This window comes from Ranitomeya variabilis, chromosome 6, assembly GCF_051348905.1.
Source record: "Ranitomeya variabilis isolate aRanVar5 chromosome 6, aRanVar5.hap1, whole genome shotgun sequence".
Lineage (NCBI taxonomy): Eukaryota > Metazoa > Chordata > Amphibia > Anura > Dendrobatidae > Ranitomeya > Ranitomeya variabilis.
Genome location: NC_135237.1, coordinates 559,612,683 through 559,715,866, shown reverse-complemented (window position 1 = coordinate 559,715,866; position 103,184 = coordinate 559,612,683). Strand labels below are relative to the sequence as shown.

General features: G+C 43.9%; 1 protein-coding gene across 1 annotated transcript; it reads left to right on the top strand.

Moving 5' to 3' along the window:
- The first annotated feature begins 16,437 nt into the window (after positions 1 to 16,437).
- LOC143783081 (uncharacterized) lies at positions 16,438 to 92,578 on the top strand. Its single transcript, XM_077271317.1, has 28 exons — positions 16,438 to 16,650; positions 19,126 to 19,227; positions 23,984 to 24,082; positions 24,681 to 24,794; positions 24,963 to 25,067; positions 25,240 to 25,338; positions 29,823 to 29,924; positions 33,399 to 33,500; positions 33,877 to 33,975; positions 34,558 to 34,758; positions 35,792 to 35,893; positions 36,811 to 36,909; positions 37,216 to 37,344; positions 37,464 to 37,589; positions 40,605 to 40,721; positions 53,050 to 53,148; positions 62,712 to 62,912; positions 63,344 to 63,442; positions 64,744 to 64,950; positions 72,765 to 72,866; positions 73,522 to 73,620; positions 78,899 to 79,045; positions 82,321 to 82,428; positions 83,815 to 84,012; positions 84,283 to 84,489; positions 84,866 to 86,234; positions 87,833 to 87,982; positions 89,263 to 92,578. The coding sequence occupies exons 1-28, from the start codon at positions 16,459 to 16,461 to the stop codon at positions 89,484 to 89,486; spliced, it is 4,998 nt and encodes a 1,665-aa protein (XP_077127432.1). The 5' UTR covers positions 16,438 to 16,458; the 3' UTR covers positions 89,487 to 92,578.
- The last annotated feature ends 10,606 nt before the right edge of the window (positions 92,579 to 103,184 follow it).

Genomic DNA, 103,184 nt, shown 5'->3' with positions numbered 1-103,184 from the left:
ACCTCTATCCTCCTGTACAATGACTGATAACACCTCTATATACAGTAGATAACACAGGATCCATCATTCACAATAGGTGATGTCACAGCTCACCTCCCCCTCCTGTATAATGACTGATAACACCTCTATATACAGTAGATAACACAGGATCCATCATTCACAATAGGTGATGTCACAGCTCACCTCCTCCTCCTGTATAATGACTGATAACACCTCTATATACAGTAGATAACACAGGATCCATCATTCACAATAGGTGATGTCACAGCTCACCTCCCCCTCCTGTATAATGACTGATAACACCTCTATATACAGTAGATAACACAGGATCCACCATTCACAATAGGCGATGTCACAGCTCACCTCCCCCTCCTGTATAATGACTGATAACACCTCTAAATACAGTAGATAACACAGGATCCACCATTCACAATAGGTGATGTCACAGCTCACCTCCTCCTCCTGTACAATGACTGATAACACCTCTATATACAGTAAATAACACAGGTTTCACCATTGGTGATATCACAGCTCACCTCCTCCTCCTGTACAATGACTGATAACACCTCTATATATAGTAGATAACACAGGATCCACTATTCACAATAGAGGATGTCACAGCTCACCTCCTCCTGTACAATGACTGATAACACCTCTATGTACAGTAGATAACACAGGATCCATCATTCACAATAGGTGATGTCACAGCTCACCTCCTCCTGTACAATGACTGATAACACCTCTATATACAGTAGATAAGAGGATCCATCATTCACAATAGATGATATCAAAGCTCACCTCCTCCTCCTGTACAATGACTGATAACACCTCTATATACAGTAGATAACACTGGATCCACCATTCACAATAGATGATATCAAAGCTCACCTCCTCCTCCTGTACAATGACTGATAACACCTCTATATACAGTAGATAACACAGGATCCACCATTCACAATAGCTGATGTCACAGCTCACCTCCTCCTGTACAATGACTAACACCTCTATATACAGTAGATAACACAGGATCCATCATTCACGATAGCTGATGTCACAGCTCACCTCCTCCTGTACAATGACTGATAACTCGATATACAGTAGATAACACAGGATCTATCATTCACAATAGGTGATGTCACAGCTCACCTCCTCCTCCTGTACAATGACTGATAACACCTCTATATACAGTAGATAACACAGGATCCATCATTCACAATGGGTGATGTCACAGCTCACCTCCTCCTCCTGTACAATGACTGATAACACCTCTATATATACAGTAGATAACACAGGATCCATCATTCACGATAGCTGATGTCACAGCTCACCTCCTCCTGTACAATGACTGATAACCACTCGATATACAGTAGATAACACAGGATCCATCATTCACAATAGGTGATGTCACAGCTCACCTCCTCCTCCTGTATAATGACTGATAACACCTCTATATACAGTAGATAACACAGGATCCATCATTCACAATAGGTGATGTCACAGCTCACCTCCTCCTGTACAATGACTGATAACACCTCTATATACAGTAGATAACACAGGATCCACCATTCACAATAGGTGATATCACAGCTCACTTCCTCCTCCTGTTCAATGACTGATTACACCTCTATATACAGTAGATAACACAGGATCCATAATTCACAATAGGTGATGTCACAGCTCACCTCCTCCTCCTGTACAATGACTGATAACACCTCTATATACAGTAGATAACACAGGATCCATCATTCACAATAGGTGATGTCACAGCTCACCTCCTCCTCCTGTACAATGACTGATAACACCTCTATATACAGTAGATAACAGAGGATCCATCATTCACAATAGGTGATGTCACAGCTCACCTCCTCCTGTACAGTGACTGATAACCCCTCTATATACAGTAGATAACACAGGATCCACCATTCACAATAGCTGATGTCACAGCTCACCTCCTCCTCCTCCTGTACAATGACTGATAACACCTCTATATACAGTAGATAACACCGGATTCACCATTCACAATAGGTGATGTCACAGCTCACCTCCTCCTCCTGTACAATGACTGATAACACCTCTATATACAGTAGATAACACAGGATCCATCATTCACAATAGGTTATGTCACAGCTCACCTACTCCTCCTGTACAATGACTGATAACACCTCTATATACAGTAGATAACAGAGGATCCATCATTCACAATAGGTGATGTCACAGCTCACCTCCTCCTGTACAGTGACTGATAACCCCTCTATATACAGTAGATAACACAGGATCCACCATTCACAATAGCTGATGTCACAGCTCACCTCCTCCTCCTCCTGTACAATGATTAACACCTCTATATACAGTAGATAACACAGGATCCATCATTCACGATAGCTGATGTCACAGCTCACCTCCTCCTGTACAATGACTGATAACAACTCGATATACAGTAGATAACACAGGATCCATCATTCACAATAGGTGATGTCACAGCTCACCTCCTCCTCCTCCTGTACAATGACTAACACCTCTATATACAGTAGATAACACAGGATCCATCATTCACGATAGCTGATGTCACAGCTCACCTCCTCCTGTACAATAACTGATAACAACTCGATATACAGTAGATAACACAGGATCCATCATTCACAATAAGTGATGTCACAGCTCACCTCCTCCTCCTGTATAATGACTGATAACACCTCTATATACAGTAGATAACAGAGGATCCATCATTCACAATAGGTGATGTCACAGCTCACCTCCTCCTCCTGTACAATGACTGATAACACCTCTATATACAGTAGATAACAGAGGATCCACCATTCACAAGAGCTGATGTCACAGCTCACCTCCTCCTGTACAATGACTAACACCTCTATATACAGTAGATAACACAGGATCCATCATTCACAATAGGTGATGTCACAGCTCACCTCCTCCTCCTCTACAATGACTGATAACACCTCTATATACAGTAGATAACACAGGATCCATCATTCACAATAGGTGATGTCACAGCTCACCTCCTCCTCCTGTACAATGACTGATAACACCTCTATATACAGTACATAACAGAGGATCCATCATTCACAATAGGTGATGTCACAGCTCACCTCCTCCTCCTGTACAATGACTGATAACACCTCTATATACAGTAGATAACACAGGATCCACCATTCACAATAGATGATGTCACAGCTCACCTCCTACTCCTGTACAATGACTGATAACACCTCTATGTACAGTAGATAACACAGGATCCACCATTCACAATAGGTGATATCACAGCTCACCTCCTCCTCCCTTCACAATCACCTTTGGACAAGCTCATTAGATACTTCAATATAGAAGACAGGCTCAACCTTATGATAGAAATACTGCAGTGAATTGATCTCCTGCTGCACAGAAATAGGCTACTGGCTCTTTAATAAATGTTTCACAGCCGCGTGGATGCATCTCTGTACCCCTATCTCGGCCTGACCAAAAGTCTGATGATAGGAACAAATAAAATTGTAGGGTCTTGATAATCTCAATTTTGGGTCATTAGACCCCCAGTGAGGCCAGGATGTTCACCCATGATAGAGATGTAGAAATGAACTGGCCTAAGCCCTGGTAATATTATAGCTGGGCTCTACAGCCATGATACACCCCTGACCATGGCATGGAAGGAGATCTTGCAGCATCGGCATCCATGAGTGGCATCTAGGACAATCTGGAATAAAAGTTCAGTTGGTATCACCTAAGGCCTGCTCTACATAACACCAAGCTGCGGCTACACAGACTATCCCTCCCATAAGCAGTGAGAAGAGCAACTGAAAGCTAATGCAAAAACTGTAACATCGACTGACACCTACCATGTACTATTTTGCCCTAATATGGATGACGCAGGTCTACTGCAGCAGGGCAAACAAGAAGGATCAACGGCAGCACAAGACACAGACCTAGAACAATGACAACTGGTATAGCAGAGCTGAAACAGTGGAAACTGATGTAGGAGAGAGCTGCAACAGCAATGTCGGAGGTACGGTGGCTGGAACAGCAGAAACTGATGTAGCAGAGAGCTGCAACAGCAATATCGGAGGTATGGTGGCTGGAACAGCAGAAACTGATGTAACAGAGAGCTGCAACACCAATGTCAGAGGTATGGTAGCTGGAACAGCAGAAATTGATGTAGCAGAGAGCTGCAACAGCAATGTCAGAGGTATGGTGGACTGGTGTAGCAGAGAGCTGCAACAGCAATGTCGGAGGTATGGTGGCTGGAACAGCAGAAACTGGTGCAGCAGAGAGCTGCAAAAGCAATGTTGGAGGTATGGTAGCTGTAACTGCGGAAACTGATGTAGCAGAGAGCTGCAACAGCAATGTCAGAGGTATGGTGGCTGGAACAGCAGAAACTGATGTAGCAGAGAGCTGCAACAGCAATGTCAGAGGTATGGTGGCTGGAACAGCAGAACGTGATGTAGCAGAGAGCTGCAACAGCAATAACAGAGGTATGGTGGCTGGAACAGCAGAAACTGATGTAACAGAGAGCTGCAACACCAATGTCAGAGGTATGGTAGCTGGAACAGCAGAAATTGATGTAGCAGAGAGCTGCAACAGCAATGTCAAAGGTATGGTGGACTGGTGTAGCAGAGAGCTGCAACACCAATGTCAGAGGTATGGTAGCTGGAACAGCAGAAATTGATGTAGCAGAGCTGCAACAGCAATGTCAAAGGTATGGTGGACTGGTGTAGCAGAGAGCTGCAACAGCAATATCGGAGGTATGGTGGCTGGAACAGCAGAAACTGATGTAACAGAGAGTGCAACACCAATGTCGGAGGTATGGTAGCTAGAACAGCAGAAACTGGTGCAGCAGAGAGCTGCAAAAGCAATGTTGGAGGTATGGTAGCTGTAACAGCGGAAACTGATGTAGCAGAGAGCTGCAACAGCAATGTCGGAGGTATGGTAGCTGTAACAGCAGAAACTGATGTAGCAGAGAGCTGCAACAGCAATAACAGAGGTATGGTGGCTGGAACAGCAGAAAGTGATGTAGTAGAGATCTGCAACAGCAATGTCGGAGGTATGGTTGCTGGAACAGCAGAAACTAATATATCAGACAGCTGCAACAGCAATGTCAGAGGTATGGTGGCTGGAACAGCAGAACGTGATGTAGCAGAGAGCTGCAACAGCAATAACAGAGATATGGTGGCTGGAACAGCAGAAACTGATGTAACAGAGAGCTGCAACACCAATGTCAGAGGTATGGTAGCTGGAACAGCAGAAATTGATGTAGCAGAGAGCTGCAACAGCAATGTCAAAGGTATGGTGGACTGGTGTAGCAGAGAGCTGCAACAGCAATATCGGAGGTATGGTGGCTGGAACAGCAGAAACTGATGTAACAGAGAGTGCAACACCAATGTCGGAGGTATGGTAGCTAGAACAGCAGAAACTGGTGCAGCAGAGAGCTGCAAAAGCAATGTCGGAGGTATGGTAGCTGTAACAGCAGAAACTGATGTAGCAGAGAGCTGCAACAGCAATAACAGAGGTATGGTGGCTGGAACAGCAGAAAGTGATGTAGTAGAGATCTGCAACAGCAATGTCGGAGGTATGGTTGCTGGAACAGCAGAAACTAATATATCAGACAGCTGCAACAGCAATGTCAGAAGGTATGGTATCTGGAACAGCAGAAACTGATGTAGCAGAGAGCTGCAACAGCAATGTCAGAAAGTATGGTAGCTGGAACAGCAGAAACTGATATAGCAGAGAGCAGCAAAACAAATGTCGGAGGTATGGTAGCTGTAACAGCAGAAACTGGTGCAGCAGAGAGCTGCAACAGCAATGTCAGAGGTATGGTAGGTGGAACAGCAGAAACTGGTGTAGCAGAGAGCTGCAACAGCAATGTTGGAGGTATGGTAGTTGGAACAGCGGAAACTAATGTAGCAGAGAGCTGCAACAGCAATGTTGAAGGTATGGTAGCTGTAACAGCAGAAACTGATGTAGCAGAGAGCTGCAACAGCAATGTCGGAGGTATGGTAGCTGGAACAGCGGAAACTGATGTAGCAGAGAGCTGCAACAGCAATGTCGGAGGCATGGTAGCTGGAACAGCGGAAACTAATGTAGCAGAGAGCTGGACCAACTGAAATTGAACAGCAAAGATGGATGTAGCCTAGCTGGAACACAGGAAACTGATGTACAGTGCCTTCAAAAATTATTCATACTCTGTGAACTTTTCCCACGTTTTTTTTTCCATTACACCCACAAACTTAAATGTCTATGATTGGGATTTGATGTGATACCAACACAAAGTAGCAAATATTTATGATGTATAAAGGAAATGACACATGGGGTTTTCAAAATATTTTAGAAATATAAATCTGAAAATTGTGTGGTGCATTTGTATTCAGCCCCCTGAGTCAATACTTTGCAGCACCACTTTTTGCTGAAATTATTGCTTCAGTCTTTTGGTGTCTGTCTCTCCAGCTTTACATATCTAGAGAAGGCATTTTGCCCCTTCTTCTTTGCAAACCATTTCTCTCTCAGTGAGGTTGGATGGATACATCTGTGATCAGCAATTTTCGCATCTTGTCACAGATTCTCAGTGGTATTTCGGTCTGGATGGTGACTGGGCCGTTCATATACATAAATATGCTCTGATCTAAACCATCCATTGTAGCTCTGGCAGGATGTTTAGGGCTGTTGTTCTGCTGCAAGGTGAACATACAATCCAGTCTCAAGTCTTTTACAGCCTCTAACAGGTTTTCCTCCAGGACTGCCCTGAATGAAGCTCCATCTTTTTTCTCAGCAACTCTGACCAGCTTCTCTGTCTCTGCTGAACAAAAACCTCCCCACAGCATGATGCTGCCACCACCATGTGTGATGGTGGGGATGGTGTTTCCACAGTGATGTGCAGTGTTAGTTTTCCAACACACAAAACGTTTTACATTTAGCCCAAAAAGTTCTCCTTTGGCCCCATCTGACCAGAGCACCTTCTTCCACATGCTCACTGTGTCCCCTACAAGCTACAAAGGGGTTTTATTTTGGCTTGTTTTCAAAAATGGCTTCTTCTTGCCACTCTTTCATAAAGGCCAGATTTGTGGAGTATATGACTAATAGTGTCTTGTGGACAGATTCTCCCACCTGAGCTGTAGATCTCTTCTGCTCCTCCAGAGTGACCAGGGGCCTCTCGGCTTATTCTCTAATTAGGGCTCGCCTTGCTGGAATGTCAGTTGACGTGGACGGTCATGTCTTGGTAGGTTTGCAGTTCTGACATACACCTTCCATTTTTGGATGATGGATTGAACACTGCTCAATGAGATGTTCAGAGTTGGGACTAATTTTTATACTCTAACCCTGCTTTACTCTTCTCCACAACTTTATCCCTGACCTGTCTGGTGGGCTCCTTGGTTTCCATGATACTGATTGATCCCTAATGTTCTTACACAAACCTCTGAGGCCTTCACATAACAGCTGTAGTTACACTGAGAATAAATTACACAGGTGGACTCAATTTACTAATTCTATGACTTTTGGAGGCAATTGGTCACTGAGATTTCTATTTTAGGGGTATCGGACTACATAGGGCTGAATACTTGTGCACCTCCCAATTAGCAAATTTATATATTTAAAATAATTAGAAAACTTTGTGTAATTTTCTTTACATGTCATAAATACTCTCAATAAAATTAATTTAAATTTGTGTGTGTAACATGAAAAAATGTGAAAAAGTTCACAGGGTATGAATACTTTTTCAAAGCACTGTAGCTGACCTGGAACAGCAATGATAGATGTAGCATAGCTAAAAGAGTGGAAACTGATGTAGTTGAGCTCGAACAGCAATGACGGATATAGCAGAGTTGGAACAGCGGAATCTGATTTAGCTGCGAGCTGGAACAGTGATGACAAAAGTAGCAGAGCTGGTTTAGCAGATACTGATGTAACTGAGATGGAACAGCAATTAGAGATGTAGCATAGCTGGAACAGCAGATACTGATGTAGCTGAGCTGGAACAGCAATGATGGATGTTGCATAGCTGGAACAGCAGATACTGATGTAGCTGATCAAAAAAAGCAATGACAAGTGTAACATAACTATACCAACGAAAACTGATGTAGTTGAGGTGGAACAGCAATGATTGATGTAGCATAGCTTGAAGACAGGAAACTGATGCAGCAGAGTTAGAACAGAGCAGGAACTAGGACAGGTGGATAAAACATTAACAATATTTATGTTTCCTTATGTGAAAGAGGGGGTGTGCTCAGACATCAGGGCCCGGGTACTGCTGCTTACAATGGAACCAGGGCCGGACTGGCCATCGGGCAGTTCTGGCAAATGCCAGAAGGGCCGGTGGCAGTAGTGGGCCGCTCGAGTGTGCCGCTGTCGGCACACTCTCCCCGCTGTCGGCGCACTCCCGGCCCCGCATTCAAATATACCGGCGTCATAGACGCCGGTACAGTTAAATGCAATGATGGAGGAGAGAGCGTCTGCTGACGCTTCCTCTCCCATCATTCCCCGCTCTGCCTGCCGCTGACACTGCGGGTGCGCGATGACGTCATATCATCGCGCACCTGCTGTGTGACCGGGAGGGCAGACTGCGACTGCTGAGACCAGAGCCAGAGCAGCGCGGGGCAGGAGGAAAGGTGAGTAGAGTGTTTTTGTTTGTTTTTTTTATCAATGAGTGATGACTGGATTGTGGAGCTATTGGGGGGGGGCTGTGCTGCATTCCATTCTATGGGCCTCTGCTGCATTATATTCTATGGGGCTGTGCTGCATTCCATTCTATGGGCCTGTGCTGCATTATATTCTATGGGGCTGGCTGCATTCCATTCTATGGGCCTGTGCTGCATTATATTCTATGGGGCTGGCTGCATTCCATTCTATGGGCCTCTGCTGCATTATATTCTATGGGGCTGTGCTGCATTCCATTCTATGGGCCTGTGCTGCATTATATTCTATAGGGCTGGCTGCATTCCATTCTATGGGCCTCTGCTGCATTATATTCTATGGGGCTGTGCTGCATTCCATTCTATGGGCCTGTGCTGCATTATATTCTATGGGGCTGGCTGCATTCCATTCTATGGGCCTGTGCTGCATTATATTCTATGGGGCTGGCTGCATTCCATTCTATGGGCCTCTGCTGCATTCTATGGGGCTGGCTGCATTCCATTCTATGGGCCTCTGCTGCATTCTATGGGGCTGTGCTGCATTATATTCTATGGGGCTGTGCTGCATTCTATGGGGCTGTGCTGCATTATATTCTATGGGGCTGTGCTGCATTATATTCTATGGGGCTGGCTGCATTCCATTCTATGGGCCTCTGCTGCATTATATTCTATGGGGGCTGGCTGCATTCCATTCTATGGGCCTGTGCTGCATTATATTCTATGGGGCTGGCTGCATTCCATTCTATGGGCCTGTGCTGCATTATATTCTATGGGGCTGGCTGCATTCCATTCTATGGGCCTCTGCTGCATTCTATGGGGCTGGCTGCATTCCATTCTATGGGCCTCTGCTGCATTATATTCTATGGGGCTGGCTGCATTCCATTCTATGGGCCTCTGCTGCATTCTATGGGGCTGTGCTGCATTATATTCTATGGGGCTGTGCTGCATTATATTCTATGGGGCTGGCTGCATTATATTCTATGGGGCTGGCTGCATTCCATTCTATGGGCCTCTGCTGCATTATATTCTATGGGGGCTGGCTGCATTCCATTCTATGGGGCTGTGCTGTATTATAGTCTATGGGGGCTGGCTGTATTACATTCTATGGGGGCTGTGCTGTATTACATTCTATGGGGGCTGAGCTGTAATGCTGGATACAGCTGTAATTATGTTATATAGTTGTGTTACACTCCCCTCACTTCTTGTAGCCTACAAGTGTACAAAGATATTATACAGTCACCATGTGACAAGTGGGCCTGTGTGACTTCAAATGCCAGGGCTGAATTTTAGTCCCAGTCCGGCCCTGAATGGAACCCATATATCTAGATGGGGATGGGGAAATGGGGAAGTGTTTCTGCGTTCTTGGGTGATTTGGTGAAAGTGTCAAATCCTCCTGTAAAGAAATAGTTAAGAAATTAACTTCTGTCTGTCAGGAGTAATCACTAAGAGCTTCCAGCAAAGTGTGATATTATTGAGTACAATGTATCAGTTGTGTTATGTCTGATCTAATGAGCTGGGCCATCAAAGCCCTTGGTCCAGCTGAGCAGTTGTTTTGCACCATGGATTGGTGACATTGGTACAGCAGGGAGATCCAGATGGAACAACAGAAAGGGCAAAATGGCATCAGAAGGAGCAAATGAGAACCAAGCGTTCCAATGAAGCAGAGATTACATTAAAACAACAAGTGTAACAAAGTCCTTATCCAGAAGGAAACAGTGGAGACCCGGTGATGAGGACCAGGGGAAGGAGAGACAAATGTAGCAGAATTAACTTAGCATTAAAAAAAAAAAAGACATAGTTTCCCAGCGAAGTAACAGAAGTAGCACAGCTGGATTTGTCACAGAGTCCAATGCAGAACTAATACAGTGGTGAATAACGGAGAGCTGAGTTTGGTACAGAGTCCAATGTAGAGCTGTATATAGATATGGCATAGATATCCAGCAAAGTATCAGAAGTAACAGCTAGCTTTGTCACAAAGTCCAATGCAGGACTAATACAGTGGTGAATAACACAGAGCTGAGTTTGTAACAGAGTCCAATCTAGAATTGTATAAATCTGGGTTTGTCACAAAGTCTCAGGCAGAGCTGCTCACCAATGAAACAGAACTGGGTTCTGTCAAAAAAGTTCAAGGAAAAGCTGGCATGTTGTGTAGCAGAGATACCCAGCAATGTAGCAGAGCTAGGTTTGTCAGAGAGTTTTAAGCAAAGCAGGAAGTCATTCTACAGTAGCACTGTGGACACCAACTACCTGAATACTCAGAGAGTGTCCCTTCACCTGAGCCAGCCAAAAAGGCCTGGGAGTGGAACATCAGAGGAGCATGTCAGGCTGTTACAACAATTCAATCTGCCGAGGAACAGAGAGAGATGGTGCAGACACCAGGAGAGGTGTATAACAAAAACAGTATTCAGTAAACTCCTGAGCTCCCTCTAGTGGTGACCACATGACAGGTGCATTTAATTACACAGAATTTGGAGATATATATATATATATATATATATATATATATATATATAAAGAATGATGAGGCTGATAGAAATGATTATACCCAGATTTAGATCAGCTCAAAACTTTTGAACTTTTTTAGAAAAAAAGCCAAAAACAAAATGGTGATCACGGATGAACATACCCCTTAGGAAAGAATGCAATGGATGTTATTGGAGCCATGACCATATTATTGTGTCTGCTAATTACACAATGAGCCGTTGGGCCCACGCCATACTATGGGGGATACATTACAAGGCTCAGACATGGTGAGTGCTGCCAGATCAGATAGTGCCGCGTCCATGATGAGTGATTTGGGGCAGCGAGTGCCGTGATGGATTACACAATTACCATATCAATGTCCTGATACGTGAGGGTCTGAAGCATCATCTGTCGCAGGGGACGTCCTGTGGGGATCCTGAGTGTCCCTGCAAGGCCTTAGGTAACCTCAGACTATTGTGCAGATATACATGTAGTCATAGGCTGCCCCCTAGTGGGGAATCAGGCTGAGCAGAGACGTGAGTGTGGGTCACCAAAAACTGCTTTCATCCAAACAGCGAATATGGGGGTCCTCCGGCACAATGTACTAAAGCCTCAATTCAGTTTCTGCTGTAAAAGAGTTCGAAATGTTCCCAAAATTCTGTACAAATGTTTCTCCATTTTGATGCAAAAGGTGGTGTCATGTAAGCATGGCAAATATTAACAATAAGGCAATCCAGTGCTATTGAAGCAGAATACAAAATTAATCTATGCGTCTAGCCCTGAATGATTCATAAAGGGTTAAGAATAGAGCAGCACAATAAAATTAGAGATTGCTGTGTAAGCAGGAGGCATTGCAAAAATCTAACAGACAGCTACTCCAAATGTCCACAATAATGAAAGTTGTCCTCATGAGAGGTGGAGAGTAAGTTAGAAATAATGCCAAAACGACTAAAGTGTCAATAGTGCCAAAGAGATCCCTGCTATGCAGAAAAATTAAGGTGACAAAGTGCAAAGTTAAGCCAATACTTACATAATGAGATGAAAAATGAACCCTGACCTGCCACCCCTACGCGCGTTTCGCCGTCTTTGTTGCCATGCGGGAGCTAGTATATGTCTAGGCTATGGGCCAATCAGGAGTTCCCAATAAGCGATGATGTTTAGCGGCGCATGCGCAAGCGCGACCACACCACGTGGGGGCACTTCATCCTGTGCAAGTAAAATGCAAGCGATCCACCATTGCTAGGCAACCGGGATCTAATGCGAACACACCGCAGCGCATCGGGAAGGCCCGTGTGAAGTCAAGTTCGACATCTATCGGACAAAGGATGATCTACTGAACACCGGAGGTCTGCAGAGCTCAGTCCTTATGGAGTGGAAGGTGCGCACACTTGACCTCCACAGCAGTCCCATCCGCAGGTCGAATATGTGCACATCCGCTCCATTCAGGGTAGGACTGTGCAGAACCCTGTCCAAGGGGTTGATAAAGGTGCAGCGATCAGACCCCAGGGGTCACCCAGTTATACCCCATCCTATATATTGAGGATCACTCTCTGAGCTAGCTCCGATCACAGCAGATACTCTTGGGTGCTGGCACACTTCACCAATGGAAATCTGGGCGCTAGTTGGCCCCCAAGTTTAAGGGGAGTGATTGCCCAGGTTCTTTGTCTCCCGATGCCAGTCCTAGTCCCATCACAAGAAAGGAGATTTTGTGTCCCCTTATCTGGTTCTTCTGCAGCAAGAAGACCGCAGCCAGGAGTTGCTGAACGAAGCATCTGGTCATGCATGCACCCTGACGCGCGTTCCTAGATCCAAAGCATCTAAGATAAGAAAAAGTTTCCCCATGCCAAAGACCTGGGTTGGAACAGTTACACACATGACCCGATGCTTCATTCCTCTGGGCTCTGGTCTTATGCCCCAGAAAGAGCCAAGTCTGGCAATTGCTGGCGGTCTACCATCTCTAGGTGATGATTTTTGCAGACAGGATTACACCTTCAAGTCAAAATTATGAGGGACGAGACAATTTCCAATGAAAATTCCCAGCAGATGCACAAAAACATGGAAGAGCAAATCCGTGTAATTTTTATCTTGCTAATATGTTGCAGATGCACAGAATTCCTAAATAGGAAATGACGGGACCAGTATTTCACAGTTTCCAGTATCTTATACATCTTCTTCATGTTTCAGTCATTGGCAAATGCCGCAAAAGCACATTTACATAAATTAGCACTTTCCGTGTGCGTGAAGGCGGCTTAACAAAGTCACTCATTGCTGAGAAAAAGCAAAAATATTATTACTAAAAGGCAATAAATCCAAACACCTGAAGATCTGTGATACTTTGTAACAAACTTCTGTAACAGATAATAATAATAATAATAATAATAATAATAATAATAATAAAAAGTATTATTATTATTATAAAGGTTATAACCCAAGGCAAGGTAACTATCCCGTTTGCATTGAATTGATATAAAAAAACAAAAAAAGAAAAAATTGTGCTGGGAAACTGTTCAATATAAATAATATAAATTCTTATTAATTACAGAAAAAACAAGGGGGAAAAAACAGTAGGAAAGATACAGTCATGGCCAAAAGTTTTGGCACCCTTGAAATTGTTCCAGAAATTAAAGTATTTCTCCCAGAAAATTATTACAATTACAAGTTTTGTTATACACGTGTTTATTACCTTTGTGTGTATTGAAACAACACAAAAAAGTGAGAAAAAAATAGCAAATTGGACATAATTTCACACAAAACCCCAAAAATTGTTGGCACCTTTCCAAAATTGTGGGTAAACAACTTGTTTCTAGTGTGTGATGCTCATTCAAACTCACCTGTGGCAAGTGACATGTGTGGCCAATATGAAAATCACACCTGAAACCAAATAAAAAGGGGAGAAGTTGATTCAATACTTGCATTGTGTGTCTGTGTGTGCCACACTAAGCATGGGGAACAGAAAGAGGAGAACTGTCTGAGGACTTGAGAACCAAAATTATTGAAAAATATCAACAATCTCAAGGTTACAAGTCCATCTCCAGAGATTTTAATGTTCCTTTGTCCACGATGTGCAACATAATCAAGAAGTTTACAACCCATGGTGCTGTAGTTAATCTCCCTGGACGGCAGAGAAACATTTTTGAAAGGTTGCAACGCAAGATAGTCCGGATGGTGGATAAGCAGTAACAATCAAGGTCCAAAGAAATTCAAGCTGTCCTGCAGGCTCAGGGGGCAGGCTCAGGGGGCATCAGCGTCAGCGCGAACTATCCATCCACACGTGAATTAAATGAAACATTCTGGCAGGAGAAGCAGGAGGACCCAATGCTGACACAGACACAAAAAAAGATAGACTGCAGTTTGCCAAAATGTAAGAGAGTAAGTGAAAATCCTTCTTGGAACGCATCTTGTGGACAGATGAGACCAAGATAGAGATTTTTGGTAAAGCACATCATTCTACTGTTTACCGAAAATGGAATGACTCCTACAAAGAAAGAAACACAGTACCTACAGTCAAATATGGTGGAGGTTCAAAGATGTTTTGGAGTTGTTTTCTGCCTCTGACACTGAGTGCCTTGACTGTGTGCAAGTCATCAAGTAATCTGAAAATCGCCAAAGGATTTTGGATCTCAGTGTAGTGCCCAGTGTCAGAAAACTGGGTTTGTATCCTACAGCATGGGTCTTCCAGCAGGAAAATGACCCCAAACATACTTCAAGAAGCCCCCAGAAATGTATGGAAACAAAGTGCTGGAGAGTTCTGAAGTGGCAGCAATGAGTCCGGATCTAAATTCCATTGAACAAAGAGATCTTAAAATTACTGTTCGGAGAAGACACCTTCACATATGAGACACCGGGGGCAGATAGCAGAAGAAGAGTCGTCCAATATTCCAGATTGATTGCAGTTATTAATTGCAAAGGGTGCGCAACCAAATATTAAGTTGAGGGTGCCAACAATTTTGCCTTTTTTTCTCAGTTTTTTTTGTGGTGTTGCAATAAACACAAAAGATATAAACATGTGTAATTGCAATAATTTACTGGAAGAAATACTTAACTTTCTGGAACAAGTTTAAGGGTGCGAACATTATCGGCCATGATTGTAAAAATCCAACATAGCAAACACAGATATGCGGAAGGTGGGAGAGCACCCAAAAATTGGTTGACCTGAAAATATTAAGAAATACTTATGCAGTAAATGTACAGACCAAATTTCAGTGCTGTCGACGGTCACTTGTAGAAATTACAGGAATTTTTTTCTGGGAAAAGTAGAAAGTGAATCAGTCTGTATAAAAAGAAATAATACTTTGTAAGAAATTTCCAAAAGTGATGGATACATTTTTATTATTATTATTGTTATTATTATAGTATAAAAATAAATAATACTTTGTTAAAAACTTCCAAATTGACGGATACATTATTATTATTATTATTGTTATTATTATTATTATATCAAAATTAATAATACTTTGTAAGAAACTTCCAAAAGTGACGGATACATTATTATTATTATTATTATTATTATTATTATTATTATATCAAAATAAATAATACTTTGTAAGAAACTTCCAAAAGTGACGGATACATTATTATTATTATTATTATTATTATTATTATTATTATTATTATATCAAGATAAATGACACTTTGAAAGAAACTTCCAAAAGTGATGGATACATTGTTATCATTATTGTTATTATTATAGTATAAAAATAAATAATACTTTGTTAAAAACTTCCAATAGTGACGGATACATTATTATTATTATTATTATTATTATTATTATTGTATCAAAATAAATAATACTTTGTAAGAAACTTCCAAAAGTGACGGATTCATTATTATTATTATTATTATTATTATTATTATTATTATATCAAGATAAATGATACTTTGTAAGAAACTTCCAAAAGTGATGGATACATTATTATTATTATTGTTATTATTATAGTATAAAAATAAATAATGCTTTGTTAAAAACTTCCAAAAGTGACGGATACATTATTATTATTTATTATTGTTGTTATTATTATAATAGTATAAAAATAAATGATACTTTGTAAGAAACTTCCGAAAGTAACTGACACTTTATAATTTATTATTAAAGTATAAAAATAAACGATACTTTTTAACAAACTTCTGAAAGTGACGGATACTTTAATATTTATTATAATGTAAAAGATAAATGACAATTTGTAACGAACTTCTGAAAGTAAGAGATACTTTGTTTCTTTTTGTTTCTTTCTGCGAGAAAATGCCAAATTCCTCCGCCCCCCATTGAATGAGTCCAGTGCCAAGGTAACCAAGCTACACAGGAGGCGTTTAATAGAGCCGGGCTGGGCCCGCGCCTGTGATTGGGAGTCAGAGTCAATAGAGGAGGATGTGGAGGGGTCATTACCCCCTGCTAAGGCTGCCTGGCACTGGGCACACACTGCACATACATGTCAGACACAACATGGCCCAGGCTGAGAGCAGGATCCTGCCACTGGCCACCAGAGGGGAGTGGATCACCCTGGAGCAGACACTGAAAGGGATCGACAAAGGGGATCTGGGAGCCTCTGAGACCGACCCAGTGGGTGACGACACTAACTTTTCATTATATCGAATACTTCTAGCTGTACAATCTCCTAAACTTCACTCTTCTTTATGTAATTGCCATTTATGCCATTTTCTAATTTAATGTGTGATTGATGCCATTTATATAGGAATTGGGGGGGGGGGTTAATATTTATTAAATTACTATTTCCTGGGGCATAAAAATAGCATCTAATAATGTAGTTACTGTATATGCCATAGTGTAATATAATAATTAAAGGGGATGTCTCTTTAAGAAACAGCGCCACCTTCGACTTTTGGTTGTGTCTGGAAATGCAGCTCAGCTCCTTGGGACTAATGCAATAGCGCACACATGGGGCCGTTTCTGTAAGAAAGCTGCTATCTATCTCTTTGGCCCTTCGAACAGGAAAACGATAATATTTTATTACAGAGTTAAAATATATCCGAGTCTAGTGGAATAAATTGTATTATTTGTCCAGGAGGAATGTATCAGGTGGGTGCTGCCGTTGTGCCAGTGTGACCGGCTGACTCTAGATAGGCATAGGGGGGCTCCGGCTGACACTGTGGGGGTCCTTGAAAACAACTCTCTTCAAAGTTTAATCCTTTAAATGCCTTGGTCAATGGAGGCTGCAGCACTCGGGGGGGGGGGGGGGGGGGGGGGGGGTTAGAGAAAGGGAAAGAAGACGGATCCTCCGATTTAACTCCTTACATGGTGCAGTCAATAGCGGCCACAGCACTTAGGTGGTCTGAGAAAAGGAGAGACCACCGGTCCTGGTCGAGAACAACAATTAACCTTTTAGATGCTGCAGTCAGTTGCCACCATAGCATTTAGAGGGAGGGAGTCCAGTAGTACCACCATACAGTGCACTAGTAGTACCACTGCAAATAATATCGCCAAACAGTGTCTAAATACCGCTATGCAAAGGCTGAATACTACCATGATGTGGTCAAAAAATGCAGCTATATAGCACCAAGTAATACTGCTAAATACATCCGCATAGTGTGCAAATCATATTGCCATACAGTGCCACATGCCTCCATGCAATGCCGCACTAATGATGCCATAACGTATTGCAATAATGCTGCCAAACTGTGCCAGGTAATACCAGTATAGAATGCACAAAAAATACTGCTGTATAGTGTTTAAATAATAGTAATAAAGTGCTCAAATAATGCAGCCATAAAGCCCCCAATAATATCAGCACCAATAACACTGAGAAGTATTTTCCGAATAATGCTGCCATCCACCTTTCAAAATGTGCTCATATTATACATCCATACGGAGCTCAGTAATTCTGCCACACGGTTTACAGATAACTTGTCCATACAGAGTCCGATTCCCCCACCGTAGAATTCCTGCAGAACACCACCATAAAGGGCACAGAATATACAGCCATACGGTTTTAATACTGCTGCTATACAGTCTGTTAATGTTACATAACTGAAACAACATTGCCATAGGATTCTATGATAGCGCCACCATTATGTGCTCAAATTGTAAATACCATTTTGCTAATTTTTTATGTATAATATAAATTGCAAATAGCTGACGATCGGTGGGGGGCCAGATCATGAGACCCTACCGATCGCACAAAATACCGCTCTATTGTGCACATCTCTTACATGCAAATCACATACAGAGCGGTGTACGGGATAATTAGTAAGTTTGTGTGTCTGTGCACGACGTCTCACAGATCGGCGTACTGACCCAGACGCACTATTCACCTCTCTGCGTGTGGTCTGCATGCCAGAGCTGTGCACATCAGTGCGGTATTTTGTGCAATCAGTGAGGCTATTAATATGTATATTACGTAATGTCGGTTACACTTTGCATTGCCCGAAAAATACTGCTCTGAAAATGTCCACATGATGCTGCCATAACATGACAGTGACATAACACCGCCATACAGTGCCTGATTAATACCGCCATATAAAGTTTATGAAAGTTGTACAGGAGCTCATCCTAGTCTCAGCGCCTTCCCCGCACCGCTCATGCCTCCAGGCGGCTCACGGTGAGGTCCTGTACCCCCAGAAAGCATTCCTGGAAGCCGACTATTATTCTCTGGAGAGGAGATGACTGAGATAAACACAATGAAATAAAAACCGACTGAGTCATTGTAACCGGAGCTGACACCCAAAGTATTTGTGATGGCGCCCAGCCAGCGGCACTGCAATGCGGGGAGTTTCCGCATCTCCCAGTGACTCCTGTCCAGAGGTGACATCACAATCTGTGACACGTTTCCCACCCAGACGGCCCCACGGGCTCCACGTCACTGAAGGACCTTCCTTTTCTTAGTGGACATCCATGTAGACCACCATGGTACCGTTTGATGACCAACCACGGCACAGTGTACGGTGCTGAGCATTGTACCGCTAAATGTTGGGGGCACCGGGTGTCAGACCCTCACCAATCCATCAATGTCAAGGTACTGGTCAATCCATTTAATCAGGGGCATTGTAATACTTTGCTGATTCTTTATCATATCAACAGGAATCTGGTCTAACTCCATTCATGATCGCTGTGAGAGACAACCGGCTGTCCATAGTGGAACGATTCATTGACCTGGGAGTGAATCTCCAAGAGAAAACTGAGGCAAGTAGTAAAATCTATCTGCCCTTGATTAAGTGTTCATCAGCAAGTGTGACCACTTCTACATTATAAGAGCAGAAGTTTGGGCAGTTTGCTGGTCTGGAGCATTCAGGCAGCTGCTAAACATCAGCAATGATCTTGAAGCGATGAAGCAAATTGTGTCTGCCCATCAATCATGCAGAGATTATGAAGCCGTTTCCCCAAAAAAATATTTATTCCTTCATTCTAAAGTGAGAAATATTATTCACAAGTAGGAAACATTCAAGACAGCTGACAATTGTTTCAGGAGCAGACGTTCCAACTAATTCATTGACACTAAGAAATTCTTAAAGAAAATGCAAAAAAAAACAAACCTCAAGAGCTACAGCTCAGACTCTAAAGGTGCGTTCCTATGATAAGTGTTTGTTCAGGCTTTCACACAGCTGAAGTTGCACATGAATCCCATGTCTCAGCTTACTTGCATTTTTCCTTACGTTTTTAAATGTATTTTACCACATGCTTTTTTATGTCTCTCTTTGGTATGTTAGCCTAGATATGCAAATAGATAGATAGAAATAAATCTGTGAGATATATAATTAGTGTCTTGCATGTGGTTTACTGTACATGTATTACGCTAATAAATAAATGACGTTGGGTCGTGATAACCAGCCAAGGTAAAGCAGACAGCTGGGGCTGATATTATCAGGCTGGGAAGATCCCTGGTTATTGGGCCCTTCCCAGCCTACAAATACCAGCCCACAGCATACCCGAGCACCCCCACGATACCCGGTGCATACCCGAGCACCCCCGCGATACCCGGTGCATACCCGAGCACCCCTGCAATACGCGGTGCATACCCGAGCACCCTCGCGATACCCGGTGCATACCCGAGCACCCCCGCGATACGCAGTGCATACCCGAACACCCCCGTGATACCCGGTGCATACCCGAGCACCCCCGCGATGCCTGGTGCCATACCCGAGCACCTCCACTATACCCGGTGCATACCTGAGCACCCCCGCGATACGCGGTGCATACCATACCTCCCAACTTTTGAAGATGGGAAAGAGGGACAAAGTTTGCGGCGCGCTTCGCGCGCCGCGGCAAATTTTAGGCCACGCCTCTGACCACACCCATTCATAATTAGTCACACCCATATCCACGTCCCAAGCACACCCATTTAGCACTGCTGATCACACTGTTTCATATACAATAGTTATAAACAAAAAAATATGGCCACACAGTGCTCCATACTGTATAATGACCACACATGATGCTCCATACTGTATAATGACCGCACATGATGCTCCATACTGTATACTGGCCGCACATGATGCTCCATACTGTATAATGACCGCACATGATGCTCCATACTGTATAATGACCGCACATGATGCTCCATACTGTATACTGGCTGCACATGATGCTCCATACTGTATAATGACTCCACATGATGCTCCATATTGTATAATGACCGCACATGATGCTCCATACTGTATACTGGCTGCACATGATGCTCCATACTGTATAATGAACACACATGATGCTCCATACTGTATAATGGCCACACATGATGCTCCATATTGTATAATGACCGCACATGATGCTCCATACTGTATACTGGCTGCACATGATGCTCCATACTGTATAATGACCGCACATGATGCTCCATACTGTATAATGACTGCACATGATGCTCCATACTGTATAATGGCCGCACATGATGCTCCATACTGTATAATGACCGCACATGATGCTCCATACTGTATAATGACCACACATGATGCTCCATATTGTATAATGACCGCACATGATGCTCCATACTGTATACTGGCTGCACATGATGCTCCTTACTGTATAATGACTGCACATGATGCTCCATATTGTATAATGACCACACATGATGCTCCATACTGTATACTGGCTGCACATGATGCTCCATATTGTATAATGACCGCACATGATGCTCCATACTGTATAATGACTGCACATGATGCTCCATACTGTATAATGACCCCACATGATGCTCCATACTGTATTATGGCCACAGTTCTCCATACTGTATAATGACATACAGGCACGCAGCTCACACACACACAGTATCACACATACACACGCAGCATCACAAACGCAGCTCACAAACACATGCAGCTTTGACACAAATGCATCACACATGCAGCCATCACACACACACACAGCCATCACACACACACGCAGTCATCACACACACATGCAGCCATCACACACACACACGCAGCCATCACACACACACGCAGTCATCACACACACACGCAGTCATCACACACACGCAGCCATCACACACACGCGCAGCCATCACACACACACGCAGCCATCACACACACACACACACGCAGCCATCACACACACACGCAGCCATCACACACATGCAGCCATCACACACACCCAGCCATCACACACACCCAGCCATCACACACACACACACACCCAGCCATCACACACACACACACACCCAGCCATCACACACACACTCAGCCATCACACACACACACCCAGCCATCACACACACACACACAGCCATCACACACACACACCCAGCCATCACACACACCAGATACCTCATACACACATGACACACACACAAATGCAGCATCACACATCTCACACACACACACACATCACACACACACACAATCTCCTCTGTGGTGCAGGGGCGGCTGATCTGTCCATGTGCAGCTCTTCAGTTTCTCCGGCTGCTCACAGCTCTGCACTGTCCCGGCACCTCCCCCGTCTCTCCTTCTCTGCCGGGATAGCAGCTAAGAGCAGGAGACGCCAGAGCTCTGTGCACACACCTCAGGTAGTGAGTCGCTGACCTCTCATCTTGATCGCTGCTGGCTCTCTTCCTCAGCGTGGCAGCGCCGCACACACAGGGGGCGGGGCGGGGGCGGGGGAGGGATCGGTCGGGAGGAGACCCAGCATGTATAAGAAAAAAAAAACAGCCACAAACCTAATCGGGCTCTCTCTACGTCCCGGAAGTGGGCGGGGCTTCACCGGCGGCCGCAAATTCGGGATTTTAAATGCCCGAAGCGGGACAGCGGGACCCCGGTGCCAAAGCGGGACTGTCACGCTGAAATCGGGACGGTTGGGAGGTATGGTGCATACCTGAGCACCCCCGCGATACCCGGTGCATACCCGAGCACCCCCGCGATACCCGGTGCATACCCGAGCACCCCCGCGATGCCAGGTGCCATACCCGAGCACCCCCACGATGCCCGGTGCCATACCCGAGCACCCCCACGATACCCGGTGCATACCCGAGCACCCCCACGATACCCGGTGCATACCCGAGCACCCCCGCGATACCCGGTGCATACCCGAGCACCCCCGCGATACCCGGTGCATACCCGAGCACCCCCGCGATACCCGGTGCCATACCCGAGCACCCCCGCGATACCCGGTGCATAACCGAGCACCCCTGCGATACCCGGTGCATACCCGAGCACCCTGCGATACCCGGTGCATACCCGAGCACCCCCGCGATACCCGGTGCATACCCGAGCACCCCCGCGATACCCGGTGCATACCCGAGCACCCCTGCAATACGCGGTGCATACCCGAGCACCCTCGCGATACCCGGTGCATACCCGAGCACCCCCGCGATACGCAGTGCATACCCGAACACCCCCGTGATACCCGGTGCATACCCGAGCACCCCCGCGATGCCTGGTGCCATACCCGAGCACCTCCACTATACCCGGTGCATACCTGAGCACCCCCGCGATACGCGGTGCATACCTGAGCACCCCCGCGATACCCGGTGCATACCCGAGCACCCCCGCGATACCCGGTGCATACCCGAGCACCCCCGCGATGCCAGGTGCCATACCCGAGCACCCCCACGATACCCGGTGCCATACCCGAGCACCCCCACGATACCCGGTGCATACCCGAGCACCCCCACGATACCCGGTGCATACCCGAGCACCCCCACGATACCCGGTGCATACCCGAGCACCCTCGCGATACCCGGTGCATACCCGAGCACCCCCGCGATACCCGGTGCATACCCGAGCACCCCCGCGATACCCGGTGCCATACCCGAGCACCCCCGCGATACCCGGTGCATAACCGAGCACCCCTGCGATACCCGGTGCATACCCGAGCACCCTGCGATACCCGGTGCATACCCGAGCACCCCCGCGATACCCGGTGCATACCCGAGCACCCCCGCGATACCCGCTGCATAACCGAGCACCCCTGCGATACCCGGTGCATACCCGAGCACCCTGCGATACCCGGTGCATACCCGAGCACCCCCGCGATACCCGGTGCCATACCCGAGCACCCCCGCGATACCCGGTGCATAACCGAGCACCCCTGCGATACCCGGTGCATACCCGAGCACCCTGCGATACCCGGTGCATACCCGAGCACCCCCGTGATACCCGGTGCCATACCCGAGCACCCCCACGATACCCGGTGCATAACCGAGCACCCCTGCGATACCCGGTGCATACCCGAGCACCCTGCGATACCCGGTGCATACCCGAGCACCCCCGCGATACCCGGTGCATACCTGAGCACCCCCGCGATACCCGGTGCATACCCGAGCACCCCCGCGATACCCGGTGCCATACCCGAGCACCCCCGCGATACCCGGTGCCATACCCGAGCACCCCCGCGATACCCGGTGCATACCCGAGCACCCCCGCGATACCCGGTGCATACCCGAGCACCCGATGAACACTTGAGCACTTGCGCTCATCACTAGTAACCAGTCTTCCATGTCTTGATTTTGCAGGACGGTCGCACAGCGTTACACGTCGCCGCAGCCTGTTCTAAGGATGAGATTGTCCGACTTCTTCTGGTGAAAAAAGCAGAACCAAACCTTCCCGGAGGGGTAAGCAATCACCGTGATTTCTTATTATACAGGAGTAATTTACATACCTGGCCATAAAGTATGTGAACCCCCATATGATTAAACCTGAAAGTTGAACCACGTCTCCCTTTCTCACTTCAGAGGATGTGTGTCCCAATGGTGGTGGCTTTACACACCTCCTGCAGACACCTAGCATTGTGCAGACTTGTGTCGTCCTCATAAATCCCAGCCTACAAAGCACTGGATGAGCAGTTCTTGTGCTGCTGTTTCATCCAAGGACAGATGAGTGTCATGCACTAGGCCCTGCAGGGAGCCATCTTTTAAGGCCACCTATTTTGGCTGAAGTGGCTGGCAATGACATAACGACCCATCGCAGTGCTGCTGTGGGTCCTTGAAAACGGCAGGTGGATTTTGCAGCGAATTTCACCCATCAATGTGGATAGATATACAGAACTGTGCAAAGCTATTAACTCTTTAATATTTGGAAACTTCTTACTTTGCACACCTGCCTAAAACATTTGCACAGTACATACAGAACATATCAGCCATATACCAGTATATGATTCCTGGCTGGCACATAGGCACAGTACTTACATTATTGTCCATTGCTGTTTCACAGCTAAAAGAGCAGCTACCGCTGCACTACACGGCCCAGCGACCCACCGGCGCGATCAGCGTCATCCAGACATTGCTGAGAGCCTCCCACAAGGACGCCCGACTCCTCCAAGACAAGGTACGAGGAATTGTATCCAACCATCCAAGATCCATGCAATAACACAGACATCGGGATCTGTCTGCACCCCTCGCAATGATGCCCCAGGCAGCAGCCTGCGTGCCTTACCCCGGGTCCTGGCTCAGGATATTAGATTATCTGCACAGTAATTGTAATGTTTCCCCCCAGGATGGCTGCATCCCTCTGTTCCTGGCCATCGAGTCCGGCAACCTGGGGATCTGTAAAGAACTGCTCTCGTCTCACGCAGACGCCCAGATCAGAGCGACAAGCAAAGTAAGAAGCGCAAAGTGACCGCAGCCTGCAGAACATTGCACCCAAGTAGCGGCTGCAAGATGCCGCAGACTCCGCCATGGTCTGATCACTATGAGCTGCCATGTTTGCTGCCCTGATACATTGTTTCTGTTACATTGTGAGTGACATTTGCACATTTATATCCTGACTGCAGAGATCTGGGGACTGCGCCCTCCATGCAGGGTGTCGGAAGAGGGACGTGGAGGTGGTCAGACTGCTGGTGGAACATGGAGCTTCTGTGGATTCCCAAAATGTGAGGATCCATTTATCTATCTATCTATCTATCTATCTATCTATCTATTATCAATCTATTATCTATCATCTATCTATTATCTATATATTATCTATCTATCTATCTATCTATCATCTATCTATTATCTATTTATTATCTACTAGCTTAAGAGCCCGGCGTTGCCTGGGCATAGTAAATATCTGTGGTTAGTTATAGCACCTCACTCCTCTTATTTTCCCCCTCACTTCTCTCTCTCTCTAACACTTGTCATTTCGACCTCACATCTGTCATTTTCTGATCACTCCACTATTTTCCCTCACTCCTCTCATTTTCACCTCACACCCCTCAGTTTCACCTCACACCTCTCATTTTCACCTCAGTGTATACATGTGTGTCATCTCCCTTATATATAGTATACACCTGTATGTCATCTCCTGTATATAGTATATGCCTGTATGTCATCTCCTCCTGTATATTGTATATACCTATGTGTCATCTCCTCCTGTATATAGTATATACCTGTATGTCATCTCTTCTGTATATACTATATACCTATATGTCATCTCCTCCTATATATAGTATATACCTGTATGTCATCTCCTGTCTATAGTATATACCTGAATGTCATCTCCCCTGTATATAGTATATACCTGCTGTATGTCATCTCCTCTATATACCTATGTGTCATCTCCTCTTTTATATAGTATATACCTGTATGTCATCTCCTCCTGTATATAGGATATAATACGTGTGTCATCTCCTCCTGTATATCGTATATACCTGTATGTCATCAGCTCCTGTACATAGTATATACCTGTGTCATCTCCTCCTGTATATATTATGTACCTGTATGTCATCTCCTCCTGTATATAGTATATACCTGTGTCATATGCTCCTGTATATAGTATATATCTGTGTGTCATCTGCTCCTGTATATAGTATATACGTATGTCATCTCCTCCTGTATATAGTATGTACGTGTGTCATCTCCCCTGTATATAGTATATACCTGTGTGTCATCTCCCCTGTATATAGTATGTACCTGTGTGTCATCTCCCCTGTATATAGTATATACCTGTGTGTCATCTCCCCTGTATGTAATATATATACCTGTATGTCATCTCCCCTGTATATAGTATATACCAGTGTGTCATCTCCTCCTGTATATAGTATATACCTGTGTGTCATCTCCTCCTGTATATAGTATATATCTGTGTGTCATCTCCTCCTGTATATAGTATATACCTGTATGTCATCTCCTCCTGTATATAGTATATACCTGTGTGTCATCTCCTCCTGTATATAGTATATATCTGTGTGTCATCTCCTCCTGTATATAGTATATACCTGTGTGTCATCTCCTCCTGTATATAGTATATATCTGTGTGTCATCTCCTCCTGTATATAGTATATACCTGTATGTCATCTCCTCCTGTATATAGTATATACCTGTGTGTCATCTCCTCCTGTATATAGTATATATCTGTGTGTCATCTCCTCCTGTATATAGTATATACCTGTGTGTCATCTCCTCCTGTATATAGTATATATCTGTGTGTCATCTCCTCCTGTATATAGTATATATCTGTGTGTCATCTCCTCCTGTATATAGTATATACCTGTGTGTCATCTCCCCTGTATATAGTATATACCTGTGTGTCATCTCCTCCTGTATATAGTATATACCTGTATGTCATCTCCCCTGTATATAGTATATATGTGTGTGTCATCTCCTCCTGTATATAGTATATACCTGTGTGTCATCTCCTCCTGTATATAGTATATACCTGTGTGTCATCTCTCCTGTATATAGTATATACCTGTGTGTCATCTCCTCCTGTATATAGTATATACCTGTGTGTCATCTCCTCCTGTATATAGTATATATCTGTATGTCATCTCCTCCTGTATTAGCCCTCGTTCACACGTTATTTGGTCAGTATTTTTACCTCAGTATTTGTAAGCTAAATTGGCAGCCTGATAAATCCCCAGCCAACAGTAAGCCCTCCCCCCTGGCAGTATATATTAGCTCACACATACACATAATAGACTGGCCATGAGACTGACAGCTGCTGTATTTCCTATATGATACATTTGTTGCTCTTGTAGTTTGTCTGCTTATTAATCAGATTTTTATTTTTGAAGGATAATACCAGACTTGTGTGTGTTTTAGGGCGAGTTTCATGTGTCAAGTTGTGTGTGTTGAGTTACGTGTGGCAACATGTATGTAGCGACTTTTGTGAGATGAGTTTTGTGTGGCGACATGCGTGTAGCAACTTTTTGTGTCGAGTTGCATGTGACAGGTTAGTGTAGCAAGTTGTGTGCAGCAAGTTTTGCGCATGGCGAGTTTTGCGCGTGGCGAGTTTTATGGGTGGTGCATTTTGAGTATGTGCAAGTTTTGTGTGAGGCAACTTTTGTGCATGTGGCAATTTTTCCGCGTGTGCAAGTTTTGCCTGTGGCGAGTTTTCCATGAGCCTAGTTTTGCATGTGGCGAGTTTTCCATGAGCCTAGTTTTGCATGTGGCGAGTTTTGCGCGTGGCGAGTTTTGAGCGGCGACTTTTGTGTTTCGACTTTTATGTGGCGAGGTTGGTGTATGTGTGGTGAAATGTGCGCTGAGGGTGGTATATGTGTTCATGCACGTGGTAGTGTGTGGCGCATTTTGTGTGTGTGTTCATATCCCCGTGGTGGTGTGGTGATTATCCCATGTTGGGGCCCCACCTTAGCAACTGTACAGTATATACTCTTTGGCGCCATCGCTGTCATTCTTTAAGTCCCCCTTGTTCACATCTGGCAGCTGTTAATTTGCCTCCAACACTTTTCCTTTCACTTTTTCCCCATTATGTAGATAGGGGCAAAATTGTTTGGTGAATTGGAATGCGTGGGGTTAAAATTTCGCCTCACAACATAGCCTATGACGCTCTCAGGGTCCAGACGTGTGACTGTGCAGAATTTTGTGGCTGTAGCTGCGACGGTGCAGATGCCAATCCCGGACATACACACACACACATACACACATACATACACACATACACACATTCAGCTTTATATATTAGATTATCTATCTATCTATTACACTGGTCAACAGCATTTTTGGTGCCAAAGATATTTCATCGAATTTAGGGTATTTTTGGGGTGCTGATTCCGAATATGTCATCAGTTTTGCCAGATTGGCTCAAGTTTTTGACATTTTTGGTATCTTATTTATAGCACTTGTTGGTAAATGCGACGCATCATCTCATTAATTTCTTTGGATTAGTACTTGAACTGAGCAGTTCTCAATATAGTTTTGTGTTAATTAGTGTTCTAAAAGTTTGTTCATAGCTTGATTTTTGCACTAACTTTATGTTGTTGTCTGTTTTCCAGTGAAAAGCATGAACTCATCAAGAAGAAGTTGTCTTAACGATCCAGACTCATTCTGTTACATTTGTGGGGAATACACACTGCCAAAACATAGAAGAAACATAACAGACTTCGTAAAAAAAAGTGTATTTTGCCTATTTTGGGGTTATGCTTGGGGACCAAGACAAGTTTTGGGCACCACACATAGTGTGCAAAGCATGTATCGAATTATTACGAAAATGGAGCAAAGGACAAAGAAAAAGCTTCAAATTTGGTGTTCCAATGGTGTGGAGAGAGCCAAAAAATCATCATGATGACTGTTATTTCTGGTAAACACAGGTACAGGCACATCTTCACAATGAGGGACAGGCCTTCTTGCAGATTCCATGTTACTCCCATTTTCGTTTCTTATGCTTATTGAATCCTTGCACTTGCACTGCACAGAAATAACAGTCATCATAATGATTTTTTGGCTCTCTCCACACCATTGGAACACTAAATTTGAAGCTTTTTCTTTGTCCTTTGCTCCATTTTCGTAATAATTCGATACATGCTTTGCACACTATGTGTGGTGCCCAAAACTTGTCTTGGTCCCCAAGCATAACCCCAAAATAGGCAAAATACACTTTTTTTACGAAGTCTGTTATGTTTCTTCTATGTTTTGGCAGTGTGTATTCACCACAAATGTAACAGAATGAGTCTGGATCGTTAAGACAACTTCTTCTTGATGAGTTCATGCTTTTCACTGGAAAACAGACAACAACATAAAGTTAGTGCAAAAATCAAGCTATGAACAAACTTTTAGAACACTAATTAACACAAAACTATATTGAGAACTGCTCAGTTCAAGTACTAATCCAAAGAAATTAATGAGATGATGCGTCGCATTTACCAACAAGTGCTATAAATAAGATACCAAAAATCTCAAAAACTTGAGCCAATCTGGCAAAACTGATGACATATTCAGAATCAGCACCCCAAAAATACCCTAAATTCATTAAAATATTTTGGACACCAGAAAAAAAAAAAATTTTTTTGTTGACCTGTGTTATCTATTATCTATCTATCTATTATCTTTTATCTATTATCTATCATCTATCTATTATCTATTATCTATCATCTACCTATTATCTATCGATTTACTAATAGTAGATCTTCTGGCCCAGGGTGACGGTCAGACCCCGCTCCACGTTGCAGCCTGGGAAGGTGATGAGATGACTGTGAAGTTCCTTCATCAAAGTAAAGCCGACCCGAACCTCACTGACATGGTAACTCGTGGCCGCTCCTGCTATGTGGGATTGTATTTTACTCTTTATTTTGTCCTTTCTCGTCTTGTATTGGGGTTTATAGATCTGTTTATAGATCAGTTCTGATTGTGTGATCTGTTAGCACATGCTTCACCTGGAGCAGAAGATTATTGAGCCACTGATGCGGCTGTGAGTCTCCCAGTGAGGGCACCGCACTTGGCAGTTACATATTACAATGTAGTCACAGCTCTTGTTGTTCACATATCAGATTGAAGCACAGAGCTTGGTGGTTTCACATCAGAGCTCAGGAACAGAGCTTGGGGGTGACACATGAAAGTTTAGGAACTGAGTTTGGTGATTAGACATGAAAGTATAGGGACAGAGCTTGATGTTTACTCATAAAATTTAGGTACAGAGCTTGGTGCTTGCACATGAAAGTTTAGGTACAGAGCTTGGTGGTTGCTCATGAAATTTAGGTACAGAGCTTGGTGTTGATGCATGAAAGTTTAGGTACCGAGCTTGGTAGTTTCACATCAGAATTGAGGCACAAAATGTGGAAATAACACATCAGGTTTGAGGAGCTGAGCTTGCCGATTATATTTGGTGGTTACACACTGTAGTGTGACCCAGGGCTTGGTGGTTTCCAGCAGCAGCAGGAACACTCGCAGTAACCGGCAGTATCCAGAGCCGCCTCTATTGATGGAGTTCTCACTCTATCAGCTATAATAACTGCAGTCCATAGGAGGCGCACAACATAGGTACCACCCCGGGCAGCTCCTAACTCAGGATGGGGCTCCTTAGCTGAGAAACTCTCTGCCCAATATTCACTACCTTTAGAAAGTTGAAAAGTAGCGTTTGCTGATACTGAAAAGGACAAAAGTATAGCTTTAGCCCCAATGTTAATTGCTATTCATCATCTTACATACAGAGCTCAGCAGGCAGTATCCCACATGACATGCTCAGACACAGAGCTCAGCAGGCAGTAGCACACGTGACATGCTCAGATACAGAGCTCAGCAGGCAGTATCCCACATTACATGCTCAGATACAGAGCTCAGCAGGCAGTATCCCACATGACATGCTCAGATACAGAGCTCAGCAGGCAGTATCCCACATGACATGCTCAGATACAGAGCTCAGCAGGCAGTAGCACACGTGACATGCTCAGATACAGAGCTCAGCAGGCAGCATCACACATGACATGCTCAGATACAGAGCTCAGCAGGCAGTATCCCACATTACATGCTCAGATACAGAGCTCAGCAGGCAGTATCACACATGACATGCTCAGATACAGAGCTCAGCAGGCAGTAGCACACGTGACATGCTCAGATACAGAGCTCAGCAGGCAGTATCCCACTTTACATGCTCAGATACAGAGCTCAGCAGGCAGTATCCCACTTTACATGCTCAGATATAGAGCTCAGCAGGCAGTATCCCACATTACATGCTCATATACAGAGCTCAGCAGGCAGTATCCCACATTACATGCTCAGATACAGAGCTCAGCAGGCAGTATCACACATGACATGCTCAGATACAGAGCTCAGCAGGCAGTATCACACATGACATGCTCAGATACAGAGCTCAGCAGGCAGTATCCCACATTACATGCTCAGATACAGAGCTCAGCAGGCAGTATCCCACATTACATGCTCAGATACAGAGCTCAGCAGGCAGCATCACACATGACATGCTCAGATACAGAGCTCAGCAGGCAGTATCCCACATGACATGCTCAGATACAGAGCTCAGCAGGCAGTATCCCACATGACATGCTCAGATACAGAGCTCAGCAGGCAGTATCGCACATGACATGCTCAGATACAGAGCTCAGCAGGCAGTATCCCACATGACATGCTCAGATACAGAGCTCAGCAGGCAGTATCCCACATGACATGCTCAGATACAGAGCTCAGCAGGCAGTATCCCACATGACATGCTCAGATACAGAGCTCAGCAGGCAGTATCCCACATTACATGCTCAGATACAGAGCTCAGCAGGCAGTATCCCACATTACATGCTCAGATACAGAGCTCAGCAGGCAGTATCACACATGACATGCTCAGATACAGAGCTCAGCAGGCAGTATCACACATGACATGCTCAGATACAGAGCTCAGCAGGCAGTATCCCACATTACATGCTCAGATACAGAACTCAGCAGGCAGTATCCCACATTACATGCTCAGATACAGAGCTCAGCAGGCAGCATCACACATGACATGCTCAGATACAGAGCTCAGCAGGCAGTATCCCACATTACATGCTCTGATACAGAGCTCAGCAGGCAGTATCACACATGACATGCTCAGATACAATGCTCAGCAGGCAGTATGCCACATGACATGCTCAGATACAGAGCTCAGCAGGAAGTATCACACATGACATGCTCAGATACAGAGCTCAGCAGGCAGTATCACACATTACATGCTCAGATACAGAGCTCAGCAGGCAGTATCCCACATTACATGCTCAGATACAGAACTCAGCAGGCAGTATCCCACATTACATGCTCAGATACAGAGCTCAGCAGGCAGCATCACACATGACATGCTCAGATACAGAGCTCAGCAGGCAGTATCCCACATTACATGCTCAGATACAGAGCTCAGCAGGCAGTATCACACATGACATGCTCAGATACAAAGCTCAGCAGGCAGTATGCCACATGACATGCTCAGATACAGAGCTCAACAGGCAGTATCACACATGACATGCTCAGATACAGAGCTCAGCAGGCAGTATCACACATGATATGCTCAGATACAGAGCTCAGCAGGCAGTATCCCACATGACATGCTCAGATACAGAGCTCAGCAGGCAGTATCCCACATGACATGCTCAGATACAGAGCTCAGCAGGCAGTATCCCACATGACATGCTCAGATACAGAGCTCAGCAGGCAGTATCCCACATGGCATGCTCAGATACAGAGCTCAGCAGGCAGTATCCCACATGACATGCTCAGATACAGAGCTCAGCAGGCAGTATCCCACATTACATGCTCAGATACAAAGCTCAGCAGGCAGTATCGCACATGACATGCTCAGATACAGAGCTCAGAAGGCAGTATCCCACATGACATGCTCAGATACAGAGCTCAGCAGGCAGTATCGCACATGACATGCTCAGATACAGAGCTCAGCAGGCAGTATCCAACATTACATGCTCAGATACAGAGCTCAGCAGGCAGTATCCCACATGACATGCTCAGACACAGAGCTCAGCGGGCAGTATCCCACATGATATGCTCAGATACAGAGCTCAGCAGGCAGTATCCCACATGACATGCTCAGATACAGAGCTCAGCAGGCAGTATCCCACATGACATGCTCAGACACAGAGCTCAGCAGGCAGTATCCCACATGACATGCTCAGACACAGAGCTCAGCAGGCAGTGTCACACATGACATGCTCAGATACAGAGCTCAGCAGGCAGTATCACACATGACATTACATCATGGGGTTAATTCCTTCTGTGTTTTCTGCAGATGGACAGATCTCCCCTGCATGTTGCTGCAGAGAGGGGACACTCCGGGATTGTGGAATTACTCACAGAAAAGTTTCGGGCCAATGTTTTAGCTCGGACTAAGGTGAGAAGAATCTTTAAGCTACTTCTCTTGTGCATTTTTAACCTGTTTTTGTGCCAAACATAAAGGCCGATGCAAAACAGAGAAGTCTCAGCCTTTATACTTTGCCTTTATTGTTTAAGTTATTCATATTTTGTCAAAAACAAACTAGAAGAAAACGTGATTGGGGCTCTGACACCCACCAGCTACATAACAGAAGTCTGCAGCTCCTGCACATTATTTCCAGGAGGAGCTGCAATGTTACCCAGTAACCACAAGGGGGAGCACCAGTGCTGATGTCCTACAGTCCTCCCTGCTCCTGGGCAAAGCCCCTCTAACCCCAAATAATTCCCCAAATCCTTTTTTATATTTCCTCATGTTCTTCTGATTTACTTCCTAGGACGGCGACACTCTAATGCACATCGCCTCCCAGTGTGGACATTCAGAAACTGCGCTCACCTTCCTGAAGAAGGGCGTCCTGCTACATATGCCCAATAAGGTGTGTAGGAAATTAATGTCAGCGTCATGTGCCACCTAATGGACTCGCCAAGGTCAAATACCACTTTAGTAGTAGAGAAGTAAATCAGACAGTCATTGTCCTCTTACAAATTTACACGGTTCTCTGAATGCAGCCTGCAGTGTAAAGAATGGCGGCTTTGATTACAAATTTGGAGGACATGTAAAAGAAAAAAAACAAACCTCTGTGCTGGATAATATGAGGCTGTGTCTTTTTTGCAACCTCACTATTTACTGTACTTGACTAACTTATCACGTGGATCCCCAACAATCCAAATCTTGAGGGCACAACTTTGTTTATATTAGATTTAATTGAAGTGAAAAGGAAAATAGTATTATTTTTATATTCAGTGAAAATAAGCTACTCAGGGGAGGGTCTAATTGATAAGCACCGCCCATGAGGGCCTGAGAAAACAGCTACATTTATTTTAAAGGCTGTCTCTATTAATGGCTAGCACATTTGTACATTATATATTATATTAAATGTTGGAAACAGTCTGTAGACCCCTGTATATTAATATTATTATTATTGATAATGGTGTTGTATGTTTTCCTTGCCCTGCAGTCAGGGGCATTGTGCCTCCATGCAGCAGCCAGGAGGGGGCACACTGCTGTGGTAAAAGCGTTGTTACAGAAGGGGGCTCAAGTCAATGCTAAAACCAAGGAGAATTATACCGCCCTCCATATTGCTGTGGAGAACTCCAAACCGCAGGTGGTCCAGACCCTGCTCGGCTTCGGAGCACAAGTACAACCCAAAGGAGGGAAGGTGAGAGCACAAAGGCCCATGTGAAAGTTAAATACATTGTTTCATTTATTTTTATTTCTTTTTTACCCTGTAAAGTAGTTGTTTAATAGAGGGGGTCCAGAAGAAGCCCCTACAAAGAGCTGAAATTCAATCCCCTTGTTGCTTCTTCCCATGCCTATTACTTGATACGGCCACAGGATGGCGACAGAGTCCCACATGCTGATACAATGTAGCCATGAATGTATCACTGATGGCTTTATAGGACTTGATCCATCAGGACTTTGTGCTGCGTCTTCCATTTGTGACACATTATGAAGTCAAAGACGTGACTCATCTCTGCTGGGAGCCCGGATTTATTCCTGTGCCCAGATCCATAAAATAAAGTCAGTTTCTTTTTATTGCAGAACTTTACAAGGATCTCTCACTTATTCTCAGCTGCATTTTTCATCTACGTCCGTGTTCTCCGACCTCTGGGTGTTACAAAGTAACAACTCCCATCGTACCCTGACAACCTCTGCTGTAGTTTGCAAAACCCGAAAAGTCACAGGTTGTCAATTTGGGCTCAAAATGGGTAGACATACTGCTATGGGCGCAAACTGCTTTACATATCCCCCATTAGTATGTGTGATGTAATTCTGGGGTAATAGGGGCCCCTGAGAACCCCATTATATCAGTCTCCATCCTGACGTTTCTTGAGATTTGGTTACTCTTTGTCGAGAATACGAATGATCACCAGATAAAATTGATGTAGTTCTGCGAAGTCTTGGTTACAGGATCTCCCACCGTTTTGTGTATAAAGCTCCTATGAAGACCTATGTGCTAATGCCAGGAATGATGCACTCGTTACCTAATTCTAATTAGTAGGACAGTCTGTCAAAAATAGAGACCCCCCCGAAGGCGCTCCTGAGGAACCCACCTGTCAAAAACTACTTTAATGAACAGGGTTTCCATTCATTGACAGCAAACAGAGATCTAGAAGTTGGTGATGGTTTGAAAGTACATTAGAAAGTTGCAGGCTGACTCCTATACCGTGACGCGTCCATTTATCACTTAGGACCAGGAGACTCCGTTACACATTGCAGCGCGGATAAAAGATGGTGAGAAAGTGGCCGAGATCCTGCTGAAGAGCGGAGCTGATGTCAACATGGAGCGAGTGGTGAGTAGGACACCACCCGATATCATTCCTAACTCCCAATGAAATTGCTTGTTGTGCGAGGTCCTTACCATGGAAGGCTAGTGAAGATTAATCTCTTGCTTCACCTCATGCCGCCATCGGGTTGGATGTTGCTGTACATTTCTCACTGCTTCCAGCCACCACTAGAGGGAGCTCACTATATACAGATTTATACAATCACCACTAGGGGGAGCTCACTATACACAGATTTATACAATCACCACTAGGGGGAGCTCACTACATACAGAATTATACAGCCACCACTAGGGGGAGCTCTCTACATACAGATTTATACAGCCACCACTAGGGAGAGCTCACTACATACAGATTTATACAGCCACCACTAGGGAGAGCTCACTACGTATAGATGTATACAGCCACCACTAGAGGGAGCTCACTACATACAGATTTATACAGACACCATTAGAGGAAGCTCAAAACGTACAGATTTATACAGCTACCATTAGAGGAAGCTCACTAAATACAGATTTATTTAGGCGCCACTAGGGGGAGCTCACTACATACAGATTTATACAGCCACCACTAGGGGGAGCTCACTATATACAAATTTACACAGCCACCACTAGGGGGAGCTCACTATATACAGATTATACAGAAACAACTAAAGGGAGCGCACTTCATACATATTTATACAGTCACCACTAGGGGGAGCTCACTACATACAGATTTATACAGTCACCACTAGGAGGAGTTCACTATATACAGATTTATACAGTCACCACTAGGAGGAGCTCACTATATACAGATTTATACAGCCACCACTAGGGGGAGCTCACTGCATATGAATTCATACAGCCCCCATTGAACTCAGAAATATGTCTTTTTCTTAGCTCTTGTATCTCCACTCTTATTAGTGTCATTTTTTTTCTTCTTCTCAGAACGGAGAAACTGCAGTGCATACAGCCGCTCAATATGGCAATGTAAAGATGATCCGAACATTGATGGAAGAAGGAGGAGAGGTCACGTGGCAGTCAAAGGTGCTTCATATTCAGTCATTCCTTTGTTCCATTGTTGTGTAAAATACTGAACATGTGAATGTGGCCTAACAGTGCAAATATTGATGAAAAGCTTGTATTCTGTCTGTGCCGCGGGGATATATTTTATGCATTTATTTTAGCACCTATGGATCATTTGTTTGGCATTGGCCTGGGGAACATCACTCGCCTCCCCTATATAGTGTTGTGTCATAGCGTCATGGAGATCACCGTCAGATTGCATAAATCTTAGCACCCGCAGAATGTTTGGGGACCATCACTCATTTGACCGTGACCGTGTCATCCCAGGCTGGAGAGAGCGCCCTGCACACCGCCGTCCGGCACTGTCACCTGCCCATTGTGGAGGTCATACTTAACTACCTGACCAGCGAGCGGAGCCCGGCGGATGCAATGGCCTCTGTCCGGAAACCCAACCAGGTAGGTCACAGATGGTAAATCTCCAATGATCGACGAGCTCCAGAGCAGATCCTGGTGGGCGGTGGGGGTATCTGGTCTGCTGTCAGACTATATGATAATGGTGGATATTTTCCTTCCAGGAAGGGGAAACAGCTCTACATCTAGCAGCGGCCGTGGGTAAAAACCTGATCCACTGTCAGGAAGAGGCTGTGAAGATCATCAGACTCCTGCTGGATCATGATGCTGATATTTCCTCCACATCGCAGGTGAGGAGAACCCTGAATATCCATTGTTAGCAGCAATGATTACATGAGAATGAGAAATGCCCAGGTTCAGATTTCCAACAATCTCCAATGTGTTCCGGAGTGTTCTTTATTTTATACCCTTTTGAATATAGATTTTCTGTGCATAAATTTAGGCAATTCATACAAGGTAGAAAGTAGCAGAATTCTTACCTGCATAATTAGGAAAAGACATCTATAGATCAGCGCACCCGAACATTTTCTACCAAGACAGATGCAAAAACCTTCTGGATATCAATATTAAACTGCATCGCTGTCACAATCGCTAAATGATAATAATTGGACGCTCCCAGGCTGTTATTCCTACATTGAAATATTAATTGTAGCCCAATCTCTGCTTTTGCTAATCCTGGAATTCTGCCCCGGACTTAGTATTGGAGCAGTGTACTCACCTGAATGCCGATCGGTCCCCTAAATCTTTGATTAAGATAATAATAATTAGAGAAAATATGTTTAAGTACAATTAATTAAATACATTTAGAAAAACAAGAAAACTTGACAAAATACCCGATGTTCCTGTTCGAGCATTACTGTCATGCATTATGTTTCCGGCACCTTTCACATCCCACAGCGAAATTTAAATAAATGCTAAGTGCTATAATAATATTTATTTGGAAAGTTTACAGTGCAGAAAAGCTTGTTGACTACTACGAAGATTTATGGCTATACATAGGGATCAGCTGCCACTCTCCGGGCCGGCGGCACGTTCAGGGGCCGGCTCAGTACATAGACCCCAGCTTCATACACATCAATGTTTATGCTGAAACCTCCTCTATATAAACGATATCCGGCACTTGGCTCCGGCACAGTCCTCCACTCCAGACAGTGATCATGGAAGACAACCGCACGGGACCCAGGAGAAAAGTGATTACAATACTGGAGAGCAAAACAATAAACCAAGCAATAAGTGGGCAAAATTAGAATATAAATACTGCTCCTACGTACAGGAATATAACTAGAATAAAACTGCTCCCTATATACAAGAATATAACTACTATAATACTGCTCCTACGTACAGGAATATCATTACTATAATACTGTCTCCTCTGTTCAGGAATATAATACTGCCCTATGTACAAGAATATAACTACAATAATACTGCCCCTATGTACAGGAATATAACTACTATAATACTGCCCTATGTACAAGAATATAACTACAATAATACTGCCCCTATGTACAAGAATATAACTACTATAATACTGCTCCTATGTACAAGAATATAACTACTATAATACTGCCCCTATGTACAAGAATATAACTACTATAATACTGCCCCTATGTACAAGAATATAACGACTATAATACTGCTCCTATGTACAAGAATATAACTACTATAATACTGCTCCTATGTACAGGAATATAACTACTATAATACTGCCCCCTATGTACAAGAATATAACTACTATAATACTGCCCCTATGTACAAGAATATAACGACTATAATACTGCTCCTATGTACAAGAGTATAACTACTATAATACTGCCCCTATATACAAGAATATAACTACTATAATACTGCCCCATGTACAAGAATATAACTACTATAATACTGCCCCTATGTACAAGAATATAACTACTATAATACTGCTCCTATGTACAAGAATATAACTACTGTAATACTGCTCCTATGTACAAGAATATAACTACTGTAATACTGCTCCTATGTACAAGAATATAACTACTATAATACTGCTCCTATGTACAAGAATATAACTAGTATAATACTGCCCCTATGTACAAGAATATAACTACTATAATACTGCTCCTATGTACAAGAATATAACTACTATAATACTGCCCCTATGTACAAGAATATAACTACTATAATACTGCCCATATGTACAAGAATATAACTACTATAATACTGCTCCTATGTACAAGAATATAACTACTATAATACTGCTCCTATGTACAAGAATATAACTACTATAATACTGCCCCTATGTACAAGAATATAACTACTATAATACTGCTCCTATGTACAAGAATATAACTACTATAATACTGCTCCTATGTACAAGAATATACCTACTATAATACTGCCCCTATGTACAAGAATATAACTACTATAATACTGCTCCTATGTACAAGAATATAACTACTATAATACTGCCCCTATGTACAAGAATATAACTACTATAATACTGCTCCTATGTACAAGAATATAACTACTATAATACTGCTCCTATGTACAAGAATATACCTACTATAATACTGCCCCTATGTACAGGAATATATCTACTATAATACTGCTCCTATGTACAAGAATATAACTACTATAATACTGCTCCTATGTACAAGAATATAACTACTGTAATACTGCTCCTATGTACAAGAATATAACTACTATAATACTGCCCCCTATGTACAAGAATATAACTACTATAATACTGCTCCTATGTACAAGTATATAACTACTATAATACTGCTCCTATGTACAAGAATATAACTACTGTAATACTGCTCCTATGTACAAGAATATAACTACTATAATACTGCCCCCTATGTACAAGAATATAACTACTATAATACTGCACCCTATGTACAAGAATATAACTACTATAATACTGCTCCTATGTATAAGAATATTACTACTATAATACTGCCCCTATGTACAAGAATATAACTAGAATAATACTGCTCCTATGTACAAGAATATAACTAGAATAATACTGCCCTTGTAGAAGAATATGAATAATCAATCACTGTTCTTGTAAATGGCCATAGATTATGTTAGTGCTATAATATTAAGAAATTGAAACAATATATCATTGCACCTTGAATATTACATATAAACAGATATTTTGGACCATTTTTCTCAGCTTACTGTATATTTCCTCTATCATTTGCTAGTTTTATCAGATTTACTTTATTACTGTACTGACACTTATACGGTCTTACATTGTCAGTGATATGTAGAATTTTGATGGTAGATTTCATCTATGCTGGTAAAAATTTATTTTTTCCTCTCTGCAGACTGGGGAGACTCCACTGCATTACTGCGCCAGGATGGGGAATGAAGACATTTTACTGGAGATTATTAAACATATAAGCTCCAGCCAGATGCAGCAGACCATGAACAGACAGGAAAAGGTGACCGGTGACTGAGTGATTTATGCAAAGAAACATTTCATATTCTAGAAAGTGCACCAAGTACTAAATTTCTCATTTAGAAAAGTGTACATTTTTAGTGCCTTTGACCCCTCTTTATGCACAGTTTCATTCTAAGGCTACGTTCACACGATCCTTTTTTTGCTGCGGATCCGCAGCGGATTTTGCACTGCGGATCCGCAGCCGTTTTCCATGCAGGGTACAGTACAATGTAACCCTATGGAAAACTCCAACTGCTGTGCCCACTATCCTTTTTTCCGCTGGAAAATCCGCGCTGATTTTCTGCGGAAAAAAAGAAATACCATGTCAATTCTTGCTGCGGATTCCGCTCCTGTTTTCAACATGCACCAATAGGAAAGTGCTGTTGAAAACCCGCAGAGGAATCCGCAGACGAAACAGTCGGGAAATCAGCAGTGCAGTTTTACACTGCGGATTTTCCAAAACAGGACCTGAAAAAAAAAGGACCAAAAAAAGGATCGTGTGAACGTAGCCTAAGTCTGGTAAGTGATCTGAGACAGAATTATCATAGTAATTATATTCTTTTACCTGGTCCACCATTATAGTTTTAATATAGGGGCAGTATTATAGTAGTTATATTCTTGTACATAGGGGCAGTATTATAGTAGTTATATTCTTGTACATAGGGGCAGTATTATAGTAGCTATATTCTTGTACATAGGGGCAGTATTATAGTAGTTATATTCTTGTACATAGGGGCGGTATTATAGTAGTTATATTCCTGTACATAGGGGCAGTATTAAAGTAGTTATATTCTTGTACATAGGAGCAGTATTATAGTAGTTATATTCTTGTACATAGGGGGCAGTATTATAGTAGTTATATTCTTGTACATAGGGGCAGTATTATAGTAGTTATATTCTTGTACATAGGAGCAGTATTATAGTAGTTATATTCTTGTACATAGGAGCAGTATTATAGTAGTTATATTCCTGTACATAGGGGCAGTATTATAGTAGTTATATTCTTGTACATAGGAGCAGTATTATAGTAGTTGTATTCTTGTACATAGGGGCAGTATTATAGTAGTTATTTTCTTGAACATAGGTGCAGTATTATAGTAGTTATATTCTTGTACATAGGGGCAGTATTATAGTAGTTATATTCTTGTACATGGGAGCAGTATTATAGTAGTTGTATTCTTGTACATAGGAGCAGTATTATAGTAGTTCTATTCTTGTACATATGGGCAGTATTATAGCAGTTATATTCTTGTACATAGGAGCAGTATTATAGTAGTTGTATTCTTGTACATAGGAGCAGTATTATAGTAGTTATATTCTTGTACATAGGGGCAGTATTATAGTAGTTGTATTCTTGTACATAGGGGCAGTATTATAGTAGTTATATTCTTGTACATAGGGGCAGTATTATAGTAGTTATATTCTTGTACATAGGGCAGTATTATAGTAGTTGTATTCTTGTATATAGGAGCAGTATTATAGTAGTTATATTCTTGTACATAGGAGCAGTATTACAGTAGTTATATTCTTGTATATAGGAGCAGTATTAGTATTATAGTAGTTATATTCTTGTACATAGAGGGTAGTATTATAGTAGTTATATTCTTGTACATAGGAGCAGTATTATAGTAGTTATATTCTTGTACATAGGAGCAGTATTATAGTAGTTATATTTTTGTACATAGGAGCAGTATTATAGTAGTTATATTCTTGTACATAGGGGGCAGTATTATGGTAGTTATATTCTTGTACATAGGAGCAGTATTATAGTAGTTGTATTCTTGTACATAGGGGCAGTATTATAGTAGTTGTATTCTTGTACATAGGAGCAGTATTATAGTAGTTATATTCTTGTACATAGGGGCAGTATTATAGCAGTTATATTCTTGTACATAGGAGCAGTATTATAGTAGTTGTATTCTTGTACATAGGAGCAGTATTATAGTAGTTATATTCTTGTACATAGGGGCAGTATTATAGTAGCTATATTCTTGTACATAGGGGCAGTATTATAGTAGTTGTATTGTACATAGGAGCAGTATTATAGTAGTTATATTCTTGTACATAGGGGCAGTATTATAGCAGTTATATTCTTGTACATAGGAGCAGTATTATAGTAGTTGTATTCTTGTATATAGGAGCAGTATTATAGTAGTTATATTCTTGTACATAGGGGCAGTATTATAGTAGTTATATTCTTGTACATAGGGGCAGTATTATAGTAGTTATATTCTTGTATATAGGAGCAGTATTATAGTAGTTATATTCTTGAACATAGAGGGTAGTATTATAGTAGTTATATTCTTGTACATAGGAGCAGTATTATAGTAGTTATATTCTTGTACATAGGGGCAGTATTATAGTAGTTATATTTTTGTACATAGGAGAAGTATTATAGTAGTTATATTCTTGTACATAGGGGCGGTATTATAGTAGTTATATTCCTGTACATAGGGGCAGTATTATAGTAGTTATATTCTTGTACATAGGAGCGGTATTATAGTAGTTATATTCTTGTACATAGGAGCAGTATTATAGTAGTTATATTCTTGTACATAGGGGCGGTATTATAGTAGTTATATTCTTGTACATAGGGGCAGTATTATAGTAGTTATATTCTTGTACATAGGAGCGGTATTATAGTAGTTATATTTTTGTACATAGGAGCAGTATTATAGTAGTTATATTCTTGTACATAGGGGCGGTATTATAGTAGTTATATTCTTGTACATAGGGGCAGTATTATAGTAGTTATATTCTTGTACGTAGGAGCAGTATTATAGTAGTTATATTCTTGTACATAGGGGGCAGTATTATGGTAGTTATATTCTTGTACATAGGAGCAGTATTATAGTAGTTGTATTCTTGTACATAGGAGCAGTATTATAGTAGTTATTTTCTTTAACATAGGTGCAGTATTATAGTAGTTATATTCTTGTACATAGGGGCAGTATTATAGTAGTTATATTCTTGTACATAGGGGCAGTATTATAGCAGTTATATTCTTGTACATAGGAGCAGTATTATAGTAGTTGTATTCTTGTACATAGGAGCAGTATTATAGTAGTTATATTCTTGTGCATAGGGGCAGTATTATAGTAGTTGTATTCTTGTACATAGGGGCAGTATTATAGTAGTTGTATTCTTGTACATAGGAGCAGTATTATAATAGTTATATTCTTGTACATAGGGGACAGTATTATAGTAGTTATATTCTTGCACATAGGGGCAGTATTATAGTAGTTATATTCTTGTACATAGGGGACAGTATTATAGTAGTTATATTCTTGTACATAGGGGCAGTATTATGGTAGTTATATTCTTGTACATAGGAGCAGTATTATAGTAGTTATATTCTTGTACATAGGGGCAGTATTATAGTAGTTATATTCTTGTACATAGGGGTAGTATTATAGTAGTTATATTCTTGTACATAGGGGCAGTATTATAGTAGTTATATTCTTGTACATAGGAGCAGTATTATAGTAGTTATATTCTTGTACATAGGGGCAGTATTATAGTAGTTATATTCTTGTACATAGGGGTAGTATTATAGTAGTTATATTCTTGTACATAGTGGCAGTATTATAGTAGTTATATTCTTGTACATAGGAGCAGTAATATAGTAGTTATATTCTTGTACATAGGGGCAGTATTATGGTAGTTATATTCTTGTACATATGAGCAGTATTATAGTAGTTATATTCTTGTACATAGGAGCAGTATTATAGTAGTTATATTCTTGTACATAGGAGCAATATTATAGTAGTTATATTCTTGAATATAGGGGCAGTATTATAGTAGTTATATTCTTGTATATAGGGGCAGTATTATAGTAGTTATATTCTTGTACATAGGGGCAGTATTATAGTAGTTATATTCTTGTACATAGGGGGCAGTATTATAGTAGTTATGTTCTTGTACATAGGAGCAGTATTATAGTAGTTATATTCTTGTACATATGAGCAGTATTATAGTAGTTATATTCTTGTATATAGGGGCAGTATTATAGTAGTTATATTCTTGTACATAGGGCGGCAGTATTATAGTAGTTATATTCTTGTACATAGGGGCAGTATTATAGTAGTTATGTTCTTGTACATAGGAGCAGTATTATAGTAGTTATATTTTTGTACATAGGAGCAGTATTATAGTAGATATATTCTTGTACATAGGGGCAGTATTATAGTAGTTATATTCTTGTACATAGGAGCAGTATTATAGTAGATATATTCTTGTACATAGGGGCAGTATTATAGTAGTTATATTTTTGTACATAGGAGCAGTATTATAGTAGTTATATTCTTGTACATATGAGCAGTATTATAGTAGTTATATTCTTGTACATAGGGACAGTATTATAGTAGTTATATTCTTGTACATAGGGCGGCAGTATTATAGTAGTTATATTCTTGTACATAGGGGCAGTATTATAGTAGTTATATTCTTGTACATAGGAGCAGTATTATAGTAGTTATATTCTTGTACATAGGAGCAGTATTATAGTAGTTATATTCTTGTACATAGGGGCAGTATTATAGTAGTTATGTTCTTGTACATAGGAGCAGTATTATAGTAGTTATATTCTTGTACATATGAGCAGTATTATAGTAGTTATATTCTTGTACATAGGGGCAGTTGTCATGGTTCTCAATGGCAAGAGAACGTAGTAAAGCATACAAAAGGACTAGCTCTTGGAAGATGGGAACTCGAGCTGACTGTGAGCTAAACCTACCGCACAACTAACACTGGCCGGGTAGCGTGCCTACGTTTTATCCCTAGACGCCCAGCGCCAGCCGGAGGACTGACTGACCCTAGCAGAGGAAAATACAGACCTGACTTACCTCTAGAGAAATTTTCCCCGAAAGGCAGACAGTAGCCCCCACATATATTGTCGGTGATTTCAGAGGAAATTGACATACGAAGTATGAAAATAGGTTTAGCAAATTGAGGTCCGCTTACTAGATAGTAGGAAGACAGAAAAGGGAACTACACAGTCAGCTGAAAAACCCTTTCAAAACACCATCCTGAAATTACTTTAAGACTCTAATATCAACTCATGACACCAGAGTGGCAATTTCAGCTCACAAGAGCTTCCAGCCTCAGAAATATTCAATCACAGAGAACTGGAACAAAAATGCAAAACAAACTTAGGACTAAAAGTCCAACTTAGCTGATAGTAGTCTAGGAGCAGGAACATGCAACAGAAAGGCTTCTGGTAACATTGTTGGCCGGCATAGAAATGACTGAGGAGCAAGGTTAAATAGAAAACTCCCACATCCTGATGGAAACAGGTGAACAGAGAAGATGAAGCACACAAGTGCAGTACCGCTAGTGACCACCGGGGGAGCCCAGAAACCAAATTCACAACAGTACCCCCCCTCAAGGAGGGGGCACCGAACCCTCACCAGAACCACCAGGGCGATCAGGATGAGCCCTATGAAAGGCACGGACCAAATCGGAGGCATGAACATCAGAGGCTGTCACCCAAGAATTATCCTCCTGACCGTAGCCCTTCCACTTGACCAGATACTGAAGTCTCCGTCTGGAAACACGGGAGTCCAAGATCTTCTCGACAACGTACTCCAACTCACCCTCAACCAACACCGGAGCAGGAGGCTCAACGGAAGGCACAACCGGTACCTCATACCTGCGCAACAATGACCGATGGAAGACATTATGAATAGAAAAAGATGCAGGGAGGTCCAAACGAAAGGACACAGGGTTAAGAATCTCCAATATCTTGTACGGGCCGATGAACCGAGGCTTAAACTTAGGAGAAGAAACCTTCATAGGGACAAAACGAGAAGACAACCACACCAAGTCCCCAACACAAAGACGAGGACCAACACGACGACGGCGGTTGGCAAACTGCTGAGTCTTCTCCTGGGACAACTTCAAATTGTCCACCACATGCCCCCAAATCTGATGCAACCTCTCCACCACAGCATCCACTCCAGGACAATCCGGAGACTCCACCTGACCGGAAGAGAAACGAGGATGAAACCCCGAATTACAGAAGAAAGGAGAAACCAAGGTGGCAGAACTAGCCCGATTATTGAGGGCAAACTCCGCCAAGGGCAAAAAGGCAACCCAATCATCCTGATCCGCAGACACAAAACACCTCAAATAAGTCTCCCAGGTCTGATTAGTTCGCTCGGTCTGGCCATTAGTCTGAGGATGGAAAGCAGACGAAAAAGACAAATCAATGCCCATCCTAGCACAGAATGCTCGCCAAAATCTAGACACGAATTGAGTTCCCCTGTCAGAAACGATATTCTCCGGAATACCATGCAAGCGAACCACATTTTGAAAAAACAGAGGAACCAGCTCGGATGAGGAAGGCAATTTAGGCAAGGGGACCAAATGGACCATCTTAGAGAAACGGTCACACACCACCCAGATGACAGACATCTTCTGAGAAACAGGGAGATCAGAAATAAAATCCATGGAGATGTGAGTCCAAGGCCTCTTCGGAATAGGCAAAGATAACAACAATCCACTAGCCCGAGAACAACAAGGCTTGGCCCGAGCACAAACATCACAAGACTGCACAAAACCTCGTACATCTCGCGACAGGGAAGGCCACCAGAAGGACCTAGCCACCAAATCCCTGGTACCAAAGATTCCAGGATGACCAGCTAACGCAGAAGAATGGACCTCCGAGATGACTCTACTGGTCCAATCATCCGGAACAAACAGTCTACCAGGCGGGCAACGATCAGGTCTATCCGCCTGAAACTTCTGCAAGACCCGTCGCAAGTCTGGGGAAACAGCAGATAATATCACTCCATCCTTAAGGATACCTGTAGGTTCAGAATTACCAGGGGAATCAGGCTCAAAACTCCTAGAAAGGGCATCCGCCTTCACATTTTTAGAACCCGGTAGGTAAGAAACCACAAAATTAAACCGAGAGAAAAATAACGACCAGCGCGCCTGTCTAGGATTCAGGCGCCTGGCAGACTCAAGATAAATCAAATTCTTGTGGTCGGTCAATACCACCACCTGACGTCTAGCCCCCTCAAGCCAATGACGCCACTCCTCAAAAGCCCACTTCATAGCCAAGAGCTCCCGATTACCAATATCATAATTTCGCTCAGCGGGCGAAAATTTACGAGAAAAGAACGCGCAAGGTCTCATCACGGAGCAGTCGGAACTTTTCTGCGACAAAACCGCCCCAGCTCCGATTTCTGAAGCGTCGACCTCAACCTGAAAAGGAAGAGTAACATCAGGCTGACGCAATACAGGGGCGGAAGAAAAGCGGCGCTTAAGCTCCCGAAAGGCCTCCACAGCAGCAGGGGACCAATCAGCAACATCAGCACCCTTCTTAGTCAAATCAGTCAACGGCTTAGCAACATCAGAAAAACCAGTTATAAATCGACGATAAAAATTAGCAAAGCCCAAAAACTTCTGAAGGCTCTTAAGAGAAGAGGGTTGCGTCCAATCACAAATAGCCTGAACCTTGACAGGGTCCATCTCAATGGAAGAGGGGGAAAAAATGTACCCCAAAAACGAAATCTTTTGAACACCAAAAACACACTTAGAACCCTTTACACACAAGGAATTAGAGCGCAAAACCTGAAAAACCCTCCTGACCTGTTGGACATGAGAGTCCCAGTCATCCGAAAAAATCAAAATATCATCCAGATACACAATCATAAATTTATCCAAATATTCACGGAAAATGTCATGCATAAAAGACTGAAAGACTGAAGGGGCATTTGAAAGACCAAAAGGCATCACCAAATACTCAAAGTGGCCCTCGGGCGTATTAAATGCGGTTTTCCACTCATCCCCCTGCTTAATTCGCACTAAATTATACGCCCCACGAAGATCAATCTTAGAGAACCACTTGGCCCCCTTTATTCGAGCAAACAAATCAGTAAGCAGTGGCAAAGGATACTGATATTTAACCGTGATTTTATTCAAAAGCCGATAATCAATACACGGCCTCAAAGAGCCGTCTTTCTTAGCCACAAAGAAAAAACCGGCTCCTAAAGGAGATGACGAAGGACGAATATGTCCCTTTTCCAAGGACTCCTTAATATATTCCCGCATAGCAGCATGTTCAGGCACAGATAGATTAAATAAACGACCCTTTGGAAACTTACTGCCCGGAATCAGATCTATAGTACAATCGCAATCTCTGTGCGGAGGTAGTGAACCAAGTTTAGGCTCCTCAAAAACGTCACGATAATCAGATAAAAATTCCGGAATCTCAGAGGGAATAGATGACGAAATGGAAACCAAAGGTACGTCCCCATGAGTCCCCTGACATCCCCAGCTTAACACAGACATTGCTTTCCAGTCAAGGACTGGGTTATGAGATTGTAACCATGGTAATCCGAGCACCAACACATCATGTAGATTATACAACACAAGGAAGCGAATAATCTCCTGGTGATCCGGATTAATACGCATAGTCACTTGTGTCCAGTATTGTGGTTTATTACTAGCCAATGGCGTGGAGTCAATACCCTTCAGAGGTATAGGAACTTCCAGAGGCTCTAAATTAAACCCACAGCGTTTGGCAAAGGACCAATCCATAAGACTCAAAGCGGCGCCAGAGTCGACATAGGCGTCCGCGGTAATAGACGATAAAGAGAAAATCAGGGTCACAGATAGAATAAACTTAGACTGTAAAATGCCAATTGAAACAGACTTATCAACCTTCTTAGTACGTTTAGAGCATGCTGATATAACATGAGTTGAATCACCACAATAGAAGCACAACCCATTTTTTCGCCTAAAATTCTGTCGTTCGCTTCTGGACAGAATTCTATCACATTGCATAATCTCTGGCGCCTTCTCAGTAGACACCGCCAAATGGTGCACAGGTTTGCGCTCCCGCAAACGCTGATCAATCTGAATGGCCATTGTCATGGACTCATTCAGACCTGTAGGCACAGCGAACCCCACCATAACATCTTTAATGGCATCAGAGAGACCCTCTCTGAAATTCGCCGCCAGGGCGCACTCATTCCACTGAGCAAGCACAGACCACTTGCGACATTTTTGGCAGTATATTTCAGCCTCATCTTGCCCCTGAGACAGGGCCATCAAGGTTTTTTCAGCCTGAATCTCTAAATGAGGTTCCTCATAAAGCAACCCCAATGCCAGGAAAAACGCATCCACATTGAGCAACGCAGGATCCCCTGGCGCCAAAGCAAATGCCCAATCCTGAGGGTCGCCCCGGAGCAAGGAAATTACAATCCTGACCTGCTGTGCAGGATCTCCAGCGGAGCGAGATCTCAGAGACAAAAATAATTTACAATTATGTTTGAAATTCTGGAAGCGAGATCTATCCCCGGAGAAAAATTCAGGTAAAGGAATTCTAGGTTCAGATATAGGAGCATGAATTACAAAATCCTGCAAACTTTGAACCTTCATAGCGAGATTATTCAAACCTGTAGCTAAACTCTGCTGATCCATTTTTATCAGGTGAAATCAGAACCATTCAAGGATTAGAAGGAGAGAGAGATGAAGGCTGCAGTAAGCAGAGATGCAAGTGAATCAACTAATGAGCAAACTCAGAAAAAAGAAAAAAAAAAATCTCTGCAGGGTTCTTTTCTCTCCTTTCTTCTGCAAATTATTTTAACCCTTGGCCGGCCAAACTGTCATGGTTCTCAATGGCAAGAGAACGTAGTAAAGCATACAAAAGGACTAGCTCTTGGAAGATGGGAACTCGAGCTGACTGTGAGCTAAACCTACCGCACAACTAACAGTGGCCGGGTAGCGTGCCTACGTTTTATCCCTAGACGCCCAGCGCCAGCCGGAGGACTGACTGACCCTAGCAGAGGAAAATACAGACCTGACTTACCTCTAGAGAAATTTTCCCCGAAAGGCAGACAGTAGCCCCCACATATATTGTCGGTGATTTCAGAGGAAATTGACATACGAAGTATGAAAATAGGTTTAGCAAATTGAGGTCCGCTTACTAGATAGTAGGAAGACAGAAAAGGGAACTACACAGTCAGCTGAAAAACCCTTTCAAAACACCATCCTGAAATTACTTTAAGACTCTAATATCAACTCATGACACCAGAGTGGCAATTTCAGCTCACAAGAGCTTCCAGCCTCAGAAATATTCAATCACAGAGAACTGGAACAAAAATGCAAAACAAACTTAGGACTCAAAGTCCAACTTAGCTGATAGTAGTCTAGGAGCAGGAACATGCAACAGAAAGGCTTCTGGTAACATTGTTGGCCGGCATAGAAATGACTGAGGAGCAAGGTTAAATAGAAAACTCCCACATCCTGATGGAAACAGGTGAACAGAGAAGATGAAGCACACAAGTGCAGTACCACCAGTGACCACCGGGGGAGCCCAGAAACCAAATTCACAACATAGGGGGCAGTATTATAGTAGTTATATTCTTATATATAGGAGCAGTATTATAGTAGTTATATTCTTGTACATAGGAGCAGTATTATAGTAGTTATATTCTTGTACATAGGAGCAGTATTATAGTAGTTATATTCTTGTACATAGGAGACAGTACACAGGTGTCTATAATCCTGGAATCAGTGAGTGGCCGGTATATAGGGCTTCAGATACTCACTGTGCTGTTTGGTGACACGGTGTGTATCACACTCAACATGGACCAGAGGAAGCGAAGGAAAGAGTTGTCTCAGGAGACTAGAAAGTAAATTATAGGCAAACATGTTACAGGTAAAAGTTATAAGACCATCTCCAAGCAGCTTGATGTTCCTGTGACTACAGCTGCACATATTATTCAGAAATGTAAGATCCATGGGACTGTAGCCGACCTCCCTGGACTTGGCCGCAGGAGGAACATTGATGGCAAATCAAATGGATAATACGAATGGTAACAAGAGCCCAGAAAAACTTCTAAACAGATTAAAGGTGGACATCAAGCTCAAGGAACATCAGTGTCAGATCGCACCATCTGTCATTGTATGAGCCAAAGTGGACTTCATGGGAGACGACCAAGGAGGACACCATTGTTGAAAAAAAAATCATAAAAAAGCCAGACTGGAGTTTGCCAAACTAGATGTTGACAAGCCACAAACCTTCTGGGAGAATGTCCTATGGACAGATGAGACAAAAATGGAACTTTTTGGCAAGGCACATCAGTTCTATGTTCACAGTTGGAAAAATGAAGCATATCAAGAAAAGAACACTGTCCCTACTGTGCAACATGGAGGAGGCTCTGTTATGTTCTGGGGCTGCTTTGTTGCATCTGGCACATGGTGTCTAGAATCTGTGCAGGGTACAATGAAATCTCAAGACTATCAAGGGATTCTAGAGAGAAATGTGCTGCCCAGTGTCAAAAAGCTTGGTCTCAGTCACAGGTCATTGGTCTTGCAACAGGATAATGACCCAAAATACACAGCTAAAAACACCCAAGAATGGCTAATAGGAAAACACTGGACTATTCTGAAGTGGCCGTCTATGAGCCTCGATCTAAATCCTATTGAGCATCTTTGGAAAGAGCTGAAACATGTCGTCTGGAAAAAGGCGACCTTCACACACGAGAACTGGAGCGGTTTGCTCTTGAGGACTGGGCCAAAATACCTGTCGAGAGGCGCAGAAGTCTCATCGACAGTTACAGGAATCGTCTGATTGCAGTGATTAAAATATTAAGTTCTGTCCAGGCCAATTTCATGAGTTTTATTTTTATAAAAATTCTGTGGAAGCATGGCTGACTAGCAATGTCTGACTTTCATTTGTTCATTTTCATAGATCCTTTTTATTTATTATTACTTTTGTCAGATTCAAGTTACTGTGTTTCTGTGACCATTGTGGGTTTTTCTGTCATTAATGAGAGGCACCAACAATTTTGACCACGTGTGTATGTGTTATACTTGGGTGTTGAAGATAAAATGGTGGCAATATACATTCTACAGTTAATATGAACATTGTATCCCCCTAATGTCTTAGGGAGTGAGTAGTGACATATATTGAGGTGCGCTGTATGTACTAATTAGCCTTTTTGGAGTGCTGCGTTTTGGTTACAGCATACTGTCGTGCCATGCAGTAGTTGCCATTACTATGTACAATAACATTTCAACTTTGGCGTAAATGTGAATAATTTTTTTTTTTCATGCCATTATTTTGTAATTTGAGATAAAGTGAATAATAATCTTTGGCGGCTGATTTTGTTATGATCTAAGCTGTAAAGGAAAGGTTTTGTCATAGGTTATTGATGTGTATTTTCACACTGGTTCCTATTTCATACATGGTTATTTTTCTAGCAGAACATGTTAGAAATAATAAACATTGATTTCCTAATTACTTCTCGGCCCAGTGAGGATGGAAATAAATAAGAACATTAGAGCCTTAATTTTCCCCTGTTTTGTTGTAGAACGGATGGTCGCCATTGCTTGTGGCTGCGGAGAGAGGTCATATCGGCATTGTGAAGATCCTGTTGCAGAATCATGCGAGAGTGGATGTGTTTGATGAGGTAGTATACCACAAGGCCCCAATATACTGTCACATTACCCCACTTTATTCCACAGCGAAAACAAAAATAACCCTTCAAGTAAAAACTTTTGAAATTTTGCTTCCACTCAAGTTTCTTGCTTGAATCCATTGTTCTTACTGAATGAGATCTATCAGCTCTTTACACTTTTTCTTTCTCCTTTTGTTGTGAGCAGAATAAATCTATTCATGACGATACATCACGACACTGTGGACATCAGTAGTTTAAGGCTATTTAACTTATCATAGTGAAATGGGCAATGCAGTTCTTGATAATCTGATGATTAGGTCACATTAAATGTACTTTTCACCCTCTGATACATAGGGAGTTTAGTATAGTATCCATTACTTGCTTGTCCTCACAAAACATTGCTGTTGCCTGTCTCTTCTATCGGTATCTTCCAATGATCTGACAACTTTATCATCGAAACTAAACTTCCCATATTTTTCTTATGGCTTGTTGTCTAGTACATTTGGAATTGTATAAGACATAAGAAATAGGGAAAACTAGAGAAGTTAATTATTTGATTTGTAGGGTTGTATAGCATAGTATAACCTCACAGTAACACCAAACCTATAATTTTTGGGATAAATGTATCTAATGGGATAGTTAGTTTTCCTTGTGCTTATGCTGTCTTTATTAAAACCAAATATATAAAGTTTTGCACATTGTTTGTTAAATTTAGTAGAATGTTTTTCTTTTTTTAAGCCACCTCTCACTGAAGTGAAAATTGAATTTTTTTTTTCAAAGATGGAATTCAGACATCATGCAAGACCTATTTACCTAACTAACCACGTCCACTTCCCTGACCACTTTTTAAAAGTGTTAAGAGCAGTGTTAAGATGAAAACAGCCTTGATAAGTTCCACCCAATGTAATCATGGTTATATGTACAATGCAATTTTTGATTATTCATCCCATACATATGGAGCGCCCCCACACCGCCGCAGGGCCGAGGGGTACCCGGAGCCGGGCCTCTAGGTCTCAGTCCTGGGGTTGTCACGGTGGCTAGACCCGGTCCGTGGCCCTGTCTGTCAATGGGGGACGTCCGGTGCAATAAGTGGTGTGGTAATGGTGCAGGTCGCGGTAAATAACGAGGACACCAGTTTGCAGTCTCTTTACCTCTTTACTGAAGATGTTGGAGACCTCAGTCCAGAGCACTGTTAACTGGGTTTTCAGAGACCGGCCGGTCCAACGACACATCAGGAGTTCTCCTCACAGGTGGGAATCAGTATCTACCTTCTAGCGCTGTGTGTTGTAGTTCTTCCCTGCTGAGCTCCCGGGATAGTCCTCACAACTGTTTCTTTCTGTCTCTACTGTTCGTTCTCCGTCCTCCAGGTGATATGGTAGGACGCACCCGTATGACGGGGTAGGCCTGGAGTTCTTCCGGGACTCTAGAGTCGCCCCTCTCCCACAGCTGCCTCCGTTGTCTGCTTAGGTGTTAAGTGAGACAGCCAACCTGTAATTAGCTGTCCTGCCGTGGTTTGCAATGTACTTAAAGTCTCTTACTTGCTCGGCGTTCCGGCCACCGATTGTTTGCGCCTCAGCAAGGTGCTGCCTCTTTCAACAAAACCCCTGCTGGTATTCTCCTTTTCTGTATTCCCGTTGTTTGCTGGTTAGTTCTGCTCTGAGGAGTCTGCCAGGAGCCCCATCCCTGACAGGTCCTCTCACTAGCTCTTCCCAGCTACTTCTCCCTGTCTTCCTGTCCAACCCCCAGTTTTACCAGAGTTGTGAGGAGTGGCCTACTAGATAGGACCACCCCCCCTGGTGGCCGGAGTGTGAAGTGTGGTGAGAATGTACCTGGTCAGAGAAACTCCTTAGTGCAATCAGACGTACCATAGCTCCCCATAGTGGCGGAGCCACAGTACTGCAACAACCAGGACTCTGGGGTGCTGCACTCCCCCCCGGTTAAATCCAGTACTCCGGGACTGGGAAAACAAGAACAATAATACATGTTAACAGGAAACACACAAACTTTTGAAATAGCATAACAATTGAACATAACAATGCTTCCCTTTACGGGAGGTGAGGATTCTTGAACGTTGCAAAAGTTAGGTCATGCACAGTTTATGACTCTCAGTTCAGTGGTTGAAACAGCGGGGACCCCGGGTAAACAAAGGGGTCCCCCTTATGAAAGTTTTTGAGCAATTCACTGTCCATTACTCTATTGTCCATTTTAACAACCTGTAACAAAAAGATATGCATACAAACATTTTTAATGAAATAGCAGCCCTTATCAATACCTCCACATTTTGTAGCGGAGGGGAGTTTGGTTCTGTGTGCTGCGTGTGGACCTTCGCAGCGCAGGGGTTGCTATTGGCCTAACAGGGCCCGCTATGCTTGCTACCGCTGGTGTAGTGCGCTGTCTTCTAACTACACTTCTAGTGAGTCTGGGTAGCACTGGCAGGTTGGGGCTCTCAGAACTGCTGCTATCAACAGTGGGTACGGCAGGCTCACTGATAGCAGAGGGAGGATTTGCCGGTTCAACGGTTGGCATGGCTTCTTCAGGCAAGGCTTGTTGAGGTTGCGGGGCCGGATGATCTGGTTCCACCATTGTTTCTGGCGGGTCCGGCTGTTCAAACATTACAACAGGTACCGCAACTGCTTGGTTTATCAGAGTCCAGGACTGGGGAAAGTCACCAAGGACAGTATGGAACATTTTCTCCTTTTCCACCGGCGGGGAGATTTCTGGGGCCGTGCCCCTCTCTTTCAATTTATCGGGGCAGACCTTAAGGTGATCCCTGGATACCGCTGTCGAGGTCTCCCCTTTGTCCTTGCTAATGAGACAGACCTTAGTGTTGTCGAAGTCGGATGGCAAGATGGTATACGGTTCCGCTTCCCATTGGTCATCGAGCTTGTGTAACCTCCTCTTTCGTTTAAGCACTTGCTCACCAGGTGACAGGGGAATCGCAGGAGCGTGTTGGTTGTAGTCCCTTTCTTGCCTCTGCCTAGCCTGGGCGAGACTTCTCTCCACACACTCTTGCACTTTGCGGTACCTTCGCTGCCTTTCTGCATCCCAATCCGCATCCGGCGAGGTATCTTCGGGTACTAGGACCCCCATGTCCAGATCAACGGGTAACCGACTAGACCTTCCTCGCATCAGGTACGCTGGAGTACAGTTGGTGGAACTTACTGGGATGTGGTTGTACATATCCACCAAGTCAGGCAACTTTGTCGGCCACAGATTCCGTTCCTCCACAGGCAAGGTCTTCAATAAATCGATTACTACCTGGTTCATCTTCTCGCACATCCCGTTGGTTTGAGGGTGGTACGGTGTAGTTCTGATCTTCTTACACCCGTACAACTGGCAGAATTCTTGGAATACTTCTGCTTCAAAGGCAGGTCCCTGGTCGGTCAGTACCTTCTCTGGGTAGCCATGGGGCCTACAAAAGTGCTGCTGGAAGGCCCTGGCGGCAGTCCTGGCCGTTAGATCTTTAACAGGCACAACCACCAGAAACCTGGAGTAGTGGTCCACGATGGTAAGGGCGTAGATATAGCCCGACCGGCTAGGTGTCAGCTTCACATGATCCAGCGCGACCAGTTCAAGCGGCCGTTTGGTGATGATAGGCCGCAGGGGGGCCCGTTGGCTGTCACGGTCCTTTCTGCGCAGACTACATGGACCACACTCCCGACACCACTTCTCAATGGTTCTCTTCATGCCAATCCAATAGAACCTCCCTCGGAGTAGCTTCTCCAGCTTCTTCCATCCGAAGTGTCCGGCTCCATCATGGTAGGCTCCCAGAACCATGGGCGCATCTCGCCTTGGCACCACTATCTGCCACACCAATTCATGAGTACGTGGGTCGATGCTCCTCCTGCACAGCTTGCCATCATGGATAAACAGCTTGCTTCTTCCCTTCCACAGCTGTTGGGTTTCTTGTGGATCATCTGGGCCAGGGTGCAACCCAGCCTGCGTCAAGAGCTCCTTCACCTGACGGACCGCGGGGTCACTATCCTGGGTTTCTGCCCATCCGTGGTGGGGCAGGGGATTCAGCGTGGCATCCGGTTGGTTCTTGTGCCTGTTCTTCACGTGGTGAGAGCTCTGAGTGGCTTTGGGGCGATGGAAGGCAGGCAGCTCCACCTCTTCAAGTGCCTCCGGGTCTTCTCCCACTTCTGGTAAATTGGGCATTCGGGACAAAGCATCGGCATTGGCATTCTGGTGCCCTGCCCGATATTTGATGGTGAAATCATAGTTGGACAGCCGGGCCATCCACCGCTGTTCCAAGGCCCCGAGTTTGGCGGTATCCAGATGCGTTAGCGGATTGTTGTCCGTGAAGACGGTGAATTTCGCGGAAGCCAGGTAGTGCTTAAACCTCTCCGTCACTGCCCAGACAAGGGCAAGGAATTCCAGTTTGAAGGAACTGTAGTTGTCAGGGTTCCTTTCCGTGGGACGGAGTTTCCTGCTGGCGTAAGCGATCACTCTTTCCTTGCCGTTCTGGACCTGAGACAGCACGGCTCCTAGTCCCACATTACTGGCATCTGTGTACAGCACAAACGGTTGGTCGTATTCGGGGTAAGCCAGTACCTCTTCCCCCGTCAGCGCCGACTTCAAGCAGGTGAAGGATTCCTCCAGCTCTTCGTTCCAATCAAAGGGGGTTTTCCTCCCCTTGGTCTTCTTTGGTTGGCCCACCAGCAGATTTTGCAAGGGTGCGGCCTTCTTGGTGAAATCTTTAATGAATCTCCGGTAGTAACCTACCAACCCGAGGAACTGCCGGACTTCGTGGAGGTCACTAGGCTTTGGCCAGTCCTGGATCACTGTGACCTTGTCGGGGTCTGGGGCCACTCCTTCAGCGCTCACCACATGGCCCAGGTACTGCACTTTTGGTTTCAGCAGATGACACTTGGACGGTTTCACTTTTAGGCCGAATTTGGACAAGGCTTCAAACACCTCGGCCAGGTGCTTCAGATGGTCTTCGTAGGTTTTAGAGAAGACTATGACGTCATCCAGATATAGCAGCACGGTTTCAAAGTTCAGGTGTCCCAGGCAGCTCTCCATCATCCTCTGGAACGTTCCGGGAGCATTGCACAATCCGAAGGGCATGTAGTTGAACTCACAGAGGCCCATTGGCGTCGTGAAGGCCGTCTTTTCCTTGTCCGCCTCCGCCACAGGAACCTGCCAGTACCCACTGGTGAGATCTAAGGTAGAGAAATAGTTAGCAGATTTTAAAGCAGCCAGAGACTCCTCTATCCTGGGCAGTGGGTATGCGTCCTTATGTGTAATGCGATTCAACTGTCTGTAATCAACACACATCCTCATTGTACCATCTTTCTTTTTAACAAGGACTAACGGAGCCGCCCAGGGGCTACAGCTGTCTCTCACCACCCCAGCCTCCTTCATTTCCCGCAACATGTCCTTGGCACACTGGTAATGAGCTGGGGGTACAGGGCGATATCTCTCTTTTATGGGTCGATGATCTCCCGTGGGGATGTGATGTTGGATCCCTTTCACCTGCCCAAAATCTGAGGGGTGTTTGCTGAATACCTGTTCGTACTCGTGTACCACCCTGTAAGCCCCCTGTATTTGATGAGATGGGGTAGAGTCAGTGCCCACATGCAATTCCCGACACCAATCTTTCGAGTGCTCTGCAGAACCTTTGTTCTCCGCCACGTTTGACGGGCCCAAGGGTTCAGGTGTCTGTATTACACTATTATTGACAGTGAACAGTTTGGCGAGCGTAGTATACTTGGTTAGGTGGACCTCTTCCTCCCCACAATTGAGTACACGTACAGGCACTCTCCCCTGTCGGACGTCTACCACCCCCCGGGCTGTCAGAACAGTAGGCCTATTGTCTGAATATACAGGTTCTACCAAGGCCTGGTAGTCCTTACCCCTGAGGCCTATGGCTGCTCGACACCATATTAACATTTCACTCTTGGGAGGTATCACGATGGGGTTTGAATCACTTACAGTGACACGACCAATCTCACCACCAGTCAGCTCTACCTGCTGTCTCTGCATCAGAGCTCTGATTTCCTTCTGCAGGGCACGTTGCTCACTGTGGCCAGCGTTTTCTGCCACCTGTTGCAACAAAACAATCACTTCTGCAAGACAATTTTCTATAACATTAGTACCAAGAGTCATCATGGGATTACATTCTCGACGATCAATATCTACAATCACAATCCCTTGGGCTTTCAATTCCACCCGCCCCACTTTGATGGTGACCTCCTTATACCCCACTTGTGGCAATGGCTGACCATTACTGGCGATTATGGTGAAATCATCATCAGGGCCACGAGTAATATCAGCGTCCTCCCAATACCGTTTGTAGAGCACGTAAGGTATAGTCGTCACCTGAGAACCGGTGTCCAGCAAAGCATTCAAGGGGATTCCATCAATCACTACAGGGAGAACTGGTCGTCCTCCAATATACTTGGTTCTCCAATGCTGCGGGCCTGACCGTCCTACTCCTGGGGGTTGGCCCTTTGCCCCAGGGGTTGCTCGTTTAAAGGACAGTACCTTGCAAGATGGCCCACCTGGTGACAGCGGCGGCAGATGGGTCGTCCATCCTGGTGGAAGCGATCGTCGGGCCGGCTCCTGGTCGGCGGAGTCCTCCTCTGTCGCATCCAAGGGACATCCTCCGGGCTGGAAGCCAACTGGATCTTCTCTTTGGGGGCCTCCTGTAGGGACTGCACCGTCCGGGCCAGGGCAGCAACGCTCTTGGTTAGCTCTTGCATCTGGAGACGAAGTCCTGCAGGGGAGTCGTCCTCGAAGCTCTGGGCGTCGGCCTCCGTGGCAACTGGGGTATCCGATGCCACCTCCTGGTGGTATGTGAGAGCGGGGCGCCTGGGTGGTACTGCGCGGCTGGGCTGTCGCTCCTGCAATGCCTGGATAGCTTTATCTTTAAACTGCGCAAAAGTCAAGTCTGGATTTTGCATGGCCAGAAAGTGCAATTGGCCCCGCTGGTGACTGCACAGGAGCCCCTCAATGAACCGCTCCTTCAGGATTTTATCTTCATCCTGCATGCTGCCGGGGTCACTCTGCTTAATGGCCCGCATCGCTTCCTGGAGATTAAGGGCATAGTCCCGCAAGCTATCCTGTGACTTTTGTTTGCATCCATAAAAAGTCAGTTTAATCTCTGTAGCAGTGCGAGTATCAAAGGTGGCTTTAAGCTTGGCAAAAATCTGTTGTGCAGTTCCTTTATCCTCAGCGGGCCAGGATTTCAATTCTCTCAGAGCCGCCCCAAAGAGTTGGCCGGTTATCATATGGACCTTCTGGGGCTTGGTTAGGGGATAGAACTCGAGCAGGCTGCAGAGCCCTTCTTTAAAGTCAGTGAACGTATGCGCCTCCCCAGAGTATCGTGGGAGCCAGGCCGCTCCGGGCAGGTAGGGCATGGAGAAGGGCATTATGGCTTTTGCATTAGCGGCAGTGTCCGACTGGCTGATGGGGGCAGCGGGTTCTGCGGCAGTCAGTGGTGGTATTAGGGCCGCGGCTTCGCCCGCTGCGGGGACCGGAGCTGCCCCTGCGTCCGCGGCTGCGACCGCCACCTCCTCTCTTCCCGACTCGGACATGGCCGTCCCTTCCTCCCACTAACCTGCTGGAGGTTGGAGTTCCTCTTCCGGGATTGGCGCCTCACCGCGCTTTCCGTTCCGCGCTTCTTTTGGCTGATCCCGCCCACGTAGCTAGGCTCCTCCCTCCGCGCGCGGCAATGGCGAATTTTGGCGGCAAATGGCACAGCACAGTCTTTTCAATAAAGTACGGTCCAAGCACAATAACTCACAGTTCCAAGGCACACATGACCTGATTCTTCAGGCTTAAGTAAATCCTGTTCGTGACGCCAAGTTGGAGCGCCCCCACACCGCCGCAGGGCCGAGGGGTACCCGGAGCCGGGCCTCTAGGTCTCAGTCCTGGGGTTGTCACGGTGGCTAGACCCGGTCCGTGGCCCTGTCTGTCAATGGGGGACGTCCGGTGCAATAAGTGGTGTGGTAATGGTGCAGGTCGCGGTAAATAACGAGGACACCAGTTTGCAGTCTCTTTACCTCTTTACTGAAGATGTTGGAGACCTCAGTCCAGAGCACTGTTAACTGGGTTTTCAGAGACCGGCCGGTCCAACGACACATCAGGAGTTCTCCTCACAGGTGGGAATCAGTATCTACCTTCTAGCGCTGTGTGTTGTAGTTCTTCCCTGCTGAGCTCCCGGGATAGTCCTCACAACTGTTTCTTTCTGTCTCTACTGTTCGTTCTCCGTCCTCCAGGTGATATGGTAGGACGCACCCGTATGACGGGGTAGGCCTGGAGTTCTTCCGGGACTCTAGAGTCGCCCCTCTCCCACAGCTGCCTCCGTTGTCTGCTTAGGTGTTAAGTGAGACAGCCAACCTGTAATTAGCTGTCCTGCCGTGGTTTGCAATGTACTTAAAGTCTCTTACTTGCTCGGCGTTCCGGCCACCGATTGTTTGCGCCTCAGCAAGGTGCTGCCTCTTTCAACAAAACCCCTGCTGGTATTCTCCTTTTCTGTATTCCCGTTGTTTGCTGGTTAGTTCTGCTCTGAGGAGTCTGCCAGGATCCCCATCCCTGACAGGTCCTCTCACTAGCTCTTCCCAGCTACTTCTCCCTGTCTTCCTGTCCAACCCCCAGTTTTACCAGAGTTGTGAGGAGTGGCCTACTAGATAGGACCACCCCCCCTGGTGGCCGGAGTGTGAAGTGTGGTGAGAATGTACCTGGTCAGAGAAACTCCTTAGTGCAATCAGACGTACCATAGCTCCCCATAGTGGCGGAGCCACAGTACTGCAACAACCAGGACTCTGGGGTGCTGCACATATTTCACCCCCTTATACTTAGGGAAATAAGTACTATATTCATGCTTCATTCATCCTTGCAAAGCTAGATTTGCTGTGATAGCTGTTAATACCCGAGTCCTCCAATGGATTAATATTTATTGGGAAAAATAAATTGTCCAACTTTTTTTGTATGGTATGGTTTTTAGCTACCAAAAAGAGTATTTTATGGCTTGTTGATTTTTACATTTGTGATTTTATAGGATAGTGTCATTAATAAAAATCTCAAAAATGTGTTTAGTCACAGTCACATCACACAGATCATTTTAAGTTAATGGTGATGGGTACAATGCAATTTGTGATGAACTGGAACTGATGTCCATTAAATAAATTTTTCACCCACTAATACCTAGAGAAATAAGCCCAGTATTCATTAATTCATTTATCCTCACCAAAACAAATGTGCTAAGACAGCTGCTGATGTCTGCCTCTTCTCTGTCAATGGATTGACATGTACTATGGACTGTACTGCCCATCTTTTTTGGATGAATGCTCCCCTCCCGAATCCCTCTCTGATCCTAATTTTGGACAGAAGTGTCCTGTAAATGTACATTTGATAAAGTGAGCTCATTCATTGATCATGGTACTAAAGCTTGGGGGATGAATGTTTTGTTAGTTTCGTCCAATCACTTTGTTGGATTTTGTGATGCATTTTATTAGGAAGCAGAATAGAGAATTCTGAAAATCTGATCAATGAATTAAAGAAAAGCACAAAGATAATACCGTAATTTCTAATATATAATAATGCATTATTTTTCCTATCATCTGCAGCATGGCAAAGCAGCCTTACACCTGGCTTGTGAGAACGGCCATGACAAGATCGCCGACGTTCTGCTCTGGCACAAAGCCTTTGTGAATGCTAAAACCAAGCTTGGTCTGACACCTCTTCACCTGTGCGCCCAAAATGGCTTCAACCATCTCGTCAAATTACTTGTGGAAACCCATCTGGCCAGTATTGATATCATGTCATTGGTAAATTCCAGACAGAGAACCCAATGACCTCTGGGTCACCACTGAATTCTCTCCACTGGTTGTTCACATTTTTTTTTCTGTTCCAAAGGTTTGTTTGCTGCTCCAGCATTGACTCTCCACCTCTGACCCCTGGTCTTTGTTGACATGGCTATAGTGGTGCCTGTCACAAATATAGCAGGTGACCGCTGCAGCCAATCACCTGTCATGATGAAGTAAACTTGATCCAAGGAACTGGCTGCAGCCATGTCAACAATGATCTCGGACAGCAGAAAGGAAGTGTTGGAGCAGTAGATGGTAACTTAAACTGATGTTGCTCACTTTTCCAAGACTTTACCTGTGGAATAAAAAAGAGCTAAACCTGAACAACCCCTTTAAAAGAGATTTTAACCTTTTTTGTTTCTTTGTCTTTTCTTTATTTTTTGATGCTGCAGACGAAACGGACCCCTCTGCACCTGGCTGCCTTGAATGGTCAACTGGACGTGTGCAACAGCCTCCTGAACATGAAGGCCGACGTCTACGCAGCCGATATTGTAAGAGCCATTAGAAATCCCATTGCCATTGATTTGACAGGTGGTGGTTTCATTTTTTTCTGTAGCATCACCGGTTACCCGCTTCTTTTGCATCTGACTGGCAGTGATCACATATCTTTCCTAAGTTGGGTTAAAAACAAATAAGGGACTGTGCATGGATAGAGTAGAAAAATTAGCAAGGAAGCTGCCAGCAAAGGAATCATCCAAGATACAAACTCTGCCGACAAGGAAGTGTTGCATCGCCTTACAATGGAGCGAATATGGAGGCGGTATTCCTCTGTGGGCCATGTTGGAATTCTCGTGTGGCAGCAGAGCCCGAGGTGTGGTCAGACGTATATAATGCCACATATGTGTTTCTCGTGTCGTGTGACGCATGTCCACTACATAATATTTACTCTCTGACATCAGAGGCGGCACTTCTATCACAAGTGTCACATCAGACATGAAAGGCTGGACCACCGCTCACATTAAGTATCTCTTCCTGGATGGCTCGCTCGGTCGGAGATCAGTACACTTCCCTTTGGGCTGCTCCCTTTCCTCCCAGTAATTATCCTACTCCATCGCCAATGACACTCAAGCTGTGACCTTGCCTGGAATGTGGAAAGAATTTCCTCAAACTTCCGGATTAAAGTTGGGACTGACCAAAATGAGTTTGCAAAGCAGACAGTCCCTGGAGACCACACTGATCCCTAAGCTTATCACAAAGTTTTAGTAAATTCTAAACTAAAAAAAAGGAAAATACAACATTTCTTCACACTTTAAATAGTTTTGTAGCATTCACTCAGTAGGATGTCTTGTTACTACCCTGAAAAGTCTCCGAAAGACCACCTCTTTGAGAAGACCAAATTTTTCATTTCCAACGTATATTATGCCGGCTGGTCATCTCTTCAAAAGAAAACTTTCATGCAATGTTGGATGGTCATCTCATGGATCAATCTGCTGAACTGTCAATGATCCACCACAAGAGGGTCTTTTGATGTAGACCTCCATGTGGGTAAGAAACCCTAATTTTCGTGAGATCCAGTCAGAAAGGAGATGTCGATGTTTATCATTTTGAACAATGTTTATTGCCATCATTGTGCTTATGCATAACATAATGACACTTCCACCAAAACCGGGCAGAATGTAATTGTCTACGACTACAAAAAATTCCAGAATTGTTGATGCAAATTTTATACAAATTTAATTGTATCTTTGTAATATAAGTGCATTTCTCTCCATTTTCATCTAAAAGGTTTTCCTAAAATCACATAAGGAGATAAATAATTAACGATCATCCTTGTGTTCTATAACTATTCCAGCAAGGACAGACCCCTCTTCACCTCGCCGCTGAAAATGACCACTCTGAGGTAGTAAAACTGTTCCTGAAACATCGTCCGGAGCTGGTGACGTCAGCCAACATGGAGGGTTCAACGTGCGCTCATATCGCAGCCGCCAAAGGCAGTGTCGCCGTGATCAAAGAGCTTCTCAAATCTAATATGAGCAGTGTGACCACAGCACGGAACAAGGTGAGAATATAAGCCGGTACTGATAATGAGCCCTGCAGTATAATACAGGATCAGCAATGTAATGTACAGTTGTGTGAAAAAGTGTTTGCCCCCTTCCTGATTTCATATTCTTTTGCATGATTGTCACACTTAAATGTTTCCGATCACCAAGCAAATTTAAATATTAGACAAAGATTACACAAGTAATCACAAAATGCAGTTTATAAATGAAGGTTTTTATTGTTAAGGGAAAAAAGAAATCCAAACCTACAGGGCCCTGTGTGAAAAAGTGAGAACTGGTTGCGGTAAGTCTTTTAAAACGCTCTGGAGGAATGTTAGCCACTCATCTTTGCAGAATTGTTGTAATTCAGCCACATTGCAAGGTTTCCAAGCATTAATCGCCTTTGTAAGGAAGGTCATGCCACAGCATTAGTGATGAGCGATTGTACTTGTTGCTCGGGTTTTCCCGAGCACGCTCGGGTGGTCTCCGAGTATTTGTCAGTGTTCGGAGATTTAGTTTTCATCACCGCAGCTGAATGATTTACAGCTACTAGCCAGCTTGATTATATGTAGGGATTCCCTAGCAACTAGGCAACACCCACATGTACTCAGGCTAGGTAGTAGCTGTAAATCATTCAGCTGCGGCGATGAAAGCTAAATCTCCGAACACTACCAAATACTCGGCGGTCACCCGAGTGTGCTTGGGAAAACCCGAGCAACGAGTATACTCGCTCATCACTACACAGCATCTCAATCTGATTAAGGTCAGGACTTTGACTAGGCCACTCCAAAGTCTTAATTTTGTTTTTCTTAAGCCAATCAGAGGTGGACTTGCTGGTGTGTTTTGGATCATTGTTCTGCTGCATAACCCAAGTGCACTTCAACTTGAGGTCACGAACAGATGGCTAGACATTCTCCTTCAGGATTTTTTGGTAGACAGCAAAATTCACAGTTCAATATACCACAGCAAGTCTTCCAGGTCCTAAAGCAGCAAAATAGCCCCAGGCCATCCACTATTACCACCATATTTTACTGTTGGTTTGATGTTCCTTTTCTGAAATGCTATGCTACTTCTACATCAGATGTAATGGGACATACACCTTCCAAAAAGTTAAACTTTTGTCTCGTCAGTCCACAGAGTGTTCTCCCCAGTCCACAGAGTGTTATCCCAAAAGTCTTGGGGATCATCAAGATGTTTTCTGACAAAACTGAGATGAGCCTGTATATTCTTATTGCTCAGCGGTGGTTTTCATCTTGGAACTCTGACACGCAGGCCATTTTTGCCCAGTCTCTTTCTTATGGTGGAGTCATGAACACTGACCTTAACTGAGGCAAGTGAGGCCTGCAGTTCTTTTGGTTTTATTGTGGGGTCTTTTGTGACGTCTTGGATGAGTCGTCGCTGCACTCTTGTGGTAATTGTGGTCAGCCTGCCACTCCTGGTAAGGTTCATCACTGTTCTATGTTTTCGCCATTTGTGGATAATGGTTCTCACTGTGGTTCCCAGGAGTCCCAAAGCTTTAGAAATGGCTTTATAACCTTTTCCAAACTGATAAATCTCCATTACTTTGTTTCTCATTTGATGCAGAATTTCTTTGGATTGTGGCATTATGTCTAACTTTTGAGGATATTTTAGTCTACTTCACTTTGTTCGGCAGGTCCCATTTAAGTGATTTCTTGATTGAAAACAAGTGTAGCAGTAATCAGGCCTGGGTGTGGCTAGGGAAATATAACTCAGCTTCCCAAAGATGTGATACACCAGAGCTACATTTATGTTTAAAGTGTGGGGGTGGTGGGGGCAATCACTTTTTCACACAGTGCCCTGCAAGTTTGGATTTCTTTTTCTATTAATAAAAAAGACTTTCATTTAGAAATTGTATTTTGTGGTTAGTTGTGTGATTTTTGGCTAAAACTTAAATTTGTTTGGTGATCTGAAACATTAAGTGTGACAAACATGCAAAAGAATAGGAAATTAGGAAGGGGGCAAGTACAGGAAAAGTAATGTAATGTATGTACACAGTGACTGCACCAGCAGAATAGTGAGTGCAGCTCTGGAGTATAATGTAGGATGTAACTCGGGATCAGTAATGTAATGTATGTACACAGTGACTGCACCAGCAGAATAGTGAGTGCAGCTCTGGAGTATAATATAGGGTGTAACTCGGGATCAGTAATGTAATGTATGTACACAGTGACTGCACCAGCAGCAGAATAGTGAGTGCAGCTCTGGGGTATAATACAGGATGTAACTCAGGATCAGTAATGTATGTACACAGTGACTGCACCAGCAGAATAGTGAGTGCAGCTCTGGAGAATAATACAGGATGTAACTCAGGATCAGTAATGTAATGTATGTACACAGTGACTGCACCAGCAGAATAGTGAGTGCAGCTCTGGGGTATAATACAGGATGTAACTCAGGATCAGTAATGTAATGTATGAACACAGTGACTGCACCAGCAGAATAGTGAGTGCAGCTCTGGAGTATAATACAGGATGTAACTCAGGATCAGTAATGTAATGTATGTACACAGTGACTGCACCAGCAGAATAGTGAGTGCAGCTCTGGAGTATAATATAGGATGTAACTCAGGATCTGTAGGAGTTAGCAGAATATATGTGCACAGACAGTAAACATTTTTCATTATTATTAGTAGTATTATTATTATTATTTATTATAGCATCTTGTACATTAGTTCTTTTGACCGCTTATCTATACATGAGTTGAGTATAGTCACTGGATTTCATCTGGCAATAAAAGCATTAAAATAGATTTTTTGTTTGCTTTAAACCTTAGTCTGTGACATCCTAATATCCATCGACTCTTATATAAATCACTATTGTGTGCAGAGAGGTTACTGTATGACGCGCTCCCATCCCCCGCCTTGTGTAATGACGGATATGTTTGTGTCTGTACGAGATCTTTGATGTAAACTGTACAATAGTAGTGAGACTTCCCGAGTTTGCCCGCTCCTCTCCATTGTGCTTCAGTATTATCCACCAATCCACCATATGGTGGGGAAAATGATAACACATGTCCTCCATAATCTATGGGCGTCCCGGACTATCGCTGTTACATGTGAATATACACTGCGTGCAGAATTATTCGGCAAGTTGTTTTTTGATCACATGATACTTTTTACACGTTGTCCTACTCCAAGCTGTTCAGGCTGAGAGCCAACTACCACATAAGTAAATCCGGTGATGTGCATCTCTGTAATGAGGAGGGGTGTTGTCTAATGACATCAGAACCCTATATAAGGTGTGCTTAATTATTAGGCAACTTCCTTTCCTTTGGCGAAATGGGTCAGAAGAGAGATTTGACGGGCTCTGAAGAGTCCACAATTGTGGATGTCTTGCAGAGGGATGCCGCAGTCTTGAAATTGCCAAACTTTTGAAGCGTGATCACCGAACAATCAAGCGTTTCACGGCAAATAGCCAACAGGGTTGCAAGAAGCGTGTTGGGCAAAAAAGGGGCAAAATAACTGCCCATGAATTGAGGAAAATCAAGCGTGAAGCTGCCAAGATGCCATTTTCCACCAGTTTTGCCATATTTCAGAGCTGCAACGTTACTGGAGTAACAAAAAGCACAAGGTGTGCGATACTCAGGGACATGGCCAAGGTAAGGAAGGCTGAAAAACGACCACCTTTGTACAAGAAACATAAGATTGAACATCAAGACTGGGCCAAGAAATATCTGAAGACTTTTCAAAGGTTTTATGGACTGAAGAAATGACTCTTGATGGGCCAGATGGATGGGCCAGAGGCTGGATCAGTAAAGGGCAGAGAGCTCCACTCCGACTCAGACACCAGCAAGGTGGAGGTGGGGTACTGGTATGGGCTGGGATCATCAAAGATGGACTTGTGGGACCTTTTCGGGTTGAGGATGGAGTGAAGCTCAACTCCCAGACATACTGCCAGTTTCTGGAAGACAACTTCTTCAAGAAGTGGTACAGGAAGAAGTCGGTATCGTTCAAGAAAAACATGATTTTCATGCAGGACAATGCTCCATCACATGCCTCCAACTACTCCACAGCGTGGCTGGCCAGTAAAGGTCTCAAAGAAGAAAAAATAATGACATGGCCCCCTTGTTCTCCTGATCTGAACCCCATAGAGAACCTGTGGTCCCTCATAAAATGTGAGATCTACAGGGAGGGGAAAACAGTCCACCTCTCGGAACAGGTTCTGGGAGGCTGTGGTGGCTGCTGCACGCAATGTTGGTCATAAACAGATCAAGCAACGGACAGAATCTGTGGATGGAGGCTGCTGAGTGTCATCAGAAAGAAAGGGGGCTATATTGGGCACTCATTATTGGGGGGTTTTGTTTTTGCATGTCAAATGTTTATTTCTACATTTTGTGCAGTGATATTGGTTTACCTGGTGAAAATAAACAAGTGAGATGGGGATATATTTGGTTTTTATTAAGTTGCCTAATAATTCTGCACAGTAATAGTTACCTGCACAAACAGATATCCTCCTAAGATAGCCAAAATCTAAAAAACCCCACTCCAACTTCCAAAAATATTAAGCTTTGATATTTACGAGTCTTTTGGGTTGATTGAGAACATACACTATGTTCCAAATTATTATGCAAATGACGTTTTTCTCAGATTTTCCTAAATGGTCGGTGTAAATGACAGTCAATCTAATAAAAGCCATCACCCGTTAGAGTATATATCGAATTTTATTGAAGAAACCTCCCAATTATAACAGTATAATCTCCAAAATGAATAAAAACTCACAATGCGCTGTTCCAAATTATTAGGCAAAGTAGAATTTCTAAACATTTGATACAGGAAAGAAATATATCTTGGTACCGTGTTAGCCAGTAGATAGAAAAATATTTAGAATTGAGAGTCCTCAGTGGTTGATACCTTTTAATGGCTAACTGAAAAGATGGTAACAAATTGCAAGCTTTCGAGACTACATACGTCTCTTCATCAGGCAAAGACTAAAACAAATTCTAAAGAATCACATATTTATGCACAACATATATTTTTTTTTTTTCTGTGCTATGTTGTGCATAAATATGTGATTCTTCAGAATTTGTTTTAGTCTTTGCCTGATGAAGAGACGTATGTAGTCTCGAAAGCTTGCAATTTGTTACCATCTTTTCAGTTAGCCATTAAAAGGTATCAACCACTGAGGACTCTCAATTCTAAACATTTGATATGTTTTAAAGAAATTAAAATGCTCATTTGTGGAATTTGCAGCATTAGGAGGTCACATTCACTGAACAAAAAAGCTATTTAACTCCAAAACCTCCTAACAGGCCAAGATACATGGTAACATAGGACCCTTCTTTGATATCACCTTCACAATTCTCGCCTCCATTGAACTTGTGAGTTTTTGGAGTTTTTCTGCTTGTATTTCTTTGCATGAGATCAGAATCACCTCCCAGAGCTGCTCTTTTGATGTGAACGGCCTCCCACCCTCATAGATCTTTTGCTTGATGATACTCCAAAGGTTCTCTATAGGGTTGAGGTCAGGGGAAGATGGTGGCCACACCATGGGTTTATCTCCTTTTATGCCCATAGCAGCCAATGACTCAGAGGTATTCTTCGCCGCATGAGATGGTGCATTGTCAGCATGAAGATGATTTAGCTCCTGAAGGCACGTTTCTGCTTTTTAGACCATGGAAGAAAGTAGTCAGTCAGACACTATATACTTTGCAGAGGTTATTTTCACACCTTCAGGAACCTTAAAGGGCCCTACCAGCTGTTTCCCCATGATTCTGGCCCAAAACATGACTCCTCCACCTCCTTGCTGACGTCGCAGCCTTGTTAGGACATGGTGGCCATCCACCAACCATCCACTACTCCATCCATCTGGACCATCCACGGTTGCTCGACACTCATCAGTAAACAAGACTGTTTGAAAATTAGTCTTCATGTATGTCTGGGCCCACTGCAACCGTTTCTGCTTGTGAACACTGTTTAAGGGTGGCCGAATAGTAGGTTTATGCACCCCAACAAGTCTTTGAAAGATCCTACATCTTGAGATTTGAGGGACTCCAGAGGCACCAGCAGCTTCAAATAACTGTTTGCTGCTTTGTAATGGTATTTTGGCAGCTGCTCTCTTAATCCAATGAATTTGTCTGGCAGAAACCTTCCTCATTATGCCTTTATCTGTATGAACTCTGTCTGTGCTTTGTTTCAGTCACAAATCTCTTCACAGTATGATGATCACTCTTACGTTTTCGTGAAATATCTAATGTTTTCATGCCTTGTCCAAGGCCTTGCACTATTTAACGCTTTTCAGCAGCACAAAGATTCTTTTTATTTCCCATATTGTTTGAAACCTGTGGCCTGCATAATAATGTGGAACATCATTTTTAAGTAGTTTTCCTTTAATTAGAATCATCTGGAAAACTAATTATCACATGTGTTTAAGATTGATTTCAGTCATTCATTGAGCCCTGAGACACAATACCATCCACGAAACCACCAGAACAAAAACAGTCAAAAGGTCCAATTATATGCAAAAATATCAAAAAGCTTTATTTAGAAATATAGGTGAACAAACAGCAGAGGATGAATTCCCCATGATAGCCTCAACACATCTAGAAAGGGCACAAATAGGTGTGCAGCAGAGTATCCAATATAAGGCATAATATACCACCCATTTATATCAACACATATAATAGTCAAGTGACATGAATCGCCATAGAGTATAGATATTAGAATAGTACATACCCGTAGATAGAGATAATGGTCACTGCGCACACCCTATCGCGCCCACCCCAACGCGCGTTTCGGCGGGTGCCTTTCTCAAGGGGTCCCATCCACGAGTTTATTTGAAAAACAAAACAATTAAATCTTTATGACACTTAAATGCAATTTGCATAATAATTTGGAACACAGTGTAGTTGTTGATCAATAATAAAAATAATCCTCTAAAATACAACTTGCCTAATAATTCTACACACAGTGTATACAGGTGTGCGGTAGGAAACTGCCCCAAAATAGGATTTTGCTTTGATAGGATAATTGATCCCCATTTCTGCCCTGGTGGCAGATGCCGTTGGGTTTGTTCACAAGGAGTTTTTCATTGTGGTTTTTCGGCACCAGAATCCAAGTGAAAAACTCTTAAAATCTGCTTACAAGAAGCTTCACAATCCTTTGTATAAGGAGTCGCACCAATCTTGCAGATGACGCATATTATTAAACCATTTAGTCAATTCTTTGGTTCGTTTTCTGCAGGTAAATCATGGCAAAATGTCTGTTTCTGTTGCAGTTTTTATCAAGGTTTTTGATTTTTTTGTGATTTTTTTTTTTCTTTTGCAGTGGGAATGCGACATAAAATAAACTGTATTGCTACATCCTGTATTATAATTAAAAATGCTTCAAAAACCGTGTGCGCTTACAAAGCTGCACCAAAAACGAGAGAAACACCCTTAGGGTATGTGCAAACCACATCTTTTGCAAATGGATTCCAACATGGAATCTGCCTGAAAAACTGCCGCAAAAAATGGACATTACTGCATTGCTGTGCACCTGTTTTGGGTTACGTCACTTCTTTTTACTTTTTCCAAATTAAGCCGCCCACTGTCTGTAGTAGAAAATCTGTGAGTAAGAAATCTCTGACCTACGGATTAAAGACGTCATGTGCATATGTTGTCTTTTTGCTGAATTTTCAGAGCAGAAACTGATTGGAAACTCAGATTTTGAGGAATTTTGATATTTAGAGGAGAATTTACTGAGCGGAAACTCTCCAGCTATGTGAGTTTTTCCAGGAATTTTCAGAGCTGAAACTGAGTGGGAACTTTCATCCAAATCTCAAAATATCCATTCCTCCATTTCTTTCTGATTTATTTTGTCCCTCTTTTTGGTGTCCAGACTAATGACTCCACGCCTCTGCACCTGGCAGCATCGGGGGGACACGCAGAAGTAGTGAAGGTTTTGCTGGAAGCGGGAGCATCTGCGTCGGACGAGGATGCGGTAAGTTCGCCTCAGACGAGAGACTGAAGCTCCGTAATTGGAAACGTCGATTGGTTTAGAAAAACATTTTTCGGATGTTCTATAGAAGGATTATAATTATTGGAGCGGGGAAGGGGTCCGCTTGGCATCTATTAATTGGAGGGACAAGGATGGAGCACAGAGGACCGGGTACATCTGTCAGCCCCTAAATATGGATTGTCCAGGATTTTCAAAGATGTAGCAGGAATTGTTATAAAATTAAAAAATTATTATTACTCACCCGTTCAATCCTTCTCAACCCCATTGCCGCAAACAAACAATCCATTGGTCACTTGACCACTGCAGGCAATCACTGGCTTAAGTGGTGACTCGTGCATGATTGGTTTCAGGAGTCACGTGATCGATGGACCTAACATAATCGCTGCTGAATCGGTGTGGCAGTGAATTGATGGCTAACTAATGATTTTTTGTGGGCAAACTTTTGAAAATCTCTAGGGTTACCTGCTCCTTTTTGTGGGCAGGGTTCCCCAAGAACGAACGTTTTACCACTTTTCCTGCAGCTTGGACCTTTTTTCAGAACTGCTGTTCCTGCTTTGATTAGATTAGACTTTGCTTGTGGCATTTTCTAACAAGCCAATAAGTCATTTTTTTATACCTATGTCATTGTGTGTTATAGGAAGGTATGACCACCATCCACTTGGCCGCTAAGAAGGGTCACATCATTGTCCTGGACGTGTTAAAGGGCAGCGTCTCATTTCATATTACGAGCAGTAAGGTATGATCTGGAGAATTCTGCCTCTAACTATTGACAGAACACTGAGGGTAGCCAATATCAGAAGATATACTGTACACACATCGCCTCGTAGTTACAAGCACGGACCACTGGGTAAAGGATTTGACACAGCTTTTGTATATAAATATTTATTAATAACCAGTAGATCGTTAAAAAAAATCCAGATTGGTTGATGATAAATGTCCATGAAGGGTCATTATATTTAGATTTAAAAAAAAGTTGGACGTTTGTATGAAAAAGTAATAAAGATTTAAAAGGGGTTTTCCATACACAAAAGAAATAATCTGACTGGCCCTGCAATGAGTCCCCAAACCTCCTGCTGCCTTTATTTTTGTTTTTAGCTCCCCCTGATACCCTGCAGCCATTTTTGTGATCTGCTATTAAACTAATCCCAAACTGTTCTTCAACTATATCAATAGTAAAAGAATAAAAACTGAAAATGTAGGCCCCTTAAAAAATAGTGAGGAAAGAATGGTTGTAGATGATGAGGAAAAGGCTAACATATTAAACACCTTCTTCTCCACGGTATTCACGGTGGAAAATGAAATGCTAGGTGAAATCCCAAGAAACAATGAAAACCCTATATTAAGAGTCACCAATCTAACCCAAGAAGAGGTGCGAAACCGGCTAAATAAGATTAAAATAGATAAATCTCCGGGTCCGGATGGCATACACCCACGAGTGCTAAGAGAACTAAGTAATGTAATAGATAAACCATTATTTCTTATTTTTAGGGACTCTATAGCGACGGGGTCTGTTCCGCAGGACTGGCGCATAGCAAATGTGGTGCCAATATTCAAAAAGGGCTCTAAAAGTGAACCTGGAAATTATAGGCCAGTAAGTCTAACCTCTACTGTTGGTAAAATATTTGAAGGGTTTCTGAAGGATGTTATTCTGGATTATCTCAATGAGAATAACTGTGTAACTCCATATCAGCATGGGTTTATGAGAAATCGCTCCTGTCAAACCAATCTAATCAGTTTTTATGAAGAGGTAAGCTATAGGCTAGACCACGGTGAGTCATTGGACGTGGTATATCTTGATGTTTCCAAAGTGTTTGATACCGTGCCGCACAAGAGGTTGGTACACAAAATGAGAATGCTGGGTCTGGGGGAAAATGTGTGTAAATGGGTTAGTAACTGGCTTAGTGATAGAAAGCAGAGGGTGGTTATAAATGGTATAGTCTCTAACTGGGTCGCTGTGACCAGTGGGGTACCACAGGGGTCGGTATTGGGACCTGTTCTCTTCAACATATTCATTAATGATCTGGTAGAAGGTTTACATAGTAAAATATTGATATTTGCAGATGATACAAAACTATGTAAAGCAGTTAATACAAGAGAAGATAGTATTCTGCTACAGATGGATCTGGATAAGTTGGAAACTTGGGCTGAAAGGTGGCAGATGAGGTTTAACAATGATAAATGTAAGGTTATACACATGGGAAGAAGGAATCAATATCACCATTACACACTGAACGGGAAACCACTGGGTAAATCTGACAGGGAGAAGGACTTGGGGATCCTAGTTAATGATAAACTTACCTGGAGCAGCCAGTGCCAGGCAGCAGCTGCCAAGGCAAACAGGATCATGGGGTGCATTAAAAGAGGTCTGGATACACATGATGAGAGCATTATACTGCCTCTGTACAAATCCCTAGTTAGACCGCACATGGAGTACTGTGTCCAGTTTTGGGCACCGGTGCTCAGGAAGGATATAATGGAACTAGAGAGAGTACAAAGGAGGGCAACAAAGTTAATAAAGGGGATGGGAGAACTACAATACCCAGATAGATTATCGAAATTAGGATTATTTAGTCTAGAAAAAAGACGACTGAGGGGCGATCTAATAACCATGTATAAGTATATAAGGGGACAATACAAATATCTCGCTGAGGATCTGTTTATACCAAGGAAGGTGACGGGCACAAGGGGGCATTCTTTGCGTCTGGAGGAGAGAAGGTTTTTCCACCAACATAGAAGAGGATTCTTTACTGTTAGGGCAGTGAGAATCTGGAATTGCTTGCCTGAGGAGGTGGTGATGGCGAACTCAGTCGAGGGGTTCAAGAGAGGCCTGGATGTCTTCCTGGAGCAGAACAATATTGTATCATACAATTATTAGGTTCTGTAGAAGGATGTGGATCTGGGGATTTATTATGATGGAATATAGGAATATAGGCTGAACTGGATGGACAAATGTCTTTTTTCGGCCTTACTAACTATGTTACTATGTTACTATGTTATTGTTTACCTGATGCACCTCCTGCCAGCTCCTCCGTTGTGTCTGTAGTCTACATTCCTCTAAAGACAGAGCAGTATCTCTCCCATTTCTCATCTACTTCCACCCTGTGTGACTGCCCATTTTATATACAAAGCACCATCCTGATACTCGGGTACAGTCTCAAGATGGATAAATCATGTGCACTTCCTAACATTCCCTCTACTTCACCTGGTGTGTGGTGTCCTGACACTCTCCTGCAGTCAGCAATGTTACAGGTGCTGACTCTGGCCCCATACAAACTTACTGTATTGCCAAGAGACAGTAAGTCATATAATGTATTCCTGTATTATAATGTAATGTAGCACTCTGGAATACCCAGCACCATCCCTTGTGGGCAAACGCGCAAGTTGATAATATAACTTGTTCTGTTTGAAGTTTGCATTGTGTTCTCCCTTCCTTGTTGTGCACATCCCCAGTCACTGTAAACTCGCTGTAGGTGAAAGGATATCTCCCCATGACATCACCATCCAGAAATACTGCAGAGCTGCTGGCTGGGCCATTCAAGGCGCAGACAGGAAATCTCTACTCTGTGCTTTGAAGGGACTGTAGCAATGTCACGGTGAGTCACATGGATAGTAAAGGAGTCCGAGGTCAAAAGCCAGGAAGGTACATCATAAACAGATGGAAGAGACAAAGGCGTAGTCAGGTAACAGTGCAATGTTAAAATACCAGGAATTTGGGGAATCAGAACAAAGGGATTAAACAGACAGATGATCAGAACGAGGTCCAAGGTTAAGGAACGAAAGATCAACAAGCAGAACACAAGGCACAGAGAGGCAAACCACACTTACCTGAATGTACGTTTGGGACTAACAGCCCAGCTAAGTAGCAGAGCAATCACCTTGGACAATGAACACCTGGAGACAACCAGCACCTCCAAGTCACAAATTGGATGGCCAAGCTGTCAATCAAAACACCGACAGATCAGCACACCCCTGCACCAGACTGGACACTGAGCTTTCAATCAAAGTACTGACAGCTTAAGTACAAGATTGGATGGCTGGGCCATCAGTAACTGCATCCCAAACACACTGAAGGGTGGAACCCTGACAAACAGGATGTTAGGAGCTGGAGGTCACATCATTGCATGCTACAGCTGAGTAATAGAGCTGAATTTTAATACAAACTAAATTATGAAGTTTCTTATTCTCCGATAAACTTTAATGCTTTAATAAGTCATGTGTCCAGGTAACCCTTTCTTATGAGTAAATTAAGTTACTATTTCACCATTACATATTAAAGGGTTTGGCCACTTTCTCTAGTTAGTGCAGCTTTCCTCACAAACTGCACAGAACTTCAGTCTATGAAGAAGCATGTGACCAGACTCCTCCAATAGAAAAACAACTTTCCCAAGTGAGGTGTTTAACATGCGCTGGCAAGGGGGCGTGTCATTCCACCCACCCATCGGCACGCCCATGATGTGATTACAGGGTGCTAATGGGTCTGCTGAAAACCCCCTTGCCTTGAAAGCCTGCCCACGTTCATAGGAAATCGTGATTTTCGCTATATACAGTACAGACCAAAAGTTTGGACACACCTTCTCATTTAAAGATTTTTCTGTATTTTCATGACTATGAAAATTGTACATTCACACTGAAGGCATCAAAACTATGAATTAACACATGTGGAATTATATACTTAACAAAAAAGTGTGAAACAACCGAAATTATGTCTTATATTCTAGGTTCTCCAAAGTAGCCGCCTTTTGCTTTGATGACTGCTTTGCACACTCTTGGCATTCTCTTGATACTACTTTGAAGAACCTAGAATCTAAGACATAATTTCAGTTGTTTCACACTTTTTTGTTAAGTATATAATTCCACATGTGTTAATTCATAGTTTTGATGCCTTCAGTGTGAATGTACAATTTTCATAGTCATGAAAATACAGAAAAATCTTTAAATGAGAAGGTGTGTCTCCAAACTTTTGGTCTGTATTGTATAGCAGGGATCATGCATTGGTATGTATAGCACAAGCGATCAGATGATCGCAGCTTCAAGTCCCCTAAGGGAACTGTTCAATATGGTAAAAAGTTTTATAAAAAGTAAAAAAAACACAAAAGTTCAAATCACTCCCCTTTTGCCCTACTGAAAATAAAACAATTGTAATAAATACACATATTTGGTATCGCTGCATTCATAAAAGTGTGATCTGTAAAAATATAAAGTGAATTAAACGGCGTAATGAAAAAAAAAATCGAAATGCCAAAATTACAATTTTTTGGTCAACACAGCACTGCAATAAGCTGAGTTCAAAGCATCATATCTACCCCAAAATTGTATCAGTAAAAATATGAGATCAGGGTGCAAAAAATAAAACCCCACCCAGCCGCATATCCCGAAAAATTAAAACGTTGCGAGTCTCGGAAAATGGCAACATTTCTTTTTTTTTAAAAGAGTTTCCAATTTTTTTTCCACCACTTATATTTAAAAAAAAAAAAACTATGCATGTGTGGTATCTCAGTATTCATACTGACCCGAAGAATCATATTGGCCGGTCAGTTTTACCGTATAGTGAACATGGTAAATAAAAAATATTAAATACAATTGTGAAATTGCACTTTTTTTTGCAATTTCAACGCACTTGGAATTTTTTACCACTTTCCAGTGCATTATATGATAACATTAATAATGTCATTCAAAAGCACAACTTGTCCTGCAAAAAACAAGCCCTCATACGGCTATTGTGACGGAAAAATAAAAAAAACATTATGGCTCTTGCAAGAAGTTAAGGGAAAAATGAAAACGAAAAAAATGGAAAATGGCCCCGGAGTGTGAAGGGGTTAAGGAATACATTGCGTGTTATTCAGCAATCATTATCACAATATTTTACTCATGTCACTGACAAAAAATGTTATATATTATTTTATGTAATATTTTAGATCTGATTTTTTTTTATCACTTCCACTTTCATCAAATATCCCTGGTATTGGGACTCAACAAAAATTGTAGTCGTCATCATTTATGAGCTTACTTTTCAGACTGGATTCACCGCACTTCATGTCGCTGCACATTTTGGGCAAGCAGATTTTGTCAGAGAGATCTTAACAAAGGTCCCGGCCACGACCCACAGTGAGGTCCCGAAATTCACGGGTGACGTGGTATTTGTAAAAGAACATGCTGGAGAGGTAAGGGTGTATGTAGAACGACCAAAGTCCTGGGCTGATAGTATGTTCTGGTGTGTATATATATAATATATATATATATATATATATATATATATATATACTGCTCAAAAAATAAAGGGAACACTTAAACAACAGAATATAACTCCAAGTAAATCAAGCTTCCGTGAAATCAAACTGTCCACTTAGGAAGCAACACTGATTGACAACCAATATCACATGCTGCTGTGCAAACGGAATGGACAACAGATGGAAATTATTGGCAATTATCAAGACACCCTCAATAAAGGAGTGGTTCTGCAGGTGGGGACCACAGACCACATCTCAGTACCAATGCTTTCTCGCTGATGTTATGGTCACTTTTGAATGTTGGTTGTGCTTTCACACTCGTGGTAGCATGAGATGGAATCTATAACCCACACAAGTGGCTCAGGTAGTGCAGCTCATCCAGGATGGCACATCAATGCGAGCTGTGGCAAGAAGGTTTGCTGTGTCTGTCAGCGTAATGTCCAGAGGCTGGAGGTGCTACCAGGAGACAGGCCAGTACATCAGGAGATGTGGAGGGGGCCATAGGAGGGCAACAACCCAGCAGCAGGATCGCTACCTCAGCCTTTGTCTAAGGAGGAACAGGTGGAGCACTGTCAGAGCCCTGCAAAATGACCTCCAGCAGGCCCCAAATGTGCATGTGTCTGCACAAACGGTTAGAAACTGACTCCATGAGGATGGTCTGATGGCCCGACATCCACAGAAGGGGGGTGCAGGATGCTTGGCATTTGCCACAGAACACCAGGATTGGCAAATTCACCACTGGCGCCCTGTGCTCTACACAGATGAAAGCAGGTTCACACTGTGCACATGTGACAGACGTGACAGAGTCTGGAGACGCCATGGATAGCGATCTGCTGCCTGCAAAAACATCCTTCAGCATGACCGGTTTGGCAGTGGGTCAGTAGTGGTGTGGGGTGGTATTTCTTTGGAGGGCCGCACAGCCCTCCATGTACTCGCCAGAGGTAGCCTGACTGCCATTAGGTACCGAGATGAGATCCACAGACCCCTTGTGAGACCATATGCTGGTGCTGTTGGCCCTGGGTTCCTCCTAATGCAGGACAATGCCAGACCTCATGTGGCTGGAGTGTGTCAGCAGTTCCTGCAAGATGAAGGCATTGAAGCTGTGGACTGGCCCGCCCTTTCCCCAGACCTGAATGTGACTGAACACATCTGTCACATCATGTCTTGCTCCATCCACCACGTGCACCACAGACTGTCCAGGAGTTGGCGGATGCTTTAGTCCAGGTCTAAGAGGGGATCCCTCAGGAGAACGTCTGCCACCTCACCAGGAGCATGCCCAGGCGTTGTAGGGAGGTCATACAGGCATGTGGAGGCCACACACACTACTGAGCATCATTTCCTTGTCTTGAGGCATTTCCGCTGAAGTTGGATCAGCCTGCAATTTGATTTTCCACTTTGATTTTGAGCATCATTCCAACTCCAGACCTCCGTGGGATATTAGTTGTGATTTACATTGGTCATTTTTAGGTTTTACTGTTCTCAACGCATTCCACTATATAATGAATAAAGATTTATAGCTGGAATATTTCATTCAGTGATATCTACGATGTGGGATTTTAGTATTCCCTTTATTTTTTTGAGCAGCATACACTGTGTTCCAAATTATTATGCAAATAATATTTCCTCCTATTTTCTCTACATTACCTATCTGAATTGCAGTCATTGTTATTTTCCAGTCATCTACTATTCTAGTATAATTGCAATGTTTTGGAACAAACTGCCTATGAAAACAGTATCTTTTTAAAAAAAATAAACACTCAAAATGCATGTTCCAAATTATTATGCACAGCAGAGTTTTCAACCTTTTTTTTTTATTTTGAACAAAAAAATGGTCAATTGTGAAGTTATAAGCATTATCAGCTTATTACAAAATGAAATCAAACAGTTTTCAAGTGAAACCTTTATTCTAGGTGATGTCACATTTGCACATAAGACCCCTTGTTCGAAAGAAGCTTCTGAACTCTCTCGTCCATTGAATTTGTCAGTTTTTGGATGGTTTCTGCTCCAATTGTTTTGCATGTGGACAGAATACCCTCCCAGAGCTGTTGCTTAGATGTGAACTGCCTCCCGCCATCATAGACACTCCTTTTGATGATGCTCCAGAGGTTCTCAATGGGGTTGAGGTCAGGGGAAGATGGTGGCCACACCATAAGTTTGTCCTCTTCTATGCCCATAGCAGCCAGAGATGCAGATGTGTTTTTTGCAGCATGAGACGGTGCATTATCCTGCATGAAAATGATCTTGCTGCGGAAAGCACGGTTCTTCCTCTTAACCATGGCAGGAAGTGTTGTTTTAGAAACTCCACATAGATTATGGAGTTCATCTTTACCCCTTCAGGGATCATAAAGGGGCCGACAATCTCTCTCCCCATGATTCCAGCCCATTACTCCACCTCCTCCTTGTTGGCGCCTTAGCCGTGTTTTCATGAGGTGTCCATCAACCAGCCATCCTCCACTCCATCCATCTGGACCATCAAGCGTTGCACGGCACTCATCGGTGAACAAAACAGTTTGGAAGTCAGTCTTCATGTATCGTTTGGCCCACTGGAGCCGTTTCTGCTTGTTGCAGTGGATAGAGGTGGTGGACAGGATGGCTTACGCACAGCTGCAAACCTCTGAAGGACCCTGCATCTTGTTGTTCTGGGGACGTTGGAGGCACCAGCAGCTTCAAAAACTTGTCTGCTGCTATGACAAGGCATTTTTGCAGCTGCTCTTTTAACCTTATGCAATTGCCTGTTGGAAAGAGTCCTCAATTTTTCCTTATCAGCACGCACACGTGTGTGCTGGGAATCAGCTACATCTTGATTGTGCGATGATCACGATGAAGTGTCTTGGCAATGTTGATTGTAGTCATGCCTTGACCTAAATACTCCACAATTTGTTGCTTCTCAGCAGCCGACACATCCTTTCTCTTTCCCATTTTGGCAAAAAATGTCGGCTGCTTAATAATGTGGAACAGCCTTCGTAAGTAGTCTTGCCTTTATTTGGACACAACTGCCAAACTAATGTGCACAGGTATCTGCAATTGCTTTCAGTGATATAAAGAGCCCTGACGCACATCACCATCAATGAGTTTAAATGACAAACAGAAAAAGTATAACCTTATCACTCCTAAACTCTTTGTGCAGAATAATTTGGAACACAGTGTATATATATATGTATAACATTCTACACAGGCACTATGTATCAATAAGTCTTCTTCTTATACAGTCTGGTTACACACCCTTGCATCTGGCTTCTCAATCCGGTCATGAAAGTCTTGTACGCCTTTTACTAAACCACCCAGGAGTCCAGGCAGATGCGGCCACCAGGCGCCAGGTGACTGTTTTCATTTTGTTACTGCTATGTTTTGGCTTTTTGTAAATTAAGAAACTAATGTTTTGGAGCGCCCCCAGACGCAGGGCAGCGGGGTACTCGGTACCGGGTCCCTCTGTCTCGGTTCTGGGGATGTCACGGTGGCCAAACCCGGTCCGTGGCCCTGCTAAGGAGCATCCAATTAAAGGTGTGGGTAGAAGTCTGTCAAGTGTTCATGACGCCACCTGTGGTGTTCGGTCAGGATGACCGACGCTGCTAGGGGTCCGCTGGGGTGATGGAATGGCAGCTAGATGGTGTAACTTCCCACAGGTGAAGTATGTCCCCAGGGCTTCCCTTGAGATGTAGATGGTGATGATGTAGGTCGCAGTAAATAACGAGGACACAGGATTGCAGTCTCTTTACCTTTTACTGTAGACCTCGGCATCCACAATCCAGAGCACTGCTAACAGGGCAAACTGAGACCAGCCGGTCCAAAGGCACATCCAGAGTTCCCTTTACAGGTGGAAATCAGTAGCCTTCCTACTTGCGCCTGTGTGTTGTAGTACCTCCCTGCTGAGCACCACGTGATAATCCTCACAACTCTTGTATCTGTTTCTGATGTTCTCTCTCTCCATCCCCCAGTGTGGATAGGACGCACCCGTATGACGGGGTAAGCCTGGAGCTATTTTATAGGGACCCTAGAGACGCCCCTCTCCCACAATTGCCTCTGTTGTCTGCTTAGGTGAAAAGGTGAGACAGCCAACCTAAAGTTAACTGCCCGGCCGTGGTTGGAGTAGTGCATAGAGTCAGTACTCCCTCGGTATTCCGTTCACCGGCTACGCGCCTCAGAAGGATGTTGTCACGATCTTAGGGGCACGACTCCTCCCGGTATTATCTCCTTAGTGCTGTGATCTCGTTTCTCACTTCTCCACAATATACTTCGCTTCTTGTCCTTTCTTAAGATGCCGCCGCAAGGTAGTGCAGGCACGGCTCCGTAACGATCTGTCTCTTGCTAGGCCACTGTCAGGATCCCACCCCTGACAGGGACCCCCCTGAGTCTTCCCAAGCAACGCTCTCCTCTCACTAGATGCTACCTGGGCAAAACCCAGTCAGCTTCTCTCTAACTTCCCCTCCAACCCCCAGTTTTATCCGAGTGTGAGGAGTGGCCTAATACATAGAACCTTTTGCTCCCCCTGGAGGCCGGAGTGTGAAGTGTAGTGTGTCACTGTGATACCTGGTCAGGTGAACTCCTTTAGTACAATCAGACGTAACATCGCTCCCCTTAGTGGCAGAGCGACATTACTGCAACGACCAGAACTCTGGGGCGCTGCACATTTTTTTCTAAATCTTCTACTTTTGGTCTTCGAGAATTTCAAGTTTAAAATGCCATCGAAAATTTCTCTTTCATAGGGTTCAACTCCGATACACCTTGCAGCACAGAATGGTCACACAGCTGTCGTAGGTCTCCTTCTCAGTAAATCTACCTCTCAACTGCATGTGAAAGACAACAGAGGACGGACGTGTCTCCACTTAGCAGCTGCCAATGGTCACAATGAGATGATGAGAGCCCTTATTGGACAAGGAGCAGAGATTAATGTGACTGATAAGGTGATTTTCTTTAATAAAGTGATTTAGATGTCATGTGCTCCTCAGGGGCGGGTCTTGGTACTTTTTAATGTATTACCTTTACACAATTGGTTGAGTATAAAGTCGAGCAGGAAACAATGTACAAACCTTCCAACTAAAGTATCATGTCTGTTATCACCCAGACATGGTTCCTTCTTAATAATCTTTGTTTTCAAAGGCCAGGTAGACCTAAGAATAACATTACAGAAATATACTTTACTATGTAAATTTGTGTATGTTTTTTTTGGGCAGAATGGGTGGTCTCCTCTGCACTTCGCCGCCAAGTCTGGTTTTTTAGAAACTGTTCAGTTTCTTGTCGAATGTTGTGCCGACCCTACATTGGAGTGTAATGATGGGAAGACAGCAATCCAGTACGCTGCTGGTGACAACCACCAAGATGTAGTGAGTTTCTTACTGAAGAGAAGCCATAATACCCTCAAACTAACCGAAGACAGGAAGGTAATTCTCATCAAGAGGTGACATGTGGACTGGTGTAGTGCGTGAACCCTAAGTAGGGGGGGGTGATCTTGTCTGTCCTTATTTTAAGTCTTCTAACAGGACTAGAGATATGAGACAAACCCAGAAACCCAATTGTGGACAGTTGTTTCGGGGATCTTGCCTTTCATCAGCACAAAGCAGGCTAATGGTTGGGTAAAAGAGAGAACACTCTACAATTTCTATCGATCTACTTTCCATAGTCTTATAAAAAAAAAATCTAAGGTCTAAAAAGTGATGACCAAGCTATCAATAGCCTATCTGAAAAAGGTTCCTTGCCTATTATTTGTATCTCTAACTCTATGGTTTCATGAAATTCACTTTTTTATTTGTTTTACAGTTTGTGTTTGACTTGATGGTTTGTGGGAAGCTGAATAGGAACAAGATTATAGAAGAGTACATCCTGAATTCTGCCGCTCCTCTGGACACTGCCGTGAAACTTTCCAGAGCGCTTACCATCACTGCCCTGAAAGAGAAGGAGAGGGCAGTCGACCTACTCAATGCTGCCAAGTACACTGAATCAATGGCCACTGAACTTTTGACATTAGCATCTGGTAGTAAAAATGCTGGATACATCCTCCGAGCTATAGACCACCGTGGCACCACCATATTGGACTGTTTGATTGAGTGTGAGCAGAAAAATGTGGTTGCCCACCCTGCAGTTCAAAAATACTTGACTGAGGTCTGGTATGGAAATCTAGACTGGACCACCTGGAAACTGGTCCTTCTCTTCTTTACCTTCTTAGCATGCCCTCCGGTTTGGTTCGTCTTTTCTCTACCTCTCAAACATAGATTTAACAAAATCCCCATCATGAAGTTCATGAGTTACTTGGCATCACACATATTCTTGCTGGTACTCTTCATCATCACCATCGTCTACCCTCCTTTGAATCCAATTTATGAAGGACAAATGATCCCATCTTGGAATGAGTGGTTGCTGCTCGCTTGGTTGTCAGGGATGTTGGTTTCAGAGCTTACTCATCAAGGTGAAAGGGCAGGTCTTGCCTGGATACGTGTATTCGTCTTGGGATTTTCTGCCATCGCCTTTTTTTGCCATCTACTTGCTTTCTTGTTTACAGATATCGATCGCTTACACTGCCTATTTGCCAGGAACATCTTTCTTGGCATCGCCATGACTCTCTCTTTCGTCCAGTTCTTGGAGTTCCTCACCTTTCATCACCTCTTTGGACCATGGGCAATCATTATAAGAGATTTGATCAAGGATCTCACCAGATTTGCAGTAATTCTCGCTTTGTTTCACGTGGCCTTCACAATGCAACTATCTGCGGTCTATCAACCAGTGTATCCAGAACCCAGAGCCAATCATTCAGGCAACGAAACAGGAGACAACAAAAATGAAACCAATATCCAAGATCCAATAGACATCACTGTCCTCTTGTTCTTCTCACTCTTTGGCTTGGTGGAACCTGATTGCCTTCCATCGTTGAGCAGGACTCCGCAGTTCACCTTTGTAATCATCCGCTTTGTGTTTGGAGTTTACTTAGTTGTTACTTTAATTGTCCTTATCAATCTGTTGATCGCGATGATGAGTGATACCTACCAACGCATACAAGCGCAATCAGACACCGAATGGAAATTCGGAAGGGCCACGTTAATAAGAGATATGACCAGGAAACCCGGGACGCCTTCTCCTTTCAACCTCTTCACCAACCTATTTTTCTACATCAAACTGCTATGTAAATATAAAGGTAAGATCGATCATTACAAAAAATAAAAACAAATTTAACTCTGGTTCTGTCAATTTCCTGTCAAGGCCACCAAATCAGATGTGAGCAGAGTTTCACTCTGAGAAGTATTAGAATAGTCAACAAATGTAAGATGAGGACCCAACTCTTAGACAACCCAAAAAGAGGGTTCTTCTATCTTCTCAAAACATTACAAGTGGCCCACAGATTACCAAAAGTTCTGTGCTATTGTAGACCTTTTAACGAGCCTTCCCTCATGGTAGAAGGCTCTGTTGTAGCTAAATCTCGTAAATGATATGGCAAGGCTTGTTACAGAGTCCACCGTTACAGCATTGTCTGTCTGCCTTTCAAGGGCAACATCATCATAAAATGATCCATTGGTCATATCAGCCTTTTGAGTTACATGTATTGCAAAAAAAACAACTGTTGACTATACATTTTTTACATCTAAGGATCTTTACTAAAAACAAAATTAGTAATCTTGCGATTTTCACATTGGCCACTACGACTATTTTAGACTTATACTTCCTGTCTCTCCAGGAAACATTTTCAGCAGGCTCCTTACCATCAGAGGTAGGGTTAGGATCTGCACACACAGAGTTTATTGAGGAGTTAAAAAATCCCACATGTTTCAAGCAGAAATCACTGCAGGAAACTCGACTTTTGGAGGGATTTCTTCGAGTAGTTTTTCATTTCCTGAAATGGTTCTGAAGAGTTTTTTTTTTCAGAAATGTTCTGTGCTGCCTTTTGATTTGACAGTGCCTAGATTGGAGAAGTTTCCTTGAAGATTCATTTCAAAGAGTTGACATTCACTTTCTTTTTTTCTCCATCAGGAGTTTCTTTTAAAAAAAAAAAAAAAAAAAGAAAACTTCTTCAGGAAAAATTATAAAGATAAATAGAAATCAATTGTAAGAGGTTTTTTTCAAAGAACTTATAAAGCACTTTTTGAAGAGGATTTTCTAGAGGATCCACTCCAAAAAAAACTCTGTGCACATACCCCTAAAATGTGTTCACAATGATTCTTTTTGCCGAGTTTTTGGAATGTAGATTTTTTGAGTAGTTTTATGTTTTTGCAGAGAAATTTGGAAGAGCTCCTTTTTCAAAAAATTCCATGTGAACACAGCCTTACAATGACAGATAACACCACTACTCACAGCTGATAACAAAGGATCCGCCAATTGCAATAGCCATTGTCACAGCTCCCCCTCTTTTCACAATGTCCATTGCACACACTCATTAGTTGCTTCAATAAAAAAAAGCCAGGGTCAGAGTCAGTATATGATGGCTAATATTCATGTGCATTTCCTGAACAGGATGTAAGAGTCTAAAAAAAACCAGTGTCTCATGTCAAAAATTCAAGATGACTTATTTTATTTTTTTTTAATAGGTATAGTGATAAAAAAAACAAACAAAAATGTTTAAGAACAACATGTAACACAAAATATTGAACTAAACTATAGGTCATTTTCTGATGGTGCTTCCCTTTAAAGTTTAAAGCTTGGTGGTTTCCACAAGGAGACACGGAATACCCTTCACGTTTTGGTTCCCTTCTATTCATCTTGTAACCAAAACTTTACTTCTTATTCCTATTTATATGACAGGTAAGATGTGTTCTTCTAACGCCAGGACTCTAATGAATGAGGAGGATTTGGATGGCTTTTCCGACACTCGCTCCATTGACCTTCTTGCCCACTCGTCATTTGGGTGGATACGAACAACTGCCAAGAGGACCATGCAGGTATCACCGGAAAGTAAGTTCTCTGCTGTCCTTAATGTGCCACTGAAGTCTCCAAGAAACAAATCACTGCCCGATGATCTGAGATTGGGACTTATCCTCCATGAGTGGCTGGGAGATACTGTATGTCCACCATACTGATCTTCTAGGCACTGTCCATTGTCCCTAGAAACCACGGTGTATAACAAAGCTTTGCTTCTGCTCCGTGGTCAAAACTGTCTGGAGCATCTAAGGGGTTTGGTCTTCCATTGGCACCTCTCGATGCCCTGTTGGAAGTCTAAGTCCAGCTCATGTAGCGCGTGGAGTCGAGGCTAGTAGAACCTGTATGAAAGGTTGGAGATGATGTATGCTGTCTTCAGGGCAAGATTGGGGAGGAATTAGGTCATGGCAAGCCCTAATCGGCACAGCTTGACTTCTCGGCACGTCTCCACCTATTTGACTTCAGAATAGTAATTTGCATTTGGTGCAAGCTGCTGTTTTTGCAAAATTAGGCTTAGAATTATAGACATAATCCATACAGTCCTGCCCCAGTTTGGTCTGAGGGCAGAAAACACCTGCCAGGTCTCTAAAAATGGAATCCCCCTTTATGGTGGTCACTAATCGGAAACTCTCTACCCAAGCCCTACATTACTGAGGACACAGAAAACTTTCTCTGTAACTTATTGAGCTGTGTTTGTGATATATGTAGATCTTTCATGAGGCTCCGAAACCAATAATTGCGCCAAATATGCCAATAAATCGCTCCGCTGTCATGTCAGGTTGCTCTAACCTTTACTGCCTATTACAAGGATTATATAAGCTGCCGCCTGGACAAATATGGAAAACTCCTGAACCACACGAGTGGAGAGGAATTCCCTATGAGGTTTCAGGAAAGCTGTAAATTATGTGACCCCCCCCAGGAGACAGCAGCACGTCCAGCATCAGCAGAGATACATGTCATCTGAGTATAATAAATGATGACACATCGCAGAATTACTGCAGTTAAGCTTTTCATTGAGTTTCCTGTGACTAATTTGCAAAAATTAAAGAGGCAGAATTTTTTTTTCGTTAGAAGACTATAAGCAGATCTACGATTGTCTGCTTGGACCGCTAGCGATCTGCTGAAATCCAGCAGCAAGTACTCACATTTCCCTGCAGTGCCCCCACAGGAATAATGGAGTATTACACCCGTCTGAGATCTTAGCAGATAATACTTAGTATTCCTGGTGGTCTAGGGTGGTGGATGAGTTATTCTAAGATCCCTGGAGATTTGCCATCTGATTTACACCCATAACACTGTGATTTTATTCCATCCAGGTGCATTTTCTGGTGAGATACATAGAAGCCATCCATTTCCGGGCCCCGTACATGTGGATGAGATTATAGACTGGCACGCTGTAGCGGTACGATTTATGTCTCTGAAGGGTCAGACGGACGGAGTGACGAGTGCGGAGAGACCCTTCATCCCTCACATCACGGGAACCAACAAGAAATCACCGACTGAGCGACAGAATGGACACGTTGTACCGGGCGGTCAATAACTCAAGTCCTTCCATCACATTTCCTGAAAACCTAGATCCATGAGGCATAGGTCCTCAGCAGGAGAAGCAGGAACCCGTGAGACAGTTGCCTCCAACATACTTTTCTCCATATAGAATATTTACCCCTCCATATCCACCTCCACGAGCTTTTCTAACCTCCCATACCACATCCATAGATATGGAGTCGCCCCTCTGCAGATATAACAGCTCACGCTTTTCTGGAAAGGATTTTTACAAGATTTTAGAGGCATCTGTGGGGATTTTTGTCCTTTCATCCAGAAAAACATTTGTGAGGTCAGACGTGATGTTGGGGGGAGGCCGGACTCACAACCTCTCTTCTAGTTCTTGGATGGGGCGACTGGTCATGTTCTTCCACCAAACTCCCCCCTCCATGTCTGTATGGACCTGGTGCACTGGGCACAGTCCCGGGGAGCAGAGAAGGGAAAGCGATTTACCCCAAACTGTTCCCACAAAGCTGAATTGTCCAAAATGTCTTGTGCTGAAGTATTAAGATTTCCCTTCCCTGTAGCTGAGGGTCCGAGGCCGCCCCCTGATAACATCCCCCATTGTATTATCCCCCTCCACCATCTGTACAGGGGGCACAATGCAGTCAGGGGGTAACGTCCTCCTGGAATCACCAAACCCAGACTCCTCCATCAGATGTAGATAGAGAAGTGCGATCCGTCACTGCACAGAGCACGTCTCCTCCAGAGTCCAGTGGTGACGTTACACCACTCCATCCGACGCTCAGCATTGTGCTTGGTGATGTAAGGCTGCATGCAGATGCTCGTCCATGAAGTGTGAGGTGAAGTGTTTGTGCTGATACCAGTGGAGGTCTGGACTTTGCAGTTATGGTGACAGCATGTGATGACTTTTCTGCCCTCTACTCCTCAGCACCCGGCCCCCCCGCTCTGTAACGTTATGGGGTCTCTACTTGGTGAAGTTGTGGTTCCTTCCACTTCTTAAAAGTATCACACACAGGTGATGATGGAAGATTTTGGAGGAAGAAATGTTATGGACGGACTTGTTACCCCATTGGCTCCTATTACAGGACCACGCTGGCATCATTGAGCTCTGCACCACTCTGACGGCATGGTGGGAGCTGGATGTTATACACTGGGAATAATGGGAGATGTTATACACCATGGGTGTGAGTCGCCGGATGTTACAGACTTGGGAGTGAGGGGCCGGGTGTTTTGTACACTGGGGGGTGAGGAGCTGGATGGTATACACCGGAGGATGAGGGGCAGTTTGTTATACAGTGGGAGACAAAGGGTCGGAGGTTATACACCAGGGGTCGAGGGGCCAGAGGTTATACACCAGGGGTCGAGGGGCCGGAGGTTATACACCAGGGGTTGAGGGGCCGGAGGTTATACACCAGGGGTCGAGGAGCCGGAGGTTATACACCAGGGGTCGAGGGGCCGGAGGTTATACATCAGGGGTCGAGGGGCCGGAGGTTATACACCAGGGGTCGAGGGGCCGGAGGTTATACACCAGGGGTCGAGGGGCCGGAGGCTATACACCAGGGGTCGAGGGGCCGGAGGTTATACACCAGGGGTCGAGGGGCCGGAGGTTATACACCAGGGGTCGAGGGACCGGAGGTTATACACCAGGGGTCGAGGGGCCGGATGTTATATACTGAGGGGCCAGGGGATATACACCGGTGGCGAGGGGCTGTATGTTATCTACTGGGGGCGATGGGACTGAATGAGACACCTGAATTTATTGATTAACATGTGCCCCGATACTTTTCTCCATACAGTATATTGTATATTGAACTGAATATTCCCATTTTACCCTTTTACGTTTATGATCAGACAATGCAGCTACTTTTAAGCCCCCATAGAGGTGGATCTCACCGCACAATATGTTATACACTTACATGGTTACGCTACTTTCAGACAATTTAATCTCATTTGATAGATAATGGGATAAACGTAAAATCTGCAAATCACAGAATTTCAATATGATGTTTTAACCCTGAAAAATCATCCAAAAGTGGCAGCCACTGTTATCTTCTGCCTGTTGTAAAGTGTAATCCTTCTTCAGCAGCAGAGGCAGCGAGACGGATCGCGGGGAGTGAAGGCACGTCTTTGTTTCTCTGCAGATAGTGGTACAACGTTTCTCTGCTCCAGATCTCTTGTCTGTCAGCGTGCATGGAGTTATAACTGATGGCTTTCAGTTAAAGGGGTCTTCTGGTCACAATATATTGATAGGTCATATGATATTGGTGGTGGTTCTGACACCCCCTTTCAGCTTTTATTTTCTCTGGCATCTGCCAGATGCAAACACTTGGGATGGAGTTGCACGACATAGCTCCATTGAATAAGTGTCAACCGTGTCCAGGTCCTTCAGAACACCGTCCGTTTTCTTGAATTCGAGCTGCTCTGCAGTCACTACACATTGAGCGGAGCTGAGCTTTTCAGCGCCATTCAAATTTTTTCGATCCAGTAACAGCTGATCAGAAAGGGGTTGCCGTTGTTGGATTTCCACTGATGGACACTCCCTTTAAAGGTAGGCAATCCATTGCATAATAGTGGTAGCAAACCATGCTAGGGAAGAAAGGGAAAGGAAGTTTCTGCACCTATGATGCTGGCAGAATGCTTATGAAGTGGAACCAATAAATCAGAAAGAGTGGATAGCAAGTTACAAAATATAAGTCAGTGCAGTTTCTGGATTTCAGTAGTTTGTGCATGAAAAGCATTTTTACCTTGTTGTGGGGGGTAAGGGCCGCCAGACCCTGCTTTACTACAGGGGGCAGGGTTTATGTCAAAGGAACTATGGAGGGACTTGGCTTAGACTCATGACAACCTCTGGAAACAAATGGTGGCCTCTGGTGTTCTGTGCCGCCTAGGAAGTCTCCTATATCAGCCACTTACATTACACATACGCACACGCTGTCTGCTCCCCACATACCTCAGACACCAGATGAAGCCTTCCTCATCTGCAGCTCAGACGACAGCCTCTTATGGGGAAAGACATTATTTTAGGACAGTTTTAGAAGAAAGTCATGGATCATTAATGAATGTCATGTCCGCTACTCCTCCATTGTTTCCCAATGCTCTCGCCTGGCTACCGGAGGGGACATACTGCTATTTTTGTAATGAATCAATAAACGTTGGATATTTTATTTGGTGTTATGGAAATATTTGGGTTGGATAAATGTATCCCTCTGTGTGTGCTGCGGCCGCTCCCAATTAGACTGAGTATTTTGAGCGCTCAAAGGAATGAGACTGCAACACCATTGTGTCAGAACAACATTCCATCAATACTGGTACTTTATTGTACATACATAGTTTTATTTTTTCACATAGAAAGGAGTGGTTAGGGGTTGTCAGGGGTGGTTAGTTAATTAACATATTGTCTAGCTCTTCTGTCATTGGTTATCTAAACATATATGGAATATTGTGATTAATGCTCATATGACTGCTGATTAAGCTGATTAAGCAACTAGAATTGAGCTCTCTGCATGTAGGACAGAGTTGAGACATCTGACACTGTTGGTCTGCCGTTTCAGCAAGATTCAGCTATATTCTAGACATTATTTCAGACATCTGACCCAACTTCCGCTTTTTGGGATGGAAAACCCCATATGATCTGTCTGGGTTATATCAGGCTTATATCAGTTCGTGTCAGCCATTTTAAACCATTGATTATAATGTATATATTAGCTGTGAGCATATAAGTATATATTTGATTATAGAGGAGTATACATGCAAGTGAGATCTACATGATATATATATTTCTATCACAAGCCCCCCTTAGATATCAATTGCCCTAATCCTAGCCTCCTGTCCCAAAGCGCTGCAACTCTTTTGTGCTGTCGGCGAACTGACACAAGCCTAACGCCTGTGCCCCACTCCGTACAGACTTTTCGCAAATGGGCGGTCAGGAGATCTGTCCCTAACGGGGGTTCGTTGCAATCAGTCTCTTAGTCAATAGCATGTGTAGTGAGCGATGTGTAGTCTTTATCAGGTAGGTCATCTTTTCGGTCAGGCCGCAACATCATTCTGGCTTGGGTGTCATCTTCTGGTAGGAGAGCTTTCTTGCCATGCGATGAGTGGATCCAAGTGGGTCTTCCCTCCAGTTTCACAGAGTTTGGTGTCATCAGCAGCACTTGAGCAGGACCATCAAATCTGGGATCGAGTGGTGTTCTCCTTACAAACTTTTTCACCAACACCCAGTCTCCTGGCTTCTAGGAGTGCATACCGGACACTGAATCTGGATCTGGAAATGAAGAAAAAAACTCGAGAATGGATGTTAGCAAGTTTCTTGGTGATTTCAATTACATAAGCAGACAAAGTATCATATTGCATAGTCAGCTGCTGAAGGAAAGGATACCCCTAACCTGGGACTAGACACAAACAAAATTTCTTATGGTAACAGCTTTTCTGGGCCTCTGGAAGTATGCCTTACACTAAGTAGTGTGATTGGGAGTGTGTAGGCCTAAGTCTGACCCTACTGCTGACTGGATGTCTCGCGTGAGATGAGCTGTGAATGCGGGTCCCTGGTCTCTCTCTATCACTTCTGGGACCCCATAGCTGCATATCTCGTCTCTGAGAGTAGCTTCTTTGCAGTAGTCTTTGCTGACTGGTTCTTCACTGGGAAAGCTTCTGACTGCCATCCTGAGAACATGTCCATGGCCACAAGGGCATATTTGAAACCTCCACTTGGCGGCGTCTGGATATGGTCTATCTGGATCCTCTGGAAGGGGTACAGTGGTCTGGCAAGACGACGTATGGGAACTTTCTCCATTCTTCCAGGGTTGCATTGGCCACAGGTCAGACAGCTGTTTATGAACTTGAACATGAGGAAGCGGCACACGTGAACGCGAAACGCACGTTGGGGTACGGGACCGGGACCCAGTCTGGACATTTTATCACAAATGGGTAATTAGTGTATTTATCTTTACCAATATAGTCAGTATGGGTATACCAATGTGGCACACGATGGCGGTATTCACTGTGGCTATTTGGCTGTGTAAAGAGTATTGAACTCTGTTATGTGCCGCAATATTGGGCCTTTCTTTCTACTGGTACTGTTTGGATACTGTTTGTAATACTTCTTAATATTTATGTCATGCCATGTGTCCCGGTGTATGGGTTGCACCATTGTAGTCACTGCTTAATAACCTAGTGAACTTACCTATATATATGTATTGTATGTACATCTGTTCTAAAAATAAGATTTTTATTAGTCTTATAATAAAAGAGATTGTTTTCATATCCAGGCGTAATATGACTTGTTTATGAACTTGGCTGTTAGGGTGGAGATTTCTGGGGCGAACCAGTAAGCACCAATCGGATCATTCATCTGTGTCTTTAATCTGTGTGTGGGCCCATGTGCCCACTGGACCACCATAGGGTACATGCTTCGGGGTAAACAGGGTTTGTAGTCCATTGAGTATACCCTTCCTTCTTCATGTGTTGCTTACTTCTGCATCCAGCATTCCTTCTTGTCCTTTGGGGCTTGCTCTTGCAGCTTTTTTGAGCAGATCCCAGGATGTCATCTTGTCAGATTTCCTGTCTTCAGCCGTCCTGTAGTAGCCGTCCGGCTCTACGACCTCTTCCACTTTTCCATATTGTCTTCCCTTGACTGCTTCTTTGGCTGCCATATCCGCCATGTTGTTGCCTTGTGCCCCTACTGTGTTCAGTTTTCCATCCGCTTTGACTTTTAGTACTGTCACCACTTTTGGAAGTTGAAGTGTGTTCAGCAGGTCCTTAATGGCTCCATGATGCTTCACGGTTGTTCCGCTTGCTGTGATGAAGTCCCTTGCAGCCCAGATGGGTCCGAAGTCATGTGCTATGCCATGCGAGTACCTCGAATTGGTATACATTTTCTCAGTCTTGTCTTCTGCCATCTGGTAGGTCTTCATCAGCGCTATCAGTTCTGCTTCCTGGGCTGACAGACTGGGCGGCAGACTTCTGGACCACAGGATCTCTTGATTGCTGGTCACTGCACATCCCGTGTGGAATCTTCCTTCATCATCTGCAAATCTGGAGCCATCCACAGAGAGGATCAACTCTGGGTTGGTCAATGGCTCTTCTGCCACCTTGGGTAGTCCTGCTGTTTCCTGTTGCATGATGCTGAAGCAATCATGGTCATCCGTCCGGAGCAAATTCAGATCCCTGCAGAAGGTATCACGCAGATTTTGATCAGACTTTTTATTTGAAGGTCCAAATTCAGATCCCTGCAGAAGGTATCATGCAGATTTTGATCAGACTTTTTATCTGAAGGTCCATATCTGTATCCCCCCTTGGGAGTGGGAGTAGAGTGGACGGGTTGAGGACTGTGCATCTGGAGATGGTGACATTGTCGGGCAGGAGTAGAGAGCACTGGAGGCAAAGATGCCTGGCGGTGGAGAGATGTTTTGGCTGGGGTTGGTTGTTTGGTTGAGGATTGCTGAGATGTCATGCGGAGCCAGGATTTCCAATGGTTTTTCTACTGATGTCAGTAGTCCTGTCCAGGAGGGCGTGTGCTGCAACTGCTGCTCTCATGCGGGAGGAAGAGGCTCCCCTTGCAACTGGATCCTGGCAAGCTGAAAAGTAGTCCGAAAGTCTCTGCTTTCCTACCTGAAGCTGCGTCAGGACTCCAGTAGCAAGGCCTTCTTTTCTCATCAAGTAGTATAGAGACGGAATGGCTTCTCGTAGTCAGATGGGCCTAGTGCTGGCGCTGAGACTACTGCGCCTTTTAACTTCTTGAACGAGCTGAAGGCTGCATCAGTCAGGAGGAACGGGGTCACACTGATGTATTCACACAGAGGCTGCATTAGGACTGAGGCATCAGGGATCCAGACTCTGCAATACGAAACTAGACCAAGGAAGGCCTGTAGCACCTTTGGAGTTGTTGGAGGGACCATCTTCTCCACTGTGGTCTTCCGGTCATCTGTCAGGCGTTTCGCCTGGTGAGCAATACAGTGTCTATGGAACGTAACTTGCTTCAGACACCACTGGACTTTGTTCTTTGAGATCTTGCAGTGCTGCTCCGCCAGGTAGAGTAGGAGATACAAGGAAAGGGCTTTACACATGTCAAAGTCAACTGCACAAAGGAGTAGATTGTCCATGTATTGTAGCAGGGTTACTTCTGCTTGTTCTGTGACTCAGTTGGTGAGAAGTGTGGACATTGCTTTGGTGAACTGTGAAGGGCTGTTCTGGGCCCACTGTGGCATCACTGTCCATGTGTGGTGTCCCCCTTGGTGCATTAAGGCAAACAGGGACTGGTCTTCCGGATGAAGGGGAACACTGGAGAAAACATTAGCCAGGTTGTTCACTGTGAACACTTTTGCTGTGGCAGGCACATTTGAGAGCAGAGTGTGCGGATTCGGCATAATTGCAGTTTCAAACACCGTGGCGTCATTCACAGCTCTCAGGTCATATACCATTCTGAACTTGGCTGGCTCTCCTTTTACAGTCTTTTTCTTGACGGGGAAAAGCGGGGTATTGCAAGGCGATGTGCGAGGAACAATGATTCCTATTTCCAGGTAGACCTTCAGTTGGTCAGAGGCAGCTTGACTCTAGGCCTGGCCTGGGCCTTATGAGGGTACGGGATACATGGCTTGAGTGACACCCGTACTGGGGCAACTTGAGGTTTTCTCATGTGCTGGGGTCCCTTAGACCATAGACTTTCTGGTACTACGTCCAGTACCTCCTTGAGTAGGCCTCATCGGTTGCTTAATGTTCTTGTAGGGCCGCCAGCATGACTCTTCTTGGGTCAGGGATGAAGAAAGTGTCACTGTCCCATCTTCGTGGAACACTGTGGTTGCCTTCAGCTTCTGCAGTAGGTTCGCTCCCAGCAGGTTGAGTGGCAGGTCCTTTACACCACAAACTGGGACAGGATAGAGTGTCCTGGCTGAGTGCACACGCTCAGTGGCTTTGTAAGCTGAGAATGTCTGACTTGACCATCAATGCCCATGCGAGACACAGAGGATTCTGATAGGCAGGTGGGATCAGTGAATTCCACAGGTGTCATCACACTTCTGGCTGCACCACGTTGGATCTGACAACGCCATCCATTTTAAGGGTAATTTGAGGTATTGGTCTTGCAGATGAAGTTTTACATGTCAGGAGCGTAGTGTCTTGCGGACCTGGCTTGCTTGCCTCTGTCCTATGGACGCGGTACTTCACTGCTTTCAGCACTTCTTCCTTGACCTGTTTCTCTGGACCAACTCTTGGATTGCATGGGTCCAGTCTCTTCGGGGGTGTGGGTGCTTTGCACTGGTTCTGGTAATGGCCAAACTTGCCACAGATGTAACACTTGACACTTCTTCTGTCTTTGTAGGGTGGTTGCGCTTCCAGGTTAGTGGTCACCATAAGAGGGGTGTCTTCTGCACTCCTGGTTGGGACTTGGTCCCTTTTGGCTACTGTGGACAATGGCATGATGGGCACTGTAGCGGCAGCGGGGTCCGGCCTGCTGATTGAAGCTGCGGTGGTAAGATGGGGCCTGCAGGTGCATTCGTGGCGAGGCCCGGGGGTGCCATGAGACCGGCGGCTGCATCCAACCCAAGGTCTTGGGGCATTACAGGGGCTGTGGCTGCATCTGCCATCACTTCTTCCCCCTGCTCCAACATAGCTTCTCCCCTTTGCTAACCATATTGAGGTCGGTGTCTCCTCTCTGGAGTCTGCAGCGGTTCTTCCGGTGTGTTGGTCGGCACTTTGCAGCATCTTCACCTTTGGCTTCCCTTGTGGTGTTCTCTGCAGCACGGCACCCTTTTCCTTCTTTGCGCTCTTTTGTGGTGCCATAATGGTGGCAATTTTGGTGACAATTGGCAATCAACAGTCTCCTAGGCGCACATAAAACATTTTTTCTGGGTCAGTCCACTGCTATTGACCTGTTCTAAGGCCTAGCCACTATCAGTGGTTTCCTAATTGGGGCTGTCTCAGTCCATGCACAAAGGCCTGTGCCAACATTTGCCTGTGTATCTGGTCATGAATGGTGAGGCCCAAGTCTTGGAATACTTGCATTACTCCATTACTCTGCCATGAACCTTCTTCACAGACTCTGTCCTTTCCTGACTCATGTCATGTCTTGTCCTGCCAATCTGCCTTTTGGCCCTGACTCCCAAGCGTGTATGTCTAATTCTGCTGGAAATTTGAATTGTTCCCTCATGATTAGCCAGAGTGCATCACCTGCTTCTATTTTCATTTATGGCCCAGAGATCATTCCAGCTGGCTGCATATGTTTGCTGCTTCTGCTACTTTCTTCGGTAAAATGGCATGGGATGCATCCCTGGGTCTGGAAGATTGTCACCTGACTTGGGGTGGTGTGCACATAGTGTAATGGTGGTGCCTCTATCTGCCCCTGCATTCTTGGTGCCTGTGGGTTTCTTTTCCTAGTACTGGACAGCATGTATGATGTTCCCTCTTCATCTTCATCAGAGGAATAGTTGTGATAGCTTGTACTGGGGTCGTACACTGACTGATATTGGACTTAGAAGTTGCTTCTTTTTTTTTTTTGTGAGGATGTCTCCCCCCTTGCTGAAGCTATGATGGATTAGGCTTATAGCTTCATGTTGGTGTGAATGTAGGCAGCTCTGACTGGTGCTGAAGCTGTACATTATCAATACATGGTGATATCAGTCCTCCCCCCTCTGCACCCAGGGCTGAGCTGTCTGCTGCCTGATATGTCTGGGGGCTGCCCACTGCATTGTGTGTAGGGGGATTTTCACTTTCTTTCCCCGATATCACAACTGGCAATGGCTGGACTGTGCCAGGGGCATGGAAGGGGAACCTTGTGCTGTAAGCACCATATTGTTTGAATTGGGCGTTGGCCCAGCCGGCAACGAAGAGGGAAAAAGAGGAAGAAGAAGGAGGGGTTGATGAGTGAGACAAAGGAATAGTAGGAGGGGAGAGAGAATGTGGAGAAGAGGGAGGAGAAGATGGGAGGTGTGGAAGGGAGAGAGAGGGAGGAGAAGAGAGGAGTGGAGAAGGAGGGGAGTGAGAGGGTGAGGAGAAGAGAGGAGAGAAGGAGGGGAGTGAGAGGGTGATGAGAAGAGGGAGGAGAGAGAAGGAGGGGAGAGAGAGGGTGAGGAGAGATGGGTGTGGAGAAGGAAAAGAAGGAGGAGAAAGGTGTGGTGGGGGAGTGGAGAAGGAGGGAGGAGAAGATGGAGGGTATGGAGGAGAGAGATAGAGAGGGGAAGAGAGAGAAGAGAAAAAATGTGGAGGAAGAGGAGAGGAAAGGAGAAAGAGAGAGAAGAATGCGGAGAGAAAAAGACTGACAGAGAAAAAAGAGGATAGAGGAGAACAACAAGCATAATGGAGAGGAGCAATTATGTCTTCTCCCTGTAGAGAGAGACGGGGCGCACCACATACTGTGCAAAAATAACTACCTACAGCACAGATTCTCCCGTCTCATACCCACAAAATTCACTTCCTGGTTTGCTCACATAACTTTCTGTACCACCTAAATGATGTAAGCTCTGCTGCTATCTCATACCATGTATTGGCATTCAGCAATCTAACATCAGCTAACTTCCCTTATTTTCCTTTCTACGTCATGCCATTCCGCAGCTTGAAGTCTGCCATTCTAATGAATTTCACGTACTTTATACCTTACAAAAATCTTCACATACTTAACACCTTCGTGTTCTGCCACTATCTAGGGGCTGTTTTCTCATCAGGAAGTAAAAAGACTTTCCTGTTGCTCGGCCACTTTATTCCCCATGGCAAAGGCAAAAAATGAAAAACACACAAAAATGAAAAAAGAAAACAGTACTAAAAAAAAGAAAAAAACTTCTAAAAATGAGTATATAAAACTCTAAGAAAAACCCAAAACGATAAGAAAAAACCGTCAAAAACTTAGTTCACAACCAAAAACTCAAAATTTTGATACAAAAGGGAAGGAAAAAAAAAACTTTTTCCCCCAAAAAAGTAAAAAAGGTAAAGAGATTGAAGATTGAGGAAAACTTAATTAAAAAACTTTAAAATGCCGCAAAAAGAAAAAGACCCTTTAAGAGAGTAAAAAAAATTAAAAATGAAAACGGCTTTTCTCTTCTCCTTTTTTCTTTTAGAATCTCTGCGCTCAAATACAGTCACAGACACACTTCCTCTTTTTTTTCCGTATGCTATTGCAATAATATCAAATGTCACTAAAATCACGTATCTGAAAACACGTATGTCACATCAAAAATGATAGATACAATTTATTTAACTTCTTCACAAAAAACTACACATAGCCAGCATTGCAGCTGAAAACAGTCAGGAAAAAAACAAACAGATGTGACAGTTTGATTTACCATGCATATATCTGCTACAGCAGCTGTTGAAAAAGAAGAAGTTCCGGAGAAAGAGAAAAAAAAAAGAAAACCAAAACTTTCTTTTCACTATTTCATGCTTCTTAAAGCGGCAATAATACATGACACAAACAGAAACAGATAGACAATCCGAGAGATGCCCTTTTAAATTCTGTGACACGTGCAGGTTGCGCTGGGAACAGACAACTATCAATCGCAATGGCACGCATATACCGGGTTCTACCACCCTCCGCTCCGGTCGTCCTGACTGGCCGCCGGCTACGGGAATCTGTGGCAGCCCTCAAAACTATCACCATCCGAGCCTGGATCATGGAACTGCCTGTCCCGAGACCTCCTGTCTCTCCTATTGCACGGGAATCTGTGATAGCTTATTCAGCGATTTGACCTCCTGCTGTCTGTTACCCAGCCACCATAAACAAAAGTCACTTTTTCCTTCTTCTCTCGGATTTTACACAAACACATACACGGCACACAGCAGACACCTCCCAGGGTTTGGATTCGTGGCTACGGATTTTTTACACTACCTGGGAACTGGTGACCACACCTGACCGGCAAGAGGTATAGACCCGGACTGGGCACAGGGGACTTTCAGGTAAGATGATAACATTTTCTTACCTTACTTATGGAGCTGCGCAGTCTCCGCCCGTGAACCAAGGCCGTGGCAACACCTCCTTCTTTCCGGTCAGTAGTGGGTCCCCGTGTGCGTTTCATCCATGCCCCACATTGGGCGCCATTAATGTTATGGAAATATTTGGGTTGGATAAATTTATCCCTCTGTGTGTGCTGCGGCCGCTCCCAATTAGACTGAGTATTTTGAGCGCTCAAAGGAATGAGACTGCAACACCATTGTGTCAGAACAACATTCCATCAATACTGGTACTTTATTGTACATACATAGTTTTATATTTTCACATAGAAAGGAGTGGTTAGGGGTTGTCAGGGGTGGTTAGTTAATTACCATATTGTCTAGCTCTTCTGTCATTGGTTATCTAAACATATATGGAATATTGTGATTAATGCTCATATGACTGCTGATTAAGCTGATTAAGCAACTAGAATTGAGCTCTCTGCATGTAGGACAGAGTTGAGACATCTGACACTGTTGGTCTGCTGTTTCAGCAAGATTCAGCTATATTCTAGACATTATTTCAGACATCTGACCCAACTTCCGCTTTTTGGGATGGAAAACCCCATATGATCTGTCTGGGTTATATCAGGCTTATATCAGTTCGTGTCAGCCATTTTAAACCATTGATTATAATGTATATATTAGCTGTGAGCATATAAGTATATATTTGATTATACATTTCTGACATGCTAAAAACTAGATGTCTTCAAGGAGAAAGAAGTTATTTGTGGTTCCCTGTATAACGTTCCTCAGGGGTAGATGACCGTTGTGCACCAGGTGGGTAAGATGAAGCAGGCATCTTCTGAGGTCTTGTGTCTATCCTGTGTTTTGGGGTCTTCCTCTCCCTTTAATTATGCATACTCCCTCTCTCCATGTGTGCGGGCACTTCCTGCTGTGATGTCACAGCTGTGCTCTGAGCCAATCAGACGTCTCCAACTTACTCCTCTCTCACAGCATACTGAGAGAGAGAAGCTGCAGTTGCATCTCCCTCCTCCATGACTCTTTTAGAAAGTGAGGAGGTTCCTGGCCATTTACAGACAGGGAAAAGGTAATGTCAGACTTCTGACATCTGAGTGAGATTCTATGTTTTCCTAATGACATAATTTAATCTCATTAATAGTCTGGGTACCTATTGTCTGGCACATGACACACACTGGATCTTACATTCAAGCATCCACCAAACCTCTGAGAGATGATACTGCATGACATGGGATTCTATGAGCTGTCCTACGCCAAAGGTGTAGATGGAGAAAAGTAAGGGTCCTAGAACAGAGCCTTGAGGAACACCGACGGACAAGGGGCGGAGTGAGGAGGTGGTGTGGGGGAGGGAGACACTGAATGTTCGGTCAGTCAGATATGACGATATCCAGGATAGGGCCAAGTCTGTGATGCCAAGAGATGAGAGGATCTGTAGCAGAAGGGAGTGGTCCACAGTGTCAAAGGCAGAAGACAGGTCCAGGAGAAGGAGGACAGAGTAGTGTCGCTTGCTCTTGGCAGTTAGTAGGTCATTGGTGAATTTAGTTAGGGCAGTTTCAGTTGAGTGATGGGGTCGGAAGCCAGATTGTAACTGGTCAAAAAGGGAACAGGAGGAGAGGTGGTTGGACAGTTCAAGATGGACGTGTTGTTCCAGTAATTTTGAGGTATAAGGGAGAAGAGATATCGGGCGATAGCTAGACACAGAGGATGGGTGTTATCTTGGCATGTTTGAAGGATGAGGGGAAGACACCCATTGTGAGTGAGAGGTTGAAAAGGTGTGTTAGGGTTGGGATGAAGACTTTAATTTAGGGATGAGGTGGGACGGGAGCGGGTCAAGCGTGCAAGT

Excerpts from the sequence above, each read along its gene's own strand:
- LOC143783081 (XM_077271317.1), top strand. The coding sequence starts at position 16,459 with ATGTGGAGGGGTCATTACCCCCTGCTAAGGCTGCCTGGCACTGGGCAC. Across the intron at positions 19,228-23,983 it reads ATCTCCAAGAGAAAACTGAG|GACGGTCGCACAGCGTTACA; the intron begins GCAAGTAGTAAA and ends TTGATTTTGCAG. Across the intron at positions 24,795-24,962 it reads CCCGACTCCTCCAAGACAAG|GATGGCTGCATCCCTCTGTT; the intron begins GTACGAGGAATT and ends GTTTCCCCCCAG.